The sequence below is a fragment of the Cydia amplana genome, chromosome Z (genome assembly GCF_948474715.1).
Source record: "Cydia amplana chromosome Z, ilCydAmpl1.1, whole genome shotgun sequence".
In the NCBI taxonomy this organism is placed as follows: domain Eukaryota; kingdom Metazoa; phylum Arthropoda; class Insecta; order Lepidoptera; family Tortricidae; genus Cydia; species Cydia amplana.
Window position 1 is genome coordinate 14,843,939 of NC_086096.1, and position 144,179 is coordinate 14,988,117.

General features: G+C 36.6%; 3 protein-coding genes and 2 non-coding genes across 5 annotated transcripts; all 5 read right to left on the bottom strand.

Moving 5' to 3' along the window:
• Positions 1-10,372: 10,372 nt before the first annotated feature.
• On the bottom strand, positions 10,373-50,916 carry LOC134660768 (cationic amino acid transporter 2). Its single transcript, XM_063516556.1, has 19 exons — positions 50,655-50,916; positions 37,851-37,914; positions 31,638-31,782; positions 29,264-29,417; positions 28,443-28,570; positions 25,375-25,477; positions 24,535-24,743; positions 20,664-20,835; positions 19,557-19,740; positions 18,593-18,717; positions 16,057-16,211; positions 14,746-14,810; positions 14,350-14,450; positions 13,665-13,808; positions 12,692-12,863; positions 12,295-12,422; positions 11,728-11,926; positions 11,037-11,138; positions 10,373-10,502 (listed from the first exon to the last, which is right to left on the bottom strand). The coding sequence occupies exons 2-19, from the start codon at positions 37,856-37,858 to the stop codon at positions 10,409-10,411; spliced, it is 2,388 nt and encodes a 795-aa protein (XP_063372626.1). The 5' UTR covers positions 37,859-37,914; positions 50,655-50,916; the 3' UTR covers positions 10,373-10,408.
• Positions 50,917-59,402: 8,486 nt separating this feature from the next.
• Positions 59,403-69,265, bottom strand: LOC134660750 (CCR4-NOT transcription complex subunit 7-like). Its single transcript, XM_063516533.1, has 8 exons — positions 69,141-69,265; positions 68,953-69,057; positions 68,231-68,340; positions 66,818-66,931; positions 62,751-62,869; positions 62,005-62,162; positions 60,549-60,689; positions 59,403-59,580 (listed from the first exon to the last, which is right to left on the bottom strand). Exons 2-8 carry the CDS (start codon positions 69,055-69,057, stop codon positions 59,464-59,466), a joined length of 864 nt encoding a protein of 287 aa, XP_063372603.1. The 5' UTR covers positions 69,141-69,265; the 3' UTR covers positions 59,403-59,463.
• Positions 69,266-95,389: 26,124 nt separating this feature from the next.
• On the bottom strand, positions 95,390-95,493 carry LOC134661952 (U6 spliceosomal RNA). The gene has a single exon (XR_010097999.1). It is a non-coding gene; the product is annotated as a U6 spliceosomal RNA (small nuclear RNA).
• A 10,993-nt stretch (positions 95,494-106,486) lies between these two features.
• LOC134661953 (U6 spliceosomal RNA) lies at positions 106,487-106,590 on the bottom strand. Its single transcript, XR_010098000.1, has one exon. It is a non-coding gene; the product is annotated as a U6 spliceosomal RNA (small nuclear RNA).
• An 11,432-nt stretch (positions 106,591-118,022) lies between these two features.
• On the bottom strand, positions 118,023-119,331 carry LOC134661615 (uncharacterized). The gene is made up of 2 exons (XM_063517756.1): positions 119,144-119,331; positions 118,023-118,944 (listed from the first exon to the last, which is right to left on the bottom strand). The coding sequence occupies exons 1-2, from the start codon at positions 119,302-119,304 to the stop codon at positions 118,023-118,025; spliced, it is 1,083 nt and encodes a 360-aa protein (XP_063373826.1). The 5' UTR covers positions 119,305-119,331.
• Positions 119,332-144,179: the final 24,848 nt, after the last annotated feature.

Sequence of the window (144,179 nt, forward strand, 5' to 3'; positions counted from 1 at the left end):
GGCCTTACACTAAAGCATAGAGAAATATAATAAGACAAGAGTGCTCACTCCATACATCAGTTCAGACTATTAATTTCAGTGTCTACATCTAGCATCGAGTAGCGGAACTATCAGTACTGCTACTTGACAATAGATGTAGCACCGACCGGAAAATCTTATCTCAACAGCATAAGACTTTCCGGTCGGTGCTACATCTATTGTCAAGTAGCAGTACTGATAGTTCCGCTACTCGATGCTAGATGCTAATAGTTTTTTTGGTACTAAAACTGATGTATGGAGTGAGCACTCTATGTATTTTTTTCTCTATGACTAAAGCCACAGTTGTTGGTACTTACGAGAGGACTGTGTTATCGAAATCCTTAAATACTCTGATCAATCAAAGGGTATAGCCGGGTAAGCATGGCCAAACTGCCCTTAGCGAAAAAAACAATTTCCTTTTACTGGATTATTAACCTATGTATATGTAGTGCTTTCACCAAATATTAAGCCTCAAATGCTACAGATAAAAAAAAATGCAAAAAAAGAAAAATCATTTTTATTTTATTACAGCCAAAGTACTAATCCGATTTCTTTGTAATTTGTGTATGTTGTATATATAATTAAGGTCGCTTTCTGAAAAAAATTATATTGAATTATCTCTTAAAATAATAGTAAAAAATTGAGATGAATTTTTTTTTCTTTTTTTGCATTTTTTTTTAAATCTGAAGCATTTGAGGCTTAATATTTGGCGAAAGCACTACATATACATAAGTTAATAATCCAGTAAAAGGAAATTGTTTTTTTCGCTAAGGGCAGTTTGGCCATGCTTACCCGGCTATACCCTTTCCAGAGTTTATGCGCACATTTATGGAATTATTCATCTTACAATAAAATTTGATTCCAATATAACACTGTTTGGTTTGTTACCTCTCATTCTTACCCCGGTTATGTGAAGATCTTACACGCGAATTCGAAAGTACACTAACATCAGAATGAAATCGGAATGATGTCATTTAGTTATTAATGCATAGGTACACAATACGTGTACGGACAAGTACGAGCGAAATGCACGATACCTGAATTACATCATTTTCATTCTGATATCCGTGTACGTTCGAGTTGGCCTGTTACTCATAAAGATATACGACATTTTTGATTGATTGTTGCCGAAAGATCCGCTTGATCCTACTGAATTTATCCTGGAACATTACTACCTAACCTTAAATAGGTACTTACAGGAAAAAACACTCCAGCTTAAATAGGTAAAATGCAAGAAAATTTTGTTTTAAGATTATCTGAGGGAGTCACTGGAGTCTACATAATTTAATTATGGGGTTAAACACAGGCAGGTACCTAAAATGATTCGAAAGAACTGGGGGCAGATTTTTGAATTTCGAGTGCTCGATTTCGTCACTCGAAAATAGGTATGTCGAAAATGGCGATGCTATTTTTGAAATACGGGCGATAGAAATTGGGAATCTAGTGGTATTGACCACTGGGTTTAAAATTTAAATGCCTAGTAGTGGAGATAGTATTGTACGAAATACGCGAATTCGAGCGGTCGAAATTTAGAAATCGGCTTGATTTCGTATTTTTCGTTCAGTAATATCTTCACTACTAGGCATATAAATTGTACTAATAGAATTGAAAACAAGTGGTCAATACCACTCGATTCCGAATTTCTATCACTTGTATTTCTAAAATTAGCATTTCGCCGTTTTCCACCGATTTTCGAATGACGAAATCGACCGATCGAATTCAAAAATCGGCCCCCTGGTCCGGAATGTCTAGATAGAAAAACACAAGTTGAATAAGTACTTTAACCATTCTATAATAGTAAGGTAAACTTAATCTATTATCGTTTACATATCACAAAAATACTTTCCGAATCATAGTTGTCGATTAGCATATTTTATAATCCCATTGGTCCAAAAACAATTAAGTTATTCCTACCGCGTCCATCTTTTCAATAATACTGCTGCCCAATCTCGCGCTCTCTAGCTAAGTTTTGAAGTACCTATCTCTCTAATACAATTGCAATACAAAATTCCATTAAAATAGCTTAAGATTTGTCAACCAGAACAAGCTGAGCAGAATAACAATAGCAGACTTAATCCACATGAGGGCGTTTTTTTTGTTGTTGTCCCCTACACTTTTTTTTCAAATTTGGGATTTTTTATGTTGAAAAATAATTTTTATGGAGAAAAAAAGTGTCCCAAAAATTCCATACATTTTTCGATTTTTCCATTCCGCGACCGCCATACAAAGTCTATGAAACACATTAGGATACTTTTTTTCTCCTATTAGGATAGAAAGAGCTCGTGATTCTGAGTAGAAATAACATAAAAAATCCCAAATTTGAAAAAAAAAGTGTAGGCGAGAACAAAAAAAAACGCCCATGAACCTTGTGTTCTTGGCAACAATGTTATCTACGGTAGGTACTTAATTTAACCCTTTTCCAGGCCGCACCAATTTAGCAAGTTTTCCCAAAAAAATATATTCCAATTAGTGAGTTTGGTGATTCATGTTAAAATGAGTCACATTTCGTGGAAGTCCAAGTTAATTTGGACCTTAATTCGTAACTCTGGGGTTGAAATTCTATTAACACATATTTGGTCGACTAATTGTACTATGCCTGGAAAAGGGCTACGTAGGTACCTATATCTGACATAGGTGACACCGAGTTGAGTCTAAAATTGGGCTACAGTATATACAACATCCTCAATCCTCATACAAGCCGAAACATCGCTACTGTGATTCGGAACGTTTAAACAGTAAGAGCCTTATCATAAAGGATGTAACAAACTTAAGTCAATCGTGCTTTTGCTCTGTAGTAAATTATTTGATAGAATGCTTACATTTTCCTTTTCATACATTGAACATTGCTTTCATTTTCCATTTTCATTTGATTATTAATAATACATAGTAGTAGTAATGGTTGACTTGTAGAGAATGCCGTATGGCATTAAGTCCGCCATTTGTACATTTTTTATCGTGCAATAAGGTTTAAATAAATAAATAAAATTAGTACCTAAAGTCTATTTTTTTATTCGGTAGACTGAAATGACAGTTAATAGTATGAAATGACATTTCATGTTCATACTATTAACTGTCATTTCAGTCTACCGAATAAAAAAATAGACTTTAGGTACCCCTAATAAAATAGTAGGTATTAAATTAAGGTTTTACAAGAATCAACGCCATTCATACATGATTGATACATACTTACAAAATTCACAGGTTGTTATGAATTATTAAACACAAGAAAAGATCCATTTTGCAAGTAGAACATATTATATAACTTGGTCGTACACGTACATACATAATAGGTATATATATATATATATATATATATATGTATATAGGTACATAGTAGGTAGGTATATATATTGTATCAACAGTCGCCACTAGGGTATACTCGTATTATAGGAACGGCCTAGGTTAGACAATTGAGTTCAGATTTTTGTGAGCATATTGTGTTGGCGACTGTACAGAGTCACCAGTCAATCTTGATTCGTGATATAGAACATTGACACGATATTCTTTTTCTTGACATTTCTGTTTCATAGCGATCTGCTCTCTGAAGAGAAAAAATTGTTCCTTGACTGTTTTTTTCTGCAGCTTTTGCTTTTACCCATGAGTAAATTTTTTTTGTATATTTGGCATGTCTCTATGGCTCGTAACTTGTCTTACGAGTATTTCTTTAGCCAGCAAGTGTGTTGTTAGTCTGTTTTTTTACTTTAATATAGTAAATTATACAGTGTAATAAATATGAAACGGAAATGTCGTTTAGTAAATAGAAGTAATAGCGGTAAATTTATTGCAGAGTTTTATGTATTGTCAAATTATATTAGTAGTTATTGATTTTAATTTTCAAATTCAGAACAATAATTTGTACAACCCTAAAACACTTTCCCCGTTACCCTATTTCCTCAAAACCATGTCAATGAACAAACCTACGAATCGAAAGTTATCATTATCAACTGCTCCGGCACTATTCATGCGATTTAAATATTAGGTACTTAATACCATTCTGAGCGAGGAACCTTTGAAAATAAGGAGTACGATTAGGTCCTACCTAAATTTCTCATCAATACGCTACGGACGACGGCTTTAAATGCTGCTGTTAAATGAACCTTTCAATTAGTAAGAATGAAATACGCTATATATTCAACATTTTGATTATATTATAATAAATACATACATGCTTACAACATCATGGCTTAGGTTACAGGTTACAGGAATCCATATAATAGGCTTCATTATCAAAATTCATTGACTTATATAGGTCTGGCGAAAAATGATCTTAAATATTATTTATAGCTTAAATACCTTTTATTTACTCTCTAGGTAAAAGTTTATTTATGTAGATTGATAGTAAAGCCTGTATATGTATTGGCTCCATAACAATATATCAATTCGAAAACTTCAATGCTATCTAGAATTAAAACAATATCTATAGCAATACTCTTCAACTGCAACGTTGAGCATGTCGCGCCGTTATTTCACGGAATTGAGATCAAAATATTATTATGTCTAACCCTAATTGAAATAAAAATATTAATTTCTGTCAGGTTACAAAATAACTTTTGAGTCCTGACTTCTACGTACGACGGTTGACATCGATCGATTATATATACATATCATAGTGACTAAGTGGTTATAATTATTATTGTTGAGAAGGATATAGCTAGCGTATGCCTCTGGGGTGCGCCGACCGGCCGGCTGCCGGCGACGGCCACGTGCATATACCTAGTTATATTTAAATATGGCGCTTTAATATATGGGGATTATAAAAAGCACCTCAATCCTTAGTAACCGTTCGAAAATTCCCAATGGATACAATTCTGGTATGTACGCCAAACATATGAAATTTTCTTGTTACGATACTAAACATTTCCTGACATGGTTTCAACTAACAAGTTTTGAAAAAGTAGGTACAATTGTCTTACAACGCCACATTATCCGGACTAAAGTCTGCCCTTATAGTAATGCTTTGTGCATTCATCAAACATCAACAATTTTAAGGCCTAGGTATTATCCACATATTAAACATTTTACCCCAAAGCATTTAGTCGTGAGAGGGGCCACTGACAAATAGCTTTAAATGGATAGGCATATCATTAACTCTTACTTACTATTTTATAGAAAAGTGTAAGTTTATAGCAGTATAAAATTTTTGAAAAAAAAAAATTGAGACTAACTAATGCTTGGCGAGAACGAAATAAAGACTGACTTTGCGGCAATACAAATAAATAAATAGCCCACGTTATGACACTCGAAGAAGACGAATATCATGTTAAAATCATAGCTTATAGTTGTTATATGGCTGTATACATTACCACACTTTATTCAAGTGGTGAGAAGAGTAGTAACAAAATAAAATTTATATATCCCCGACACCGGCCATCTCATATCTAATTACCCATTAAAATTTCTAGCTAATGATTTTTAACAAAAAGTCTTGTCAAGATATGTTTATATTTAATATGCTACTGAAATAGTTAATGTCATAGCTTAATCAGTTCTCGATTTAGATAAAATAACAGTCTAATGTTACAAGGGAAGTAGATAAGTATAAAGGTGGAGTAAGTAGTTTATATTAACTATGAACAAGGGGGAGCGGTTTAATTAATATCCGACTAGGTATTAATATAAAGGAGAGATTATATACTCTTAAAAATAAACAGCTAAGTCGTGAAAAAGTACTAATGGAATGTAGTTTTATTCAACCTAAAATAAGTGTAGGTATCATTGTTGTACTGTAGGTACACTTCGACCGAGGTATATTTTTTATCAAATATCAGTAACTGATTATTTTAACTCATTCCTAGGGTATTATTAATAACATTTTCATAAACAATATTACAATTAAACATACAATATATATTATATGAGAACCATCAGTCTTATAGATGTCCGCTTCCGTGTAGGTAGGTACCTACTCCCACACATATTATTATGTCCACACATAAACGGAAAGATAGAGTTACACCGTAAGTCTGCAACGATTTTGATAGCACACTCAGTGCAAGTGTTATTTTAAACGTCAAACTTCTATTAAATTATAACACTTACACTGCGTATGCTATCAAAATCGTTGCAGACTTTTCTTGGTGTAACTCTAACTCCTACTTGAAGAGCTACCGCGAACATCTCTCATCATCTCGTCAATCGCAGTTACATTAATTTCGAAGTTCGCGGCAAATCCCCTGCCTGTTATACCTCGTTTTATAAAATTAGATTTTATTGTAACCTCAAAAGTAGTTGCATTTAACTTTTTCTTTCGATTTCCTATGATATCTAATATTGCGGTATAATAATATATATGTAAACGACACTATACTTCAGTGCATAGTTACTCAGATTTAGTTTTGGAGGAAAAAAGTTAGATACTTCCTACCTACTTTTGAGTTTATAAAATGTCTAATGTGAAAACCTAAACGGGATATCGCGGACACGTATATAATTGATAGGAAAATATGAGATTCAACATTTAACACGAGTTTCCGATAAATATTTGACAAGTAATTTAACGTGATATTAAATTAAACTAACTACAATCATTTGATTAAATAAATTATTAGGAGCCTTTAGACGCATAAAACCACAAACGCGAAATACCAATCCCAGGTTTTTTGGTATTTTGCGGACTTCTAAAAAATATTACGCAAAACGCCAACTACGCATAATACCACAAACGCGAAATACCAACTGGAACTTGTAAAATATAATATTTACAATCGAAGTATAATACCTTTCATCAACAACAGCCATTCGTTATCTAAAGAGGTTTCATTTTATAAGGACCTACTTGTCTAGATAATTAAAACTAATGTCTATGATTTGATTGCAAGGAAGATATGTCAATATACAGGTTGCTTCCTGTAACAGGAGCAATAAATTAAACTGTAGTCTGTACTCCTCAAACTGACCAACATTTGTTCAGCAACTTAGTGTAATAAAAATCAAAACGTGAGTTATTTTCAAAAGGTGCTGAACAAATGTTGGTCAGTTTGAGGAGTACAGCCTACAGTTTAATTTATTGCTCCTGTTACAGGAAGCACATTGTATAAACAAACCTTTCAAAATGATATAGCGTGTTAGTTGGCATTTCGCGTACTGTGATAGGTGGTATTCCGCATACATGGTATTTAGCGTGATTTGTGTTTTGCGTAATTTCATGTTGGCGTTATGCGTAGTTGGTGTTTTGCGTAGTTGGTGTTTCGCTTAAGTGGTTTTTTGCGTAGAGTTGGTGATTCGCGTTTGTGGTTTTATGCGTCTAAAGGATTAGCCGAGTATTATCTATGTACTTACTTTAAAACTATAAATGTCACTTTAAATAATGTATTAACTTATACAATAACTTTATAGTATGTAACTTGTAAGTATTTGTTAAAATATCACATTATCAGTTGTGAAAATACTTTTCTAGATAAATTGGCAAACACATCGAAGTATGTAACGGTTTCACATACATTACATAATATATAATGTAGAAAACTAGGTTCATTTTGTAAAGGATAAAATCAACTACAAGTGTAAATAGGTACCTATGATATATTTTAAGATTGGTTGTTTTTTAAATTTTCTAAGGTAGCGTAAAGTATAAAAAATAGTAAACATGTAAAAAATATGACAAATAAATAAGATAACAAGGTTTCAAAGTAACTTTATGCAAGTAAAGCACTCGAATGGTTAGAGCGGCCAAATTGTTCTGCGAGATAATTTCATACTTGAGCGTAGGTATTATGCATTGATTAACTGAAGCGATAGTATCAGTTCCTACAAAAGCAGATGGTGCTCTGTAGTCGCAGAAAAATGTTCTTGTACATAAGTACGAATACTTATAAGTATAATACGAATACTTATAATTCTTATAAATATGCCCAGTAGCTTCCCGCAGACAGATTTGGCCGCGATGAATTTTGTCTAATACTTAGAATGCATTTAAAATTGCCGTCAGAAAATATTCGACGTGACTATGATATTTTAGCTACAATAACGTCAACAGTTAATGATGAATCAACTTTATACCTAATAGTAATTTCTAAAAAAATTGAATTATGCATTATTTTAATACGTTTCAAAAATATTATTTCAATTTAAGATCACTTCAACGAGAATAAAAATAAGTTTACTGTGCGTATGATAGATAATATTATAATGAATTAACAATAAAATGAGTTAACAACTATGGTCCAAATGAAGTTAGACGTTACCTATTCATTTAGCTACTCGTAATCACATGAGTTCGAAAGAACTTCCAAAAAAATAATCTTTGCTTTTACTGAATATAAATAAATCAGTTTACTGTGACCATAGTTACGGTTACTAATAATAGTTTAAATTAAATACTTTCAATTGTTAACTATAGTAATGAGTATTACGGAAGTATATAAGTCTTGTCAGTCCGATGTCCAGCAATTAAATGACTAAAAAATAACTTACATTTAAATAATAACTGGATTTAATGTAAACTTAATCGGACTGCCAAGAGAATATTGATAATAAATCGAAACTTTAGTTTTGTGTTAGCTATTTATGTTTGTAAGATATCTAGTATATAAGCATAATACTCATAAACATTTCTTAATTTTTTTTAATAAACAACGTGTTTAAATTATATTTAAATTATAACCATTTTTTTTTTCGAAATATAGATATTTGATATGTTTCAAGGTGAGGAAGGTTGGCTGGTTGATTGAAAAAAATCCCTGCCATAAAAATGCCTGCTAAACTAAAACTACGCTAAGGGCAATCACAGGTAAACTCTGGAGATCACCATGACAACTATAGCAACTTTGTCAAAACGAAATAATATTACTTATAATGGGTATATATTTGTACTTAGAAGTACAAAACATATCCTGACATTAATTACGTATATTAAATAAATAGTTATATTTTCCAAAAAAAGGCCCATGTATAAGAAGGTGACCTAGTAGGCGTATTTTTTTAAATTTATCATATTAAATTAAACCATAAGAGTAATAAATAATACCAATCTTCATACAAATACCAAGAAAGAAATAGTAAGAAATAGTTTAACTTGTACATGGCGTTGTTAGGTCCCAGCGCGCCGTACTAAGATATTATTTTGTATTTTAGGTTCAACTTATTTTATGTTGTATGGAGATTGGCAGTAATCACAACATATGATGTACCTACTCCAGCCAATATTTTCGTGGCAACATTCTTAGGTTATTGAATGCTTATTCCCTAAACTAATAAAATCTTATACATTTCTTATTATATAAGTACTGATAAAAAAAATCAATGTTTCTCATAATATACCCAACCCATCTTCCAATTTGTTTAGACCTGTTTAACAGCTGTAGCTATGTAGTATGTAATTAGTGTAATGACTCCTCTACCATATGGACAGATATTTGAAACAGCCACAATCAAATACTACTTATTTATAATTTTATAAAAAAAAATATTTGAAACTTTTTGAGAAAACCTAACAATAAGGTACGAAGACACGAAATTCGGTCTGCTCTGATTAGAACTAGAACACTTGTTTTTAGTATTACTAGAAATCTGGTATACGCTGACAAAGTGGCGTAATTAAATCTATAAATCATTTAAGAGTAGGTATACCTCCTTTTTGATTTGATTTACTTTACGTTTTGGGTGTAATATAGACGTAGGTAACCTTGTGATAAAAATCTTTGCTTGCTATAATATAAACGTAATTTTCAATAATTTAGTTTAAGTACTTATAGCGCTTCACACACCTTACTTAGTTCAGTAACTGACGACAAGGACGCAGCTATACGTTAGACGTACTACGAGATAAATGTGTCCCTGTCGTTATTTACTGAATTAAGTAAGGTGTGTGTATTATAGTTATAGGCATCTTGTCTCATTTGACCAGACTGTAGCACAAATGATGAGACATCTCCTTTATTTGCGATCACAAATGATTTCCGCAGCACACATTTAAGCTGCATCTAAATCACAGTTAAAGCAACTCTAATCGCGGCTGCGCAGCAACAGACTGAAACTGTCTGTAAGAAGTACCTAACGTAACATCGCGCTCAAATCTGTCTTATTAGTTCGGCCCACAGTTCCCCTCAGCTAGGTACCTGTTAACGCATGTAAGACTTGTGGTCACCACGCATAGTTGCTCCCGTAATAAGCGTATAAGAGCGCCACCACTTATTTCAGTTCTGTCCACTTTTATTACGATCTGTACATGAGTTTCTTTTTTAATTTGTCTAATTAAAAAAGTAACTCAGTACCGCAATGACGTGCGTGTGTCTATATGCATCGTAAAAGTGTAGGTACCTGTAAGTGGTATAAAAGATCCCCTGATTTGTTTTGTAACAGGTGTTATAAAATAATGACAAGAAGACTATATAATAGAATGGCGGAAGGAAGGTAAAGAAATGAGTGTCTGCGTTGAGGGCGATTAACATTTCTAGTTGTCCCAGGGATCGAGGTCGGGCTCTGTATAGGTCCACGGCACCCGCGTGGATGTGTGCGAGGAGGTGCTGTTGGTCTTCGCGTTGTACCTGCAATATGGCGCGGGCTCGCGTTAAGAGTAATCTAACTAGGTAAGTGGCTACAGAAATATTAGGGTTTCCTATTAACAAAATGGTATTTCTTGTTGCACTTATTAATGTAAAAAAACTGACTCGGTTGGTGGATATTGTAAGTAGGATCGACATAGAAGAGTACCGTAAAAGACAGTGACTGTATACCACAGCACATATATACAGGGTGGATTTTCTTTTTGGGTCAGTGAGGGCAGCTACCAGATCCCGTGCTGCTACGAGAAAACGGTCTAAGACCTTCCCTCGATTTCAAATTAATGAAGATTGGCTTTTACAGATTTTGGAAAAAACATACAGGGTGCGAGAAAAAGGTAATTTTTGACAAACTTTTTTTTTGATGCCAAACGATCCCATTCCTAAGGATCAAAAGCTTGTATGCAACCAAAAAAAAAATTCCGGCTAGAAAAGCCACAAATCGAGGAAAACTTTTCCCATACAATTTGTATGAAAATGAAAACTTTTATTTTTCACATGCTGTTTGCGGGCGCTCACCGAGATTCGACTTGTTTGTAGGAGCTGGCGGGCCGGATAGACCCCGCAGGCGGCGCCGGCTCCAGGTCGGCCGTGTGCCACGCCAGGAGCGGATCCGGGAAACTGTCACCAAAGGGAATGATATCAACATTAAAAAAATACACAACAAAAAAAAGCGCAGAGATAATAGTGCTTATATTATCAATTATCATAAAACTTTGACCGCCGTTGTCCTGTATACAAGACAACGGTAGACCGACATGCTGGCGCCGCCGTCTTATGCGTAGGTATACAGGGCGATTAATCCAAATGGGTCAGTATGGAGAACTCGGAAACTATGAGAGCTAGCGAAATCTGTTCTTAGGAACCATGGCGTCGATTTTAGATTTAATAATAATGACATTTAAACTTTTTTTAAACTCATACATAACCGGGAATCGAATTTTACCTTATTATAAATTGTAAATATCGATATCAGTATTTGAGTGATCCCTAAACTTTTTATTAGTTTTTTACTTAACATTTGCTTTGGCGTGTAAGTGTCTTTGCGGACTAGGCCCGGCGGCCAAAAGGTTAAAACTAATTTGTTGCATCTAATTCATATATAACCCGCGTCGCATTTTTTGAGACCTCAATGTACAACGCACTGTATGTCGTATTTATAAAAGGTTTCTTGATAGTTATAGTTTTGCATGCAAACAATAGTACGAACTCGAGATTGCCGTAGAGTCTGCTGTTGCCGTCACCCTCGAATATGTTGCGGTCACCGAGCGGGCGCGGCTGGTGCGGCGCGGGCGGCGGCAGCGTGGTGCGGTCCAGCGGGCTCGGCGTGGGCGGCGACACCGCCGGCTCCTCCGTTTTCGTTTCTAACAAGGAATTCTTGATGCCATACTTAAAGTACACCACCAGTCCTAGAACATAAAAATATATATAATTATTCCCAATTCCCGGTGCCAAGTGTCAGCGCATAGTCACAAAGTGCAAGATGTCATGCAATAGCAAATAAGCAGCAGTACGCTTAAACTGGTGCGACTTAGCTGGGCGGTTTGGAACAAGTTACAAAGATTATTGTTAAATGTGTCGCCGTCAGCTGTCGTCTCACAAAAAAACTGTCAAACTTTCTACAAGTATAAGGTATAAGCAAATCGTGACGAACTATGATTACTGATAGTTTGTGCTCTATAAGTTAGGCATCATGGAGGCAGGCATGTGCGCCCGTACCCTTTGCGGGGCTTGATCCGATTTTCCTTTTGGCAAATGCTATAAAAATAAGTGTTACCTATGATCATCCACACGGTAAAGCGGACGAGGGTCAGGATGGACAGGTTGAGGATGAGATAGATGTTGACGATGATTGCGGTCGCCGGGACGAACGGCAGCGCAGGCGTCGAATACACCAGTTGTGCTCTGTGCGGACCAAATAACAATTATAAGTTTTTGAAATGGCCACGATTTATTGACCGAGCGAACATGTATCGTCTAAATCATGTATCGCCATAAATAGTTTCGTATATCCGGCTGTCCTCATGTACATTTCTCAACATATTGTCGTAAAATTAAGTGTGCAAATTCGATAAATTAAATGTTTTGCCCAATCAGTTTTTGGGTATTTTGAGTCTATCGTATCTCGCGAGGTCTAACACTTCTAGCTTAATAATATATGTCAATCGACTCACCGATTTTGCGGTTTCCTAGAAATAAGTAGGAGGATGACGAAGATAGCTAGCATTAGAGCTACCATGAGGAGCGCAGTGAAGGTGGACGTGCCCGGGCTGCCGTAGGCCGCCAGCATGTCGAACACCAGGATCAGCAGGTACATCACCCCCACTGCCTTGATCACGAACATACCTGGACAACATTAGGTACGAGATATTATGATGCACGTAACAAAATAGTGAAGATAAAGAGCATATTCGGTATCGTATAGATGGTACCTACCGATGGTACCTCCTGATTAGGAAAAAGTATAAAAAAAACTTGGACCGAATATTTTGTAGGTATGCCCATTTACAAAACCTGCGTAGAGCCAAATGCTTAAAAAATCCGTCATAAAACCTCTTTCCAAGTCGGACCCTTGTAAGTATACAGGATGCTTCCTGTAACTGAAGCAATAAATTAAACTAAAGGCTGTACTCCTCAAACTGACCCACATTTGTTCAGCAACTTTTAAAAATTATGAATCCTTTAGGCTTCCTTTTTTCATACAAAATAAATAATGCCTTCAATGTACGCTGACATCAGTGTGTTTGACGTTGCTTGTCACGCTTTAAACATAACAAAATTTGCAATACATTGCGTCTTAGAATAAACTTTAAGGTGTAATAAAAATCAAAACATGAGTTATTTTCAAAAGTTGCTGAACAAATGTTGGTCAGTTTGAGGAGTACAGCCTACAGTTTAATTTATTGCTCCTGTTACAGGAAGCACCCTGTATATGTACAAACCAATTAAATTATTCAAGTTATGCTTTCTATTACCTATATTGTAACATCTTATACCGTCCTATCACCAATGATAGGTGCTAAAATGATTGATACTTCTATGGGTAGTTTGCCTTACTACGAGTAATATGTTACGGAATACAGTTTTGAAATGCCTCCTGCTAAACTTGTTAGGCATCCCTGCAGGCTTTGAAACCGAACATGTTACCAGTATGGTCAGTGGCGGGCCCAACGTCCACCCAGGGGAAGACGCCGGGGCAGAGGTAGGAGCGCGCCAGCAGCTGCCGCGACACCGCGTCCATGAAGCGGCGGAAGCGGCCAGGGCTGCTCGCCACGCCGCCGGGCACGGCCCCTGCGACAATCGACCACTCATCTGTACCTACTTCTGAACACGAAACATTTACGCGCAAGAATTCTTTACTTGTTCGAAATTTGTTTTCTTGTTTTATAATAAAATACCTTTATACAAAGATTCAAAATCCTAGTTAAAAAATAAAACTTGAACTCAATACAAACTATTGTTATGTCTTACAAGTCTTCTAAGTATAGTACTCATGAAATAAAACTATTAAAACGGATCATATCGCGTATATTGAATTTATAAATTCAATACAACCTAATCATAAATGCAAACTGTCATCCCCTTTTTAACCCCCTGGGATTTAATTTTTCAAAATCACTTCTTATTTCTTGTACACTTTATAAATGCAACCTAGTGTGCAAATTTCAACTTTCTATCTTTTGTAGTTTCGGCTCTGCGTTTATGAATCAGTCAGCCAGTCAGGACACAGGGACACACGCATTTATATATATAATATACCTATAGATTAATGTTGAACTACATAAAATCTAAGGCACTGGCCATTTTCTGTAGCATTAAAAAAGAAACTCACCATAGAATTTATTCTCCGTGTGCGAATTCATGAGGAAGGTGTCATCTCTACCGAATTCTTCGCTGTCGTCACCTGGCATCGTGTCATCGGAATCCGGGGAACTGTGAACACACTTGCATCGCTTAGGGCCACTTGCACCATTCACCAACCCGGGGTTAACCGGTTATACCTGGACTTACCATGGTTATCAGTACAATTTGACACTGGGTTAACAGTTTAACCGCTTATCCCCGGGTTAGTGCGATGGTGCAAGTGCATGGGCCTTAGCGATTACGAGAAATTTAGACAAAGCTGTTTAAACATATCGGCCGGCCTTTCGCTTGGCTGTACGTACGTTAATAAATAAGCATGGCAATATGTATTAGCAATTCGCTTGGCGTCGTGAGTGACGGTTACCTGCGGGTCACGCGGCGGATCATGACTCGCTGGTTCGAGGCGGTGATTTGGGTGGTGCCGTGACCCTGAAATACGGCACACATTTTGTTTTATATTCTACGATCGACGATTTCATACCCATTGATTTTAAAAGCACTAGCTTAGATAATATAATATCCTAAAGTTGAATGAAAATAAGTGAATAATTTACTCATAATACTCGGCTAGACTTTATGAAACGTCAAAACGATTTGTTACTTTTAAGCAGCTTTCAAGTTAGAGTATCTTCGGTTTCCGCACACACTCTAATAGATATAAAAATGCCGTGAAGTCACAATGAATCCACGTAGTGAGTACTATATTCTTTGATCCACGTCCTTTTAATAAGTTTTTATCATTTAAAAATAATTCATAGTGTAAATAACTTTGATCTTGTTTATTTCTTTAAATTTAATTTCATGACAATCATGACCGTTGTAAAACAATTGAATTTATACATAGGAAAAGTCTTATTGAATGTTAGTTACTTACAAATGGTTAATGAAAATTACCATTTGAGTAGGTATTAAAATCAATTAATTGGAAAACAACGGACCTGAAATTATTGCTAACTGTGCTTTCTATCAGCAAAATGTTATTAATAGTGTCTTAGACAAGCGAAACGGCGGGCAAGGTATTATGTAGACTTGGAAATGGGAAGAGCTCTTATTTAAACTTTCACGAATTTTATATAGTTTATACTAAAACAGAGTCTATTTACGAGTAACGGTAGTAATTTTCAAGTTCATGTTTAAGTTAATAATCGGAAAGAGCTATCTCTAGCTTTCATGTAGGTACCTAAATAATTAACAGCAAGTGAGGCGTCGAAATAGGTCGATTACAAAGTATCGTTTGCCACAGCTGAAGCGGCAAAGCTGCGTAAACTCAGTCGCAGAGTAGGCATGTATGTGTAGAGATTTGACGTTAAAGCATAATTATATTCCTGGAAAATGCGACCCCGTGAGCAAAACGCTATTTTACAAACCCGTACCTATTCACTTAATAAATAGTAAATAGTTTCTGTTAAAAATCAGTAACTTTTTAAAACTTTCCTTTTATATTGTATTTCGCATAAAATGAAATATCAACAAACGCTTTGCATAAACGTGAACAAATAAAGCGAACTGCCGGGGAGTGCAGAGACGAAAAAAAAATAAGCAACCCTTTTTCAATTACAACTTTGAATGTGATATATTGTCAACTCGTATTTATGTTGTAACAAAGAGATATGCAACGTAGGTAGCGATCCGACTGTCATTTATCATTCCTTCGATTCACGATACGTATACTTACAGCAAAAGTGGTTTCCCTTTGGGCTGCAGCGGTGCCCTCGGGGTCTACGGGCGTGCGCAGACTCTGTGGCAGCAACTCGATAAGGTTGGTGTAGTGCGGCTGGTAGCGCAGCACCAGCACACAGCTCGACACCAGCGTGTAGGCCAGCAGCGTGCCTGTCACCATAATGACGCCCAAATTTACTTGATCATCATATTATTCTTGTTGAATTTTTCTTGTCTTTAATGTCAATTATTTACAGTACTTCTAGCATTATTATGTATGTATTACGAAACAAATGGTAAAAATAACACCCGATTTACCTATATAATTTGGAATTATTAATAACGATAAAATGTATACTTATTTAATATGCATCTGTCATTGCCACACCCGATACGGTACCATGTATTGAGACAATTGTTACTGTAAGACCTGACATAAGCAATTAAAATTTAATAAACATATGCACGGGTAGCGGTCATAATTATTTAATTTAATAACGAATTAATTACGAATGGTTTTAAATAAAAAGATATAAGTAGGTAATTATAAAGTTTAAACGCAAAGATTTTCAATTGCTATTCAACCAGATGTAAGTAAGTATTTTACTGACCAGCTCTGTACGTTTCAGAAATTTATAAGACCTCAAACATTTGTCATTCAGTAACGACGCCAAAGTTGAGAAGGGGTTTGAATATTATCAACGTCTCGTAAACTCCATGCGAATGTGGTATGCGAGCTCCTATATTATGTACTACATAATATACTTTATCGTAAATAGGTACAGCTTTGTGAAAAGCATATTATGAAGTCTGATTTAAAAATATTCCATTCGTATTTTCTCCACGTAAAGGAATTAAGTATTTATCGCGAACCCGTGAAAGGCTTTGCGTGCAGGGGGCCGATTTTTGAAATTCGACCGCTCGATTTCGTGTACTTCGTTCAGTAATGTCTCCACTACTAGGCATGTAAATTCTACTAATAGAATTGAATACGAGTGGTCAATAGCACTCGATTCCTAATTTCTATCGCTCGTATTTCAAAAATACGCCGTTTTCCTCCGATTTTCGAGTGACGAAATCCAGCGATCGAAATTAAAAAATCGGCCCCCAGGAATAGCGCTGCGCATACCCTAAGTAATTTTGCTACACCGTAACATTAAGATTTAATAGAGCAAATTAAATAAACTAATTCAGATAAACATAACATACATTTGACTCACATAAACAAACGTGGATCTAGATATCCGTAGCCCGTAGCCGTAGGGCATGATGAAAATAAATATTAAATGTTACATCCTAACCCTTTCAATGCGCATGACTTAACATCCCTCTGTAGAGATTAAGTAGCTGCCTACCAGCTACGCCGTAGCACTTCGTAGAGAAACTTCACCGTGATAGGATTTAAGATCATTCCAGCATGTCAAATTCACTACAATTAGTAAACATAATATTCAAATTTTAGTAAAATATTTTTCTTTGTAATGCTTTTTTTATACATGTTGTTTCATTTGTGGAACAGCTACAAATAGTACAAAGTGCGTTACTACATATGTTATAAGGTACTTGTATCAATTAATAAATGCGGGCTGGTACGCAATAAAATTGAAATGAAATTGGTATCGTATTTATAAAATATGAATAAACCTCTTGGTTGTTATAGAATATTATGTTTCTAATGTTGACATAATTATAACGTCTTGGTGTAAGCTGCCAGCGCCCGGACGACTCGCGCTCACGGCCACTTCGCCTTCGTTTAAGGATTAGGTACTTAATTCTGGTGTATTAATAGAGGAAATAGAAAAACAATTCGTACCATTAAAACTTCTTCACTCCGAAGCTGAAACGATGTCGAGGTTATTACTAAATATGCTATGAAAATTTGCAATAATGTTCCAAAATTTGATTATCTGGGAAAAACGCATAAATTCGTAATAATTAAAATAATGACTCTCATTAGTAATAGTTCAGAACCCCATAAAAACCGCATTACATAAGAAATATAACGCAAAAATGAATGAGCAGACTATCAGGTAACTTCACAGGCTGCGACAACGGCAAGCGACGAGATACCTTGTATTTTTTTTTGTTAGCCCGGTTTAGTGTCCCACTGCTGGGCAAAGGCCTAGTCCTTTCCTCAACACCATGTAAATATGGAAGTAAAATAAAATAAGAGGTCTATATCGGGGACTTTCTCTTTTACGCCAATAAAGACGCAATTAGAGTGACCTCAGGGAAAGATGCCCGCAATTTGCGAACTTCGATTTTCGCGGCCCATCAGATCGCAGCGATGAATGACATGGTAAGTAAGCGCCGCCGCCCAAAATCGTGGTCAAGCCTGAAAGAAGATAGCCAGTGCCGGCGTGCCCGTCGCCACCGAGATGTTGGCCAGCTGCTGTACACACACTCACCGATGCTCATCATCTCGACGAGGACCTCCAGCTGCGTGAGCAGCGCGACGAGTGCTGCTGCCGCGCCGCCGCACACCGTAGCCAGTGCCGGCGTGCCCGTCGCCTCCGAGATGTTGGCCAGCTGCTGTACACACATGCACTCACCGATGCTCATCATCTCGACGAGGACCTCCAGCTGCGTGAGCAGCGCGACGAGTGCGGCTGCCGCGCCGCCGCACACCGTAGCCAGTGCCGGCGTGCCCGTCGCCTCCGAGATGTTGGCCAGCTTCCTGTACAACCATACAACGTACGTCAAAACTACGAGCTTGTTGGCTTTTGTTTGAAATCGTACGCCTGTTTAAAAGCATAGGTAGGTATTTCTCTTAATCAAGGGGCTAAGAATAACATTTTATTTTACCATATTTCACCGTTATAAAAATATCCAAACTGGTTGTTACTTTAATTTATACAGGCTTTAGCTTTACAAAAAGTTTACAAAATTGTTTACTGAAATTCCTTGTAAAAGGCTGAATAACAATAGGGAAAGCCCGTCAGGGCTATTTCTATATTTATACGAAGTTTTCCCTTCTGCCAATCCAGACTCAAACAAACTGAGGCTTCCGATTAGCATCTTTTGAAGCGCGATATTATTAAAAAAACTCGATGTAGATGCAAAGAAGATGTTTCGGAATAGTTTTGTTCTTTGGTAGTGTATTTTTTATTTCTGTGTTATATTTACCTACTTACATACTACTTATAACTGGGTCAACCAAATCTTGTCAGTAGAAAAAGGCGACAAATTTGATAAATGTATGCGCGAAGGGATATTGTCTCATAGAAAATTTGAATTTCGCGCCTTGTTTTACTGACAAGATTTGATTGACCATCTATACTTACTTGGCCAAAGTATATCCATATAAGTCTTTAGAACTTCCTAGTAAATTTGAGCGTGCTAGATAGAGATCTTTGCCGATCTCCAATATTTCAATTAGCCCTCGTGTCTTGCGGGGCGGGCGCTAATATGTAGGTAGGTAGGTTAAAAAGCTGTATTAGAGCGTAACGATATCGCGTCGATGAATCAGGGGGAGCTTGATCGATGTCAGCGAGAGTTAAGATAAGATAAAGTTACTTGAAGATGAGTCCGTCGTGGGCCATGGCGTAGACAACGCGCGGCATGGGGAACATGGACCCGAACATGGAGACGGTGAGGCCGGCCAGCGCGCCGACGGCCACTATGTACTTGCACGTGGGCGCGCGCACGTGCGCGAACATCTGCACCAGCGCGCTGTCCGTGTCCACCTCGTCGTATGGCACTGCGAACAACCCCTTGTCACTACCATCAAACACCATGGTTTCGTATAGGTCGTACCTATATATTTTAAGGTATACATAAGTTAGGTTAGGCTAATATTTTTATAGAAGTAAAATACAATATACAATAATTATAATAACCGGACAAATTAAGCTAAAGTACATAGATAGGTACAACCTTAAATACGTTAAAGCTCATCACTAAATACAGAAACATAGCCGTTTTGATATTAATGACCATGATTTTATGAATTAAGGGGATATTAATTACATTGGATGACTGATAATGATAACTTACGCCTACCTACTTTACGCGACCGATATAAGTAAGTAAAATACGTAGATGCTTGTCGATCGTGTTATTTATAACCGAACCGTATTTGGTAGACAAATCGACCGAAGTCAGTAACTTGAGACTTATGTATTTAGAACAGTCTGTTAGTTCTGAACATGATTTTTTTAATGGAGTATAAGTACACATCGGTAACTCATGGCATTTAAGTAGCACTTAAAAGATTAATTCCTTTTTTTAGTGGTTTCTTTTTCTCGACCCGTATAGGAAGAACATTGTCACATCACTAGTCTGTTAGAAACTGTCAAGTGCTACCTAAGTGCCACGAGTTACCGATGTGTGCTCATCACTAATCTCTTAAGTGCTACCTAAATGTCACGAGTTACCGATGTGTAAATATAAGAGTAATTAGGTATGTATGATATGACAGACCTATGAAGATAACAACATACAACTTCATACGTGGACATTGTGGATGGTTTCAGCAGTTTAACAAGTATTTATTAGACAAGAAATCGATAATCTCAATTTAATATCGAAATGTACTTAGCTGTAAGTGTACACCAAATGCAGATGCGTTAAAATATAAATAACTCTAGTACTTAGCTAAAATAGTGAGGTAAATTATGTCACCTATCAAAGTGAGCATCATGGAGCTGCTGACGTAGGCGACTAGGATGATGCCGAGGCTGAGCACGATGGCGAGCGGGATGGAGCGCTTCGGGTTGTTGGCCTCCTCGCCCGTGGTCGCGATGATGTCGAAACCGATGAACGCGTAGAAACAGGTAGCAGCGCCGCTGAACACCTGCCCGAAAACAACTTGCACTCACGGGGCGCTCTTTAATACATTTGCCGACCGCGGTTTCGGAAAACAAGATCCGTTCTAGAGAAGAGAACGATACGATATGTACTAGGTACTGGTAGTTTAGATTTCAACTAAATATCTTTTTCACCTCAGCAGCTCGAACAAGGGTACTTTGATTCTTAAAAACAGTGAGCAAAATGCGATTTTGCTCACTGAGTGAGACAAAATGACATTCAAGTGACCTTTATAGTCAAATGTCATTTCAACATGCGGGGTCTAATAAAAGTTCGAAATACTTGGGTTCTATTATCTCTGTCCCTTTCACACTGTTAGCAAAAAGAAACAGACAAAAAAAAGTTAAAACGACATTCAACAGTATATTCACGGTTTATAATAGACCCCCGAAAAACTTCAGACCGCATCTAATCGTTCCAAACCACGTACGAGTATGAATTCTTAATAATTAATAAATAAAAATAAAGTTTAAGATTTCATAAAAACTGATAAAATACTATATTTTAGGTATTTTATTGTACAATTAAAATAACGAACTCAAAAAATACACAGATCATCACGCAAAATTAATTATCTTACTTTTAAGAATTTCTACCATAGTTGACAAATAGTACGTATCCGCAATTCGGACCGTATCTTACAAAGATTTTTTTTGTTGTCAAAGTTGGCGATTGAAGTGTCAGTTAATGTTTGTTATTTCTATATTATTTTACTGGAATTTATTATTACGTTTTGTTTTTGTGTTCCATTGCGGTAATTAAACTTAATTGTTTGTATATCTTAAGAAAACATGAGTGCAGGTATTAAGTGATGAAGAAGGATTAAATTTTTCAAGTTGTCTAATAGGTATGTTCTCACTGCGCTGAGGTGAAAAATGTTGTGTACTACACGAGATCAAAGTTATTTACATCTCGTGCGCTTTTGAGTCCCTTACTACGCTCAAGATTCTAAATTAGATTCACTCGCTACGCTCGTGAATCTATTATAGAATCTTTCGCTTGCACGGGACTCAAAATAAGCACTCGAAGAAATATCAAACTTTGATCACTTGTTGTACAAATAACTATTGCAGCTCAATTCGGGAAACTAATGTCACTTTTTATGTTAAATTATCGTATTAAGATCGTTTCAAAATCGTTTCGAGTTCTAAAAATACATAACGAGACGTTTTAGACATTGTGGAAATCGTTCAAGAGTATCTCCAGAATCGCGGAAATGTCAAATTGGACAGGCTAGATCTTAAAAATATCGTTGTCATATCTTGGTGATGTCTAATAGATATAAGTCTCAGTGGTTCCTAACCTGGGGGTAATTACCCCCGTGGGGGTAAAACTGGTATTTTACGGGGGTAATAAGCTAATCTAATATAACAATACAACGAACGTACACGTTTTATTTTTTATTACCATTGGGAGGAGGGGTAAAATCAGGTTCCCTAGTTAGTCATAGGGGTGACCGGACTGAAAAGGTTAGGAACCACTGGTCTAATAGATGTCTAGTCGAATCGGGGAACAGATCTTCGTATGTCTTAAGTTTCAGACTTTCCCATACTGACCGATCTAAATGGGCCACCCTGTATTTTTTTTTTATAATAAAGGGAGGCTAATAAGGCCGTAGTTTTAATCCATAAATATTCTGATTCTGATTCTGTTGAGAAAAAAAAAGTAATAAAACGGTAATTTGACTGAAAAATAAATTGTCTCTCTCTGACTTTTATTAATAACATAGCCAATTTAATTTATAATAAGCAGAAACGTCTGCGACCGATGCTAAAACCTATGCTATGCACACCCAAGACAGTAATTTTTCCACAAAATTTTAAAATTTATTCTAAGCTTCATAACAATCATAACATAACTATTAAGTTAAAGAAAAAGCAAATAAAATAAAACTATCAAATATCTGACCACGCCTCTATTATCTACGGCCTAGATATTAAGCATTATTTAAGCGGAGTCTTTTAAACACAGCCAAAGATAAAATTCTCAATATTTTGTCACCACATCTTATCATAAGTAAGTAGACATTAAAACATCGATAGAACTATAATACTAATCGATTATTCCAGGGGCGTTTGCTAATTGCATTCAGCTCTTGAGAAGATGGTTCTATTTTCTTGAAGAGCTCTCATTCACCCGAGCCGCCTCCAGACCAGACGATCGAAATAAATTGAATGATAGGCTGTTTACAATAGATGGCGATATTTCATCTTTTAACTAGAATACATTATATGGTCTCATTGATGTTTTTTAAAATAGGAAGGCCGGATGGGAAGTATGAAGTCACTAATCGTTTAGTTCCATTATATTAACCGACTTCCAAATCTCAAAAGGAGGAGGTTACTTATTTAATTTTCTACTATTCTATGTCACACTATACCTTGGACATCGAAAATATGTTGTACCTACTTGCTGCTACTGTAAATCAATTTTTTTTTAAGTTAAGGTTTAACATTTTCCGTATTTATAATTATTGGTATCTGCGTTGTAAGTTACCTACCAAGTAATCGATCTTGGAAAGGATATAATGTTTTATGAGCATCGTGATTCGTGCATCGCTAAGTATAATTTACTGAGGCAATTTGAACTAGAAAAATCGATTGAATGGCGTAAATATGCTAGAAATATCTGTGATTTCTTATATAAATATTATTTCAATGATTATATCCGTAATTAAAATTATCATGCCCGAGGTACAACGGGATATGTCCAAGATACATCAGGGGTGTTGTTCCTTGGACAGTTTTCCCTTATTTTTTCGTCAACCTATCCTATTAAAATACTTAAATAACCCAATCCTTTTATTTTATATAATATTAGATAGTTTATTAATGAATCTTATGATATTCGGATAAAAAACAATTCTGCAGCCTTTAGTTCTTTTCTAAATATAATAAAAGAAAAAACTGTCCGAGGTAGAACAGATTGTGTATATTGAAAAATAACAAAATATTGTATGAAACTCATGAACGATCGTGTCACATAAGCGCTATCCGATCAAGCTCGATTTGATAGCATTAAATAACCAGTCATGAATTTCATTTGTACGGCTTCCACGTCGACGGTTCGGCTGAATGCTTCGCTTCGGGGTTGGAAGCTATGAGCACAGCGTCGGAAATTCCTTTGACACAATATGATATGATTTGCATTTATTCGTCATGCCTGCATTTTCGCTTATAGGTTTCTGATTTGGAGAATGTAATCAATTTTTCATCCCATAAAGATTCACGTACATTCGTCAGCATCAATAATAAACGGATCAGACTAAGCGTCAAAAGTAGGTTGTAGATAACCTACTTTTGACGCATTATTTAACAGCTTAACAAAAAGCTTAGTTTTGAACGCGAACTATGGGGGTTAATCCATATTTCGAAAAGTATTCCAGGGTGCGAAACTAAAAGCATTTCAAACTGGTCTGTGTAGTCGTTTGTTTTTTTCTATTAAAGATTATTTCATATACCTAGGTACTCAGTTAAACTCATACATCTAAGATGCGTGGATTATTTGCAATATTTAAAACTTGTTCTTCTAAGAACCTATAATATGCATGAATGTTGTTATATAAACGACATTTTTGCTACAACTATACAGACGATATATTTTTTACAAGACTTGACCTCTTCTTTGCAAACATAATGTCAGTAACCCCATTAGCAACTGTTTTCGTAGTGGTATTTAAACTTACCCCACTCCAGCCGTACGGAAGGAAGCCATCATGCTCAGTCCAGTTGCTGGTGTCGACGTAGAAGAGGCCGGCCGTCATCATGAACACCCACACGCACAGGTTGACGGCGTTCAACAGGTTGGTGAAGAAGAGTGACTTCTTCACGCCCGCCACCAGCACTACGGTCATCAACAGCGATATCCCGAACGCGATGAAATCCGGCGGTTTTCCTATAACAAACAAAAATGTCACATAATATTCTAATTCTCCGGTTCTCTCTCTTCTCTGATCCAATTCATTAATTATCTGTTATTGTTGAATGTCGAAGTAGACACATGGCAGACATCGTGTTATAAAAAGCTTTTAAAAATTTCACAGTCATGATTTTTCGATGTCACCAGCTGCATAATTATATGCATGCATTCATGCATTATGTATAAAATGCTCATTCGCGTATGAAATCATATTAAATTAGAACTAAAAGTATCTTTCTGCATAATGCAGCGACGGCAGGTCTATTGTTACTAAATGTATGGTGAAGTTTTCGTCTAATAAATATTTCACTCTGCTATTTAAGTCCAAGCAAAAAGTTATTTGGTCCTTGATATGCTGGCGAGCTAAAAATTGCGTCAACAGTCTGGATTGTGCTAAGGGAATGGATGCGTCGTGGCTTATGAATTATACAACATGACTGCATATATTTAATTAAAAACTTGATACGTGGCGTTCTGTTCTCCATCGTAAGGCTATTCATTATTAGATAAATATTATTTTGTTTGGTAAGCCCTCTTCGACAACATATTAATAAAATAATATACATATGTAAGAACTTTTTTGAAATTTTTGATGAAGTCAACTTACCAAAAACTGTTCCGAATATCGCTGCCAGGTGTTTGGTGATGGCCCCGTCGCACAACGAGTCGAAGCAGGCGCTCAGCGCGCGTGCACACGCACTCGTTCCGATCTGTATCGCCAAAGCTTATTTGATGTACTTAATACATATATTTTACTACTGTACCTACTTAATATATTTCGTGATTTTTTTTCATCGAGCCAAAGTCAGGTTTCGAATCGATGAAGATTCTAAAAAAAGGCCTCAAGATTGCTAATTAAATTTTTGGCAACCGTTTTGTGATCTAAAAAAGCGCTACGATAAGTAAAACAGTAAAGCTTAGCGTAGGTAGCTAGTTTTATTGGTTTGTTTTAATTCATCTTAGATTAGGTACCTACTTTTAAGAAATTTACTTACAAAACTGTACTTTGCATTATTGTATTTCGCATAATAGTTTAATGGTGGAGCTACTGCGCCCTTACAATGCAGTTCGAAGGACCAAAAATGTTAAACTTTGTCGTACCTAACTGAGATTTGAATTTGAAGGATGAGGGTCTGGGTAAAACGTATTGGTTTTCATATATTCCACGACTCTTCTCTTTCCTCTACCTACTCTATAAAATAAATGTAACAAACGTTATCGTATCATGTTGTGTGTAGTAGCATTTACTAAGAATGACGATTGCGGACAGTCCAGATTTAAAAAAGAATACAACATGGATATAATATTTACAGTACATATGGGGCTACTTTTCCGCACTAGTGCGTAAAATAGCACTTTTCGTGCGTATGTCGAAACTTTAAAGTGCCATATGTACTGTAAAACGTTGTTCGATACACGTGCGAATAGGTAATTCGCAACTCGTGTCGATTTAAACCACTCCCTTCGGTCGTGTTTTAATTTATCGCCACTCGTTTCGAATTTCCTCTTTTTCGCACTTGTATCGAAAATAACTATTACCTACTCGGACTAATTAAGTACCTAATTATATATTCTGTTACCGTAAAATGGGGTGAGTAGGCTTCGCGGGGACAGTTGGGTTATGAATGGGGAGAGAAGGTTTGAAAGGGGGGTGAGATGGTTTTTTAAGGCTACTGCCACAAAAACAATGCATTCCAATTTGAATTGGAGCTATAGTAATACTCATAAAAAAAAATCGATCCAACAATCTTCCAAAATCACCTTTGTATGAAAACCCAACTCACCCCAAATACGAGGGACTACGGGGTGAGGTGGGTTTTCCTGTTTATCGTCAAAGTTATGAAATGGAACTACCCAAAATAAAATAAAAACGAAAATACAAACTTCCGGAACACTTATTATATAATAATAATAATAAAATGTTATCGAGGTTTGAATGTCAGTTTTGCACCTACTCACCCCATTTTACGGTACTAATTTCAATGCGAGCTCTTGCATCAATATGATTGCGGTTATCACACAGCCTACGCGTCAGTATGATAATCGCTTTTACATAATCAATATTGTATACCTAGGTATTTCCAACCGTTCAATTTCTCAAACGAGCAGATCCACAACTCAAATTGAATATAGGTACGTGACAGTTTTCGCTGATTAATAAGCAATGCGCCTAGCTCCCGATTTTCGCTATAATAGGGTTCATCCTATTCGTTCTATTTCAGTATTTTTTTTCTGGTCTGCGTTTCCATTTATACCATTAGCTAAACCTTTTATGCAGTGGAATTGTTTTTTAAATGGTTTATTTTTATTAGTGTTTATTCTTGATATGTTCGTAAATTATACATTCGACGTCAAAGATAATGTGTGCTGGTCAGCAGAATATTGTCAGCGCGTGACCCAGACAGGAGATAAATGTTGTGTATCGCCGTAGATTGGAAATGTAGAATTACGATTTCACGCTTGTATAAGCAGTAGTTTAAGTTAACCATTCGACGGTACCTTTTATCCACCCAGCCACGGGCACTATGGCCATAGTCGGCTTTCCATAGTAAATCGGCCCATGCGCTAAACAGACTCCGGTTTTTTTTTATGGCTACCTCTTCTAGATAAGAATACTTATTTATGCTAAGTATCAACATCCTAATTGTGACAGTTTTTGTCATATCTTATGATTGTTTAATTTTATTGAAGTGAAAACTTCTTTAGCGGCGCTGGGCACTTTTTGAGGTGGGGAAATAATTATAAACTCGACACAGCGTAAGGTGATCACGTGACCGTAAGGGGCGTAAGGCGATCACGTGACCGTAAGCCCCGTAAGGTGGCCACTCATAATTTTAAATGGAATTTAAATCAATAAAGAAAAACTCAATGTTATTTGACATTTATGTTGCGGACTCCTTTGCAAGACTCTTTACCTATGTTCAAATAATTTGACGATGTCATGTCAGTATGTAAATAAACATGTCAAAGTGTGATATTATTTGAGAATGATAATAATATATAATAAATAAATAGAATACCTCCGCTAAACGTATACTGTATCGTGTTACCGGGCGTCGGTAACATAGTGAGGTGAGTTTTCACTTCTATCGGCACTCCCCGAGTGCAACCGTTGTTGCTTTTTGTTTAAATCTATTTGTTTCGGGTTTTTTTCACACATATTAGTTCCAAATTTTGAAATAATGTTCTTTATGATTATTGGCGTCACTACAAAAAAGAACAATACTGGTTATCATTAAAAAAAGAAAATGAAGATAAAATAAAAATAAATCAATATTTTTTTAGCGATTGTGAAGTAGTTACATCTCTATATTTTTTTCAGATCGTAGGTCATATACTGGTCTACTATTTGCCAGAACATCAAAATTTTCTGGTTTTTTGATAGGAATATCAAAAACCAGCAATATGCGTGAGCGAGTGGCTACTTTTTAAGGCTCGTCTGAACGAAGTGATATTATAATTATATACCTTCAATGTCATTTATAAATTTCTCCTAATTTCGAAAACAAATAATTAGACAAACATAAACGGCCATTTTATCAACTTTAGGTTTAACCCTTGAAGGCGCCACCCAGTTCAGATCTCCTTGACGCACAACAGTTCTAATAAATTGGGTTAGGAAAAAAATGCCAGAAGGGGGTCAAAACCTTTTGAGTTGTGTATGTATAGAGTTACCAGGTATTCGAGCACCATGTTCCAGCCGATGACGAAGGCGATGAACTCGCCGACGGTGACGTAGGAGTATGTGTACGCGGAGCCGGTGGTGTTCGGCACGCGCACGCCGAACTCCGCGTAACATGCACCTGCGTAAACAACCACTTGTATCTATACGATTGTATATATAAGCACAGGGCGGACACGCCATACATCAAAAATGATTTGCGTTTATATGTGTGCGCGGCACGTCTGTACACGCGTCATTGAGTTTCTGACGGAATCCTGACATGCTCTCAGTAGAGCGACTTACGCACACATTCAAATCGTGGCCTGTCGCGGGCGAGGTAATCCGAATCGGGGCGGGGCGGTGCGTGTCCGTTCTGTATGATAATACTATTACTTATTCTGTGGTATAAGCCTGTGTTTGTATGTGTAAGACCCTCAGTGATGAGGAAACCGATGCAGGAGGAGGAGGACCTCATACCTTATACCTATAAGCCTGATCGTAGCGTTGGACAGTTTTAACTATCGCTTAAAGAGAACTACTTCGTTCTTTCGTTCGCCTATTTCCCTCTGTATTGCTCGAATAAACAAGAACGACAGAGAGACAGGTAACGAAATTTCGATGTCGGATGTTTGGGATACCGCCCTCTGATCAGTTCGTCCATTTGTGGTCTGGTCTTATTGTGATCTGGCCAATAAATAGGTAGGTACATTATGTACGTTTCACACGTCAACACGTCGACGTGTGTACTGACATTTTACTCCACCATGTCATGAAGATATCTAGATATATGTGATACATTATTAGGCAGCGGCCGTATAGTCTCAAGCTGTACCTGAGAAGATGCTGGCCAGCGCGGCGATGATGAAGCTAAAGACGACGCCGGGCCCCGCGAACTTGCGAGCCACCAGCCCCGACACCAGGAACATGCCGGTGCCCACGCATGAGCCCACGCCCAGCGACACCAGGTCCATCGTCGTCAGGCATCGCTGCGCACGAACACGGCTAACGTCATTATTTGAACACTTTCAGAAAGCACCACGTGATCACCGATCAGCCGTCATAGAAAATGACATGTCGGAAGCGGTGCTCAATTTGGGTATTTACAGTTCACTTTTCGTAAGGCGGTTATCACACTGATGTGGTTTGCGGACATACGTTTAACCGCCTTACAAGGTCATTTTGATGGCGTAATTTCTCGGGAGACTGAATTGTTGGGAGAATATCAACGCCATACTAAAAGTTGGTGATAATCCGGTCTAAACTATCTATTTCTTTCAAATTTAAAAATTTAAAACTAAAGAACTGTGAAATTTCAGATTTAACCTAGACACTCGATAAGTCTACCTTCTAAAGTACTTATACATTAATCTTTTGACGTTGTAATATTAACGTTCGTGCATTCCGATAAGGTTTACATGGCGCTTTGTAGCCGTAGTAGTAGCGTCCAAAGGGTTAAAATTACAATTAAAACGCGTCACACTGAAGAAAGATGAGCATCCATCTTCTCGCTGAACCTTAGACATTCATCACACACCATCGCCCATCTACTTGCAAACACATCACACTCTGGAGCTGATACGTGTAGTCCATTCAAGCAGTGTAAAAAATCACAAACCAAAGGGAACTTCCTGCAGGCACCGCGAGTAAACAGCGCGGACTCTAATTTTGTGAGCATAGGGACGAACAGACGCACGACTTTTTAACTCCACACAGTCAGTGCTACCACGCAAGGTTGCAGTGAGAAGTGCAGAACTTCGTATTACCTTCAGAGAGTTAAATCCCAAGTTTCCTAGCAACATTTTGGTAGGATCTTTATAAATATGGGTAATATAATACCCGTACATTTTTTGTTACTATTAGGTAAAAAGCGAAAGAACACTTCTTCAAAATTAAGACGTACATTTACTTGGTAGGGGTTCTAAACCACAGAGCCGCCTCAAGCTTAGAATTTACTGAAGCAGAAGCTGAAATTTTGTGGGTCTGAGGTCAGTAAAATAGGTACCTGGCTGTTTGCCAAAGCCAACAAGTGCTCATGGAAACTGAGACGAGAGTGAGGGATACATCTAGATCGCGGATGGAACTAACACGGGCACGCACTACAGATTCTGAACCCAATATATGTGTTTAGATGATTTCGTATCCTGCTAAAACTTTTAAGTGTAGGTACCTACATTTTGCAATGTGGAAGGCGAAGCCCCCTTGAAAAGATTCGCAGTCTAAGATTTCGTACACACCGTAAATTAGCTTTCGGCCACTGGCATTAAGTAAACATCTAGCATATCCAAGATTTATTTATTTAAGCGTATGGCATAGGCAAAAATAACTAAAAGGACTTCTTTTTCTTTTTGGAAGTCAAAATCCAACGCGTGTCTACCAGTATTCCTTCCAAATGATCAAAAACCGAGTCTACTAAGGTTAGAAGATTCGTTTTCACAGGTCGTATTCTTCTATAATGTCTAAGTAGGTACCTATCTCCCTTTTCATAAACGCTCTACAATCCACAAATAGTTAATTTATGTTGTACCCCTTTCAAAAATAAGTTAAAATGACAGTTTAAGATAAATGATTAAATGCTAATTATTAAGGCTTGTTGCGCGTTTATGAATAATCTTTTCGGCCATTTCCCGTAACGCAGTCGACTGTAGGTAATCAAATGTACCAAGCAACAGTAAGTACCTGAATGTACGTACTGTACATGTACACAACGTGAGAGAGTAAAAAATAAAATTACTTAATCTCTGAACCTGGCGACCTGCCAAACTTGAGGTTATGTTGGGAATCACTTATGGAAAAAGTTCGAAAACTTTTCTTCTGAATACTCTGCATGCAGAGCCGGTCTCTGGGTATATGTAAAATATTATACTCAGCCTTGAAATTTGTTATGCTGTTCTTTAGATTTCCTTTTTCTCACTTTTATTCTTCATGTTTTTGTTACCTAATATTTCCCTACTTAATGTTGTGATTACTTGTTTATTTTGTTGTTATATTCACCTAATTCTAGTTTTAGTTCTTCCAGGCTTCACTATTTAACTGATGATACATATTAATTTGATGATTATCGTTTATCACCTCGGCAATGCCCCCAGCGGACGCAGCATGGTTCCATTTTTATCGCCTGTCACTATGCCCGATACTTACGCACTTACATACTTATTGTTTGAACGTGACATGCATGGTGGCAAGCCGAAGGACAGGAATTAACTTACCGAAAGCTTCTGCTTGCCGGGAACAGCGATGTCCTGCGTGGTCTCGGAGTCACGCGGGTCCCTGGTGCGGATGAGCTTGGTGAAGATGTTGTGGCCGTCGCGCCTCATGCTCCCCCAATCCACCTCGCGTAGGAACTTCATGGCGCTGTCGAGAATACATACACTTTACTAGGTGACCCTTCATTGAGTTTACAGGGATACACATGCGTTTAACGATTAGCGTCTGTAAGCGATTAATATCTGGGAGACCGAGCTTTGCTCGGAAAACACATAAAAACTCAAAAATGTGCGGTTTCCCAGAGATAAGACCCAGCTAGATCGATTTTTCGCACCCGAAAACCTCCATATAGCAAATTTAATCGAAATCGTTAAAGCCGTTTCCGAGATCCCCGAAATATATAAATAAATAAATAAACAAGATTTTCTCGTTTAAAGGTATAAGATATGTCAGCGGCCGATCGTAAGATCAGGCAGATCGTAATGTTCCTGTGTAATGTTTTGACGGTAGTTACACCGATAGATAGGTATGGTAGGAAATTAATTAATTAAGCAGTCAATATATTTCTTAATGCATTTCTAAATTCTTTCTGATAACGCACATACATTGTTCTTCATTTGGTTATTAAATAACTACTTAAATATCAGGTATTGATTTGTCAATGCCATGTTATGGTCTGCAAAGTTTTTACTTTAGTCGTAGTAGTAGAGTCCCGGAATAAATGTGGGAAAAATTAACTACTAGCTTTTTCTACATAAAAAGAGTTCTACTGTCCTTATAGAAATATAGATTATACTTAACTCACCATCTCTCCTAAACCCGGCTGAATGTACCGGTATTTAACCAATTACATTACATTCTTATTTTACAAGACAAGATATGTTAGTACTTCGTCCATAACGCACTACTCAAACTTATGTACATAGAGCAATTATGCGTAGGTAATCAACTGGCAACTCACTATCAGAAAGCCAGACAGGTATTTAAAAGGCTATTAGAGCTTTCACGGGAGAATTAATCCCGTTAGAGAGTCTGCAATTCAAAGTGTTCTAAAACTAGCTTTGTGATGCTAACATAAATCAGGCAAGGACTGCACCAGCTTGTTGAATGGCCAACGGTCGCTTGCTGGAGGCGTATACATACACTAGAAATATGATACCAATATTGGCGCGTGGCATTCGCTCTATAGTATAATAACATCAGTTTCTGAATAGGTCTCCCGGCTGCCGGCCGCTTGTGGCAACGTCCTATCAGCACCTACGTTTATGTGTTTATATAAAAAGAGACTCTGGTTTGAATCGGTCTCATCGCCATCGACCTCTCAAATTGGCAGTGTAACATCACCGTTAACGTTTAAAAACAAAAATAAAACCACGAATCCTAGAAATAAAGATGACGACTCGTATACTACCCATACACCTAAAGACATCGGCTCCCCACAAATGATAAAATCAAATGATTGGGAAACCGTAGATAGAAAAAGTCGCCGAAAAAACACTTCAAACTTACTAATAAAAGGCTCTGCGACCAACACCAACCTGACCGGTGTCGACTTACTAAAGTTCGTGCACGGTTGTTTTTTCAGCGTACAATCTACGCCACAGAGTGTTATAGAACTGAAACCAAAAATATCGTATTTCAATCTTATCAACTTGCATCTGCCTATTGTAGACTGACACGGTGGGTCAGCCATTTACATTAAAAATAATATTTTATTTACCGAACGTAATGATATATGTAAGTTATCTGTTGAACACATTTTAGAAGCCTCATGTATAGAATTACCCAAAAGCAACACTATAATCGTCTGTATTTATCATTCAAATCTCAGTAATTTTCTGCTATTCGTTAACGCGTTCGAACGTTTACTTTAAAAATTAACTAACGAAAATAAGAAAATTGTACTAGTTGGAGATTACAATGTTGACTACTTACAGGAATCCTCCCAAAGGCGTATTTTGGATGACTTGGTCAGATCGTACAGCTTCACACAAATTGTCACTTTCCCAACTCGTCAAGTAGGTCCATCGATCACTTGTTTAGATCATGTTTATATTAATAGTATTTTAAACACGCACGGCGGTATCACTGCACTTTCAATAAACTGTAATCTGTCGGACCACTTCGCACAAAAAATATCATTCGCATTACAATTAAGTAAACCCTCACATTCTTATACACGGACATTTTCACAAAAAAAAATTGATAATTTTAAACACATCATGAATTCAATCGATTGGCCTTCCTTATACGTTAAAACGAATTATAATCCTATAATACATCTGACATCTATAATTAACATCTTAAATAATGCAAGTGACATTTGTTTCCCGTTGAAAGTAACACCACATAATAAGATTGACGTGTCCATGCGATTACCTACAAATAAACATCTGGTTATGTTAACACTTTCCTTATCATTAAAATTGGAAGAATCTTTAACTATTGCCGAACGAGCCTATTACTGTAAGGCCCTACATCAAAACAACAACCGTCATAAGGCAATGTGGCAAATAGTCAACAATTACACTGGCCGGAAACCTGCAACTAACCAGTGCAGCCTATCTAGCCTAAAGGATAACAGTGGACTGCATTATGATTCGCAAAACCGGTTGGCGAACGATGTCATTTTTCTGGCCGCCGCCGTAACAACACAAGCACCTACTGCGGATGCTATCTTATCCAAACAGTCGTTATGTCATTCGACTGCCCCTAGGAACTACATAAAATCATCTCGCAGGATATTGCCTGTAAAAATACATGCGATATATATAACATCTCTACTAAACTTCTCCAAGTGGCCCTACCTAAGATATTATCTCAGCTTGTAGCAATTTTCAATTATCTACTTAAGTTTGGATTATATCCGTCTATCCTCAAAAATGTCAAAGTTGTACCCATTTACAAGGGGAAAGGACCTAAAGATATACTTACTAGTTACAGACCTATAAGCATCATTCCCGCGATTGCCAAGGTTTTTGAAAACGGTTTATCAAAGCGCATATCTACGTTCTTAGAAAACTTCTCCATATTAAGTGATAAGCAATATGCGTACCTACAGGAAGTACCTACAGGTGCTGGCGCAAAAAATCGAGCACTCTGGTATACGGGGTCCAGCTCTTAAATTAATGTTAGACTTCTTATCTAATCGCAAACAAGCCGTAGTTCTAAGCAATGGCCAGGTTAAGTCCAATTTTGGTGGCGTCGACATCGGCGTGCCCCAAGGATCCTCCCTCGCGAATCTGTGTATCCTTATTCAGGTTAATGACCTTCCCAAAGCCGTCGACGGCGACATGTACATTTTTGCAGATGATGCATGCAACATCATCACAGCTAACACAGTGCAGCAGCTGGAAGACTCCCTAAGGTCCGACATCAATAACCTGCTCAGCTGGTTTCGCATCAATGGTTTATTATTAAATCTAGCAAAAACTCAAATTCTCCACATTAACCTCGGTGGACGACCTCCTGCTCCGCTTAACATTGTTATTAATGACACTGCACTACCGCAAGTACAAAACTCCAAATTTCTCGGCATCACACTGGACTCCAGTCTAAAATGGGATGCACACATTGATAACTTATGTGGTAAACTATCAGGCGCATGTTTCGCTTTGAGTAGGTTGGCTCGCGTACTACCTCCGAAAGAGCTCCGGTCAAGTTACTATGCACTTTTTCACTCGGTCATGTGTTATGGTACTTATGGTTTACAATTATGGGCAATGGCAGCTGAATGGCAACGTGCCTTTATCCTACAAAAGTGAGCTGTACGGATTATCTCGTTTGTTCCACCTCGTACCCCAGCACATGATTTATTCAAGATGAACAATATTCTTACACTGCCTTCTCAGTTCATTTATGATGTAGCAAAACATGTTAATGAAAATCTAGACACATTCCCGTGCAAAAAGACCACTCGCACAAGACAGGGATCGAAAAATCAACTCCGCACTGAACCTATTAGATTGACCAAGTCATCTAAAATTATGTCACATGTAGGACCTAAAGTATACAACAAGCTCCCAGCGGTGATAAAGAATGCGGGTAGTACACAAATATTTTAAAAAAAATTAAGAAAATTGCTATTGGACTACTCTTTTTACGATGTAAAGATTTTTTTGACCTACCGAATAATTTGTAAATGTAATTTATTAATAATAATGTAATGTATCTAATTTCATTGAATAACTGACATTGTAATTGTACCTATCTTGATATGCTGATTACTTAATTAATTTGAATATTATATAACAACGGAACCTAATACCTAAATAAATTGACATGTAATATTTAAAATATTATAAATAAATGACTATGACTATAAGATAAATTGCAATATAAGAAAAATTTTAGTAAAACACGAGACTTAGATTTGGCATTAAATTAAAATTAGTGGAGATAGGGTAGTTTAGCCGGTTGTCGGCCAGTTATGCAAAAATTCGTATTAAACTGGATTTTATGAACAATATATTCGACAAATCTTGGTCATTTTATGATTTTCAGACTAAAAATATAATACACTTGCCATATTTGTATCAAAATCCATTGTTAATTGGAAAGTTTTATTTATATAATTAAAAATATGAAAAAGTAGCAATTTAGCTGGTTTTCGGCCACTTTTTTTGGTTCTCGGCCGCTTGTTTAGTTAGTTGTCGGCCACGGTTATTAATGTTTTTAAATGACTCTTATTACACAATCAATAGGATTTATTTTTGAACAAAACGACAAATACTATTCAAATAGTATGTTACAATGTATCACAAGTAATAAGGAACGTTAATGGGAACTTTTGTGTTGGTACCTACTGAATTATCTCGTAAATAGTTTCCAAAACATACTCAAAATATTCAAATAAGACATTTTGTAGCCTAATTATTAGCGGCGTGCGACTTTTAATACGGAGGTTTTTGAGGTTCGATAACGCCCATGTAACACCCCTGGAGTTGCAGACGCCCAACGTCCATAGCCAATGAGTTTTTTGGAACTTATGTACGAAATATTATTTAATATTTACAAGTCTCCTTTCTGTTAAGGAACATTTTATAAATAAATCGAACTAATTCTAAAATAAGCAATACTTTGAATCTGGAGCCAAATAAAAATGATTTTTTGTCAAGGCCGAAAACTAAACAAATTTTACTTGTTTTTCGGCCGTCATAAGTTAGCTAGGCCGAAAACGAACTTTTTATAATACTGTTATCGGCCGCCAAATACAAAAGATTTTAAAGCATATTTTAACCAAGTATTTGTTAATTAGCATGCGGCCGACAACTAACTACATGAATTGCTTTGATAAAAATAAGTATTTTTTGAAATATTTATTGTTTTAGCTTTAATTTAATAGGGAAGATAATCAATTAAAAATGACGTGCCCCAAGCCCGTTCTCGGCCGGGCGGCCGAAAACTAAATGTTGTTGTGAAATTGCATTTAGTTACCCGACCATCAAATTTAATTGAATTATATCATATATTTTGTACATTTAAATCAAAATAACATCAATTCAACTTATCCACAATGCACATTAACATCAATAATGGTCTCAAACCCACGAAAACAATATTTTTACTTACCTCGAAAAAATCTTCAACCACAAAAATTGACCAACATCCACACTGTCTACATAAATTGCTTTGGTGCACTGACGAGCCAGTCAAAACGTCATCAAGCAGACAAAGTTAGAATATGTCAATGTCAACTGAATTTATCCGATTACCCTCATTTTTTCATTAAATACGGTAATGTTGTCATGTTATTACAGTTTTACTACGTAGTGGCCGAGAACCGGAGGTGGCCGGTAAACCGGCTAAACTACCCTACTGGAGATGATAATTTTGACACCGATCTAAGTTCTTCAGTAACCCCCATTATTCAACAAACAACAAACAATCAAACATAAATTTAATCTGCAAAGGCTGGCGTGGGGGCAAGACGAGCACTTTACACACGAATTCTTTAACAGACCAAATATAAGGGTCGTAGCACCGAATTGGTATGAATGAATTTGTCTTAATTCATACCGTTTGGCGTCGATACCTTTGGCCCGGGTACCTGAGTGCACACATCGTATTCCAAATCAAATATAAGTAACAATCTTACTGGAGGTACTTATTGTTCTCAAAGTTGAATACATTTTTCGGAGGTTTTAATTAATAGATTTAATACATGTCCTTGCCATTAAAGTAGTAAGTGATATAAATAAGTTATATTGAAGTACCTCTGCATTGTGCCGGCGAGGGAAGGCTGTGGTCCCCTGCGACCTACATCGACGTTGCCACCACCTGTCAAAAACAGAAGCATTAGCTGTATCAAAACTAATTACTAAGTACCTACTACTTACTCTTTTACTAATGTTAAAGAGCAAAAGAATACACAAACTATAATATTTACTACCCGAGCCCAATATTTTTTATAATATGTATGCTAGTTTTAAGGTAGGTATTTATGTATGGGCCACTAGTTGCCTGATTCATTCATTCTATATTTTATTTTTCGTATATATAGCCTGACCAGTAATATATGATAATTGTCAAGAGGGCGCTGTTATTCTCATGTATAGGGTGACAATTCAATGTAGTATGAAAAAATTAGTTCCAGTGAAATTCCGCAACATGGCGCACCCTCAATAGACCCTGGTTCACCTGTACAAATTCTGTTATGGACCTTAAGGCACACACACAATCCGGCAAAAGCTATATATTTTTATGGGCACGTGGCACGTCTATTACACATTTGGGAAAACGTATAATATTATTATCCCTGTGTGTACTTGTGTAGCTGAAGCTACGAGTAAGCCCGTAGCGCTTTACATGCTAGCTACGAGCCCTTTGGCACGAGTTTTAAGAAATCTATTTGAAGCCCGGATACGTATTCTGATTATAATCATAGGTTATGAATTTGATTGGGATTTGTTATTACATATTAATATAATATGATCTGTCAGCATCAAAGTGACGTTTCTGTTTGCAGAAATGCTATAAAAATCTGTTATACAATCAGAATACGCCTGCCGGCTAGTTTTGGTTATAATAATTATTAGCAGCTAAAAGTTGTAGAGCATTAGACTTTTCGTTCGTCCCAACACATTGGATAGTCAAATCTTATACAAACCTCAATCGAAAATCAGAAGTGGCTCAAATTTAATTTAATCAAGCTTCAATAAAATTGTCATTTCTATCAATAAAACCTTTTAAAATATAATCACTGTATAGAGAGTTTTGGTGCTTGCTGAAATGTGTAAGATTGTCTTCAAATATAAACCCCTGTACACAGTATACCTAAACTAGAGATGCCCCGAATAGTGGTTTTGGCCGAACACCGAATATTCGGCATGACATGCGAACATTTTGAGTCACAATTATTATGAAAACTGATCGCCAACAAAGATCAACGAGATGACGTTAGCTAAGATATATTTTTGTTGGACAGAATTAATGAATAGAGTCAAACAAATCAGACTCATGATAAAAATAAAATGTTTTTTAACCAACAAATGCCCAAAAAATGGTATCGTATTTAATAACTTTCTAAGATCACATTCTAAATATACCTACATAGTTTTTGGTTATTTTTATTGTGCAATTTTTCTTTTTAAGTAAGTGGAACAGGTATTCGGTATTCGGCCGAATACCCAATATTCGGCAAAGTGGTCGAATAGGCCGAATACCGAATAGTTGCCGAATATTCGTGGCATCTCTAGTATAAACCCCTGCACTTCTTATCAGCTGGGTAACTTTCAGTAGGATAACCACAAAAGAAAATCTAGGAAGTATTGACACTATTTCCAAGAACTACTTGAATGAACACAACATTGGAAACAAAACAAATTATTCTTTAATACTAATTTATTATTAATTATTTTTTACTTTTTCTTTAATATATGACATCTATATCAGTTTATACTTGAATGAATTTACATGAATTTTGCATCGATATACCGTCAGAAATGCCGAGAACTTACAGCCTGGCACAGACAGAACTCAAAGCCGTTGGCAATTAGCGCTAAGTAGGTACTAGCTTAGTTTATACTTGAAGAAATTATTACGAGTATGTAACTGTTCTGCGTACAAACGTCACAAACAAAACAATTCCAGGAAGAAGATATAAATTATGTGTATATAAGAAGGTATGTATGTGTAGGTATATAAGATATAGTTGTGGTTATAATTATGGAAATATTATTCTGCCGAACGCTAGTGGAATGTTTTGAAAAGTGCATCTTCACATAAAGTGAAGGTGAGAGGAGGAGGGTTAGTTCTGTTATGCAACAGATGAGGCAGGTCCGGGCGTAGCGCGGCGCGTCGCTCGACGGCACCCGCACCGGAGACAATCGCTATCGACCCAACTTACCGCCCCTTCTACACAGTTACCTGACATTAATTACTTAAAACTTACTGCCTTATTTATTTACGTTGATTATTAAATGTTACTGTTTAGTCTATTTACAAGAATACCAAACGTTAAAAAGTACACGTAGTTTTAATGGTCAGTTTAACGAACACGACAGTTTGAAACATAGAGATGTTTTTTTGGTTTTTAGATTTTTTTTTATGTTAGAGCACTGTACTAGTGATCCAAAGGTCGTGGATTCAATCCCACCCAAGACAGTGAATTGTTCCACTTTTAACTTATTTCTAAGGTCAAAAGATTTCCTTTGGCAGGATTTCCTTTGGACCCAAGGATGGATTTTTAATAAGTGAAGCCACCAAGATTGTTGATGTAATTTTTTCTTGATATCTGTACGACTATCATTTAAGCTACTAGACCACATTTGGTTTGGTTTGGTTGGTGTAAGAACAATACATATTTTTTATCCCAATAATCATCCGTTAAGGGTGTTAATAAGAGGGTGGAAGTTTGTATGGGGAATCAATAACCGCTGACGCTGAACTGGTTTAGATAAAACGTATAGACGTATTTTTGAAGAACATAGGATAGTTTTCATCCGAAAAATTATCCCTTAAAAGTGAAAAGGGAGGTGTAAGTTTCTATGGGGAACCAATAAACGCTGAACCGATTTAGATGAAATCTTCGTCGACATATATGTATTTTATTTTATTGAAAATGGTACCAAACTAGACTTAGGACCAAAACTTATAACAATTATTAACTTCAGACGTCGCCGACGCTGAAAAAACCTGCATGAAAAACCCACGGGTGGATCCACTTCTTAAATACATCTTAGCAATTAGGAACACAAAGATTAATTCTGCCAAAGGAAATCTTTTGTTCAGATAACGCCGTATTTGACTTTTTTATATTGTGTGCAAGCAAAACGATTACGATACCTACTTATTGGAATTTTCAATCAATAGAAAATAAGAATAGAATATAAGTGGCTTCACAAGGGCTCGTATCCGTTTCGTTATGTAAATTGGGTCGGTAACGTTACTTCGTCAACAAATAAGTTTAGCGGTCGGAAACGAGTATAGGTACCGTCAAACGCCTATTCCGCAAATGGGCCAGAAATAACAATAAAAATTCTCCCTCCTGCATCCCAATGCCATTCATTGCATTGTTTTCGAACATTTGCAGGAAGCTCTTTAGCCATCTATATGAAAGAGGAAGTAGTTTTTTAGTAAAAATTTTTTTTTTTCAGTTTTAGCTTAAGCTCGTGCAAAAGAAGAAAAGTAAGGAATTATTCTATCATTTAAAATTACCTTAGTTTTTTTTTAGAAAAATGGGGCTTTCTCTCTTTATTCGTGCCCGCAGAATCTAAACAAACTTGTTGCAACTTTAAATTAAAACTCCCTGTCTTAGAATATTTAACACTATGCACAATTGGGGTTTGATCGAGGGCATGGCATGAGTGGTGGGGATAACTGACAGAACGGGATAGTCTTATGTATCTCTCAGTAGGAATAGCAGAGAAAGCGCTATTATTGTTTGTCTTTGTCACAGTCTCATATTTTTTTATTCCCCACCGTAGTTTATGGTGGGATACAAACAATGCGTAAACGTCAAATTGGTGTGAAACATATGAACAGTGCAAAGATTATCAGGAAAAATATTGAAATCAGTGTTTCGTGTGCATATAGTAGTACTTAACAATTCAACAAATATGGTGAAATGCTCAGTTTTGCGCTGTACAAGTGACTGCCGGCAAAAACAGGACAACGTAACATTTCACAGGTAAATACAGTATTTTATACTTCGGTCACATTATCATGCTTAGTAACAGCATCCTATAATCTATATCAATTAAAATCTGAGTAGAAAAAGCATTTACAGTAAATAATAACTCGGGTAAAAAAATTAACCTATAAATATTTCCTGATAAATTAACCGACCAAATTACGTACGCATATTGACAGTAAGACCGTCACCCTTTTAATAACGTGTATTCAATTTAGTCGCATTGCTATTATTCGAGGGATACCAGCCCGTGATGCATACAATTACCCCAGAATTCGGGTATTTTGTATTTTAATAACATTTTTATAAATAATTTTGGACATATACGAACAATAAAATTGAACTGTGTTTAAATTAGAATGTAAATTATATTTATTTAAGCATTACGGATTCTTTCTAACGTTATAGGGGGTTTTGCCACGACTCAGAGAATCTAATTGATATGCTGCAGGCACTAATTCTTAATTTTGCAATAAGAGTGACAGATTACAAAATGAATATTTCGTTTATTACCTCCAGATTTCCACAAGATGCAGGCACGCGTGCTAAATGGATTTTAGCAACCGGAAGGAGAAACTGGGCACCGACGCAAAACTGCCGAATATGCTCAAAGCATATTACGAAAACCTACCTTTTCTATTTCTTCCTGTGGCACACAGTATGCTAAAAATTCTTTCTTTAGGCGTACTTGTAATATGTATAATGAATCGCTTAATGATATAGACATTTTTGTTCATAGTTTGTCCGTTTTCAAGAATAAAGTTCGGCATATTTTGTTTACTAGTAATTGAAAAATTGTTTCAAGTAAATATTTTGAATTGTTTTCTTACTTTATTTGCGTGTTGTACTCACAACTATACCTACGGGTAATTTATAATTAAGTAACCTATTTACTTTTCATTGTAATAGTCAACTTAGTAACGTATGAAACTTTAGGCCTATTTTTAGTCATTTTTGTAAGACTTATTTGTAAAAGGCTGTTTGTTTTCTAAATAAATAAAAAAAAAATTGGCCCATTGATATTTTATTTATCGCTGCGTCTTACGTAGGCGAACAACTCGCGAATGTGATTAAAATTACCCCAATATTTGATAATATTGGGGTAATTTTTAACTATATGGTATCCCCGGGTTTGTGACGTCATCTATGTCTATCCCTTACGGGGGCACGCGGTAGGCCACATCTATAGAAATACTACCATCTTTTTAGGGTTCCTAAGCCAAATGGCAAAAAACGGAACCCTTATGGATTCGTCATGTCTGTCTGTCTGTCCGTATGTCACAGCCACTTTTTTCCGAAACTATAAGAACTATACTGTTGAAACTTGGTAAGTAGATGTATTCTGTGAACCGCATTAAGATTTTCACACAAAAATATAAAAAAAACAATAAATTTTGGGGGTTCCCTATACTTAGAACTGAAACTCAAAAAAATTTTTTTCATCAAACCCATACGTGTGGGGTATCTATGGATAGGTCTTTAAAAATGATATTGAGGTTTCTAATATCATTTTATTCTGAACTGACTAGTTTGCGCGAGAGACACTTCCAAAGTGGTAAAATGTGTGCCCCCCCTGTAACTGTAACTTCTAAAATAAGAGAATGATAAAACTAAAAACATATATGATGTAAGTACATTACCATGCAAACATCCACCGAAAATTGGTTTGAACGAGATCTAGTAAGTAGTTTTTTTTAATACGTCATGAATCCCCTAAATACGGAACCCTTCATGGGCGAGTCCGACTCGCACTTGGCCGCTTTTTAGGGTTCCGTACCTCAAAAGGAAAAAACGGAACCCTAATAGGGTCACTCGTCTGTCTGTCTGTCCGTCTGTCACAGCCTATTTTCTCCGAAACTACTCCGACCAATTAAGTTGAAATTTGGTACACATATGTAAGTTTGTGACCCAAAGATGGACGTGTAACGTAAATAAATGAATTTTAAGTATGGAGGCCAGTTTTGGGGGGTAAATGAGAAAATTAAAAATTAAAGTTTTTCTAACTATATCGTGTTATATATCAAATGAAAGAGCTCATTGTAAGAATCTCAAATGTATTTTTTTTATAATTTTAGGATAAATAGTTTAGCGGTTATTAAAGAAAATACGCAAAAACTGACCATTCCCCCCCTTATCTCCGAAACTACTGGGTCTAAAATTTTGAAAAAAATACACAAAATAGTTCTTTACCTATAGATGACAGGAAAACCTATTAGAAATGTGCAGTCAAGCGTCAGTCGTACTTAATTACTTAGTCTTTGACCCTACCCCTACGGTTTTTCTTTTAATGTTTTCTCCGAAACTACTGCACCAATTAAGGTGAAAATTGGTACACATATGCAAGTTTGTGACTCAAAGACGGCCATGTAACGCAAACAAATGAATTTTAAACATGGGAGCCACTTTTGGGGGGTAAATGGGAAACTTAAAAAATAAACTTTTTCAAACTACATCTTGTTACATATCAAATGAAAGAGCTCATTGTGAGTAACTCAAATTTTTTTTAATAATTTTAGGATAAATAGTTTAGCGGTTATTAAAGAAAATACGCAAAAAATGACCATTCCCCCCTTATCTCCGAAACTACTAGGTCTAAAATTTTGAAAAAAATACACAAAATAGTTCTTTACCTATAGATGACAGGAAAACCTATTAGAAATGTGCAGTCAAGCGTGAGTCGTACCTAATAACTTAGTCTTTGACCCTACCCCTACGGTTTTTCTTTTAATGTTTTCTCGAAACTACTGGACCAATTAAGGTGAAAATTGGTACACATATGCAAGTTTGTGACTCAAAGACGGCCATGTAACGCAAACAAATGAATTTTAAACATGGGAGCCAATTTTGGGGGGTAAATGGGAAACTTAAAAAATAAACTTTTTCAAACTATGTCTTGTTACATATCAAATGAAAGAGCTCATTGTGAGTAACTCAATTTTTTTTTCGGATATTTTAGGATAAATAGTTTAGCAGTTATTCAAGAAAATAGGCAATAAATGACCATTCCCCCCTTATCTCCGAAACTACTGGGTCTAAAATTTTGAAAAATATACACAAAATAGTTCTTTACCTATAAATGACAGGAAAACCTATTAGAAATGTGCAGTCAAGCGTGAGTCGAACTTAATTACTTAGTCTTTGACCCTACCCTACGGGTTTTTTTAAAATGTTTTCTACGAAACTACTGGACCAATTAAGGTGAAAATTGGTACACATATGCAAGTTTGTGACTCAAAGACGGACATGTAACGCAAACAAATGAATTTTAAACATGGGAGCCACTTTTGGGGGGTAAATGGCCTCATCATTGGCCTTAGCGTCTAATGCAGACGATTTATGGCGTAAAACCGGAGAAATATCCTATTACACCGCCTGGGACGAAATTAAGGAAACGCAGGGATGCCCAGCACCTGCATTACCCTCTCAGCTTCACTGTCTTATCCCACAGGAAAGGCGGGCCAATACGTGTGGAGACAGGTCAGCTGCAGGAATCTGCCGCTTATTTCAGGTTGGACTCTACTCGCGCCTTACGGAAACTCCATTCCGGGTTTTATTTGGAGTATCCTTCTCCTAGATGGATCGCAAACCAATGCTAAGAGGACGACCATCTCCCCTGTAACGAAATACCTTCTTACTTCGTTTGTGGACTTAGTCGCCTCGTACGATACCCTTATCCTATGTGAGGGTTGGCGCTATTCTAAAGCCGGTCACCACACGGCTAAACGGGTAAATGGGAAACTTAAAAAAATAAAGTTTTTCAAACTATATCTTGTTACATATCAAATGAAAGAGCTCATTGTGAGTAACTCAATTTTTTTTTTGGTAATTTTAGGATAAATAGGACAAAAAAATACGACGAAGCGTTTCGAGAAAAGGTAGGTAGTGCCCTTGCGCTTCGCTTTGCTTGTCTTGGCGGGGGCACTGCCGTGCCCCCAGATACGAGTATGTAGTGTATGGTATGAAGATGAACCTAACGTAGGGTTGCCATACGTCCCGGTACGCCGGGACATGTCCCGGTTTGAAGCATGGTGTCCCGGCGTCCCGGCCGATAAGAAAATTGTCCCGGTTTAAAAATCATAGTTATTTAGTAGGGGCTGGACTTGGTAAATAATAATATACTTACCTACATTTCTACGTTTCATAAGGCCAAATTAAAACAAAAAATGTTTTATGGTACCTACTTTTAGCTAATGTCCAATATCAGTTTCTCAGACACACAATCATTAGATGGTTATGTAAATTATGTTATTTTATAGCTTTTAAAGTTTGTAATGTAGAGCTCGAATTTCAGGCTCCCGAGGGCCTAAAACCTCATCAATGGCACTTCGGCCGTCCGAGTAACTCTTGTACATATGACACATATTATTGTTGAGGACATTTGACGATTGGTTCGTGTTAGAGCGCTGCTTTCTTGCAGCTCGACCTTCGGCGTCGCTTAATTTTTAACAAATATAAACATTTGTTTCAGAAGCTTGGCATTTGCCTCGCATGAAAGCTCACCGCGCTGTTTATAAATACGCTTCGGGCTTAAAAGTAATGTGGAGATTTCTGAACTCGACCTTCAGCCTCACTTTTTACCTAAATTTTTGGTTTGTCTTCCAAATCTCCTCTTCTTCAGCTTAGCCTTTGACCTCGCTGCGCCAAGCTCGGCCTGCGGTCTCGCTTTTTAATACAATGGACATTGGTTGGCGTTTATGCTCCAGCTGAGCTTATCCTGAAGCACGGCTTCGACCTCGCATGAAAGCTCGCCAAAGTAGGGAACTTCGGATTTTTAGGCCCAGCCCGGCCTTTTTAACACGCTTTCACAATTTTTTCACAAAAAATTTCGCGCTCGCTGCGCTCGCGTTTTTTGCTTGTTGACCCTGAATCTACATGGTAGCTTGACTGGTCAATGAATAGTCATTTAGACACATGGAAAATTTAGCTCCGAAACTACTGTGCTAAAATATTGAAAAAAAAAAAAACACAAAATAGTTCTTTACCTATCGATGACAGGAAAACCTATTAGAAATGTGCAAGCGTGAGTCGGACTTAATTACTTAGTTTTTGATGCTACCCCTACGGGTTTTTTATAGACATTTCACTCACGTTTCACATGAAAAAATACATTGTTAAAAATTGTGTAATGTACAGAACCCTTGGAGCGCGAGTCCGACTCGCACTTGGCCGGTTTTTTTTAATTCAATCCTTATGGATGTTTGAAAGGTTGTTTTATTTTTGTGTAACTTCATGGGGTCGACTCATCTTTGATTTTTTAAACTGTTGGTATTATCCCATTTTTTTTTTACATCGTAGGTATTTCTGTTCTCGCTAGATTCTCAGGTGATCAAGTAGGTACCGTCACGCCGCCACTAGCATATAAGGGTGTAGAGCGTAGAACTTCAGAGGCAGAGTTTTAGGTAAAAACAAGAAGGAAAGGAAACTACATCTGTATTTGTACGTACAACTTTTTTACCGTGGTGCAATAGGTATTGCACCACGGTAAAATAACTGTGTACTTTTCACTTACCTAAGTGATATTGATAATGACATGTGAATGATATTATTTATGATTATGATGATAATAAAGACCCAATTGAAACTAGATTTTTATAACAGGAACTTCTACAGGCTTAAGAGCGGTTTCGCACTACGTCCGATCCGAATCCGTGAAAATATGGTCCGAAGTAGCCGTAGAATTATTTTTATGGTAATTTACGCACTCCGTCATCCGATTTCGGAAAGAAATCAGATGGATCTAGTGAGTACATTACCATAGAAATAGTTCTACGGCTATTTCGGACCATATTTTCACGGATTCGGATCGGACGTAGTGCGAAACCGCTCTAACTCTGTCGTGGGCGGCTTATTCTAAATAATAATACTACCGTAGTGTTGCCATGCATAGTTGAAAGTAACTAAGTTTGGGGAAAAGTCTGGTACAAGTTTATTATTTTTACTTGTAATACAATCCAGTAACACAAAGCCACATACAAAGACACACATTCAATCTCCTCGTAGACAACCACAATAAGTACTTTAAGATGACGGGAATAAACATTGGATTGACTTAATAATTATGATTATATTCTTCTAGACTCTAGTGGCATATTCTGATTGTAATAACAGGTTATGAATTTGATCTGCTTCGGTAATCGATATGGTCTGTCAGTGTCACAGAAACGTCGCTTTTGACACTGGCAGATCATATCCCTATAACAAATCTAGATCAAATTCATAATCTGTTATTACAATCAGAGTACGCCTACTATTATGTAGTCTGTACCTGATATTTGTTCCCGTTCATTAAAAGTTGCTACTGATATCATGAAAACCTTTCGTACCTCTAGGGATCTCGGTAACAAAGTGTCATTAAAAGTTTGCACCTATCTTCTTTGATTAATTATATTCGCTACTGCCACCTACTGCAGAAATATCGATAAATATAACCTGACTGGGGGGCGATTTTTAGGGTTCCGTACCCAAAGGGTAAAAACGGCACCCTATTACTAACACTTCGCTGTCCGTCCGTCCGTCCGTCCGTCTGTCACCAGGCTGTATCTCATGAACCGCGATAGCTAGACAGTTAAAATTTTGTATATAAATAAACTACTAGCTATTGAAGAGTTCCACTATCCACCTTGGCTTCATCATCAGATCTGCGGTGCGATGTTAAGAAGCCACCTTTTCACGTGATATTCAGAGAGTTGGACGCAAATAAAATCTTAAGAGCCCATCAACACACACTAGCGCCACTGCTAAATAATCGTGATTATTTAAATTTAACGAAATATATTTAAAAAAAGGGGGCCGCTACGGACTGTATCTTGTATTAAAGTACCTTTTGAATATATCAAACTAAAGTCTATTTTTTTATTCGGTAGACTGAAATGACAGTTAATAGTATGAAATGACATTTCATGTTCATACTATTAACTGTCATTTCAGTCTACCGAATAAAAAAATAGACTTTAGTTTCCATGTTGCTGGATGCGTCAATCCATGCGTCCAAAGTTAAAACGGCCGTTTTGTTTTGAGTTTATAGATTGACGAATCCAGCAACATAGAAACTAGTTTGATGTATTCAAAAGGTACTTTAATACAAGATACAGTCCGTAGCGGCCCTTTTTTTAAATATCTTTCGTTCAATTGAAATAATCACGATTATTGAGCAGTGGCGCTAGTGTGCACGTTGATGGGCTCTTAAAACTCGATGACACCGCTGACTTCTTCATTACTTTTAGAGCACCCCTGCAATCACTGAGCCTTGCCTGTGAACTCCAACTTCCAAAAAAGGGGAAAACATTACTGTCAGGAATGTACAGGGCGGAAGGGTGCCTCCCGTCTCGGGCTAGGCATATCGTATAATACAGATAGAACTTCACTTACAGGTAAGTTCGTTTAATCTTTTAATTATACGATACTGTCTGGCCCGAGACATATCATATATTATTTCACTTGAAAATGTTCAGAGGTTGGAGTTACGGGCAAGAAGATAAGATTAGCGCCGATCGACGATTGGCTAATATATTTGGATTAATTTTGTGTCTACCCTTCACGGAACAATGGTGTTCCAAACGTTTCGGAGACTATAGAGATTATAGAGGCGCTTTTGACACTGTAATTAAATATAAAATCATAGCTGTTTAAGTATACTAATAGGTACTAATAAAATAGGTACCTAGACGACCTAGATTTTTTTTATTTTAATGTTAATACTAGTAGTCTGGTGTCGTTTAGGCTGACGTTTGGGTTAAACTTCTGACTGATTTTCAAACAGATTTATGTAGAATTATTATTTGTATCACTTGATTTTGTTTTTGCGTAATTTCAATTACCTAATAAACATTCCAGATTAAAATAGAGTGTCATACAAACGTTCTATTGTCCTACATTTGAAACTTTCCTTCAAATATTTCAACACGGTTATTCAAATATATTTGTTCAACATAAAGCCTCTTCATATATATCTAGGTATTTTTATTATAACAAATATTAAAAATACTCTGGTGGTATGTAAGTATGTACAGGATTTTTCTTCGCATGTGTATCCAGTGGTAACAAATGGTACAAAATACCCCAGTTGTTAAGTACCAGTGCACAAAGGTAACAAATGGGTGGTACTAATAGCGGAGAATTAACCCAAAATATAATGTTTCTCTAAAAGAAGCACTTATTAGCGTGCGGGATTAACAAGTGCGTTATATTTTCCAAAAGTTAGGATATTATAAATCTTTGTTCAAGCTTTATAATATTTCATTACACAAATATTTAAAAATATTTCTGTGAATAAGTTTTTGTTCAATTAACTGAATGGAATAACGGTTGCCACGTCGACCCTCGTAAACATATTATTACAGAACTGTAGTCAGTCCAGTCTAACTTTTTGCATTTTACTTACTATAGGTATATACCTAAAATAATTTTATTTAAATTATAATTGTATATTTAATTTTAATTGGAAATCAATTTTAATTGCAATTCTAAATTTATTTTGACATGTAAATTGGCTTTATGGATAAATGAGTAATAGTATACTGATTGAATTAGGTGCCTATATTTCGTGACAAACCTGGCCGAAATTACTTTAAATATTGAATACTAATTGAATTCGTATAGGTTTTCCAAAATAGGTTAAAAATCATAAAATAACTCCACATTTCCTGTTTTAACTGTCAACACAAACAACACTTACACTAACCAATATCAAAAGTGAAAGCTAAACATTAGATATGTATGCATTTGCAAGAAAGAATCACCCGTCAAGTCACAGATATAACTTGCAGTTTCGTAAAACGTCGGACATACGTACCTAAAAATATTTTCGGCGGTGCAGTGAATCAGGGATTTACAACCTACAGGTTGCCTGCAGAGTGACGAAGCGAAACTACAGTTTCAGTATACTCACTTCGTCGTTAGTGCGGATTGTCGTGGAGTAGCGGCTCTCGCAGGCGGTTGTCAGTCGCCAGCGAGTGGTTTCCTGAAGGCGCGAAAGGCGCGTGTTGCGCGAGGAGGGGCTGGGCTCGCGCGACCGTCCTCCTCGACTAAGCGCACCACACTGCTTATCGACCTCTCGCCTCTCTCTTGCCGCCCTAATACGCCGCCGCGCCCGCCTACCGCGCACCATTGCCAAAATGTGACAAACCTTTAACAATTCATCTGTCACTACCCTTGCCCTTGCGATCGATGCAAAGTATAGCGATAGTCCAGTTGCACGAAGGCCGGACATGTTACCTGCAACTCATGTGTTCGTTCCCGGCGTGGGCCTACGCTAACTTACATATACTCCGATCGATTCGCTAAACCAAAGCTTGGTTGCTTGTGTTTCATGTGCTGCCAAAAATGAATGCAAACTATGGACAAAGAATCATCAACATTGCTAATTATAATGCCGTTTTCTGTATTTAACTAAATATATATACCTACTAACTGTTGCCCGCGACTTCGTACGGGTGGATTTGTATGTTGGTGGTTATATGTATATTCTACATGAGCATAGAACATTATGCAGAAAAAGATAGCAGTAGAGACGGTTAATCTTTTGTTGTCTGTGACAACCTACAAACCGACAAGTTTCAAGCCCCTAACTGAAAAAAATGTTCTCGATATAATCCCGCTCAACACCCTTAGAAGATTTTTAATGGGTTTAAAAATTAAAAAAAAAATGTTCGGCCCCGATACAAACTTTTAACTCTTTTTTCACCAACTTAGGGGATTAGGTAATACAAACTTTCAACCCGTTTTAACTCCCTTAGGGAATACTTTTCTAAAACCGCTGAAATCACTTTGTTTATTCTATTATAGTCTTTATACGACTTTTTTCTAGTTCACTTTTTAAGTTTACAAAAAACTTCGTTCCCTATGCAAATTTTCAACCCTTTTTTCACCAACTTTCAATTAATTTTAAAAAACGGTGAAATCACTTTTAGTCTATTTTAATATACGAAAACTGATTTCACCAAGAAATGGCATTCAATTTTCAAGTTCCTATTAGTACTTAAATACTTAAATTACATTTCTTTATAAGATGTTCCTCCATTCTGTTAAGTAGGCCATTCACTGCTAAGCTATGCTCGTAGCCTCTATGATATAGTTTTCCCGGTATCAATTGGTATGTAGCGAAAATGCTTCGTTCGGACGTAGCGACAATGTGTAGTGCTTTAGCGGTGAACCCTATCACAAACGGTTGGCGACCCAGGTACTTACGCCTACTCGGCCTACTAGCGATGGCGGTACACCGGGAAAATCAGTTAAATGCTGCAAATGGTGTTAAAGGTATGAAAATCTGTACGATTGATCTTTATGACATTTGAAACAATTTGACCCGAAGCACCAACAAATAAACAAAACGAGAGGAGTTATGACTATGACGTCATCTATTTTTAGTATAGAATTAAAAAAAAAATGTTTAGAATCCTATCGTGTGTGGTATTTTAAACAAAGGGCTTTCTGAGCCGATTCTAAAAATATATCACATCATTACAGTTCAGTCATTTCTTCAAAACATACCATGTTTGGGCTTCTCCAGATACAATACCGTTCTATTTTTTTTTTGTAAAATATACCTCAAATTATAGTTAATATCCTCGTATCTAACCCTAATAAAGCATAAAATTAATTTATAACGGTTTTTTTTTTTCAGAAAGTCGCTTATATCTCGGAACCTATAAGTCGTATTATTACTTTGTAAAATTAAAAAAATTAAAAATAATACTAAATGTAAATATTTTCAAAATATCTTTATTAGGATTAGATATGAGTATATTAGGTATAATTTGAGGTATATTTTACAAAAAAATATTGAACGGTATTGTATCTGGAGAAGCCCAAACTTAGTATGTTTTGAAAATTATTTTTATTATATTTAAAAAAAATGACTGAAATGCAATGATGTGATATATTTTTAGAATCAGCTCAGAAAGCCCTTTCGTTTAACACCACACACGATAGGTTTCTAAACATTTTTTTTAATTGCATACAAAAAAAAGATGACGTCATAACTCCTCTCGTTTTTTTTTATTTTTTTATTTGTTGGTGCTTCGGGTCAAATTGTTTCAAATGTCCTAAAGATCAATCGTACCAATTTTCATACCTTTAACATCATTTGCAGCGTTTTTTAGCGAACCGCCAGCGCTATACGGGGGCCTTACCATGTTGACTGAATTGCAAAGGGACGGAGCTATGCAATGCAACTTATATAGTTCTGTCCTTTAGCAATTCAGTTTAGGTCCTAAACAGAATCGCAATAAGGACATCATGGTAAGGCCCCTGGCCCTTTCATACGGCTTTGCCACAGTCAAAATAACACATTTACTATTTAAAATTTATAGAAAGTCGTGAAAGCTTATGATGCATTATGATAAACTTTTGCATGCCGAGATGCCGGCCACAAGGCGCCTCTGGCGGTATAAAATTAAACTGTTAAGTATGTCCTCTAATTTGCTAATAATAATTGTGTCTGGAAGCGGTTCGGTATTTGTTTTTCGGACTCGCCACTAGGGGGCCTGAACAAAAAAGTTTCAGGATACAAACTAAGATGGCGCGGTAAGGGATGATGACACATGTTGAATTTTATAACAAAATCTAGTAAAATAGATAGCAAACGAGCAATTTATCACAATAATGTGGATATTAACATAAAATATTGAAAAATTACAAAAATACAGGACCTAAAAGTTTCAAAATTTAAGTTTTTTTTTAACTTCCAAAAACGATAAAAGTAAGGGTACCATTCGATTCCTTACATTTCATCCAAAAAAGTATTGTATGGCAACTATATACATAAACGCAATATTTCACCGACAAAAACGCAATTTTCTTGTTTTGTCCATACTACAAGATGGGCTCCCAGAGACCTTGACGTCACGTTCCCTTGCCGTTTTGTATAGGGCGTTTCGCGAGTGAAGTGCGACTGTCGGCCTTTGACTACAATTTCTGACTTTTGTGTTACTTTAATGCAATGGGTCCCATTCCCATATAGACATTTGATCCTAAAAACAAACCCGATCGATTGATACCATAAATGAAAATTAGTCATGTAGCCTATTATGGCTATTAATTTATTGTTTAGATACTTTTTGTTGTAAATGCGGGTAACAACCTTTAAACGAATTTTCTCAAACATGCAATGAAATGTCGTCGCTCCGGGCGTTATATCAGGCTTCGAAGTATCACGTTTAGGGCGGAGCAACTCCAGAGAACTGTAAAGGAATTTCATACGAAATTGAAGGCCTAGGCCGGGAAGTAATTTTTTTTTAATTCTAATGTAAACATGGGATCTGTGTCCATTAATGCTGGCTACACACGTAACGATAAATCGTAGCGATTAAACTGTGCAGTCCGATTTGCGCAGTTTTATCTGCCGTGTGTATGACAAATCGTTGTCGATTATCGTTGATCGGTGGCAGTTGCAAATTATATTAGAAAAATCGTTGTCGATGCGTTTGCACAGTTTTATCGTTGCGTGTGGATGGCGATCGGTCATTTCGGCAGTACTTCATGTAGCTTGCTTGTGTGCGCACGTTCGTTCCTCAAGTAAATAATGAAAAATATAAAAATGAATCCATATTTCTCTTGGTCACGGCATCACGCGTGAACGGCTGGACCAATTTCGCTAATTCTTTTTGTCTTAAAATTGGTCAAGCAGATCTTGTCAGTAGAAAAAGGCGGCAAATTTGAAAAATGTAGGCGCGAAGGGACTTCGTCTCATAGAAAATTTGAATTTCGCGCCTTTTTCTACTGAATAGATTTGCTTTACTGTCTATATGTTAGTTATTGTCAGGAGAAGTTTCTTATAACAGAAAAAAAATAAGAAAGTTGCGCGGAACATTAGAAAATTTAAGAAAACTTAACTACCATATTAACTTTGATGACATGGATAACATGTTTCTTGCGTGAGCTTCTGCGGAGAACTGACGATCGACGCCGATATCGGAGGCGTGTGGAGGCACTAGGAACGTTCGATTTATCTGCACAGTCGGACTGCACAGTTTAATCGCTACGATTTATAGTTACGTGTGTAGCCGGCATAACAGGCTAAACAGCCGATTTTTTTTTTATATTTTTATTGAATGAATGGTTATCGGACCAAAATATCCGTGTTAACGCCTGTTATACACGAACGTACTGATATTAAGAATACGAATCTGTATGATTCAATGTGTTGATAAATAAATTTAAAATTTTGTCTATACGTAAGTTACCAGAGACCATAGACAATATTTAAAATCCTCTGCTTTTATTTTATTTATAGAAATTGAGATTCTTCTTATCAGATTGTGTATAATGGCCCTAATAAGGTCTATTCGAACACTACACACGCGAAATACGAACGACTTCCGTAAAAAAAAACAATTATGGCGGCATTGGAAGGAAAATTAAAAAACTTTTGTTGTGAAGTTGGATTTATATTATAAAGAGTATATATTTTTTTTAGTGGTGTATTTTTTTATTTCATTGCATGTTTGAGAAAAGCACTATACATGCCTAGCCGTGAAAAGGTCTTGCCGGCTTCGTATCACTATCCGGCCTCCCTACGGTCGGCCGGCTATACCTACTCACCCGGCAAGCCCTTCTTTCCCGGCGTCTGCAGTAATGTACTAATGTTTTTCAAAGCAATAATTTAATAGTTTTCAAGCACGTATTATCAAGGGTATTAGGGTTCCGTAACTTCCGTACCAACAAGGTACATAAGGAACCATTATGAATTCATTAAAGTACCCATTTTCATAGTACCTATATGCGTCGGAAAATTTGTTATATATTAATTTGACGTTTAAAATACGAGAACTACCTATGATTATCAATAAAATCAAGCGTAACCAATTTTATTCATCGACATTATTGTTCAAATGTAGGCAATATCAAAATATCTAAGATTTGGCCAAAGAATTAATATTTTACAAGAGATGGAATAACTTTTATCGTCTCTCCTTTTGTTTTGCAAATTCGTCAATACTTATAATATATGCCAATTTAAAGTAGACCATCACTACTATACTATCATATCGTAACACTTAATCTTTTCCACGCCGTGTCAAACACAAAAGCTGTCACTCAGACGCCAGATCATTGAAGTGTCAAAACTGAAGTTGAACTTTATGTATATGCACGTAGGTCGATGTTGCTCTGTGGTCTGTGACCGATTAATCGGTTTTTTGGCGTTGAACCTACGGTGCGGATGTATCGGTCATTGGCGTCCAAAAGTTAAATGAAGTTGTGTTGTGTTATAGTTATCATATATAAAAATTAAAAACGTATACGCCAAGTCTGGACTTTTCGCTCGGTATAATATTTGCGGACTAACCGTCTAATAATGCCCGCCCTTACGTAATTTGGTTATCTCCAGTCCCTATCGGGTCAGGGGAATGATAAGACACGCAAACATACTGTGCAATAAAATAAGCGTATTGTTCATAAGAATGTATTATTGATAATCGAATTAACGATACCAAAAAATCCTGTACAGTCAAATAGACACCACATTCAAATGTCCTCTTACAGCGGCAATAAAACGGATGCTAATCTACATATATTATGGTACGGAATAACAAAATAACTTAGGTACTTACACAAACGTATTGCAAACAATTAGTTATACTTTACGATAGTATGTCTTATAGGTTAGGTGGCGATTGTTGGGGTGTGTTAGCTTTACATCACACACTAAAGCCCCATATATACCAGGGATGTTGCGGATGCAGATTTTTTGACATCCGCGGATGCGGATATTTAAAGGCTCACATCCGCGGATGCGGATGCGGATGTCAAGATTAGGTACTTAGAAAACGTCAAATATTACATTTTTAACATTTTTTTATTAAAAAAAAACGAAACGTTTAGTATTTCAGCAATAATATAGGTGCGTTATATTTAATAAACAGGCAGCCTAGCCAAGGTTACAATCGCTATCGCTTCGACAACGAAACGCTTTGTATCTCTCTATCACTCTTCCATATTAGTGCGACAGGGACAGTTGCGTTTCGATCGCTACGGAGCGTTAGCGATTGGCATCTTGGCTACGCGGCCTGTAACTTGGCCGACTTTTCTGGATCTAGACGATTTCGTTATAGGCAATGACGAAATTACCTAGCACGTGACGTTCCTGTACCGACTTGTTCGACATCCGCATCCGCATAAGCTCCGCATCGATTTTATGCGGATGCAGATGCGGATGTTGAAAATAATGCGGAAGTTCCGCGGTTGCGGATGCGGATGTTCGCAACATTCCTGATATATACCTACTTAGAGGCCTTTCCACGCTGCGTAGGTAAATTATGCCTGCCACTCACCACCTATTAACACGAAAGTTTAAAACTGACGTCCAAAAACTGCAGGATTCCTTATCCCATGTTCAGTTCTAAAGAATCAGGGGGCCGATTTTTGAATTTCGATCGCCCGATTTCGTCACTTGAAAAACGGTGGAAAACCGAAATGCTAATTTTTGAAATACGAGCGATAGAAATTGGGAATCTAGTGGTATTGACCACTCGTTTTCAATTCTATTAGAATTTAAATCCCTAGTAGTGGAGATATTACTGAACGAAATACACAAAATCGAGCGGTCGAATTTCAAAAATCGGGGTCCAGTTAATACTAATTGTGGGCTTTACGATAAAGGGGTGTTATTTGTGCTCGTCGGCGTCGGGGCTTACAGTTGATTGACGGTGGCATTTGTTTGTTCTGCTACTTCTGCTCAAACATTTCTTATAATAAAATTATTAACTGCAATTATAAAATCTTATCTGCTTCCGTCATGCCACTCGCGTTTTTCTGTCGACTTCAATAATACATCAATCAGTCCGTCCGCACTAGTCAAGACATCGTTCGAAATCATAAGTGTCTTATTATTTGTTAGAAGAAGAATAGAAACAACATAGGAGTATCATTTTCTACCTATGTATTTACAGGTATTTATCACAAAAAAAAAGTGTCAGATGAATTTCAATACAGTATTTTATAAATATAAGTTAAATATTCAGACTCGTCAAAATTATTACCTATTTGATTATTTACGTTATATAAATAATTTCTGAAATTCGATGTATAGACGATGGTTACTGAAGTTACAGTTTAAAACCAAATTTCATGTTTAGCAGCGTCACGTTATGAAAATAATAATATGTAATCTTATAAGCAAGTATGTATCTACACACGGATGCAAAAGTGCATATACATTTATGAATGAATTTTTTCGCTGTACAATAGTAAGATAAATAAACATGGTATTGCTGCATGTTAAATAAAATATTCCTTACATTAATATCAAAATATAATAAAGCTTTGTATCGAGCTAATACATGATTATAAATAAGTATATGCCACGTAATAAAGACGCACCAAATAGTATATAATCCAGTAAAATTGTAGAATTTTGTAACGTGGCTCTTCTGCGTCATATCCGGTAGTTCTGATTTTTTGCAGACTTATTTATGATGTTGGCCCAATTAATAATCCAAGTTTGTGACCTCGAGCCCCGTACGCAACTTTGTCAAAAATCGAAAAAACCGCGAAAATTTCGGTTTTCTTTTAGATTTTGGCGATTATAACCCTAAAAGACTAGTTTTTGATAGTACCTTTTCAGGGTGTTATTAAGAAGACTAAATTTGCTACAATACGACACTAGAAATATCTCTGTAGATTGAATAGTTTCCGAGAAAAAGCCTTTCAAAAATTTTAATTAATCAAAGGTTAAAAATGTTTAAAAAAAAAAACACTTAACGTGATGTTTTCAAAGTGTGAATATAATGTTTTCATCCCTAAATTATATGAAAATGATATATAACTTGCCCTATGCGAAAAGGTACTATAAAAAACTAGTCTTTTAGGGTTATAATCGCCCAAATCTAAAAAAACCGAAATTTTCGCGGTTTTTTCGATTTTTGCCAAAGTTGCGTTCGGCGCTCGAGATCACAAACTTGGATTATTAATTGGGCCAACATCATAAATAAGTCTGCAAAAAATCAGAACAAACGGATTTGACGCAAACGCTAAATGTATAAATTTACTGTATAATCTAAAAATTAAGTAAAATCATTTCATTATAAAATAATCATCCCAATCGCCACACAATAAAATATCAATCACTGTTCCCAGGACTGGATGCCGAGTGAAAGGAACTAGATTTTGTTCGTACACAATGCACGTTTCTTAAGTTGTAAACAAAATTAAAACTAAGCCCTGACCGGTTTCATTGAACTCACTCACTCACACAGTCACTTAAAATACACGCTTCAGTTGCAATGAGTTGTACACTGTCATTGGTAAAAAAATATGTTATTATCAAAGTTCATTTTAGTGAAATAATGGTTACCACTGTAAAATAGTTCGATACTCGGCTTACACACTTTATTTCATATGAAAATTCGACTACTAAAATAAATGTAAATAATAAGGAAAGCTTAAAATTATGTTACGTAACTAACACATGTGACAATTGATAAAAATATGAGTCACCTACTTAAAAAAAATCGTTATTTTAAAAATATTTCCATTCTTTTAAAATATTTTTAGAATAACGAATGGTAAAATACTTTTAAAAACGAGGACGCACAGTAACAATGAGGGAATAAATCATTTTCAATTCATATTCATATGCGAGTTCCATTCACTGAGTCTAGGGTATCGTGTGAGTGGCGCACTCGAGGTAGGAACGCGGGCGCAGCTCACTCCTGCAGGTAGAGGCGCGGGGACGGCGCGGGCGCCCCGGGCTCCGCCGATCAGGACGAGGTGCCCGCCTCGCCGCCCTCCTGGAAGGTGCTCGCGGACGCGGAGAACGGGGCTCCCAAGCCGTACAGGTGCCCGCTTGAGCTCTCGATGTTGTCGTCGAAAAATATCTGCAAGCGTACAAGCGATTCTTATTCACGTGCATCACTTTTATCAACTTTATTTACAAATGTACCTATTATTTTTCCAATATATATAGGTAGATAAGTTTATCGCTGAGACGATTCTAACAAGGATAAACCAAACTGCGAGATTCACGAAGATTTGATTACACTAGAACAGGTGAAAGTAAAAAAAAGCTTATTAAATGTGTTAGTGTATTAAAAAATTATACGTACCTAGATTAATTCCAAATCAAATAAACCCAATATTTCGTAGAAAAGCGCGGGTGGCCTAGCGGTAAGAGCGTGCGACGTTCAATTCGGAGGTCGCGGGTTCAAACCCCAGCTCGTACCAATGAGTTTTTCGGAACTTATGTACGAAATAACATATGATATTTACCAGTCGCTTTTCGGTGAAGGTAAACATCGTGAGGAAACCGGACTAATCCCAATAAAGCCTAGTTTCCCCTCTGGGTTGGAAGGTCAGATGTGGAAGGTCAGAACTAGTGTCTACGCCAATTCTTAGGTCAAGCGGACCCCAGGCTCCCATGAGCCGTGGCAAAATGCCGGGATAACGCCAGGAAGATGATAATGATTTCGAGAGCAAAAGAACGTTAATATCAAATTAAGTTCGTAATAGGTATTTACAATTGTTTCAATGCTTACCTATACATATAGTCATATAATTTATTTATTAACCTTTTCGACGCCGTGTCAAACACAAACGCTGTCTCTCAGACGCCACGTCATCGAAGTGTCAAAACTGAAATTGAACTTTATGCATATGCACCTAGGTCTATGTTGCTCTGTGGTCTATGACCGATTTAGGGCGCGTGTACACGGTGCCGCCTCCGCGTGAGGCGGCACCGTGTACACGCGCCCTAATACGTCTTTGGCGTTGGACCTGCGGTGCGTATATATCGGTCATTGGCGTTCAAAAGGTTAAATTGACAGTGTTCTAAAGAGCACAAGAATACCTCCTTGATCTTGAAGAACGCCATCCCAGTGAGGTGAGAGTCGGAACCAGCCTGGTGCTGCGGCCCAACGCGCCGCAGCTCCAACTGGTCTGCCACCTCCTGTAATCCGCCCTTCAGATTTTTGCAGAGCTTCATGAGGTACTGGAAACAAATTCAGTTACTCAATATTTGCCTGGCTCTTGATAGGCAATAACATGTATAATATTCTTAGGGCGAAGGAATTTTGGAAGGCCTAGGTGTTGGTATATTTCTGATTTATTTCAAACCTAAGTTTTAAGTATCCCGTTTTCTACAAATTTAAAATAATCCTCTTTTTAGGGTTCCGTAGCCAAATGGCAAAAAACGGAACCCTTATAGATTCGTCATGTCTGTCTGTCTGTCTGTCTGTCCGTCTGTCCGTCTGTCTGTCCGTCCGTATGTCACAGCCACTTTTCTCCGAAACTATAAGAACTATACTGTTGAAACTTGGTAAGTAGATGTATTCTGTGAACCGCATTAAGATTTTCACACAAAAATAGAAAAAAAAAACAATAAATTTTTGGGGTTCCCCATACTTCGAACTGAAACTTAAAAATTTTTTTTTCATCAAACCCATACGTGTGGGGTATCTATGGATAGGTCTGCAAAAATGATATTGATGTTTCTAATATCATTTTTTTCTAAACTGAATAGTTTGCGCAAAAGACACTTCCAAGTGGTAAAATGTGTGTCCCCCCTGTAACTTCTAAAATAAGAGAATGATAAAACTAAAAAAAATATATGATGTACATTACCATGTAAACTTCCACCGAAAATTGGTTTGAACGAGATCTAGTAAGTAGTTTTTTTTTATACGTCATAAATCGCCTAAATACGGAACCCTTCATGGGCGAGTCCGACTCGCACTTGGCCGCTTTTTATGTACATTTTACCTAACATTGTAGGAGATTTATGTAATAGCCCTCTAGTAAAACCAAATGCTTTCCGCTTTATTCCTTCATAATAAGAACTAGCCGTACACGAAATGTACCAGAAATCAGAATAAAAAATACTTACATGCATGTACATAAATATTTAAAAAGTAGAATGACGATATCTTCCGGTTATTACATAAACCACATTATGTACCTCAATTTCAAAACAAGTTTTATTTGCACTCGCACTATTAAAATTTCTCCCGTTAAACAGAGTATTGGTAATATTGGTGATTTGTTATTTTAATGTCAGACCAAGAAAAGTCTGCAGCGATTTTGATAGCCAACAACAACAAAATTATCACAACAACGCGTACATGCGCGCTCCTTGATATGATATTATTTTTTGTGGGATTTTTTTGTTGGTATAAATGATAGGGTAGTTAATATACTAACTGAATAGCAATTAACAATAGTCTAGGTATTTTGGAGCCTTTTTATACATACGCCTATTGAAAAATAAAACTAATATTGAGCCGCGCGTGAAGTGAACTAGAACTTACCTTGACATCGTAAACTGTAGGGAAATACAGCCGTAGACTCTCAAAGAAATCATTCTCGTCTTGCGGTAGGTTCTGGTCGGTGAGCAGCTTTAGCAGGTAGCCAAAGTCATAACCGGAGTGAAAACTTAACCATTTGATGTTGTCCATGAGAACAAGGCCTACAAATAAATAAGAAAATTAGTTACAAGCAAGATAATATAGTTTAAAAAACTGTATACCTATATTATGTGTAGGATGTCACAGGTCAGCTAAATTTCACATTTCTCGTCTTTATTTATCTTTCACTGGCATTGTTCTACGTTTCTACTGATAATTAGCTTAAGATAATTTATAAGTATGTTACGATTCATAAGTGCTTGTTGCTAGGCCTACATGAATAAAGTATATTTTGACTATTGACTACAATGTATAGAAACTGTATCCAAATCACTTTTAATAGCTACATACTTGACATAAAGTAACTAACAACAATATATATAAAATACAAGCTTATAAAACATGTTGGTTTTCTGAAAGGCCGCCAATGTACACAGACACGGGAACGCAATCCTACAAGGCCTACTCAGTCAATAAACTATACATTTAAGATGAAGAGAGCTATTATTATTATTTTCTATGTATTTATGTATTTGTATATTACATATGTCGTTGTCTGAGTATCCACAACACAAGCTTTCTTGAGCTTACCGTGGGGCTTAGTCAATTTGTGTATAAATGTCCTATAATATTTATTTATTAAAGGGTACCTGATGTCATGAGCAACTCGGCAAATTCTAGCGGCTCAATGCCATCCTCCTCGTGCTTCCTGAACTGGAGCCCCGAGTTCTGCAATAAGTCTATGGAATCCTGCGCATACATGTCTTCTCTGTAAAACACATCAACTTCATTATATAAAATACAACCAATAATATAATCTGGTAAACAAGTTTTGTCAGTAACTTCTACAGTTCTTCAGTTCAACAGTCCTACACTCACCCCTTTTTTAAGGGTTATAATATAAAGCAGGAGCAATGAATAATAAACTGGTACCTCGCAATAAACTTAATAAAAATAAGTTTAAAAACTAAAACCGCACATCATACTCGTCTTAAGAGTCATAGACCCTGATGTTGCTTAAGTTCTTTGTGCCAATTTCTAAAGTTTCTCTAGTTTCAAAAAACTAAATGACAAAAAATGTAGGTATGTACGAGGGGTATTCAAAATATTCTCGGTATGAGAATGAAAACAAACAAGTACGAAAAGTTTGATATTTTTATTTTTCAATATACTCCCCCCCTATGTTCATACACTTCTTCTTCTTCTTCTTGTTAGGGGCTATATAAGGCTCCAAAGCCTATGTATCACTGCGACCATCGCTGATCTATTGTGATCGCCACCTACTACAACTCTCGATCCAAACATGCAACTTCAAATAGCTGCAGGATCTTTTTGAACTCGAGAGACTTTACCTCCTCCGGGCGCAATATGTGCCCGCCCAGGATTAAGTCACGAGTACGCATTAGGCAAGGGCACTCTGTGAGGATGTGCAAGGGCGTCTCCTCTGCCTCCATACAGAGTCTGCACCGCCCCATGTCACGTTTCCCCATGGTGTGCATGTGCTTATTTAGGCAACAGTGCCCAGTAAGCACCCTTACCAAGTTGCGCAGTTGGTTCCTAGACAGCGCTAAGGCGTTCGAGGACGCCTTTTTGCTGAAGGCCTTGATAAGCGCTTTGGAATGGTTCAAACCTGTTGTTTCCCTCCAGAGTTGAATTGTTGTGTATTGACAGTAGGTCTTTAGGGTGAGCCGCGTTAGGCTTTTGGGGATACCACAAAACGGCTCAGGACTGTAGTTTATCCCTTTAGCCCCTGCTCGCGCGAGCTCGTCGGCCTTTTCATTTCCTACGATACCCGCATGCCCTGGGACCCAACGTAGAACAACTTTGTTCCTGGCTCCAAGGTTGTTCAATAGTTGCCTGCAGTTCTCAACCAGCCTCGATGTGGTGACATCAGAGGTTAGGGCTAAGAGTGCCGCCTGGCTATCCGAATGGATATAGATTGTGTGATTACCGTAGTTGCTTTGCAGATTGATTGACGCACATTCTAGGATGGCGTATACCTCCGCCTGGAATATAGAGCAAAAACGTCCTAGGTTTAAGCTGATGCTTTTCCTAGGCGCTTCACCGTATACTCCGCAGCCTACTTCAGATCCGGATTTGGAGCCATCAGTGTACCACCTTAGGCTTCCTTCTTTCCACTTAATTTGACTGTTTGACCAGTCCTCCCTTTTGGGGAGTTCCACTGAGTAATGTTTGAGTGGACAAAATTTGGGTGCCATAGTGTCGGATGGCATCCCAAGAACAGGGATATCATACACTGATTCCTTAAACAGTCTCAGAGTTTTCGATAACCAATTACCTCTCCTCGCGCCCGCTATTCTAAGCATACTAGATTTCGCCTCCAACTCCAGATGCAGGTGAAGGGGCGGTAGATTTAGTATGGCCTCTAGGGCTGCCGTCGGGGAGGATGACATGGCTCCAGTGACGATGACACAGGCAGTTCTTTGCAGGCTGCCAAGCTTCGTCACTGTTACCTTCTGCGTCGTTTTCCTGTACCATGCTACAGAGGCGTAAGACACTATCGGCCTCACTATAGATGTGTACAGCCATAAGGCAATTTTGGGTTTTAGACCCCATCGGTTGCCTGCTAAACGACAGCATATTGCCAGGGCTGATCTAGCCTTTTGTATAATTCCGTCCACATGCTTGTTCCAGGTCAGTTTCTGGTCCAGTGTTACCCCCAGATATTTGACCTCTGTTGAGAACGGAATACTTTTACCATTCATGACAAGCGGTTTGAGTTTGTCTATTTTCCGCTTGTTCGTGAATGGAACTATAATTGTCTTATCTGCGTTGATAGACAATTCATTCTCTCCACACCATGTATTTATGGTGTTGAGAGCCCTCTGCATAAGGTCTGATAAAGTACTTTGGCAGTTGCCCCTCACCGTCACAACAAGGTCGTCAGCGTACCCCTGTGTGTCGATTCGGAGCTCCGCCATCTTGTGCAGAAGTCCATCCACCGCAAGAGTCCAGAGCAGGGGAGATAAGACACCCCCCTGCGGGCAGCCTCTCACAGTGGCCACTTCGAGTGTGGTGTTAAGCAAGTCCAGCCTAACCATTCTGCTTGAGAGCATGCTTTGCACCCAGCGGATAGTGGTGGAGTCCACCTCTTTGGCCCTAAGCCCTTCCACCAGTGTCCGAATGGTTCATACACTTAAAAGATCGATCAATTATTTTTTTTAATCCCTCGTAAAAATATTTTTTATCTTTCGTGTAAAAATGCTCCTCCACTGCCGCCTTCAATGCTTCATCGTCAGAAAATTTATTTCCACGCAGATCCTTTTTAAGATTGGGGAGCAAAAAGAAGTCGCTGGGGGCTAAGTCCGGACTATACGGTGGGTGAGTAACAGTTTTAAACCCACGTTCAACAATAGCTGCCTTGGCAATATGAGCAGTATGGACGGGGGCGTTGTCATGCAGAAGCAGAATACCTTTGGTTAACTTTCCTCGCCTCTTTTCTTTAATTACATCCTTTAATTGACGTAGAATGTTAGCGTAGTACTGTCCTGTGATATTTACACCTTTTTCTTTATAATCGATTAGTAATACTCCTTCACAATCCCAAAATATCGTGGCCATGACCTTGCCAGCTGAAGGGATGACCTTCAACTTCTTGGGATGAGCTGAACCCTTAATGTGCCACTGCATGGACTCTTGTTTACTCTCTGGGTCATAATGATGAACCCAGGTTTCATCTCCAGTAACTATTCTTTGCAGCACCTCATCAGGATTTTCACCGCACAGGTCAATAAAACCGGAACAACAAGCTACACGCATGTCTTTTTGAAGCCGAGTCAGCATTCGCGGAACCCATCTTGCACTTACTTTTGACATATTAAGATGGTCATGTATAATATCATGTACGGTACCAATAGAGAGATTGGTTACTTGTGCTATAGATTTTACCTTCACTCGACCATCTTCCAATATAAGTTTTTCCACTTTATCAATATTTTCTTGTGAAGTAGCTACTACAGGCCGGCCAGGTCTAGGGTCATCTTCAATACTCTCCCTTCCGCGTTTAAACTCGCTTGACCACTTTTGAATGGTAGATAAAGAAGGAGCAGACTCACGGTAAACACAATCCATTTCCTCTTTTATGGTTTTTTGATTTTTACCCTGTTTTGTCAAGAATTTTATCACGCATCGATGTTCTAATTTAGTTAACATTGTCAATTCGCACAGGATGTTCATGTTTGTTCAGCAATTGCAGAAAAACAAAAGACTATCTCGGTTCGAATTATACTTTTTTTTAATGTCAATGAATAAACCTTAGCGGCCAGTAACGAAAGAAATTTTAGAAGAGGTCGTAAGATATCAATACCGAGAATATTTTGAACGCCCCTCGTATAGCTGGTCAAGGAAATTATGTCAGTAAAAAAAGGCGCGAAATTCAAATTTTATATGGAACGATATCCCTTCGCGCCTACATTTTTCAAATTTGCCGCCTTTTTCTACTGACAAGATCTGCTTGACCATCTATAACTATCGAACGTGCTTACAAAATGTCACGAGAATCGGATAAGAAATGCGCGTACAGGGGAACATCCGGAGATACGAAACAATGTTTGCACAAGCTGAAACAGAGACCTTTTCTAACGCTTGGTCAATTAGCCAATTGAACTGTCATTTTAGTATCTACGATACAAAAATGCATTTTAATTCTAAACACTTGAGAAAATGACTTGAATATAGCATTATAGAACACACTCACTGTAAATTAAATTTGAAGTTGAATTGCCAGGTGGTGTATCCGGGCGGTGTTTTACCGTTTTCGTCCATAAACGTGAGGCCCAGCTGAATGATTCTCAACAAATCCACGTTGCACCTAAAAAAAGAAAATGGCAAAAATGTACACAATTGTATTGTTAACCACATGAGGTTTTGACTGCATTGCAGAAAATGGTAAGTAGTAAAAGACCAGTAACTAGTCTAAAGTAAATTGATTCCATTGTATTACGAAAATTTGCCATATAAATTGTATTGTATTTAATTTTACTGTACTTGTTTTATACACATTACACATATAAGTTTATAGCATAGCATACTCCCGACACACATAGGTGTAAAGGTTCTCTATTTGGTTATATGGTTTTTAGGGTTTCGTTTCGTACCTCAAAGGAAACTTTTTCAAACTATATCGTGTTTTATATCTCCGAAAGTACTGGTTCTACAATTTTGAAAAAAATACACTAAATAGATCTATGACAGGAAAACCTATTAGAAATGTGCAGTCAAGCGTGAGTCGGACTTAATGTACGGAACCCTTGAAACGCGAGTCGTACTTAGACGGTTTTTTTATTATTTCTAATGTTTGTTACCTCAGAACTCCGTCATTTCTAGACCTAAGAGAAATTATTTATTTAAAAGGATATACATACATACTTCCAGATTGGGGCCATTTTGGCAAAAAAATAAGTTGAATCAAGATGAGGAATCAAGGGGACTGTTCAACTCTTATAGGTATTACATATAGCAATTTATGTATTTTCATCCATTAAACTAGAATTTGCTTTCAATAAACTGTCATTTGATGAAGTAGAACTGCAATGGAGAACAGAGTGGAACTCCTCAATAACAGTACCTAATTTAGTGATTTGTCTTCTCCGTTTAAAGTTTAAACGGAACTGCTAATGAAAACCATAAATAATGGAATACCTTCAACAATTGACTAATTGTAATTGTTTAAAGATGGACTATGGTAGTAAATAATTTTAATTGCATTGCAAACTGTTTTGTGAAGTCGGAAGACTATGTAAGTAAAAAAGCGAATTCTGTTTATAATTATTACAAGTTTTAAAAGTTTTAGTAAACCAAACAAGCCCTAGTTTCGCGAAAAACCTTCCTATCCGTTTTTATACCTATTTGTGTTAATGATGAATCATAATTATCCTTATTTTATATTTGTGTTGATGATGTTCTTTTTGTCATTATAGTTACTTAACTCCTCAAACGTCATTGTCAAAAATTTGTTACTGAACTAATAACCTTTCAACTGTTAATTACAGTCCAAATTGTTTGGGACGGATACGGGACAAGGCAGTTGAGGGGTTAAACTAATATCCATCACAAACTTAATTTGAGTAACATAAAAGGCATGCAAGAGACAAGTGTTTATTAAAGTTACCTGAGTAGTTGGTACTGGTAGTCGGCAGTGGACCTAAATTCACCAATAGGCCGTGCCACTACACCGGGGAATTCTGTGTCCATAGCAACCCAGTGGTACTTCTGCACCACCTATTATAAACAAAACCCTTTTTTTAAAGTTCATGTATGTACATGTCTTGTTACATTACATACAGAAAAAGACTATGGATGTGCAATAGATGGTATAAACAATAATAAGAATTCGCATTGTCAGATAATAGACAAATGGGCAAGGGTGTGTTTAATATTTGCATACAATCTTATACATACTAGCTCCACATTAAGCAAAGTTTGTAGTTATTATTTTTTTATTTCATAAAACAGCACTGGTTATTATACTAGAACACTGGTCTGGAAATCTATGTTTGTAAACATCTTTGTAAAATACAGATCTGCTTCCCTTGCGAGTGCCTGAACCTATCTGAACAGCAAATGCTACACGTTGTGTGTGTGACTGATCAAAGTTGAATTATTCCCAAGCACGACTTCATATTATTCATTACGCTAACGACATACAAACAAGCTGTGAAATGTTTTTGGCAGTATAGAAACGTTTTGATAAATCAACACATTCGCTGAAGCAGCATTAACACAAACAATCACAGCATAAGTGTATAACTTGTTGACTACTTTGAAACTGTAAATAGTAAATCTAACAAATAATGTTCATAAAGTTTTATTGAAACTTGTCATGACACATACCTGTCTTATTATTTGAAATTCTTCATGTAGGTTGGAATTCCACACGTCTTTGATACCCCCGTCGCCAAGAGGGGGAAGCTGAGCCCCGAAACTGGCGGCGGGCATCTAAAACATTATCATTTTTTTAAATAGGCTACATCTTTAAAGTACCTTCCATTCGATGAAAGTAAAATTTACAGAAAACTTACTTTGAATCTGTAATCCGTCTCCGTGTTGGAAGAAATCTCGTTTTTTTTCGTCGCCGTAGTTTACTTAAATACCCGAAACCTTAGTAATTACATGTGTATATCATGTAAATTGTACAAATTAAAAATAAAACGCTATTCTCACCCTACAGTGCAAGTCTAAAATTCATAAATAATGATTAACAATCAGTAGCATTTCACACGATTTAATAAAGAAATAGCTGCTTTGTTGGCAAAATAAATTACTCCTAACGTTTCTAACTAAATAAATGCAGTTAAGCCAAAAAATCACGGAGCGAAAACCGAAAGGCTGACGCTGTCCCTCTCAATATGACAGTATTGACAGTTGAGTCTTGGGTTTGGTATTGCAAGCATCAAAATATCTGTTAAATTAAGCAGTTTTTTTTACACGATCAACAGCAAATCAACAGGGTACCTAACCATAACATTAACATTTCCAATGACATTCAACTACGTATATACTTACTTTACTCTTTGTTCAACTCTATGGGCTTATGTCTGAAGTGGGCTCATATATACTTGGTCAACCAGATCTTGACAGTAGAAAAAGGCGGCAAATTTGAAAAATGTAGGCGCGAAGGGATATCGTCCCATAGAAAATTTGAATTTCGCGCCTTTTTTTACTGACAAGATTTGGTTGACCAGCTATATTATTGTTATTTTATTTGTTATTCGGCTCATTGTGGGCTTGTATTGTATAGCTCTATTGTGTCATGCATGGTTATGGCATGGGTATGACACGTTTCTACTTCCGACGTCATCGTGGAGATGGCGTTAACAGCACCAAATTGCTCTGACCAACGGCCACGTAGTTTACGCAATATACAACAGATGGCGCAGTGTTTTGCTTAACGAGAATGAATTTTGATTTTTCTCCTTTCGCGGTAAATCCTCAGATTGTGATGGATTGTGCTAGTGGCGCCCCCTACGCAGAGTTTCGCGTAAAGGTCCATATAAAGGCCCCAGTACACAATGGGCCATCGCCGGCCTCTCCAAGGGACGCAGCCATGCGGTAGAATGAGATAGCAATATCACTTGCTCCCTCTAACGCATAAATGCGTCCCTTGGAGTGGCCGGCGATGGCCCATTGTGTACTGGGGCCTTAATATTCGGAATATTCCCTATGGCAGTGTTTTTCAAACTGTGGGTCGCGATCCCCTGGGGGGTCGCGAAGCCTCTACCAGCTGTAAGGCAATAATACATAAGCGAAATATTTTGTTCATACAAAGGGGGTCACGTCATGAACTCATGAAAAACATTGAAAAACACTGCCCTATGGTATGGGCTTATGCCTTACATTCAATATCTATGGTCGCTGGTCGTTACTCATATCATATATCGCTTGATATCGCCAAATATCGCTAATGTCTTTCGGAAGCCGGTGTTGCTCGAAGGCTAATTAATGCACTAGTTTATGTCGTGGTAGGGGCCTTAGAGGATATAACCAAACGGAGTAGTCATTAACAGGCGTTCCCCTCCTTGCTCTAAGGGTAAAAAAACTGAGACAAATACTCGTCGGACTATCATGGCGTTGATGTACGGAGCATGTATGGAGGTTTTTAATAGATTAAAGAGTTTTTTGTTAACGTTGACATGACAATTATTATGCTCTTTGCTGTTGACGTCGGGTCGTCAAATAACAAACCAAAAAATTATCAAAACGGGTATTTTTTTTTAATTACTTAGGTTGCTTAAGAGTGGTTGATACACCAAATCGGCTTCCCAAATCGACGACATTCACACTAAGCTCGATTGACAACAACGGCCGTTCAGTGAGTTCGTGAGAATAGGCCAATCGCCCCTGAGCGCCTACCGCGAACCACGTTCGACGTGTTGCCTCTCTGTCGCACTTGTAAATTCGTACGTAAGTGTGACAGGGAGGTAACACGTCGAACGTGGTTCGCGGTAGGCCCTCTGGTCAGCCTGAACTGAATAAAGGGCTATGAACGGGATGGTGCCAGTGCAAGTTGAGGAAAGGATTCTCGAGGACTTCCGACAGGTAGGTACCAACGTTAAGTACCTACTCGTATTGTTGGTCGAATGTTCGGTACTGGCACAGTATAATAAAGAGTACTAGCATAGTCTGGTACACATAGTCTGTCAAACAACTTTGTCAGTAGAAAAGGCGCGAAATTTAAATTTTCTATGGGACAATAACCCTCCGCGCCTAATTTTTTTTTAAATTTGCCGTTTTTTTCTACTGACAGAAATGGATTGACAGACTATAGTAACAAAACTGTGCACAAGATTTTAAAAAGAAATACCTTGAAAACATCCCTTCAAGTTCTTAAAGGCTCAACAATTACTCCCCACGGGCTTTCCAAAAGACACTGCGACTGATGTTTTTACAAGAAAATAATTAAATGTGGTGTCTGTAGAGTTAAGTATTATTTAGTTGGTAATAAAGTGTTTATCAAGTATCGCTAACTTTTGAAATAATAGTACATTTCTATAGAGGACGGGAAACGAAGGGTTGCCGGCCAAATAGATTAGACGGCCAAGCGTAGCGAGGTCGTATAGGAATACGCGGCCGGCAACCCCGTTTCTCATCGAGATTTGTATAGTGCTTTTCTCAAATATTAAATGAAAGAATAATAAAAATATGATGATGGGTCGGGAAGCAATTGGAAAGTCACCTCCCTGGGACCTTTGTAGGATGATTTTGAAATGAAATAATCGGTACTTTATTGTCTTTAGTGATATGTACCTAATATGTTTATGCACTTAACATAGTGAAGCAGCAGCCAGAATACTGTGGGCCATATTGACATTAGGTAGGTATATATATACCATTCAAATGTTTTGGGTGCGTTGGGATCCAGAATTCCAGACCAGACTGCTTACGTTCTCGACGGCGTTTATGTCAAAAGTGCCAATAAAACGTTACCTAGGTGGCATTGGCAATGCAATGGCGATTTACTAATAGATTTTATATACCTATTTATTAATTTTTGGAGGATACATTTTCTCACTTCATAACAAATCCAGAAACTGATAGGTATAAATAAACATAAAAAAGCGGCCAAGTGCGAGTCGGACTCGCCCATGAAGGGTTCCGTATTTAGGGGATTTATGACGTATAAAAAAAACTACTTACTAGATCTCGTTCAAACCAATTTTGGGTGGAAGTTTGCATGGTAATGTACATCATATATTTTTTTTAGTTTTGTCATTCTCTTATTTTAGAAGTTACAGGGGGGGGGGGGGACACACATTTTACCACTTTGGAAGTGTCTCTCGCGCAAACTATTCAGTTTAGAAAAAAAAAATATTAGAAACCTCAATATCATTTTTGAAGATCTATCCATAAATACCCCACACGTATAGGTTTGATGAAAATTTTTATTTTTATTTTCAGTTCTAAGTATGGGGAACCCCCAAAATTTATTGTTTTTTTACTATTTTTGTGTGAATATCTTAATGCGGTTCACAGAATACATCTACTTACCAAGTTTCAACAGTATAGTTCTTATAGTTTCGGAAAAAAGTGACGAATCGATCCGTTTTTTGCCATTTGGCTACGGAACCCTAAAAATGACAGGTTCTTAAATCTTTGAAAACAATACTGTAGAGTAGACACTCAATTATTGAAAAAATCCTTTACTCCGGCCATTAGAAAAGTTCGATATAAGCCTCGATCCCCGTTTTAAACAAGACTTTGCTTTTCTTGTACAATTCGTCTTATAGAATACTTAATGCAGATACCAACCCCTTTTCCTCGTTTCCAACTTTTCGGGCTCTTTTAGGAGCCGTCCAGTGGAAATCATGCTCTATTGGGATTAGGCCCTGCCTCGCGCGATTCGCTTTCGTGTGCCTGTCAGTTACAGGTAAATTGAGACGGGCACTAAACTAACATACCTATTATATTCCTTACCTGACTAAAAGTCAAAGGATGGGGTCATAATATCAGCAGTCCGTATATAACTATACGTATGTATCAAAAGCCAAAAAGCTTTATTATTTAAGTAATCGTATGTATGTTTCACCTTAGTGTCGAAATACTACTGACTTGATTTTGATGAGAAGTATTCTTTCACTTTGATTGACTCATTTGTTATGCCCCGGCTGAGATGAGATAACTGCCCCTGTTATAAATGTCATTCATATATACCGTAAAACACCCTATTTTCGCCTACTTTTTGACATATTTTTGAAGTTTTATGTCAACGTCTGTTACTACATTGGAAAATCAGTTGAAAATTGGGAACTTCTTGCCGTAACGACTGGGTATGCGTAGTGGGACAGTCATTGTACCCAAACTATATTTTAACCGACTGCGAAAAACGAAGGGATTCCATATGGAAACAAATCGATGTCAAATAACCGAGTAGACTTGAGCATATTAGGGCTTCATTAGTGAAATGGATAAAAGGATAATTGGAGCGGAAGCTCTTCCAGGCCTCAGCATAGTTAACGAAACTTAATCGCAGCTCACAGGACACTCTCAAATTAAGTTTCCGCCGCCAAGTGAGGGGGTCAGTTAAAAAAGAGGCCCCCTAATCAGGTCCGCGCGAGCACGCGTTACGCACTTACATAATGAAAGGGGGGAGCAAGGGGGTCTGAGGGGGCAGCGGGGAGCCGTCATCTGCGTACACCCTGTCCGGCCGCCCTCGATCGATACCTATACGTGTGGACTTTATGTAAAAAGCCTCCTGCACACCCGGAGGACGCCGACCATAAGTGTCGAGAAACGAGTCGCCCCCGGGGAGGCAGGCACGAAATATCTTCAATTTTCGAGAGAAAATTTTCCAATGCGGGGGCGAGAGCCCGCGGCGGAAGGGCTGTAGCTCGCTCGGCCCGGACGCCTATGTCCGAAAAATGTGCGCCCTTAATTGAATTTAGAGATTTGCCTTTCGGAACGCACGCTCGGATCACTGTTTATTGCGCTCGCCTCGTTATTACTCTTTATGAGATACCTAACACACATAACACACATCACATACATTTGTTATACTTGGTACTTTCAAAGTACGGCGAGCTGCAAAAGTGCATAACCACTTTAATAACCGAATTTCAAAAAGTGGGCATGCACTTTTGCAGATTGAACACTCTGAAACTATGTAGGTATATGACAAAGTTTTACACTAGATATTCAGCTCTTATTACGACTCATTGTTCATTAGATGCCGGGAAACCTAAGCTACAAGCTACGACTTATAGGAGAGCGCTACGAGCGTGTAGCTTTGAGTAAGCGAAAGAAAATATTATTGCGTCCTCTAGACTCACATGAACGGGTCGGTCAATTTTAAACATGCCACCTGATACTTATTGTTAGTATACCTACTCACACCGAAATAACTGTCTAATGAAACTAATAAAAGTAATAAGCCACGCACCTAGGTACATTCAAATTAATTCAAATTTGTTAAGCACAGATAATGTCGGTATTAACTATTAAGCCGGGTGCCGGGTAGTAAGGAAAACTATAAGTAAGTACGTGATTCCTTGCTTAAGCTTAAGTATTTTCTATTTGTTTATTAAAGTATAAACGAATCTAACCCAAAATTTTATTTTCAATATCGCCTTCTCTGGTGCTCGGGTTATTGTCAAAGTAGGAGTATCCACCCAGCCAGCATTGAACCTTATGACATTGGCATAGAGTTCACTGGCGATAGCACGACGGATTGGTTATTACTACTCGGAATACTCGTATCTTCACCTCGTGATGTATTACTCATTATAGAAGTCCTCGATATATTAAATTTGATTGGCCTAATAGTAAAAAGCAAAATTTGGATTTTATGTAAGGTAATAAATACCTAATATCTGGGAGACCGAGCTTTGCTCGGAAAACATAAAAAACTAAAAAGCCTCGTTTCCCCAGAGATAAGACATAGCTAGATCGACTTTTCGCCCCCGAAAACCCCCATATAGCAAATTTCATCGAAATCGTTAGAGCCGTTTCCGAGATCATCAAAATATATATACATATAAATAAATAGATAAGTAAACAAGAATTGCTCGTTTAAAGGCATACGATTAAAAACTCAGGTACAAAAAGTGGTTAAAATATTATTTCCCTTTGTAATTATTAAACGCTATGCAATTATCTGCCTCTGTTCCTTAAGAAAAAATAAACGCGCGCAAACTTTATTTTCTTTCACAAGAACTCTTTTTAATCAATGATGAAACAATCCCTTTTCATCAAATATAAATAAAGAGTTGACATTTTTGCGTTGCCTATGTTTACTTTTTACAGAGTTAAGAGCCCATCAACGTGCACACTAGCGCCACTGCTAAATAATCGTGATTATTTAAATTTAACGAAATATATTTTAAAAAGGGGGCCGCTACGTACTGTATCTTGTTTTTTGAATGCATCAAACTAGTTTCTATGTTGCTGGATTCGTCAATCTATGCGTCCAAAGTTAAAACAGCCGTATTTGTTTGAGTTTATAGATTGACGAATTCAGCAACATTAAGTATTGTTATAGTCCAACAAGAAATTGTAGAAAATTATTGAGGGCGCCACTTTCTACGTAACTGTCACATTTTTGACGTAAAATGCTTAAACATGGCAACAATTTAGTATGGACATTTTTAGTCGATATTAAACTTTCGTGAGACATATTTTAAACCCCCCCGAAGGGCCCGAAACATGTCGCCAATAGCGACTAAAAATTCAAGTGAGTGAAACAGTTGTCGTATAGACATTTTTAGTTCCATATTATTTGATTTTACTATTTTTTGTCGCACTATACTATACCTACCGTTGTCCACCACGTTAATTTATTTGTGCAAAAGAAGATGTGCGCATTTGTACCATATTTTCCACTTAAAACAAACAATACCAATAGTAAAATATACGGAAAAAAGTTATAACGTTAATATATACCTATTAAGAAATTAAAAATTATAATTATCAAATTAAAATTCTACTTTATTCGTCAATACATCAAACATATTTTAAACACGAAATACTATTGATGCGCCAGTTTCCAAAATTGCGAAATTACCACATGGACAGTTGCCATCAGATATATCGAACCAGCTAAGGCGCTCACAAATATCTGAACACGCCTCTATTCTCAAGGCGTTAGAGTGCGTGTTCAGATATTTGTGATCACGTTGGCCGCTCCGATATATCTGATGGTGACTGGACAACATTCGCATACTTCTCGGACGGGAAACGAAATTTTCTTTTTCCAAAATGTAAGTTTCCTTTGTTTCCTATGAAATTTTTCTGAAATCTAGTGTGTGTGAGAGTGCTTCAAATATTGTCAATGTAAATCAGTAGATATCTACCCTTTTTTCTACCCTGTGTCATAATGAATAAACGGCTTTACAGTAAGTCTTCTCTAGGCGGCGACATATCAGAATGGGTCCAGCAAACCCGCTGGAGGGGTTGTATGACCAAATTATTATAAGTAGTTAACATTGGGGGAAATGGGTAATATCAATAAACCCTTAATTATGTTTTGAATTCCTATCAATTTGAAGTAAAGTGTTAAGAGGATAGGTATATTCCATATCTACACACGCGCTACATAGGTACTTGTAATAAAACGTATTCAGCGTCGCCGTTGGAAACCTATTTCGACTGCCCTACCTACCGATGGGCGGCTGCTAGTCCGCGCACATGTAAAATAGCTCTGCTCAACTTGTAATATGCTCTACCTACATTTAAAAGAGTATAACATTTTTATTTTATTCTAGGTATTTCTTAAACGTAAATGACCTAACGTAACGCTCTACACATTTTTATTTCTTTGGTGTGTGGTGGTGGTTTATAGTTTTTGTATTGTGGTATCGGCTACAAGTCCAGTCACAACATTAAAGTTACAAATGTTACAACAGGCTCAATGATCATGCTCATCTCATTACTGTGAATTCCACTTGTCACACGTTTCATCCTCCTAGCTTGGTCACGGATTTTCGCCACGGCTCATGGGACCCTGGGGTCCAATCCAACTAATCCAACTAATCCCAACATCCCTATAAGACAGGTTTACCTAGTTTAGGGCTCAGGACACTATTCCTAGGCTGTCTAACAATAGAATACTTACTCCTAAAAATGTAATACCCTTCTACTATGTAATAAGCTGCATTTTTGATGCCTAAATAATTAAATCATTTTTCATTTTCATTTTTTATTTGGCGTAGGCATTTGGGGTAGGTTTGGATTTGGTTTGGGGTTAAGAAAGTGAAATGCCATGATGATGATCTGATCTTTTAACCCAGAGAGATACTAGGCCACATTTGGATTAGTCCGGTTTCCTCACGATGTACTACTGATCGACTGGTAAATATCAAATAATATTCGTACACAAGTTATGAAAAATTGAGTCGAAGTTTAAACCAATGATTTGAAAGTCGCGTTGTTTACTGCCCTTTTTAGATACAGAAATACTGAAAATCCAAAATGAGTAGGTATTACTACATTTAAGTCAGTGTAGCACTAATAAAATTTCTCAAAGGAGTTAAAACTTGAGAACAATAAGTACCTAAGACACATAATTAATTAACTGGTTTGGTTTGACGTAAATAAATGTATCTTCTTTCTTTCTATCATTTTTAAAACGAAGCAGAGTTACATAATTGACATACCAAATACAAGCAGGGAACCGGGGGCTACTTCTCTGTTATATCTGCCCGTCCAAGATACATGCCTCGCATAGGCGCACTCGTGTTACCGGCTGGCCAGGCGTCCCCCCCGCCCCACCCCCCCGCGCCATCTAGCGCGGCTAGCGGGCTAGGGTTTCAACCATCCCTATTTTGAATATTTTAAATTTAAATTTATTTTTCTTGTAATATTGTATTACGGCTTACTTACGGCAAAACTATGTAGTTATAATCTTATAATCTTATAATCGTTCTAATATGTAAACAATGGGAGTACAAGCGTATGCTTAATGCATTACATTAAGTAGATAAAGTAGATTACAATTTTATACAGGCGACATATTCCTACTTTGACTTTCACCATTTTTTTAAAGGTATTTTTTGAACCCTTGGTACAAAAGTTACAAAGGCGGAGACACATTTTTTTGCTTATTTTTCTAGAAGAAATACCAACGCTGGACACGCACGTCGTGGGAAACCTTCTCAAATAAATGCTCTAACCAGATTCGAACCCAGGACTTACTGCTTCGTAGGCAGGGTCACTACTGACAGTACTGACTATAGTCGTTGTAAGTTAAGAAGTCAATTTTGACAGTTATGAACTTACCATTCTATTTACGAAGCTAACTTATGACCTACCGTTTAACTGATAGTGTCATAAGTAGTTACTTACTTATTAACCTTTTAACCGCCATAGAATACTTCATCGAGCGTGCTCGTGTCGCCGGGGGGTAGGTACGAAGTTACACGAAGTTTTGTCTTAATTATCAGACAGCGGCGAAATGAGCCCGATTTTGTGTCAGTCTACGGCGGTTAAAAGGTTAATAAGGGTCAATGTCAAAACTGACTTCTTAACTTACAATTACTATAGGCTAAGAGGCCGTTAAAATATTTTTCATCACACTTGCGCAACGCTATTCGTAAGTGCAGCGGGAACTAAAATCCATTTTACTCCCACGGGAATTATAGTTTTTTTTATTATGTCACTTACTCATACGAACCAAGTAGGTTCTAAGGAAAATAATTGTTAAAAGTCGAGGTATTAAATGAGTTTTACTTTCAAAATACTAACGTTTATAACTTAATTGTTTGGTTTCTGATCAAAAATATTTAATTTGATTAGTTTAATAATAATAATTTTACACAATTTTCAATCGTCTGATAGTTGAATTCTGACGTGTCCGTGCCTTCGATGCCTAAAGGGACCCACTGATTAACAGTCCACCGGACGGTATCGGCCTGCCAGTTGTTCGGAACTGTCAACTTTTTGTTCTAACTGACAAGCCAATACCGTCCGGCGGACTGTTAATCAGTGGGCCCCTTAACCCTTCAAGTGGCGGTCAACGCGTTAAAGGTCGGATCGAAAAGCAGTAAACTGGCGGCCCACCACACACGGGTCGATGCGAAAACCAGTAAACTGTCGGCCACCAGTGAATGGTTAATGAGGTATTGGCGTATTTAGAGGTGAAATTGAACGCATTTAATTATAGTTACTCTCTTCTAGCGCCCAAAATTAGGTAGCGAGTTAGACAAGGATAGCATACCGGAAGAAACACAAAAACACTTGCTATAAAATTTGTTGCTAAGGACCATTCATTCGGGAGCGACCGCCGAGTCCGTACTAAGTAAGTCTTGATTTATAAGAAATTGTTTTGTTAAATAAATTGTATGTTAGGTCTCTTTTAATGATTTAATCTTTAAAAAAAAATCTTACTTTGATCATTAACTAGCAATTACCTCCAATCATCAGTTTGTTTTAGGGTGGTAGTCAGGTTTAACAAGGAACCTGGAAAACTGTGAATCGTCCGGAGTTTGATTAGGTCTGGCCAAATGTATAAACATTATAATAATTTAATTGCTATATTCAACTAGCGTATTTAACGCTAATTATAACGATATGTATTTCCAAACAGAAAAGCGTAAATCGACGATTTTGTAAAATTATCTTAATCTGCGCTGACCACCCATCGGGGCCCCGCCACGTGACTGCTTTTGCGCAAATCCGCGGCGCCACTTGACTACTTTTCGCGTTTTCGCTGGCGCCACTTGAAGGGTTAACCAGTCAAAAAATTACAACATGGCGGACAAATGTCTGAAATGTCACCGTATTTAAGAATTATTACGCTTAAGATTAAGTTTTTTATTTGCTAGTGTGATGAAAAACATTTTGAGTAACTACGGGGGTAAAAATATTACAAACTCGACCTCGAAATATTGACCTCGCTTGCAAAATTTTTCTTTTTAATGTTGCAATAGTTGCGTTGCGCGCTAACTTCTACGTAAGGATACATACCGACCTTTTGTATTGAGTTCAATTGAGTTGTATTGAGTGCACTTAGCACGTAAGAAAAATTAAAATTACTAACACTTAAATACATCAGTAGTAACATAGTAAATACTTATTAATACATACATTACTTACTAAATTGCTAGTATTACGTGTACAAAAGTATTGAGTTTAACAATGACTGAATCCTTTAAAATGCAGAGTAAAGTAAAACGAGATGAGGTGTCGATGGGCTGTGGCAGCCCTGGATGTCCAGCGCGCATCCCTGATTCTGTAGAACAGCGGCGCCGTGCGTGCCCGGCGCGCTGTAAACAGCCTACCCTATATGGAGGGACGGACGTCCCTAACACCCCAGAGAAAGGGGTGCCCCCGCTTCTTCCTTCTTCCTCCTTGTGCAAATTCCCCTGGCGATGGAAATGTGCTCGGCCACATTTTATACAATTTCTAGTCCGTGCGTTCCAAACTTTACTCGTGTCCGCATTCAGCGTTATTAAATTGCTTAATTCCCTCGCCGTGGTGACGACACCGCGACTAAGATTAGGGCGCTCTATGAATGGTCTGGCCGAGTTATTAAACTTGTTTGTTGTGAACAATTTTCCCGGCCGTTGACTTTTCGTTTCATTCACTTGGCGGAAACTTGTTTATTCTCGCGAGCCTGGAGGTATCGTTAGGCTCTTGCCTTGTGCTATTATGAGCAACATTGTGTAACATACATCATTTACCTACTTGTTGTTCGTTACTTTAATCTCACTTTCCTAAATATACTCACTTAAATGAGTTCTTACAAGAAATGGCCGACTGACTGAAAATACTGACATTTACATATGTACCTACACGTATATATAAGTGCAATCATAGGAATAGGTCTCGGATTAAAGTACCTATAATTTGGTCGGAAAGTAAAATGAACCATACATCTATATAAGTATCTGTACTATAAAAATATTTTAGTAAAACAGAAATTTATTCTTAATATATTATTTCATCTTTATATTAAATATAAAAGTGTCCTCACTCGCATAACACACGATATCTTACAAGTAGTTACCGGGCCCCACTGATTAACAGTCCGCCGGACGATATCAGCCTGTCAGTTAGAACAAAAAGTTGACAGTCCCGAACAACTGACAGGCCGATATCGTCCGGCGGTATGGTAATCAGTGGGCGCCTTAAGTATAAGATCAATTATTTTGAAAACGATTAATACAAAACAATTAAGTTAAAAGATAGGTAATGAAAGTTGTGAATGGCCAGTTTGTAAAGCGGCGGCGCAGAGAAGGCGACTAGAGATAGTAGGTACCATCGGAGGTCACAGCGGTCGTTGTTGGAATACTTGTCATGTACAGAATGGCTCGGCTTTTAATTAAAGCTCAAGTAATTTAGAGGGCCAGGGCGTGTACGAATACGCCACGCGTGGCCATGTATTAGGTACAATCTTCTGCATACTCATTTGGAAATGTTTAAACAGCGAGGTAGATCGGGAGAGGGGCGGGCGATGGTTAGTTCTACAGATAAATTAGTAACGCAGCTGTACGGTTATGGATATATCTACCCCGCGAGTAGGGTTACCAGACGTCAGGAATTTTCCTGACATGTCAGGAATTTTGGCCGTTTGTCAGGAATGCGGCCGGAATACGAAAATGTCAGGAATATTAGTGAATTAACAATATGTACCTAAAAAGGTACATTATTCAAATTTACTTATCAAACATACATAGATATCGCTTACGGCTAGAGTCCCCGTCGCCCATGAGCGGCAGGAAAAAATTTCGCAGATCAGGAATTATGTCAGGAAATTCCAAATTTAGATCTGGTAACACTACCCGCGAGCAAGCTCCGCGGGGCGGGACGGGGTGATTCCTCTCCTATTTAACACATTTCTGACCGAACTCTCGTTTTGCAAATTAATAAGATGTTAATAGTACATTATTGCAGAGGCCGGGAAAGGGCAATTCGTGGATGAGTTTCGATTTTGTCGAACGACGCGTAGCGGAGTCCGACAAAGAAGACGAATCCACGAATTGCTATTCCTGCCGAGGCATATATAGTGCTTTTCTCCAAAACATGCGAGGAAATAAAGTAAAATAATAATTATTTAAGCATCGAGCATCACTCAAATCGAAACTTCACATCAAAAACGTCAAAAACAATTTCCCTCTTTAATTTATTTTTAAAAGTTAAATGCACATACTTATTCTGCCATTCAGTACCATTCAATATTCGTTCATTGAAAATATAGTTGGTCAAACCAAATTGTCAGTAAATAAGAACAAAAAAAACTATACTCATCCTTTTCTTTCGGGTAGTACTGGTGTAAGACAAAGATAGAAACTATAATTGTGCAATATAAGCTTTATGAACACGGATGAGATCCTTAAAAAAATATAAAAATAATCTTTGATTTTATTAAGCAGTATTCGCACGATCATACACGAGCACAACGGTCTTGTAAGAACGAGACATGTAAGGTCGTTTATATTACTATCTCACTCTATCCTATAGCTTGAAATGATAGCTGATCGGGTCGTGTAGACGCGGCCCGCGGCTATAATAATTGGCTGTTTGCGTTTTTTATTTTTAAAAAGTAAAAAACACTACAGTAATAAGTTATTACTGTAGTGTTTTTTTACTTCCCGTCCGCTAGAACAGGACAGCGATAGTTTTATTTTTTTAATTAGAATTTGTCAATAAAGAAGTACTTCCGGTACTATTTTTGCTACAATAAGGTGAACATTTCCGAGCATATTGGAGAAAAAGCATATTTCCCACGTACTTACCTACTTAATTGATAAGTATTTGACATGAGTTGAACTTTATTCTTCGGAAGTGGCGCAATGTATTTTTTAACGGTGTTTATTTAGATGTGTGTAAATCCAATACCGGCGATAAATTAACCGTAAATTAAACCTGATATAGAATTTATCTGTGTAATCATTAACTAAGAAGTTTTTTAAGTTACAATTAATTATGACCCCGTAATTATTTTTTTAAAATTTAGCGATTATCAATGTACTGCAAACATTACGAGACATAACATGACATAGTAAGTAACTGTCAACAAACCTTGATTGAATTGAATCCAATACGGGCGGTGGTTAGCATAGGACCTAAAATAAGTACCTATAATATTAAGATAAATTATGCTTAGAAATACAACAATACAAAATAATAATAATTCGGCCCGCAATGTAAAGCAACACAAAAGTACTGAGATACGAGCTTTTTAAAGTAACTGGCAACGCTTGTTGGCATTTATGGTTACGCCAGTTACTATAAAAAGCTCACGCGCGTGATATATCGTAATGTTTGCAGTAAGTACATCGCTGCTAAGGGAAATATTGCAAAAATTAATGACGTCTATACCAGACGGAATAATTTTTAAGAGTAACTTAATAGTAGTTTATGCAACAGTGATATAATAAGGGTTCTTAAAATTCAAGGGTCGAAGTTACAAAACGAGACGTAGTCGAGTTTTGTAAAAAAAGACCCGAGAATTTTAAGAACCAATTATGAGCTGTTGCATACATTACTTTTTCTATGACAGCTGCAGCAAAAAAAAAAAAAAAAAAAAAAAAAAAAAAAAAAAAAAAAAAAAAAAGTTATTATTAAAAAAAAGTTATTATTAAAAAAAGAGTTATTATTAAAAAAAAAAGAGTTATTATTTAAAAAATTTTGAGTTATTATTAAAAAAAAAAAGAGTTATTATTTAAAAAAAAAAGAGTTATTATTGTAAATGAAAACATACCTCTTTCAATCAAGATGATCGGAACTTGTATCTTTAAAAAAAATAAAGCAGTTGTATTATACTCATAAGATGACTGCTAGCAGTCATCTTATGAGCCTATAGACAAAGCATTCAAATGACATTGCTTTAGATATCACTGTCAGTCATTTAATTGACACATTTAAGTGCTGGAGTAGAAAAAATATTAAATATATCTAGTTTTTGGTTAGTTTTATTGTGTAATTTTTCTTTTAGGTAAGTGCAATTCAGTTGGCAATATTCGGCCAAATAAAGTCGGTCAAATAGTAGGAGATCGGCATATATGGTCGACCTTCACCGATCTGTCTGACGGATGAAACTTACATATTATGAAAGAAAATATGTTCCTGAACATAAATAAATAGGGTTACCTAAAGAAATATGGTCAAGGCTATTTTTAATTAATTTTTGAAAAAAGATTTTTTTTCTTCAATTTTTACCGATCTGTCTGACAAACGAAATAAGTTCCAATGGAAAGTATACAACTTGTACAACATAAATCAACTAGGTTGCCTATCTTTTTCCGGTCACTATTATGTGGTTGCCTAGTTTAAACAGGTGAGTTTTTATCGATAATTGCACTCTTCTGTCTTTACGCTTGAATTATACATCAAAATGATGGTAATTTTATTGCGAATACAGTGGCATAGGGTTGCCTGCGAAAATCCGGTCACAAATAAGGGTTGCCAGGCTTTTAAATAAAATAAGAAGGGAAGACTTTTAGCGATAACTCATAAACGGCTTAATTTATCAAGTTTGTTTTAATTTTGTTTGAATGAGTTTTTTAAGCAATATTTTTATGATTTTTTTCATATTTTTTAGATCGATTTTTCAAAAGTTAGAAGGAATAACCGTTTTTTGTTCTTTTTAAATTATTATTTCCGAAATAATACACTTTATCAAAAAATGTTGTTTGCAGATCCCCATTTATTTTTAAAGACCTATCCAACGATACCCCACACTATAGGGTTAAAACGATAAAAATAAAATCACATACATTTTGTTTCTTTCAAAGCGATTATTTTCGAAAACATTCACTTAATCAAAAAATGTTTTTCTAAGACCCCTAATTATTTTAAAAGACCTATCTAACTATATCCCACATCGTAGGGTTGAAGTGAAAATAAAAAACCTCACATACATTTTGTTTCGTTAGAAGCGATTATTTTCGAAAATGTTCACTTTATCAAAATTATTTTTGAAGACTCTTATTCATTTTAAAAGACCTATTGAACGACATCCCACACATTAAGGTTGAAACGAAAAAAAATCGCCACACACATTTAGTTTCTTTCGAAGCGTTTATTTCCGAAACTTTTCACTTTTTCAAAAAATGTCTATAGAAAACCCCCATCTATTTTAAAAGACCTATCCAACGACACCCCACATTATAGACTTGAAACGATGAAAAAAATTTCACACACATTATGTATCTTTTAAAGCGATTATTTCCGAAAATATTCACTTTATCAAAAAATGATTTTCGAAAACCCTTATTAATTTTAAAAGACCTATCCAACGATATCCCACATCATATGGTTGAAACGAAAAAAATAATGCTCACCTACATTTTGTTTCGTTAGAAGCGATTATTTTCGAAAATGTTCACTTTATCAAAAAATGTGTCGAGTGTCGTTGGATAGGTCTTTCAAAATAAATAGGGGTCTGCAAACAACATTTTTTGATAAAGTGAATAATTTCGGAAATAATAATTTAGAAAGAACAAAAAACGGTTATTCCTTCTAACTTTTGAAAAATCAATCCAAAAAATATGAAAAAAATCATAAAAATAGTGCTTAAAAATCTCATTCAAACAAAATTAAAACAAGCTTGATAAGTTAAGCCGTTTATGAGTTATCACTAAAAGTCTTCCCTTCTTATTTTATTTAAAAGCCTGGCAACCCTTATTTTTGACCGGATTTTCGCAGGCAACTCTATGCCACTGTATTCGCAATAAAATTACCATCATTTTGATGTATAATTCAAGCGTCAGACAGATGAGTGCAATTATCGATAAAAACGCACCTGTTTAAACTAGGCAACCGCATAATAGTGACCGTAAAAAGATAGGCAACCTAGTTGATTTATGTTGTACAAGTTGTATACTTTCCATTGGAACTTATTTCGTTTGTCAGACAGATCGGTGAAATTTGAAGAATTTTTTTTTTTTTAATTAATAAAAAATAGCCTTGACCATATTTCTTTAGGCAACCCTAGTTATTTATGTTCAGGAACATATTTTCTTTCATAATATGTGAGTTTCATCCGTCAGACAGATCGGTGAAGGTCGACCATATATCCCTATAGCCGGATCTTAGACTAAAAGTGGCCGAATAGGCCGAATACCGAATAGTTGCAGAATATTCGTGGCATCTCTACAAATTCAAACGAACAAACTTGACTGGAATGACAAACTTTTTGTTTAAGTAGTTTTGTACTGGGTACCTACTATTGTCTTAGCAATAGCATCCAGTTCAGTACCTAACGTAACATAATATTGCCAAAAGTTTCCGTAAACCAGCATCCTGTACCTTTAAGACGTGAGATGTAAAATTTGTGCGGAGCAGCGCACACCTATTATGAAATTTGTGCACACAGACAAGCCGGACACACACACATGCGCCCTACTCGGACTTAGGTGGCTATTGGGGGAGGGCGCGTTCGAATACTTGCGACTCTCCCCGGCTTAAATTCCCGTATTAATATGTATCTTCTTTACGCGTGGATTTCAGAACGCCGATGGTGCCCGTAATTATATTGTGGTCAGTTAAATACGTTACCCTTTTTAATGCCGGAAAATTCATAAGATAACTTTTTCAATATTTACGCGAATTTTAAGTTCTTTCCGGTATTGATTTGATAAATATCTAATCTTAAAACTTGTTTTCTTGTTCCATAAAATAACTTTATATTATTGTTCGTATCGACGCATATCTTATGAAGGGTCCACGGAAAGAACATGTCTAGTCACATTTTTCGGAAAATGAGATTTTTATCTCAAAATGAAGAGCTCTTAATGAACTATTAGTTATATCTTTTGCTACCACTGTATAATAAATGTAACACAACTTTATTAGTTAAATAATATCTGGCCACGGAATTACCATACGTTTTGACATTGTTCCAAATTTTAAAACCGCGATTACTCAAAATGTCACTAGTGTGACTAGACATGTTCTTTCCGTGGACCCTTCATATCATTTTGGTTATTTGCCGTGCGTTGTTCGCTGGGAATAATTAATTGTTTTAAGTTGTAATTAAGTGAGAAAATATTATTTAATTATTACATCCCATGCTAGTCTATGTCAATTGTTAACATTAGCGTATTTATTAATGTATTTTTAATTTTGTACTCAATTTTGATCGAAAATGATTCACATTTTAATCTGTACGACATTTTAAGCCTCTACGAAATAAGTTCCTTACTTTGTTATTTTAGACTTTCACGAGGCTACGCCGTAGCGCTACGATCGTGTATTCATCTGTGATCGTAGCATCGCCACATTACATTCCCACGAGACGAGCGCATTACTTTATAAGCATCACTTCATGGGTAGAAACATTATAAGCTGTAGTGAATCATTTTAAAACCATTTAATGACTTTATGGCCAGCAAATAAATATACCTTAGTCAATTTAATCATCATAAATTATATATGTACATCAGTTTCCTTACTTACTAAATAATAAAATAAATTGTATAGGAAAGTATGGCATGGTAAATTAATAATCTTATACCTTTAAGCGAGCAATTCTTGTATGTAGGAAACGGCTCTAACGATTTTCGAAGAAATTTGCTATATGGGGGTTTTCGGGGGCGAAAAATCGATCTAGCTAGGTCTTATCTCTGGGAAATGCGCAGTTTTGAGTTTTTATATTGCAGATATTATTTTTTAATCTCGCTTAAAACTTAATACTCGTACTTATTAAGCTTACATATTATTTGAAATATGTTTTCGCAAAGCTCGCTTAAAACTAATTATATATGAATTTTTATCGATGTATGGAGTGAGCACACTAAGCTAACTTATTTCTCTATACCTTCATTTTTTTAAATACCTCAATCAAAAGCTAAACACACATAACACGCATTGTATGTAATATCTGGGAGGGGAACACCCAAATATTCCGAAATATGTTTTTCCGACTTTCATAACCTCGATTTTCATAATCCCGATTTTTTATATGTCCGAAATATCGAAATTACGATTTTGAAAACCACGAAAGAAGAAAATCACGACTATGCTATTACCGAAAACTTAAAATGCGATTGTCATATGCACGAAAACTTAAAATTCCGATTTAAAAAAAATCCGAAAATATTTTTTCCGAATTTGTCTATTCCGAAAAAATCATTGACCGATCGGAAAAAAGTAATTCGGTATTCAGAAATTCGAACTTTTGTCAACTCGGAATAATGAAACTCGTGATTTTCAAAATAAGATTTTAACGCACTTATACTTTTTAAAAGTCTATATAACTAACCAAAATCCGAATCGGAGCACCCCACTATCCACGTGGTCTTGTCTGTCCTACCCCTAGAGTGTATGTAAAAAAGCCGGAGGCGCGGAGGGGAAGCAGCCCTCGCCCGCCGTAGCAAAGCGCAGAGCACAATGTGAGCCGTAGCGGCTGAGGCTGTTCGGCGACCAGCAGGCCGAAGCTGCGGAGGCGAGCATTTGTGCCTGCGCTTTGCTACGCAAGGGCGAAGGGGCTGCTTTGCCCGTAGCGCCGGAGCAGATGCGGAACACGACTCGATAAAATAGGAATCACGTCAAATCGGAATTCAAAATTTCGGAATAATGACAATTCGGAATTCGTGATTTCAAAAATCGAAAATGTTAAATTCGGTGTTTATCACTATCGGAATTTTTAAATTCGGAATTATGCGGTTCGGAATTTAAAAAAATCGGCTTTCTTGCTATTCGGAAATATATACCTTCGTGATTTTCATCCTTCGTAATTACGACAGTCGGAATTTTGATGGATCGAGCATTTAAAAATCGGAATAATAAAGTTCGATATTCTAAAATTCGGCATTAAATATTTCGGAATTATGTAGTGTACCCATCTGGGAGACCGAGCTTTGCTCGGAAAACATAAAAATACTGAAAAATGTGCGTTTTCCCAGAGATAAGACCTAGCTAGATCGACTTTTCGCCCCTGAAAATTTCATCGAAATCGTTAGAGCCGTTTCCGAGTTCCTCAAAACATATATACCTATAAATAAATAAATATACACGAATTGCTCGTTTAAAGTTATAAGATATAGCATTAAATAACTCATTGCATCAAAAAAGATAAACAATGAATCTAGATGTTCTAGATACGAACAAGGACCCGAATAAACACAAGTTATTTTATCTTAGAATGAAATTTACACTGAATCATTAAAAAGCGCAAATACATTATTTAATTACGCTTGTCTTAACGCCAGAAAGCAATTTAATGACAAGGTAAAAATAAATCCGAATATATATGCTGACACATTTTTTCCATTCGCATCTAAATTAGGAAATTTCCGTTAATAATTAATTGGCGCAAAAAGGATTGTCAGTCGAGGTTGGACAGCGTAGCAACCCCATTTTCAGTGGGTAATTGAAAAGGGTAGTATAGTTGTTAAAAATTCAATAGGCTAAACTGTCTTAAACTCCGTCAGCGTCACGCGTCCGCCGAGCGCTGCTGCGGCGAGCTCTCGGCCGCGGCGTGTGTTACACACACACACACACACAAACACATTTACATTTACGACTCTCTGCCTCTATTAATTCACGAGTGTTACCGATGGCTATGCTCTGTTTATATCATTACATAGGGCCCGATTCGGATTTTGTAATAGATATCTATTAGACATCGCCAAGATACGATAACGATATGTTTAAGATCTAACCTGTCAAATTTGACATTTCCGCGATTCTGGAGATACTTTTGAACGATTTCCACAAGATATTACTTAGAGATCTAATTCACATCTAATAGATATCTAACACGATCTATCGTAAAAGTGACATTGGTTGCCCGAATTGCGCTGCACTGAACTGAACTGTCAAATTATTAACGAATATCTAAAAACAAGTTTCCTAAATTACATTTATGGGTGTTGCAATATTTTGATACAATTTTACAGACAATATTTAAAATTATTTAGGTAAAACGTGCCTACTTTGCTCCGTGGTAAGTAACTATGCTCCAATAAAAATAAAAAAGACTTATCGTTTAATATATCCAACAATGATATTTCTATATTATTATTTATTTACTCAGATAACCGAAATTGTATATAATTTTTGAATTGCTACTTTAGTCATAAAATTAATCTCTTTTCTTGGCGGGGTCTATCAATTTGGCGCACAATGGGGTGACTTTGCACCTCTAAGTGAACTATAGGTAGGAGCAAAAATACCCCCAACAATGAGTATGTTGTGCCCCGTATTCAAAGCTTCGTTTTATATAAAAGAACATTTCATAAAGTTGATTTACCGATGAAATATGTCACATGAGATGTTCTTCTTCATAATCAATTTGTCTGAATATTTAAATGAGAAACAGTTTAAAGAATATTCTATTCAAGATTTCCTTAAAGTGGAGTCAATTTTGGAGCAAAGTAGGCACGTTTTACGGTAGTACATAATTATCTCGCGGTGTAAAAGGTCACATGTCGACCGAGACAGCATTATTCGTCTGTTTACGAGTAGTATTTACGAATACTAATTAGAAAGAGGTAGTTCAACAACTTGGTAACATCTTATGTAGGTACTTCTCCCATCAACTGAATAAAATTGAACCTGAACTGAAGCCAAGAGGAAAGTGCATCTCGTTAAAAAAAACAACTTGTGTCTAGCATGTAGTCTAGCCCACAGGTTCAAAATCGTGAAAAATAGACACACTACTCTACTCCTAAAAATACGAGAGATACGAGGGTAATTTGAGAAGTAACTTGTTTCGCCTACGTATAGATGGCGTTGACGTCAACTCTGTATGTATTGATTTAGTGACAGCGTTTTACACAAAAATAAAACGCTAATTAAATAACTTACCATATTCGGAACCTAAAGTAATATATTGAGAGTGGCAACACTGTAGTTAGTCGTATTGTCCTTTTCTAGCATATACGTCCATCTCTCTCCCACACCCCCACCACTTCAGGCAGTTGCGTTTGACAATTTTGACAGTTAGAAACAAACGCAAATTACCTCATTGTCTCAAAATTATACATATTTACACCAGGCAGGATTAAAACTTTAGGTTCCGAATATGGTAAGTTATTTAATTAGCGTTTTATTTTTGTGTAAAACGCTGTCATTAAACAACTGTACCGATATTCGGAACCTAAAGTAATATATTGAGACGTGTTTGTTATCGCCTGGTGGTGGGAAGACGCCAAGCCAATGTGATTATACATGTACTTACATATTGTGTATATGTAATATTATTATATTAGGAGTGTTTAATTAATTAATTAATTATGTAGTACACCCTTTATTTTAATACATGTGAGGAGAGAGGTATTTAGTAAAGCATACAATTTTATATACCATTATATTATGATACTAACTTTCCATTTTATATACGTATTTAATGTAGGTACTTATACATTTTCAACGAAAATAAGTGAGTCACCACAAGGGTGCTATAGTACTTAATTATATGTATGTGAGACTATGTAAAAGAAGATAAGTCAGTCTACTCTTCAGGGAGCATACAACATCTGTGATATGGAGTGATGTAATTAAAATATGAAAAGATAAAAATCATAAAGTACTCGAGTAGTTTTTATTTATAACTCCCAATTATTGACAAGTTTGATAATAATTATCTAGTAAGGTAAGCAGTTGCAGGATATAACAAGGACAAGACCTTTCTTATTTCCAGAATCCCTCAGGATTAAGTAGACGAATATTTTAAATATTCGTTATATCACTATCACTACCCACAAAGTTAATATTGGGTAGGTACTTAATAAAATGTCATAGGGAATACTTTTAATGATTTTACTGAATTCTTTTAATGATTGTGAGCCAGTGTGAGCTATTTATTTGGTTATAGCTATAAAATGCATTTAATCGTTTGTACGCTTTACTAACGCGAACGCGAGCTAATGGACCTAAACAAACCTTACTTAAAATTGTGAAGGTTACTTTGAGAGCTTAAGCCATATCATAATACTCATGTGGGCACTAGTTACGACGCTTTTTGGTGCTCTTGGCGTTCAAATGGTAAATGTAGAATTGCCACAGAGCTTTATCAATGATATTTGTATAGGTGCAGCTCATTCTGCTTATATTCATGTTTAGCTATCATCAAGTGACCTTAATTGTACTCATTATTGTCTATATATGCAGTATGAGTAGTTTACCTTATCTGGTGCCTACTAGTAGACATAAACTTGATTGTTTCTGAACGCTAAAGTGGCTTAATTTATGTAAACCATTCATAGACATAGCTTAATTCTGAATATTCAGTCTTCTCTTTCCAGATTAAGAATAAGGTACTTAATTCGAAACCTTAGCTCATCGCATATGTGTTTTTAACCAAAATGAAAATTTGTGTTTATTTTGTGATTTTACATTATTTGCAATAACTGTGCGGAACCATGGGGTCCCCGACCTTTTGCCGGGCACCCGTGGGCCCAAAGCCAACAGCGCAGATGCCGTTTAAGAGGAACCTCTATTTTATCCAATGCTAGGGTCAACACTTTGTCGAATATATTTGATATTTATGTATATTTATCCTCCTTATGACCTAAGGGTAGGTAATTGTAACTTTTTGATACCAAATATACGCAGAATAGTCAATTATTTTGTATTCTGAAGTGCATATAATATTACTGGATTTGGGCCAGTGTGCTTTTGTATACTATATCTCTGGCCTACTATATAGGCTAGTCTATTAACATCCCGCCTCCTGGAAGGCAGTATACAGACTTCTTAGATATATTCACGGTAGTGCTAAGAGTGTGGACCTGGTTTTCCGACACTTGACTGCATGAGATTATTTTTTCAGGTCTCGAGCAAGAAGGGTGCCTAGATAGGTTGAGGTCCTCAACTTGTGGATTTGGTAGGAGCAAGACACAGACGGGGTGTAAATTAGTTAATCCACCATGTTTCAAGAGATTCATGTGCATTCATGCCTTCAGGTTACACTGTAGAGACAGACTAACACTTTGGCAGAGTTTTGCTAACATATAATAAATGACTGCATTTGTTTGGGTGTACAATTACATGTTCCACACCAAAAACATAATTATTTATATATTTCAATCTATTTTTGAAAGGTTTGCGTTTCAAAATAGCTTCGCCTTTTCGCAAGGCGTGCTCCTGTTCCCCTATTTTATTGTGCAAAGCGAACAGTATCACAATGCTATAATTTTGTATAAATTGAGAACTAGAGGGTCATGCCCTAGACGTGACCGCCCAGAAACTCTGCTAGAACAGTTCGTGCAAACCATTCAGTCACTATTTTTAAAAACCTTTTGTAGTGGGTACATTCCACGGTCTTAAATTTATTAAACGTGTAGTATCAAACTATGACAAGTCATGATAAGTGAAATAAGTGATAACAGTATCTGGTCCGTGCATAGAAGCACTTGCCCTTGAGGTTAGGGCATGGGTAGTTTATTATAAACTTAATCCGTGCATAGGAGCACTTACGATACAGGTGGTTTAAAACTTCCAGGGTCACAATACAGACACAAGGGTGTAAAATACATAATTCATAAACGCCCGTTAGGCCAGTTTTGTATATTTTATTTCAAACATGCTTGTGCAGCACCGCCAGCACATGATAATTTTCCTAATATACCATGGCAGTCAGGGATATAATAATTATGTAAAAAGGTAGGTAACCTTGGTCATGTCGTGTACATAGGTAGGTACTCGTAAACATGTTAACTGAAAGACAAGTGCTCTCCAGCCAAATATAATTTATGCAACTGTGAGCTGCTCTTACATTGGGATCATATGTATTTATTTCTAGTCTGTCATATTGTAGCAGGCCTAGACTTCAAAGGTTTGTAGATGTTTATAGGGCCGTTAAACGGACCCTTTGTACACCTTGAGCAGGCTGTTTGTTTCACACCATGGGTAATATATATTGTAAACATAGCTTATTTCAGAATGGAATCGTAAGCTCTGTCGTGTCGTGAGCTTACCGAGCCTGATTTAATTAGAGTCCACAGATTTTATGGACCTTGGAGGATTGACCACTCCTTATTCTAATTATCAATATTCTGCCTGGGCTTATAGTCGAAATTAGGTGACTAAATCTCTTAGTATTATCTATGCCACCCAAGTTATGAGGCTTAGCGTCTCCAGACCACAATTTTATATTAGGGTGCAAAGATTTTTTCATCTTTAAAATAAAAATGAGTCGAGATAGGCCTGGAATCTTAGGTTTTTATTTTACCTATTATAATTTTAGAAATGTTATGTAAATGGAAAGCAGTTTTCACTTTTACCACAGTTAATTAGCCCAATTTCGGGTTTAGCCAATAGGGTGTTCGGGACCCTTGAAATAGATTGGTAAACAAAAATGAAAACTCTAATAACGAAGCCTTGCCTATTTCGACTGATTTTTACCCAAAACATTATTTTAAACCATTTTTACTTTCTCTAAAAAGAGATATTTACAACTTAATCTTTGTAATATTTTTGTGATTGTGGTCTACTCGCACGCCTGTGTTATGACCATATCATTTATATTTCTGTGAATATGTCTGACGTGCCTTGCGCAGGCTTACATAGGTTATAATATCATCATCAATAACTTGACGTCAGTTTGTGAACGAATCAAAGATTCTTTTGGCACACCTTACGCAGGTGTAAACATGGCAGCCTTGCGCAGGTTTAGATAGGTACATAATATATTGGTTTCATCACAAATAACTTGACGTTAGTTTGTGAACGAATCAAAGATTCTTTTGGCACACCTTACGCAGGTGTAAACATGGCAGCCTTGCGCAGGTTTAGATAGGTACATAATATATTGGTTTCATCACAAATAACTTGACGTTAGTTTGTGAACGAATAAAAGATTCTCTTAGGCGCACCTTAGCAGGTGGAACCATAACAAACGTAAGTTTAAGAATAAGTATCATTCAAATCAAATACCCTGAGTTTATGGGTAATATTCCCTAAGTTACGGGTTCCTTGCTCGACAAGGTGAAAGGCTTTACGCCGGCTTTAACAGGTACTTTTAGAAAGTGTCATTCACGGTGACGCGCAGATTTGCCAAAACTAAACTTTAACTCTACAGTTAACTAATATAATTTGACAATATGAACCAAACCATGCGTCTTCGTCAATGAATCAATCTAAAGATTCCCGTATCGTTAATGCCCTTCCATGTCACAGGCTTCCGATTTTATTTGAAACGTTTAATTTAAGTGTACTATTTATGTAGGTAGGTAAGTAGGCTTAAGAATTGACCCTCTTATATGTAGCTACGTATAGAATTAATAATCAAGTTATTCAAATTCAAAATAACACAAGCACATATAGCACCTACATGCAAGAGTTCTTTTCCTTAACCTTTAAAGCTGTAAGTACCTGCTAAGTTATATATTTAAGTAGGTACCTACCTACATAAATCAAAGATCTAGTTGGAGAGATATAAGTTGATAGATACAGAGTGAAATACTTCACGAAATCGCATGTCATTCTTGCGCAGAGCCATGCTAATCTCTCTCTATGTCTAGTCAGATTTAAGTTTATGTACTGCCGAAGTACTCACTTTCCACAAAAATAAATGCAATGTTTGCGATGTAGGTTTGTTCGTTACCTTGTGTCCCTTAGAGCGGAAATATCGTCGACTCCTATTCGGGTACACGTTATTTATCAGCAAGTTTATTACCAAAAAATTAATTTTGCAATATTATATTAACCCGGAACGGGATAAAAAGATAAATTGCTGATAGATACTTGGACAGATAAAAAACCTACACGTCTATAAGCTTCTACCTTAATACGTAGGTTCTACGTAACACGTATTAACTATCCGATCCATACGTATTCGAAAACACAAATCACTTGAAAGGGTATACCTCCACACATCACCATTTAAGTATTATATAATTTCAACCGTTATTATACACACACAAAGATTTAAACTAACAAGACTCGGAAGAGACTTAATAAAATTAAATTATAATGGTGACACGTGCACGCTTTACCAGCTCGATGTGTTTTCTACCATGTGTTTTAGTATTTTCATTGGCATAGCCACGGTGCGCGCAGGCAGCCTTTGAAAACACTTGCACATCACTATTCCGGATCATTTTTATTTGCTAGATAGTTTAACGGACAACTAAATTTAAATATTTATTTCGAACGGCAAAAGCCGTTAGAAACTGTTTTTCAATATAGTCAGCTAAACTGGGGTACAAATTCAAAAACTCACCAGCAGTTTAGCTTCACGACCTTCCAGATGGAAAAACAGCAAGCCAAAATGAGGTAATTTGCGTTTGTTTCTAACTGTCAAAATTGTCAAACGCAACTGCCTGAAGTGGTGGGGGTGTGGGAGAGAGATGGACGTATATGCTAGAAAAGGACAATACGACTAACTACAGTGTTGCCACTCTCAATATATTACTTTAGGTTCCGAATATCGGTACAGTTGTTTAATTTAGTAATTAAACATATTTAATATGTGGCGTCATGTCATTTTTGGCAGGAATTTGACATTTGACAGTAGTTCAAACAAAACTGGTCTGAGTTACGCAGGAAAATGGAGAAAATTGGAATTCGTGGAGTTTTTCACTTCTTTTTTTGGAAGGCAAAACTGTGAAACAAATCCATAAAAGGATTTTACCTACGTTGGGTAGTTCGTGTCCTTCCTAGGGAACGATTTGACTTTGCGTAAATGAGTTTAAGCGAGGCAGGACATGCATTAAAGATGCACCTCGCCCTGGAGTCCCGAAAACAGCACTTTTACCCGAAATCATCGATAAAATCCATGATTTAGTTTTAGCCGACCGAAGATTGAAAATACGCGAATTAGCTGAAGCCACAAACATCTCTTCTGAGCGGGTGCATTTTATTTTACACGTCGATTTGCACAAGAAAAAGCTTTGTGTAAGGTAAGTGCCGCGATTACTGACTCCAGAACAAATGCGTATTCGCATGTGAACATCTGATGAAGATTTGCAGGTGTTTAAAAAAAATCCAACAGATTTTATTCGCCGTTTTGTTACTATGGATGGAACCTGGATCCATCACTACATCCCGGAGACGAAACATCAGTCGAAACAATGGGCTGGTCATGGTGAGCCAACTCCAAAGAAAGCCATATGCATTCCGTCTGCTGGAAAGGTGATGGCGTCTGTGTTTTGGGACGCAAAGGGATACTTTTAATTGCCTACCTGGCCAAGGGAAAAACTATAACTGGAGCATACTACGCATCACTTTTGGATCAGTTACAGGCGGCAATAGCTGAAAAACGTCCAGGTTTGGCAAAAAATAATGTGATTTTTCACCATGACTACGCTCCGGTGCATTCAAGTCGTGTCGCTGCACAAAAATTGTCGGAGTTACGATTGGAACTTCTTCCACACCCTACTTATTCACCAGATTTGGCTTCGTCGGACTATCACCTCTTCCCGAAACTGAAAACATTTCTCTTAGGGCGAAATTTTAAGTCCGATGAGGAGGTTATATGGGAGGTCAATGCGTATTTCGAGGCCCTTGAAGAAACGCACTTCCGTGAAGGCATAGAGAAATTGCAGACTCGTTGGGACAAGTGCGTAGAACTTCGGAGGGACTACGTAGAGAGATAAAATAAATACATTTGCAATATTATTATTTTTTGATATGAAACCAAGTTACTTCTCAAACAACCCTCGTACCTCATAGGAGTCGGAATGATGTATAGAAAAATGTATTTCTAAGCGTTTATTTAGCACAAAAAAATAATTCAAAAGTTAAAGACAAAACAGGCGGAAAGAAAGAGATATTTATTTTTTCGTCAATATCTCAAAAAGTTTTAATATTTAAGAAATCTAAATAGAATGTTTTTAAAGAAGAGGAAATTTTCAATAAAAAAGTTATACCTTCAACTGTATCTCCATTATTTATACTTTTTTTCAACTCTGAACATAGCCCTCCGCGCCTCTCGCCTCGACGTTTTTTATTTGCAAATGCCATATTTTAACCTCCTCTGAGAACACACTAGCTGGCGTCCTTAAATAAAAAAAATACAATACCTAACCTAATTTTATTATGCGTTAGATGTACCTACTTTTGTTCTTATGACAGCGGCCTGCCAAATCCAATTTTAATATTCATATTTTGCAGGCAAATCCAATTTTTAAGGGGGAATAATATTTCTTCATAAAACCAAAGAACTAAACAAATACATAAAAACTTACTAATTAAGTACAAAAATAACTAACAGATAAAAATTTGGCCTAGATCGCCGTCAACGAGCAAGGTGCCCAGAAGGCTGTCCGTATTTCCTTGCTGTATGGCGATACTAATGCGCTGTGCGAAATAGTGGCCAGCCCTCTGGTCACCAGAAGTCTTAGGCGCGTGGCCAGGTCTTTGTGAAGTAAGTAAATATTAAAAGTAATTTTTACATCTAGGCGAAAAAAAATTTACAACGAATAAGTGTTTTGATTTAAAGATAAAATGACGAGTTCCATTTAAAACTTTAATGTCTGTCAGTGGGCATGTCTAAACCAAGTCACGTAGTGGCAGCGTCGCGACAAAAAAAACTTACTAAAAACTTAACACTAATTACATATGTATCTGTAAGATATATTAAAAAAAAAATGTTAATGTTTTTTTTTTGTAAAATATATTTTTAGGGTTCCGTACCTCAAAAGGAAAAAACGGAACCCTAATAGGATCACTCGTCTGTCTGTCTGTCTGTCTGTCTGTCCGTCCGTCCGTCTGTCACAGCCTATTTTTCCGAAACTACTGGACCAATTAAGTTGAAATTTGGTACACATATGTAAGTTTGTGACCCAAAGATGGTCGTGTAACGTAAATAAATGAATTTTAAATATGGAGGCCATTTTTGGGGGGCTATTAGGTATGATGCACGAATGTTTTTTATTAACAAAAAAACTGAGATTCTATAACGAGCGTATCTTCATGGTTCCAAGTAGCAAGTAAGTAACCTAGTAACTATGTGGTTTTCCTTTTATGCATTTTAAATACAACCCTTAACCACTTTGTTTAACAGCTGTTTAAAATACTTCAATTTTTTTTTTAAATACGGCCATATATGTTTTAGGTATGTGTCTACAATAATAGAAAGATGGCGCCACAGTTGTATCCATCTGTATGTGTTAACTTATTTAAGGAGTTTTATTAAGTGATTGGTGTCATAATTAGTATTTAGCTATCAATCAAAATTTAACACACAAATTATTATTTTTAATCCACTATTGTTACAAAATTAGAAATGATGTGTTAAGAAGGATTTATTTTTCATCCATCCACTAGATGGCAGTGCAAGCCAAACGAACAATATTTACTGAAGTCGAGTTAATTCTTGAGGTACCTAGTAGGTATACCTACTCATAATTACTGTAGTAAAATTGTTAATATTCATTTTTGAATCGATTATAAAAATATTTTTGGGCTTAAGTTATCGTTTCATTTTACTTTATACGGACCATTCGAAACCTACTCGCATAACTAACTCAAATTTGAATACCAATTTTAAAGAAAAACTTGAGTGCAGAATGTATTCTTTCTTACACTACCTACATTTTGCCTTTCTGCTGTGTTATCGAGACGGGCTTCCCAAACATCAGATATACCTATATCTTTAACCTCGTAAGTCCCCGCGTACTTGCACAAGTACAAATTAAGGATAGCACTGCAGACCTGACATTTTAACTACATAGATAGCGTAACTGCCTAATGTACTTACTCAAGTACAAATTTTTCATTCCCCATTTACCGGGTAGTTTTTTTACAACGACAACACTGACACGGTCATTCTCATTCTATATTCTATGGTCAATTTCGCCATGTTAGACAGGTAAAGTCAACTGTCAGTGTCAGTGTCACTTTTTCGCAAAATGGCCACACAGTCAGGTCGCTGGCCAGCACGAGGTAAGATAATCGGTTTATATTCAAGTAATCACTTGTTTTTTCTGTTGTCATACGAATGTATTAGTATATTTAAATTATAAATATTGTAAAATAAACAATATTTCAAAGAAACCTGTATATTTAAGGAGGTTTGTGATTGGTCAAAATAATTTGTACTTACGGTAGTACGTTCGGTCTAACTTACAAGTATTTTTTTTCTTATTCTAGCGTTTGATGAAAAGCAAATATCACAACTTTTCAATAACTATGACTTCAAGGACTCGGATAATGAAGATATGTTTATATCTGAACCCGACCAGGAATCAAATAGGGACTTTTCTTCGTTTTCGGAATATGAAGATGGAGAAATAGAAGTTGCAGTACGCGGACGTGTATCTAGTCATCGATTTCAAAGTGCTCGTGGTCAATGAGCTGGGCGTAACTGTGGAAGAAGCATAAGTGTACAAGGGCATGACGTGGGCAAAGTACCAGGGATAGGTCTGGAGATCTAGTCCAGGTTTTGAACACCCAAATCCAACCTCCGTGGATGTAGTAACGTTATTAAAATAATGAAATGAGGTTATTTTATTCACTTTTTTATAAGAAGAAGATTAGTTATGTTGTAATAAAGTAAATTTTTTACTTTAGTGATGTTTAGAGAAAATATAGATTTAATTTTAAATTTAAATAAACGCTTTAACTTTTTTATTATACTGTGTAAAAACCCAATGTACTCACACAAGTACAAAATATTTTCAATAATTTCCTTCTTAAAGAGGTGCTATACATAAAAAACATACCATAAAAATACTCTGCCTCTATTAATTCACGAGTGTTACCGATGGCTATGCTCTGTTTATATCATTACATAGGGCCCGATTCGGATTTTGTAATAGATATCTATTAGACATCGCCAAGATACGATAACGATATGTTTAAGATCTAACCTGTCAAATTTGACATTTCCGCGATTCTGGAGATACTTTTGAACGATTTCCACAAGATATTACTTAGAGATCTAATTCACATCTAATAGATATCTAACACGATCTATCGTAAAAGTGACATTGGTTGCCCGAATTGCGCTGCACTGAACTGAACTGTCAAATTATTAACGAATATCTAAAAACAAGTTTCCTAAATTACATTTATGGGTGTTGCAATATTTTGATACAATTTTACAGACAATATTTAAAATTATTTAGGTAAAACGTGCCTACTTTGCTCCGTGGTAAGTAACTATGCTCCAATAAAAATAAAAAAGACTTATCGTTTAATATATCCAACAATGATATTTCTATATTATTATTTATTTACTCAGATAACCGAAATTGTATATAATTTTTGAATTGCTACTTTAGTCATAAAATTAATCTCTTTTCTTGGCGGGGTCTATCAATTTGGCGCACAATGGGGTGACTTTGCACCTCTAAGTGAACTATAGGTAGGAGCAAAAATACCCCCAACAATGAGTATGTTGTGCCCCGTATTCAAAGCTTCGTTTTATATAAAAGAACATTTCATAAAGTTGATTTACCGATGAAATATGTCACATGAGATGTTCTTCTTCATAATCAATTTGTCTGAATATTTAAATGAGAAACAGTTTAAAGAATATTCTATTCAAGATTTCCTTAAAGTGGAGTCAATTTTGGAGCAAAGTAGGCACGTTTTACGGTAGTACATAATTATCTCGCGGTGTAAAAGGTCACATGTCGACCGAGACAGCATTATTCGTCTGTTTACGAGTAGTATTTACGAATACTAATTAGAAAGAGGTAGTTCAACAACTTGGTAACATCTTATGTAGGTACTTCTCCCATCAACTGAATAAAATTGAACCTGAACTGAAGCCAAGAGGAAAGTGCATCTCGTTAAAAAAAACAACTTGTGTCTAGCATGTAGTCTAGCCCACAGGTTCAAAATCGTGAAAAATAGACACACTACTCTACTCCTAAAAATACGAGAGATACGAGGGTAATTTGAGAAGTAACTTGTTTCGCCTACGTATAGATGGCGTTGACGTCAACTCTGTATGTATTGATTTAGTGACAGCGTTTTACACAAAAATAAAACGCTAATTAAATAACTTACCATATTCGGAACCTAAAGTAATATATTGAGAGTGGCAACACTGTAGTTAGTCGTATTGTCCTTTTCTAGCATATACGTCCATCTCTCTCCCACACCCCCACCACTTCAGGCAGTTGCGTTTGACAATTTTGACAGTTAGAAACAAACGCAAATTACCTCATTGTCTCAAAATTATACATATTTACACCAGGCAGGATTAAAACTTTAGGTTCCGAATATGGTAAGTTATTTAATTAGCGTTTTATTTTTGTGTAAAACGCTGTCATTAAACAACTGTACCGATATTCGGAACCTAAAGTAATATATTGAGACGTGTTTGTTATCGCCTGGTGGTGGGAAGACGCCAAGCCAATGTGATTATACATGTACTTACATATTGTGTATATGTAATATTATTATATTAGGAGTGTTTAATTAATTAATTAATTATGTAGTACACCCTTTATTTTAATACATGTGAGGAGAGAGGTATTTAGTAAAGCATACAATTTTATATACCATTATATTATGATACTAACTTTCCATTTTATATACGTATTTAATGTAGGTACTTATACATTTTCAACGAAAATAAGTGAGTCACCACAAGGGTGCTATAGTACTTAATTATATGTATGTGAGACTATGTAAAAGAAGATAAGTCAGTCTACTCTTCAGGGAGCATACAACATCTGTGATATGGAGTGATGTAATTAAAATATGAAAAGATAAAAATCATAAAGTACTCGAGTAGTTTTTATTTATAACTCCCAATTATTGACAAGTTTGATAATAATTATCTAGTAAGGTAAGCAGTTGCAGGATATAACAAGGACAAGACCTTTCTTATTTCCAGAATCCCTCAGGATTAAGTAGACGAATATTTTAAATATTCGTTATATCACTATCACTACCCACAAAGTTAATATTGGGTAGGTACTTAATAAAATGTCATAGGGAATACTTTTAATGATTTTACTGAATTCTTTTAATGATTGTGAGCCAGTGTGAGCTATTTATTTGGTTATAGCTATAAAATGCATTTAATCGTTTGTACGCTTTACTAACGCGAACGCGAGCTAATGGACCTAAACAAACCTTACTTAAAATTGTGAAGGTTACTTTGAGAGCTTAAGCCATATCATAATACTCATGTGGGCACTAGTTACGACGCTTTTTGGTGCTCTTGGCGTTCAAATGGTAAATGTAGAATTGCCACAGAGCTTTATCAATGATATTTGTATAGGTGCAGCTCATTCTGCTTATATTCATGTTTAGCTATCATCAAGTGACCTTAATTGTACTCATTATTGTCTATATATGCAGTATGAGTAGTTTACCTTATCTGGTGCCTACTAGTAGACATAAACTTGATTGTTTCTGAACGCTAAAGTGGCTTAATTTATGTAAACCATTCATAGACATAGCTTAATTCTGAATATTCAGTCTTCTCTTTCCAGATTAAGAATAAGGTACTTAATTCGAAACCTTAGCTCATCGCATATGTGTTTTTAACCAAAATGAAAATTTGTGTTTATTTTGTGATTTTACATTATTTGCAATAACTGTGCGGAACCATGGGGTCCCCGACCTTTTGCCGGGCACCCGTGGGCCCAAAGCCAACAGCGCAGATGCCGTTTAAGAGGAACCTCTATTTTATCCAATGCTAGGGTCAACACTTTGTCGAATATATTTGATATTTATGTATATTTATCCTCCTTATGACCTAAGGGTAGGTAATTGTAACTTTTTGATACCAAATATACGCAGAATAGTCAATTATTTTGTATTCTGAAGTGCATATAATATTACTGGATTTGGGCCAGTGTGCTTTTGTATACTATATCTCTGGCCTACTATATAGGCTAGTCTATTAACATCCCGCCTCCTGGAAGGCAGTATACAGACTTCTTAGATATATTCACGGTAGTGCTAAGAGTGTGGACCTGGTTTTCCGACACTTGACTGCATGAGATTATTTTTTCAGGTCTCGAGCAAGAAGGGTGCCTAGATAGGTTGAGGTCCTCAACTTGTGGATTTGGTAGGAGCAAGACACAGACGGGGTGTAAATTAGTTAATCCACCATGTTTCAAGAGATTCATGTGCATTCATGCCTTCAGGTTACACTGTAGAGACAGACTAACACTTTGGCAGAGTTTTGCTAACATATAATAAATGACTGCATTTGTTTGGGTGTACAATTACATGTTCCACACCAAAAACATAATTATTTATATATTTCAATCTATTTTTGAAAGGTTTGCGTTTCAAAATAGCTTCGCCTTTTCGCAAGGCGTGCTCCTGTTCCCCTATTTTATTGTGCAAAGCGAACAGTATCACAATGCTATAATTTTGTATAAATTGAGAACTAGAGGGTCATGCCCTAGACGTGACCGCCCAGAAACTCTGCTAGAACAGTTCGTGCAAACCATTCAGTCACTATTTTTAAAAACCTTTTGTAGTGGGTACATTCCACGGTCTTAAATTTATTAAACGTGTAGTATCAAACTATGACAAGTCATGATAAGTGAAATAAGTGATAACAGTATCTGGTCCGTGCATAGAAGCACTTGCCCTTGAGGTTAGGGCATGGGTAGTTTATTATAAACTTAATCCGTGCATAGGAGCACTTACGATACAGGTGGTTTAAAACTTCCAGGGTCACAATACAGACACAAGGGTGTAAAATACATAATTCATAAACGCCCGTTAGGCCAGTTTTGTATATTTTATTTCAAACATGCTTGTGCAGCACCGCCAGCACATGATAATTTTCCTAATATACCATGGCAGTCAGGGATATAATAATTATGTAAAAAGGTAGGTAACCTTGGTCATGTCGTGTACATAGGTAGGTACTCGTAAACATGTTAACTGAAAGACAAGTGCTCTCCAGCCAAATATAATTTATGCAACTGTGAGCTGCTCTTACATTGGGATCATATGTATTTATTTCTAGTCTGTCATATTGTAGCAGGCCTAGACTTCAAAGGTTTGTAGATGTTTATAGGGCCGTTAAACGGACCCTTTGTACACCTTGAGCAGGCTGTTTGTTTCACACCATGGGTAATATATATTGTAAACATAGCTTATTTCAGAATGGAATCGTAAGCTCTGTCGTGTCGTGAGCTTACCGAGCCTGATTTAATTAGAGTCCACAGATTTTATGGACCTTGGAGGATTGACCACTCCTTATTCTAATTATCAATATTCTGCCTGGGCTTATAGTCGAAATTAGGTGACTAAATCTCTTAGTATTATCTATGCCACCCAAGTTATGAGGCTTAGCGTCTCCAGACCACAATTTTATATTAGGGTGCAAAGATTTTTTCATCTTTAAAATAAAAATGAGTCGAGATAGGCCTGGAATCTTAGGTTTTTATTTTACCTATTATAATTTTAGAAATGTTATGTAAATGGAAAGCAGTTTTCACTTTTACCACAGTTAATTAGCCCAATTTCGGGTTTAGCCAATAGGGTGTTCGGGACCCTTGAAATAGATTGGTAAACAAAAATGAAAACTCTAATAACGAAGCCTTGCCTATTTCGACTGATTTTTACCCAAAACATTATTTTAAACCATTTTTACTTTCTCTAAAAAGAGATATTTACAACTTAATCTTTGTAATATTTTTGTGATTGTGGTCTACTCGCACGCCTGTGTTATGACCATATCATTTATATTTCTGTGAATATGTCTGACGTGCCTTGCGCAGGCTTACATAGGTTATAATATCATCATCAATAACTTGACGTCAGTTTGTGAACGAATCAAAGATTCTTTTGGCACACCTTACGCAGGTGTAAACATGGCAGCCTTGCGCAGGTTTAGATAGGTACATAATATATTGGTTTCATCACAAATAACTTGACGTTAGTTTGTGAACGAATCAAAGATTCTTTTGGCACACCTTACGCAGGTGTAAACATGGCAGCCTTGCGCAGGTTTAGATAGGTACATAATATATTGGTTTCATCACAAATAACTTGACGTTAGTTTGTGAACGAATAAAAGATTCTCTTAGGCGCACCTTAGCAGGTGGAACCATAACAAACGTAAGTTTAAGAATAAGTATCATTCAAATCAAATACCCTGAGTTTATGGGTAATATTCCCTAAGTTACGGGTTCCTTGCTCGACAAGGTGAAAGGCTTTACGCCGGCTTTAACAGGTACTTTTAGAAAGTGTCATTCACGGTGACGCGCAGATTTGCCAAAACTAAACTTTAACTCTACAGTTAACTAATATAATTTGACAATATGAACCAAACCATGCGTCTTCGTCAATGAATCAATCTAAAGATTCCCGTATCGTTAATGCCCTTCCATGTCACAGGCTTCCGATTTTATTTGAAACGTTTAATTTAAGTGTACTATTTATGTAGGTAGGTAAGTAGGCTTAAGAATTGACCCTCTTATATGTAGCTACGTATAGAATTAATAATCAAGTTATTCAAATTCAAAATAACACAAGCACATATAGCACCTACATGCAAGAGTTCTTTTCCTTAACCTTTAAAGCTGTAAGTACCTGCTAAGTTATATATTTAAGTAGGTACCTACCTACATAAATCAAAGATCTAGTTGGAGAGATATAAGTTGATAGATACAGAGTGAAATACTTCACGAAATCGCATGTCATTCTTGCGCAGAGCCATGCTAATCTCTCTCTATGTCTAGTCAGATTTAAGTTTATGTACTGCCGAAGTACTCACTTTCCACAAAAATAAATGCAATGTTTGCGATGTAGGTTTGTTCGTTACCTTGTGTCCCTTAGAGCGGAAATATCGTCGACTCCTATTCGGGTACACGTTATTTATCAGCAAGTTTATTACCAAAAAATTAATTTTGCAATATTATATTAACCCGGAACGGGATAAAAAGATAAATTGCTGATAGATACTTGGACAGATAAAAAACCTACACGTCTATAAGCTTCTACCTTAATACGTAGGTTCTACGTAACACGTATTAACTATCCGATCCATACGTATTCGAAAACACAAATCACTTGAAAGGGTATACCTCCACACATCACCATTTAAGTATTATATAATTTCAACCGTTATTATACACACACAAAGATTTAAACTAACAAGACTCGGAAGAGACTTAATAAAATTAAATTATAATGGTGACACGTGCACGCTTTACCAGCTCGATGTGTTTTCTACCATGTGTTTTAGTATTTTCATTGGCATAGCCACGGTGCGCGCAGGCAGCCTTTGAAAACACTTGCACATCACTATTCCGGATCATTTTTATTTGCTAGATAGTTTAACGGACAACTAAATTTAAATATTTATTTCGAACGGCAAAAGCCGTTAGAAACTGTTTTTCAATATAGTCAGCTAAACTGGGGTACAAATTCAAAAACTCACCAGCAGTTTAGCTTCACGACCTTCCAGATGGAAAAACAGCAAGCCAAAATGAGGTAATTTGCGTTTGTTTCTAACTGTCAAAATTGTCAAACGCAACTGCCTGAAGTGGTGGGGGTGTGGGAGAGAGATGGACGTATATGCTAGAAAAGGACAATACGACTAACTACAGTGTTGCCACTCTCAATATATTACTTTAGGTTCCGAATATCGGTACAGTTGTTTAATTTAGTAATTAAACATATTTAATATGTGGCGTCATGTCATTTTTGGCAGGAATTTGACATTTGACAGTAGTTCAAACAAAACTGGTCTGAGTTACGCAGGAAAATGGAGAAAATTGGAATTCGTGGAGTTTTTCACTTCTTTTTTTGGAAGGCAAAACTGTGAAACAAATCCATAAAAGGATTTTACCTACGTTGGGTAGTTCGTGTCCTTCCTAGGGAACGATTTGACTTTGCGTAAATGAGTTTAAGCGAGGCAGGACATGCATTAAAGATGCACCTCGCCCTGGAGTCCCGAAAACAGCACTTTTACCCGAAATCATCGATAAAATCCATGATTTAGTTTTAGCCGACCGAAGATTGAAAATACGCGAATTAGCTGAAGCCACAAACATCTCTTCTGAGCGGGTGCATTTTATTTTACACGTCGATTTGCACAAGAAAAAGCTTTGTGTAAGGTAAGTGCCGCGATTACTGACTCCAGAACAAATGCGTATTCGCATGTGAACATCTGATGAAGATTTGCAGGTGTTTAAAAAAAATCCAACAGATTTTATTCGCCGTTTTGTTACTATGGATGGAACCTGGATCCATCACTACATCCCGGAGACGAAACATCAGTCGAAACAATGGGCTGGTCATGGTGAGCCAACTCCAAAGAAAGCCATATGCATTCCGTCTGCTGGAAAGGTGATGGCGTCTGTGTTTTGGGACGCAAAGGGATACTTTTAATTGCCTACCTGGCCAAGGGAAAAACTATAACTGGAGCATACTACGCATCACTTTTGGATCAGTTACAGGCGGCAATAGCTGAAAAACGTCCAGGTTTGGCAAAAAATAATGTGATTTTTCACCATGACTACGCTCCGGTGCATTCAAGTCGTGTCGCTGCACAAAAATTGTCGGAGTTACGATTGGAACTTCTTCCACACCCTACTTATTCACCAGATTTGGCTTCGTCGGACTATCACCTCTTCCCGAAACTGAAAACATTTCTCTTAGGGCGAAATTTTAAGTCCGATGAGGAGGTTATATGGGAGGTCAATGCGTATTTCGAGGCCCTTGAAGAAACGCACTTCCGTGAAGGCATAGAGAAATTGCAGACTCGTTGGGACAAGTGCGTAGAACTTCGGAGGGACTACGTAGAGAGATAAAATAAATACATTTGCAATATTATTATTTTTTGATATGAAACCAAGTTACTTCTCAAACAACCCTCGTACCTCATAGGAGTCGGAATGATGTATAGAAAAATGTATTTCTAAGCGTTTATTTAGCACAAAAAAATAATTCAAAAGTTAAAGACAAAACAGGCGGAAAGAAAGAGATATTTATTTTTTCGTCAATATCTCAAAAAGTTTTAATATTTAAGAAATCTAAATAGAATGTTTTTAAAGAAGAGGAAATTTTCAATAAAAAAGTTATACCTTCAACTGTATCTCCATTATTTATACTTTTTTTCAACTCTGAACATAGCCCTCCGCGCCTCTCGCCTCGACGTTTTTTATTTGCAAATGCCATATTTTAACCTCCTCTGAGAACACACTAGCTGGCGTCCTTAAATAAAAAAAATACAATACCTAACCTAATTTTATTATGCGTTAGATGTACCTACTTTTGTTCTTATGACAGCGGCCTGCCAAATCCAATTTTAATATTCATATTTTGCAGGCAAATCCAATTTTTAAGGGGGAATAATATTTCTTCATAAAACCAAAGAACTAAACAAATACATAAAAACTTACTAATTAAGTACAAAAATAACTAACAGATAAAAATTTGGCCTAGATCGCCGTCAACGAGCAAGGTGCCCAGAAGGCTGTCCGTATTTCCTTGCTGTATGGCGATACTAATGCGCTGTGCGAAATAGTGGCCAGCCCTCTGGTCACCAGAAGTCTTAGGCGCGTGGCCAGGTCTTTGTGAAGTAAGTAAATATTAAAAGTAATTTTTACATCTAGGCGAAAAAAAATTTACAACGAATAAGTGTTTTGATTTAAAGATAAAATGACGAGTTCCATTTAAAACTTTAATGTCTGTCAGTGGGCATGTCTAAACCAAGTCACGTAGTGGCAGCGTCGCGACAAAAAAAACTTACTAAAAACTTAACACTAATTACATATGTATCTGTAAGATATATTAAAAAAAAAATGTTAATGTTTTTTTTTTGTAAAATATATTTTTAGGGTTCCGTACCTCAAAAGGAAAAAACGGAACCCTAATAGGATCACTCGTCTGTCTGTCTGTCTGTCTGTCTGTCCGTCCGTCCGTCTGTCACAGCCTATTTTTCCGAAACTACTGGACCAATTAAGTTGAAATTTGGTACACATATGTAAGTTTGTGACCCAAAGATGGTCGTGTAACGTAAATAAATGAATTTTAAATATGGAGGCCATTTTTGGGGGGCTATTAGGTATGATGCACGAATGTTTTTTATTAACAAAAAAACTGAGATTCTATAACGAGCGTATCTTCATGGTTCCAAGTAGCAAGTAAGTAACCTAGTAACTATGTGGTTTTCCTTTTATGCATTTTAAATACAACCCTTAACCACTTTGTTTAACAGCTGTTTAAAATACTTCAATTTTTTTTTTAAATACGGCCATATATGTTTTAGGTATGTGTCTACAATAATAGAAAGATGGCGCCACAGTTGTATCCATCTGTATGTGTTAACTTATTTAAGGAGTTTTATTAAGTGATTGGTGTCATAATTAGTATTTAGCTATCAATCAAAATTTAACACACAAATTATTATTTTTAATCCACTATTGTTACAAAATTAGAAATGATGTGTTAAGAAGGATTTATTTTTCATCCATCCACTAGATGGCAGTGCAAGCCAAACGAACAATATTTACTGAAGTCGAGTTAATTCTTGAGGTACCTAGTAGGTATACCTACTCATAATTACTGTAGTAAAATTGTTAATATTCATTTTTGAATCGATTATAAAAATATTTTTGGGCTTAAGTTATCGTTTCATTTTACTTTATACGGACCATTCGAAACCTACTCGCATAACTAACTCAAATTTGAATACCAATTTTAAAGAAAAACTTGAGTGCAGAATGTATTCTTTCTTACACTACCTACATTTTGCCTTTCTGCTGTGTTATCGAGACGGGCTTCCCAAACATCAGATATACCTATATCTTTAACCTCGTAAGTCCCCGCGTACTTGCACAAGTACAAATTAAGGATAGCACTGCAGACCTGACATTTTAACTACATAGATAGCGTAACTGCCTAATGTACTTACTCAAGTACAAATTTTTCATTCCCCATTTACCGGGTAGTTTTTTTACAACGACAACACTGACACGGTCATTCTCATTCTATATTCTATGGTCAATTTCGCCATGTTAGACAGGTAAAGTCAACTGTCAGTGTCAGTGTCACTTTTTCGCAAAATGGCCACACAGTCAGGTCGCTGGCCAGCACGAGGTAAGATAATCGGTTTATATTCAAGTAATCACTTGTTTTTTCTGTTGTCATACGAATGTATTAGTATATTTAAATTATAAATATTGTAAAATAAACAATATTTCAAAGAAACCTGTATATTTAAGGAGGTTTGTGATTGGTCAAAATAATTTGTACTTACGGTAGTACGTTCGGTCTAACTTACAAGTATTTTTTTTCTTATTCTAGCGTTTGATGAAAAGCAAATATCACAACTTTTCAATAACTATGACTTCAAGGACTCGGATAATGAAGATATGTTTATATCTGAACCCGACCAGGAATCAAATAGGGACTTTTCTTCGTTTTCGGAATATGAAGATGGAGAAATAGAAGTTGCAGTACGCGGACGTGTATCTAGTCATCGATTTCAAAGTGCTCGTGGTCAATGAGCTGGGCGTAACTGTGGAAGAAGCATAAGTGTACAAGGGCATGACGTGGGCAAAGTACCAGGGATAGGTCTGGAGATCTAGTCCAGGTTTTGAACACCCAAATCCAACCTCCGTGGATGTAGTAACGTTATTAAAATAATGAAATGAGGTTATTTTATTCACTTTTTTATAAGAAGAAGATTAGTTATGTTGTAATAAAGTAAATTTTTTACTTTAGTGATGTTTAGAGAAAATATAGATTTAATTTTAAATTTAAATAAACGCTTTAACTTTTTTATTATACTGTGTAAAAACCCAATGTACCCACACAAGTACAAAATATTTTCAATAATTTCCTTCTTAAAGAGGTGCTATACATAAAAAACATACCATAAAAAATACTGAAAATAAAACCTCACTTCAAAAAATCTCTAATATCGACATCTTTTTGTTTCGGTCTGAAGCACTATTCTTGGTTTGTACTTGGTATAGTACAGCCGGCAGATATGACTACTGCTGTCAGAAAAACACAGGACTTACGAGGGTACAGGTCCTAATCATCTAGACTAGATCCAATTTAGTTTCATGTTTTATAAAACCAGTGTACCTAAAATTAGACATCTACTTAGATTTAGTGTATACGTACTATATGTTTACCGATTACTCGAAAATTATTAGACCGATTTGTAAAATTCATAGGTACTTCTTTTTGTATGAAAGGTTACTTATTACTACTTAGTTGGTTGGTTATAAAGTTATTTACGGGAAAATACACTTTAGCTCCCTAAAGGGGCCCACTGATTACCAGTCCGCCGGACGGTATCGGCCTGTCAGTTAGAACAAAATTTTGACAGTTCCGAACAACTGACAGGCCGATACCGCCCGGCGGACTGTTAATCAGTGGACCCTTTCAATGTCACATATGTAACTCCGTGTAAGATGAGTAAAGTCTAAGGAAAAAACGTGCCTCGGAAATCAAGAAAAAGTCGTTATCGGATAAATGGCGCCACACCTTTGGCCAATGCTCGGCTAGATGTCGTTGACGACACCGCTGGATATTTAACAATTTTAACACATATAAAAATAATAAATGAATAAATAAATCAGTTATTCATGTATAGGTACAATACCTAAACATTTTTTGTTATTTTTATACATTTTCCTTTTTAGTTTTAAACGTGTGTATCGATAGATGGCAGCAAATTTACTGTGACTACAAAATGTACTATGAGACTATGACAGTAACGCTCTATACATACTATCTATTCTCTTTGCTTAATACCAAAATACTGTCATACAATAACGACTGACACAAAGGGCATATCTTAATAGCGAAATGATTTTAGTACTTCAAATTCTAAGTTTGAGCCGAGCAACCGGTAGATAGGCCGACCTTACACTGTGTAATCTACCGGTTGCTGGACTCGCACTTAGTACATATTTCAATGCTATATTACTATATAAATAAATTGGAAGTATTAGGTATTAAATATTAACACAACAAAGTAACAATTGTGGGTCTACCCTTAAGTGTGTAAAGTCAGCACCAAATAGATATTTATTAGTGACGGCCTTCGTTAGTACAGAAATAAGATGTACCGATATATTTGGCCAATTTAGCCGCCACTATTGTCTGCTGGCTGTACTTAGGTACCTTAACCTAACTAAGTAAATACAGTTAGGTATAGTAATAGTTTCAACAATACCGTTTTTTAATTAAGCGTTGATACAGTTCCTTAAGTTCCTTAAGGAACAGTAAATTTTATTAACCTTATGCCAACGAGATAAGGTTAACAGTTAACGCTCACGTTATAAGCTGCTACGTCCTTTTCGTTCACTTGAAAATTGAAATACCTACACAGTACTACATCCGTTTTAAACTAAATCTTACCACGCCATTGTAATGCAAAAATAGGTAGCTATTTACAAACATCGATACATCCACTTGAGACTTGTCTTGAGTCTATTTCTTAAAGAAATAAAATACACGCGGCCTAGCTACAAGAATACCTACGAAAAGGAATTCAACGGAAACTGAGGCCTGGAAACTGGCTCACATCGCGAACACATTCAAAAATGTGTTTTACGCAGTACTGCTAAAGTTCCAAGGTTTACTGGCATAAATTCTTACCTTTCTTATCTTTGCTACTTTGTTTGACTTTTTAAAGTTACGTAAGTTCTTTCATAAAATTATGCAAACTTAGGTAAGTACTGTCCATAATATTATCTACTCGTAGTAAAAGTTTTTCGGTGTTTTAGAACACTGAAAAAGTTCTGAGTGACAGAAATAACGAGTAATTTGCAAAATATTTAAAGTCGTAATTTACTGTCAAAGGCTTATCTTGGAAGCACATATCATCATAATCGGTGGTGTCGGTCTTCCAGGGAGACTATACGTTAATGCCTCCACGGTAGGTATACTGTGTGGAGACTGTTCGAATCCATTTACTGCTCTAAATTATGCGTAAAACGTCCATTTGACGCTCACCCCTCTTCCCTCTTATCGCTTGGACAGGAACGGACGGGGAGCCTCGGGCGGGGGTGCCGGACTAGGGCAAATTGGGGGGTTTACAACCCCCCTAAGGGAGGTCCGAAGTCCACCTCACCCTTTAGCTACCCTGAAGTTCCATCTCTCACACCTATAAATTCGGCACACACATTTCACCCCATCGGGTGGGGTGGCCCGTGGCGTCCCAATCCTTTCGGTGCGGCTATGTCACACTAGCTAGGCGGCCGCGTCGGTGACCTCCACTACAAATTAATATTCGGAAACGTTTCCGTTCGGATCGTTAATCATGGCTTTCTCTGCTCGTGATCTCGGCTCAGTTCATGTACTGCGGATCTTCACGCCATCAACTAGGAACGATTCCATCAAATCACCTACTGACCGAGATCCTGCTTCACTTGTTTTTTATAAAAACACTTTATAAGTTTAAATTAAGGCATAGCGCAGCACCGAGACTTGCGATAGCAATACCGGCCACCCGAAGCCCGAAATGCTGATACGAAATATACTGTTTGGGAACTCTCGGTACCTACGACTTTTTACGACGTGTTTCTCTTTGGTCAGAAAAATTCTACGTTGTGTTAAGCGAACAGTCATTAGAGTGTAATTTGGGTAAGGTTATTGTTATTGCTCATTGAATTTAACTTTATCAAGAATTCATGATGTTGATGTCCCTTCTAAATCCCAGAACTTGTTCTACTTAGTGTTATGAAGTTGAAAAACAAAAACTAGGTAGGTAAATATTTAAAACATCAAAGACTGAACTAGAAAGTTGAAAATGAATTCTACAATTAATGTATTCAGGTGCTGCTACGATTTTTTTTCCTTTGTTAGGATTAACCTTTTGATGGCTGAAACTTCGTACAGCAGCAACTTTCGTGCGGTCGGGTGTAAATGCACGCTCACGACACACAGCCGCACGGTGAAACCGCCCGTAACTCTAGGTCGTAAGGTCGCGAACGCTGCGCTCGCTTTCTTCAAACTGAACCTTGGTAAGAGGGGTCTCTTGGCTGCACGCGAATTTCGTTTCAGTAATTAAGTTATTACTTGATAAAAACTTGATCACATTCTGGTAACCGATACTCAATAAAATACTACCTAAGTGCAGATTTCCTTTCCGTTTCTCTGTCTTGAAATTCGTCCTCAGACGTCTTACCCGAACTGTAGGTACTCAGTTAAGTACCTACTCAGTTAAGTACTTATTACAGTATAACCCGCTTAATACGATCACGTTTAATACGATTTCCCGCTTTTTTTGCTAGGTCCCCTCAGAATCGTCTTAAGCGGGTTCTACTGTACTTTCACTGTAATTTTATATAAGTGTTACGTTTTTTTAAATACATTAGTGTGCGTTACGGCACGAAAAAGCATGTAAGTATGTACATTTAAGTGTTTAAAATTAGATTATAAAAATAGAATAGGTATATCGTCCTTTTCTGGTAACGCCACTAAACATAGTGAATGGTTTGTCGAAATTTGTTTAAGAGAGGGGTAACGCAAATTTGTAGTTAAAAAATTAAAAATAAAATTGAACATTTATAGTGAAATTTGAAACATGTTTTGCAAACATATCTAAAAGCTGTATAATATTGGCATAAAATAACTAGTGATATAGCCCAACGACATCGCTATCAAAATGATATGTTATACAGAAGTAATTTTTCAGACAAATTGAAATAAACATTAAGGTGCCGTAGGTTCAGAGAGCGGAGTTTTTGAAAAATCGTACCGCTTGTTTTTAGATCGCAATACTATTGCCAAAAATTTAATTAGTAATCTTGAGGATTTGTGTCTAGTAACTTCATCGATTCGAATCCTGATTTTATGACTTTCGCTCGATATAAAAAAAACACGAACATGGGAACGCACTTTAATTATTTGTAACAATTTATGCATAAAAGCTAAAAATATGAAAATTTGCTTCTAAAAATGCATCTCAAATCTAAAAATGATTTTTGAGAGAACTCATCGATTAGGTATTTTTTTGTAAAAACTTACAACAAATTAATATTCAAAAACATGGTATGCGATCCGCCCACACCACGCGCATCCATTTCGCTCAGACGCTCACGCTTACGCTCAGTGAGAGTGAGAGAAGAACTCGAACCTACGGGGTAAAGTCAGGAAATTTGGAAGGAACTAAAATTATGGTGCGCCAAACGAAACTTGCGAAGGAAGATTTGACGATCGCGCAGGCTTTAACATTTTTAGACAAATTTACGAGTGTATAAAATGATTTCTGTAAAATGACTAGAAACGAACATACTTGTACCTACTTGAAATAACAAATCGATGTTTATGTACCAACCAATCTAAATGAAGTTTAAAAAGCTCATTTATTAAGTTACATACATTATTTAAATTTGAAGATAATTGAAAATAAACTATCACAAGACCCACGTTTTTATTGCTTATAAAACATTTTTTTTATATTCAATGCTATGATTCTCAAAGTTATATTACAAGCTGCGGCCATTTTACGTTCAGATTAGGGTGCTAAATTCTAAAAAAAAGCAGCAGTAAAAAAATTTTAAATCCTTCGATTTCCACTAAAAATTGTGTGATTGTTAGATATAACGCGCAAGAGCCGAGCGAGTGAAGAAAGCGTATCGCGTGGCGAGAGAGGCTGGCATGTAAATTTGATTATTTGGAAATATGTACTACTTAATGTGATATTTCTATTATATTAACTTCATTATGTAGATTCGATAAATGCTTTTAGAATGTTCTGTTTTTCCACCTAAGCCTATTAATTTCCGAATGTGATGATAATAATACTTACATATATTCCCCTAAACCAATGATTTAACAAGGCAGTTATATATATTGATTATTATACACTCTAATCTTAGAATTTATAAATTTAATACCATAAAGGTATAAGGACTAATAATCTTGCTGAATACTAAAAGATGTTGTATATTTTTACCATTATGTATTCCAAGGTTTTTAGAACGTATGTGTCAAATAAATTTATATATTTTGGTACAGGATGTGTTTTGACTTTATATATTTTGATATTTATACCAAAGTTTTTGATTTAAAATAGAATAGAAATTATAATTTGCTAAATGTTACATTTCACTATCATAAAATAACTAAGTAACCGCTAGTCCATTTAGATTTAGGATTTCCTAGAATATGAAATACATAGTTTAGTTCAATAGGCCACAGATACGGAGTACTAGATCTTCCAAAACTGGCATCGTAACAAATAAAATAGTTAAATGAACAAAAGTTTGAGAGCCACAAGTTACGGTGGGGGTGGCGCCAGAGGGTCGCTCGACAAGATTTTTCTCGGCAGGTATCTACATTAAAAAATTCAGTTCACATTGATGTGGCTCTGACAGAGTTATTGTCAAATATTCTTATATTTATTTGCGAAATTTGAGCCAAAACGTTTTTATTTGTTATTGATGCGTTTTGTTATCCTATAGTCACAAAATATTTAATTACTTATTATACTCGTAAGGAAATATAATAAAAATAGTATAATTTTTGGTGTTATTTATTAATTTGACTAAAGTACCTAAAAATACAATTGAGGGCTAAAAAGATACGCGTGTACCTGTGCACAAATGTGTGTTTGGGGAATAGACTAAAAACTTGTTTTGACAACTATAAGGTAGTGTGCACGACCCTCTACATGACAAATAAAAGTACGAGAGTAGAAAAATATATATATATATAGGTATGTATATATATTTTATTATTACTGTAATGGATAATTGAAGATATTTATTATCTTGAAACAATATCATCATCTTCCTCGCGTTGTCCCGGCATTTTGCCACGGCTCATGGGAGCCTGGGGTCCGCTTGGCAACTAATCCCAGGAATTGGCATAGGCACTAGTTTTTACGAAAGCGACTGCCATCCGACCTTCCAACCCAGAGGGTAAACTAGGCCTTATTGGGATTAGTCCGGTTTCCTCACGATGTTTTCCTTCACCGAAAAGCGACTGGTAAATATCAAATGATATTTCGTACATAAGTTCCGAAAAACTCATTGGTACGAGCCGGGGTTTGAACCCGCGACCTCAGGATTGCAAGTCGCACGCTCTTACCGCTAGGCCACCAGCGCTTCAATATCTTGAAACAATATATTACATCAAATATCATTTAACCTTATCAAAAACATTAGTTCTCTATTGTTACATCTGGGAAAAATTATATTTTAACATATTATACCTAGTAGAAAAACTTACACATTCCATTCCTGCATCTGGCAGATGTTATGTACATATCTAGATTTATTTTTGAGTTGATTTATCTTTGTGGAAGATTTCTCGTTATTGGGTTTAGTCCTGCTCGAGAGCCTAAATGTTTTACAAAGCAGAGTTACTTTAGCTCCCCCTGAAACATTTGCATCCAGAGTTCTTGTCGTGTTTGTTAGCAGATATTTATTAGAGAAATGGCTCGTTTTCATATTGGTTATAAATTTTGAGTGGAATGCACCTTCGTTGTCGAGGTGTGTTTGTGTGGATCCATCGGGTGCGGGCGCGTCGCCGGGCGCGGCACGCGGGAGACACACCACGTCCACACGGATCACCTGCACGCTCTCCGGGCTCTGAGTCCGCGATATCGTGAGACATTTGCGCTTCCCTGACTTGTGATATTCCACCTTTGTATCCTCTAACGCTAGATCAGGCAGTCCTTCTTTTGATTCCTCCATTTCCTTGGCGATACATTTAATTTCAAGATTGTTATTAATTTGATTGCATTTTTTAACATCTGTCCCATGTTTTGATTTAAATTGTAGTAATTTATTTTGCCGGATTTTATTATGCGCGCAATGTAAAGTGCTAGATTTGTCCGACGAAGGTGCATTTTGTTCAGGATTAAGTATGTACTTGATGTAGTCATCGAAGTAATAGCAAGTGAGCAACGACGAACAATCTTCGATATACTCTTCTTTTTCTTCGACAACCTGTTTTACAAACATTCGATGCTTTTGTCCATCTTTAATTGCTTTATATTTAAAACAAGTTTTTGGTCGTTTTGTTTCATTAATATCGCCATCAAATTTAATATTTTGAACGGAGAGAAATAATTCTTCATCTGGTTGCGTGTGTATGTTGCCAACAGTACTTTCAGCAGCATCGGTACTTGGATTGCAATAGAATCTGTAATAACAAACTTAATAAATTAAATTTCACAGATCATAGGTCTCACATTCGTTCGTAGCGGACGTTGCAGTGGTGGATATTAATAATATATTAATTAATTTGAAAACTCCGCGGTTGGTCTATTGAAAACCCGTCACGCTTGAAGTAACCTACTTTGCACATCACGTTAGTAAATAAAGGAGTGACTCGATGCTACCTATCGAACAAGTCTGTCCAGCGCGGATCCTCGTCGTGCGCAGGGTTGACCAGGCGTTTCTGGCAGAACCGTCGCGGCCGGTCGGGCCCCGAGGCTGCCACTCTTCCTGGGCGAGCCCTAGGCTTTAGTCTCTCATGGAGACGAAGCTTTGCGCAATTCATAGCGGCCGCTCTGCAACCGAAATTATTATATTAATACCTACTTATATGTAAAAGCCTAATCTTAATTATTAAGCTTACATCGTAAAACTGTTAATATGTTTGATTGCCTTTGTCGTAAACTCTTAATAATGTAGTAGTGCTGATTATTATCTGTAGTCGTATGTTGTATGTATTTCAACTATAAACTTAAAATAGACAGCCATTTCTATAGTACGGGACTATTTGAATTAATTTTCATGTCGTGATTTGATTCCATTATTTTGGATTTAGCTAAACAAGGCACTGCTCCGCGAGTCGTGATAAAGATCATGGCACGTGGTGTATTTTAAATATTTAACTAAGTAGCTCAATTGTCTTGGGGAGATTAAATGTTGCTATCAGTAAATGTTTTAAAAAGTACACGTTCTTATTGTATTTAGTGTTGAACTAATGCAACAAGTCGAAAGTACCGATAAGCGACTCTGCGAAACACTTCTAAGTTCACTGCATTGTTTAAAATCTATTCATTTCGAAAACAATTATACTAGAAGATGTTTCTCAATAACCATCCTTCTCACATTCGTACGTTTTTGTTAGATTAGAAAAGGACGGCAGATTACGAGGATTTTTTTAGAAAGTATTGATAAAGGAACTACAATGCCGGCAGGATGGTGTATTTAAACTGGCAACGTAGCGGTCCACGTGGTCTTGGGAAGAGCTTCGCCAACGATGCAAAAAACCAAGTGTACTGCTACAAACAGTTTTGATATTTTTCAGACTCATAAAGTTTTACGCTTGCAAATGTACTTTGCAATGAATTACAAATTTCTAGATGTCTAAGTGTTTGTCAGACAAACACGCAAAAGAGGGCAACGATAAAATCGAACCGATTTGAATTAAGCAGTGAAGTTAGTTTATTAGTTTACTATACAGGTTTATTACTAAAAACCTTCGATCTCTATGCTAAAGTTGTATGCTAAAGATATAAATAAATAAAATACCTACATGATCTTTCTAAAGTAAGTACCTACCTAGTATAATAATCATATCATTTTGTATTCTTGAATGGTTCCTGGGATTAGTTGGCAAGCGGACCCTAGGCTCACATGAGCCGTGGCAAAAAGCCGGGATAACGGAAGGAAGATGATAATGATTCTTAAATACAATATAAAATTTGAATTAGTTCACATTACTGCCTAATAACAGCGTTTAGGTACTGAAAAAAAACCCTAATTATCACGGTTGACACAATCAAACGCCGCCCTGGCGGGAGGCGGGTTGGTGATTCGTATTCGTGAGGCGCTGTTTTTAAATCAGCTTCGAATATCACCTCGTCACGCGAACATTATGACTTCAGCTATTGCGTGAATATTTTCCATATTTTACGCCGAAATGTATCAAGTTCACATAGTCGCGCTATACAATACCCGCACACAACTTCAAAATAATAGGCACAGCTGCTAGACGAATGCTAGAGACACACAGAGACGTGTCGGTGCATCGCACACGGGCATCTCAGGGACAAAAAATGCATTATTATTATCCCGGAACGGGTAGGCCACTCTATACCTTACCGTGTACATTTTAGAGGTCACGATTCCTAGTTATTACCCAGGGTATGATTAACTTGGATCTCATGGCTAAAATGACAAGGTGAAGACGTTGCAATCTGCACTTTATTATAATAGAAGGAAGGCTGTTTTGCCGCACATAGCCATACGCATACCAAAGGTATGGCTACATTTGTATACAAATTAATTATTTGAAAGCATGCCTGCCCTTGAGAGATGTAAAATAGAATTCATAATCGCAAAATAATAAAATCACTACAGTTTGTTTTAAATTAAACTTTCAGTCTTAAGTCCGTAATCGTGTTTACAGTACCTTCTCTCACAAAGATGACTTTTCTAAACGCTTACAACTTTTAAAGAAGGACTTTGGAACTTAAACAATAGCCTGTCAATATAAATAGGTAGGTATTAATAGATTACGCTCTTTAAAATATATCTCTGGCCGGTGAGCATGACAAATAATTGTTATGAACAATAAAAACTTGGAATTTCTAGCTTCTAGCTAACGAATAAGTTGTATTTTATTTAATATAAGTAGCTTACCACCAAAGTTGTAAAAACAATGCCATCCCTATTAAGGGTAGGGATAGAATACTACTCAGGTACCTACATGAAGGAGATAACTTTGGAAATAGTTATGTGCTTATTTAATTTAATTCAATTTATTGTACTAGTACCTATCCCTACTCATTCCATACTGCAACAAGCACTGGACTTTATAGAATAGTATTTTTAAATTAATGTACTCATACTACCTACATAATTAAATTACGCAGTTGTTATACCGCGTGTGGCCTGTAATACGAGCAAAAAATTAAACTGTAGGCTGTACTCCCCACACTAACCAAAAATTTTTAAACGACATTTAAAAATAACTTGTGTTTTGACATTGCGAATTTTGTTATGTTTAAAGTTAAAGCTTGACAAGCAATTTCAATTACACTGATGACAGCGTACATTGAAGATAATATTTAATTTGTATGAAAAATGCGAAGTCTAAAGTATTCATAATTTTTAAAAGTCGCTGAATACCTATGTAAATGTTGATCAGTTTGAGGAGTACAGCCTATAGTTTAATTTTTTGCTCGTATTACAGGCCACACCACGTATGACAATGTACTTAGTTGTTTGGCTAGTGTTTAATAGACTAATTGCAACACCATACACACGCCACGCGTAGTCTGTTTCATTGAGAGTAAGTATATGTCTCAATTAACAATTAAAAATAACCACCAGCGGTCCATATGGTTTCCATAAGACGCTATACGACCTATAAGTATGGAAATTAAATTCCGCATTGAACTTAACACTTGTTGACTAAACCGCACAATAAATGTAGACCTGTCAAACAAGTTGACCATTGAATCACCTGTCAGTAGGTCAGACCTAACAAAAGGTAACACGGTCCATATTGCACACACTGCATCCCGCTCTTCGGATGCTGCTTGTATTACCATCACAAAGGACTGGACCCCCGGAATGCCCTTGCTTTAAAAGAAATAAAATGCGTTTCTGACCACGCCCCATCGTATCCGCTAAATCGCATTCTATTAGTAATAATTCAGTTGTTGACTGATTTATTACTTTTAACTTAAAAAAGTAAATTTACCAAAATTGTTGTCATGTTAGGAAATTATAGAATAAGTACCTATTCCTACATGTACAGTAATTGTACACTTTAGTCAGTTAGATACCGAGTGTAAACGCGCGTAAGGAAATGACCTATTCTGCATCATGAGATGAAAGCGTAACGTAATGAACCAGTTATTCTATGATATCATTCTTAAAAGTCGGTTATCGATGGCACATTTTATAAAAATACCCCGAACACCGGCTGCACCTATTCACGACCCCTTTGCGCTAAAATCTATCACAGAGTAGACAAAGCCCGGTGCGCGAATATGTAACAACGCATCGAGTAAATAAAGGGATGATATATCGTGAACAGTGATGTGATTAAAAAAAACCATTTCCCTTAGCGCTGTCAAGGTGCATTCTTGTTAGGGCTGTGGGGCACTTTTTGTCGATAATCGATAAAATATGTTACTCGTAGTTTGTGAGCGTAATGCATACCTAATACCTACCTTCAGATCGACGAAAATAAGTTAATCGTGAGGTGTTTACTAACTCTTATTTATTTACTTACAGGTAACTAAACTAGCTTCTGTCCACGACAATTGAAGTCGTTGAAAACTTTTAATCCCATTTTCTCCCTCTTAGTAGAACGCTACAAGAAAATGTCAAATAATAAAAGTTTTCAAATTCTTACCAGTAGGCTGTGCCTTGTCTGTCACTGTCTCTTAAGTTAATATTTTATAGTTATCAATTAAAGGATTTTATCTACCTATACACTTATCATAGACGCTTTATGATGCGTTCAAAAACCGTAAATTAAGACCGGTACCTATCAAGATAAACTGTTTTGTTAGAATAAGTTTCTTATCTCTGAAATTGTAATTATTGCGTAATAATAACATCAAATTCAATTTTATAATGAAAATTCAAATTTTGATCATCTCTGAAAAACAAAAGAAATTTTTAATTGCAAACAACAATGTGATTAATGGCGGTCGTAACAACATCCTGAACACATCATAGAGAGCTTATAATATGTGTTCGTATAAAGCAATGTATAATATGTATATGCAACTGTACAGCGCAGCAAAAGTGCATATACAATCTCGCAACTCGCTATACATAATTAGGCATTGAAACACTAGTGTGATCTGGTTATGAAACTAACTTCGCTCGTTTTGGATGTTTGATTTATGGTTGCTGTTGAGTATTGTTTGTGTGTGATCTTATGTTAAAAACAAACAAAATGACGGACCAATATTCTCAATTTTTTTAATTAAAACATTTCGCGTACAAGGATCCAATCAAAATTGTAAACACTCGGTCAAAAATCTCTGTCGTTACAACGTCGGGTTTTGACTTGACTCTCGTTTAGACCTTTGGCCATGATACCCTTATTGCGTATTTTACCTACAATTATTTACATTTTTAACTACATACTTTTGATGTTTGTGATTTTATGCATAGATAGGTATATGTAGGAATTATTGTACCTATATTAAGTAGACAGAGCTTTATTAAAGATTATCGATAAAGTGATCCCGTCACTATCGACTCTCAGGTGAAGGTAATCGTTGTGGGAACTATTAGTTCTAGCATGAAAAAAATATTGCTCTCTCTTTCTAAAATTGTTGCCCAGACGATTTTATAATAAACATGTTGAATAATACCATAGATAGAATAGACGGTTCTATGGCAAGGTTTTGGCTAAAGAAATGTTACCACTTGATGTTAGAATATAGGGAGGTACCTACTTTTGTTTTAACTAATAATCCCAAACAAATGTTAAGATAGGTACTTAACTTAAAAAAAAATCCGCAGCCATTCGTCGCTATAATATATTCTTATCCGTTATCTTAGGTAAATTAAGTTAAAAGTAATTAAAATTAGATAAATAAATAACTATCAAAGGTAATTAATACTTTATATATATATATGAACGTTTTGATAAAAAGTGTTTCGTTTTCTTGCTTTTAGGTGTATCCGTATTTTTTAAGACTTTAATTATCTGTGTGTTAGCAATGTTATGCATTTAGGAAGTAGGTACTTTAATATCAGACACAAAATGTAAATAAATAAGTTAACTAAACTAAAACACACCGCACCAGGTTTTTTTTTAAGTCCTAAAAAGTAAAACATTTAATAACCCTAATATAGACCATAACTAGTTTTAAAATAAGGATAAATAAACAAAAGACTAACAATAGAATAGGAAACACCACGTTTCTTTGTAGAAATACTGCAGTACGGTAAAGTTAATTACCGATAGTCGTGGACAATGAGCGGCACCGGCACCTTTGTCGGCGCTGTCGGCGCGGCGCGGCCCGCTCGATACGCATGTTGTTCAACCATTTACCTTCGATTTCACGACCAAATTATTACTTGCAAATTACACATAGTTTCAGCTGCTGAAGGACGAATACCTACTGAGCTTCTTTTGAGCTAATTATGAAATAGTATTTATCGGTTTTGAAAAGATAAGTCGGTTTTCCCTGTTAATGAAAATTACGGAAAATTTTGTGTCCGTGCCTTTCTAGAACAGGGAGACTGCGTTATTTTACCGATAGCTGCAGTTGATTTCATTAGTGCAAATAATGTGAATGGGTTGATGAAACTATACTTGACAAACTTTATTAAAGAACTTTAATTAATACACCGACGAAATTACTTCGGTACTAAAGATGAAAACATTTAAATGGAAAATGAATTGGTAAATACGAGTAAATGGTGCGAATAATGTGAAACAATTTTACAGGTTCCCTCCATTATTTTCTAATGTCATCCTACAGTGAAATGATATTGACAGCGCAGAGTGTGTGCTTCAGGCATTGCTTGCTAAAAGGAAAAAAAATATATCGAGAGCGGAGCAAACTTGTATTAAGTACTTATAAAGAAAGTTTTACCTCGGCGAGTGTGCCAGCGAAGCGGCCCGCCGCCGCGGTGCCTGCCGATCGACTACGTCGCGCTATCGTCATAACCTCGGATTCAGGTTAAGCCTCGTTCATAATTGCCCTAAATCATAATATCTGACACCTAATCCTTAACTGTATACTTAGTTTACCTAAGTCTGACCCTACTCGTAATTAACAGTCATACTTTTAACAATTAGAAGGCTCGACGAGACTTGGTTGCGTGAATTTTACTTTGTACATATTAACTTAACTAAAGTTAACGTTAACTTCCTTGAAGCAAATTTGGATACAAAAAGAAAAAAAATAAAATATAATAATTATTACAAAACATTTATCTATTTTATGATATAATGCGTAAGGATAAACCAAAAAGTAAGAAACATTTACAGATTTTTTTTACATAATTTCAGGCACATTCTGATCTCGGCAAGTCGACTTCCGATTCTATTAAAAAGGTTATCATGATGGACACAGCGCATGGCTTAGCGCCACGCACGACCCTTGATGTGCTCCTAATTCCTGTCCCTATTTTCAAATCGGTTTCCATTAGTCCTTTAAGTTCGTCCTATTATAATTTGATCCCTAAACTTGACACAAATATTCATGTTAATCGTAGGTCAATGATAAATTGGTCTGCCGTCAGTGCAGTCGTGGCAAACTTTGCGAAATACCCCGTGCCCGCACGTACCCTGTCTCACAGCTTATTAGTGTAAAGAGTTCGATTCAACACTTATTCATAAATGTAAGTAAACCTTAGATAATGTCATGCTAACAAGTGAAGTGTACCTATCCAAAATTTATTGATATTTTGTACTGAGGGGATATTCAAAATTGTAGGCCTTAAGAATATTGCATAGAAGCAAGCAAGTATTTCGTGTGCGTATTCACATGTCCTAATGGTTCTAGTCGTAGGTATCTGATAAGCGCCGTACGGCCAAGTGTCATGCCAGCCGTTATCTAAAGATGAAGGAAACTTTACAACCATGTTTATATATGGAAAGGCTTGAAATAACTTCCTATAAAACATGTGTTTGATACCGGTTGGGCACGCTAAATATCTACATTATGCGATCATACGAAGTTCAAAAACCTTTTATGGTACCGAATAATATGATATGACCAAAATCGTATTTGCTTTTAAGTCACATTTACCTACACCTATTACCTATCATAGCAAGTAAATATCGTTCGGGTGAAACATGTTGCCTTAGGCCCCATACGCTTTAGCGGCTGGCCGCTTAGGCGGTTCGTTTGAGCGGCCAGCCGCCTGACGCGGTTGATATAGCGGCTGGCCGCTATGGCGGCCAGCCGCGATGAAACCGCGATGCAACCGCGTTAAGCGGCTGGACCGCTCGGCATCTTGGGTATATTAACAAAATGGACGCCGTTGAGGTAGCTTTGTGTTATATATTTGTACTTACTACCTAAAACAACGAAAGAAAAATAAAAAAGATACTGGGTTCATCCTTTACCAGAAACACGCAACGAATTTGGTCAGTTCACAAGCTGTTCTCAAGAATTGAAGAAGCACGAAGATACATTTTGCCGCTATGTTAGAATGAGTGTCTCGTCGTTTGAAGAATTGCTCAAAGATATTAAACTTTCGTGAGACATATTTTAAACTGTTTATACGACAACGGTTTCACTCACTTGAATTTTTAGTCGCTATTGGCGACATGTTTCGGGCCCTTCGGGGGTCCATCTTCAGGATCTAGTGCTCGCAGCGAGTGCACGAGTTGCAGTCGCTGCGAGCACTCGAGCCTGAAGATGGACCCCCGAAGGGCCCGAAACATGTCGCCAATAGCGACTAAAAATTCAAGTGAGTGAAATCGTTGTCGTATAAACAATTACTCAAAGTTTTATATGACACCATCAAAGGACAAGATACTAAATTTCGTGAACACTAATAAAGTAATACAATAAGGTTACAGGAACTTTAAAACAATAGTCGACCGTAGCGGTCGCATCTTGTGCAATTAAACATAGTGCAACTTTATGGCTAGGCAATCGGGTCCGATTTACTAGACAATAACTGTTATTTTCTTGCTTTACTATAAAAATAATAAACGTATTTTATTTATATTATTAATAGATTATTCTATATCTACATGCTAAATAATATTGTAGTGGACGGATACGTCGGCTACAAACTCATCGGCGGCTGGCCGCACCCTGAACCGCCAGTGCGTATAGACAAGTTGGCGGCCAGCCGCGAAGCGGGCCGCAGCTCTTCATTCAACCGCCGCGGTTGAAAATTTGTGGCGGTTAAGTGCGTACGATCACAAGCGGTTGCATATTAAATTGGAAATGCGGCTGGCCGCGCGGCCAGCCGCCCCCGCGGTTAACCGCTAGTGCGTAAGGCCCCTTAGCGCTGTGTTCTGGTGAACACAATAGTGCGAGCGGTGTTTTGTTGGTGGCAGGATTTGCTTTAAAAACCCTACTAACTCATGGGTTGCCTCTAAAGCATCTTGTCCTAGTCATTTTCCCAACTTTGAACCAAATAATGTTTACAGCAGTTTGTGTATTCCGTTTCCTAACGTACCTAGTATTAGAATGGTACTGCATTCCGCTACCTTTAAAGAAAATGCCTTATGCCTACGAACTCTACGATAAAGGTGTCGTGCCAGTCTTGCCAGCGTTAATCTTTATTAACACGCAAGTTGGCATTATGATTATGAAGTCCTAGAAATATGAAAGTTAAAGGCAAGCTAAGGGGTCCATTTCATGAAAGCTTGTCACATTAATACTAGTAGTCTCTTTTTAACTCGGTTATTGAAAGAAACCTCTGCTTGTGTCACAAGTTGCAAGCTTTTATAAAGAGGACCCCAGAACGATAAATTGTGATACTAATAATAAATATTGGTAATATCGCTAGTTCCTGCATTTACTAATGTGAGAAATATTTAAGTATTTACTAATTAAATATCATATGCGAGGACGACATACATTAAATTTAACTTTAAACAGGTTTCAAGAACAATCTCGGCCACGTTGTCCTTCGCGTTGGTGTTAGTATAATTTGCAGCGAAAAAACACTTCGGACCACCCACGCCGCCCGCTCGCTGCCTGCAGTCGATACGAAGCGCTTTATCGCATAAATGCTTCCACTATTATCTACGGCGTTCTAGGGTGGTCAACCAATAAAACGGAACTATGTATTATTTTACTGAGTTTTTTAGTTGGTGGGTTTATGGTGTGACATCGTTTTAATATAATTTATGTTTCAAATACATCGCAAAGATTTATGTTTTATTTTTATGTAAAATTAAAATTACCTATTTATGCCTAGCAGGCCAACTCAAACTTACATTGTGACATCAAAACGATATGTACCTACATGATGTCAGCGGTGCACATGTCCTCCGTACCTACCTATACTTATTTTACATAATGTACCATTTTGGATATACATAATATTAAATAGCAATTCAGATTGCAAATTGGGTAGGTAGGTATCATTAAACAGCCAATGAAGTGACGTGCGAGTACCCGGGGCCACGATTACCGCATCAGTGCAGCGGCGCGCCACGCAACATCGCGTTTGCATTGCTTTCGCCAGGGCTGTCTCGCCCGAGCGGGGTTGAAACGACCAAAACCGCGCCTGGCTCGTGATTCCATAGAATCGACGTGTCGGTTAACGTTCTTTTAAATTGAGAGCGTAACTTTTATTGTATGGCGGCGGATAATGCGGCTATGTTCGTGTGACTCTTAATGATACATGAAAACTGTTTTTTTTTTGTAAACTGTGTACCTTATTTAAACTAGTGGCACTGTGAGCTGTAGTGTAGACCCCGGGAACCCGCATGGCTCCGCTATTTTGAAAAATTTGCAAAAATGAATCGACAAAACGTTAATAAAACGTATGTCAACCCTAAATGCGTTTAAATAAAAGGAAAATACATTTATGTTACGCAGAATGACCCAAAATTGTGCTAAGTATGCATTGCAAATTTGGAAATAAGCTATATACAAGGTTAGGTAATTCAAACCACTTTGCCAAAACAGATTTACCTATGCGTGAAAATTGAATCAACTAATCATACATAATACTCTAGGTTTGTCAAATTGACACTGGTATTTTATTTATTTAATTAATTTGTTAAAATTATAACAAAGCTCTTAAGTAGGAGAGACGAAGGGTAACAGTAGTAAATGTAATTTCAGCAGTCTGGTATGAACAGCCTCTTTATTTATTATTTATATTTATATCAGCCTAGAGTGTCCCACCAATGCTGGGCAACGGTCTCCCTCCTCCCAGTTTGTCGGTCAAGACCGGGATACCTACGTAGAAATACCTCACCCTTGTACTTTTCAGATGTTTTACACTCATTTGCACTTTTGCTATACAAATCATGGACTGAACTTAAAAACGTTAATAAGTCCAAATATGTATATGGGGCATTGTATATGGGGCATTATCTATGAAAAGGGACCTTATTGTCGATGGCGCTTACGCCACACAGCGTCGCGCGGCATTGTATTTATATCGGGGCAACGTTAATAATGGCGTAAGCGCCATTGACAATAAGGTCCCTTTTCATAGATAACGTCACATATGATAAAAAAGCACTGTCAGAATGCCCCAAACTAGTTCTAGCAATCAAATGCCATAACTGATAAAGAAATACCCTTGAAAATAATTCGAGGAACTTACTTTTAGAAATATTTTGGCCCTAACCTCTGTAAATATTATAATATTTATAATTTATAAAAATTACATTCGTTTTAAGACGAAATGTCAGAAAATTTGAAAAAATCCAGAATTTGATGATTTTTAGTATGTGATTTTGGATGTTTTTTTTGGGGTTTGTAATTATTTTATATTTAAAAACTCTATCCTAGGTGTATCACAAATAGTGTATCTTTCTGATGATAGTAGGATTTATCATATTATATCTCTTACTGAAAATTATATATTTACATAAATATGATTTAGCCTATGCAACTTCTAACACTGATTTCGCAGTGAAAATCGATGTTATAATTATTTTACCATTTTTCCCATAATCAGCAAACAATTACGTAACACATATATTAATTTCGGGCAAAAAGAAAAAATCATGCATTTAAGGGTTAATAAAGCTACAAGTTACAATTTACAAGCGGAAGTCTCTTTCTAACTGCTCGTACTTTTATGGAAAAACATTTCATTTACACAATTAATAGGCTTATTATACCTACTCAAATAATAATACATATAATAAATCCAGTTCGGGTATTGCAACGGGTAGTACAAAAGAATAACATTCAATAAAACATTTATTATAAAATTCCTGGAATACTGATGAATTGATGATGTCGGTCTTAAACAAAATTATACATTTGCTTCGATTTAATTAGGCACACAAAAACTAGTCTATTTTAATATGTTATGTTCGCGTAATGTTATTTGAAGGTGATACTGTTATACTGATACTTAAATATGTATTAGGGATAGATATACAAGACAGCTACATTATTTGTGTGGTCTTGGCCTTGGTCAAGTTATTCGGAAAAATAAAACGCAAAGGAACTCGGCGTCTTTTAAATTGCTCATTGTAAGTATGCGATATTTTCTCTAAAATGATTAAAATATTAATGATTAAAAGCTATAATATTTTTTTTCTATCGAGCGAAAGTCAAGAAATCGGGTTTTGAATCGATGAATAAGTTACTAGAGAAAGGCCTCAAGATTGGTAATTAAAATTTTGGCAACCTTATTGTAATCTAAGCAAGCTCTATGATTTTGATTTTTCATTAACTCTGCTGGCTGAACTGACTATGCACCTTAATTTCTAAGTGTAATTAATAAGATTGTGTTAAATAATAAGATTGCCATGGCAAGTTACTAACGAGAACTAATATTTAAGTTGATTAAAATGGTTACCTACGTACTTTAAATAAGTAAGTGGCTATAATACTTTCCTTCGTCTTTTTCGTTACCGAGGTAAGATAAATTTTATGTAGGTACTTACCTACAATACCTATTACGAGTATATTGAATTTTGTTGTTTCTCACTGAGTCGAGTGACAACTCCTTAATAATATCATAGTTAACAGTGTACTTAAATGTAGATTCTAGATACCGTCCGTTTCACGCGATTACCCACTCACTTGTTAGAAATGTTAGCTTATTGAGAAACTTACCTACAAAAAAATCATGAAAGCATTATGTTATTCTTTATCAATTGTTTATTTTTCTGTTTAGTACCTAAGTATGTTTGCTAAATGGGCGTTTTCTAAAATAAATATTGAAAACCCGATTCTCCCAGATCCTGGTGTTTTTGGGTTCTTTCAATGTATGAAAATTGTACATACAAGTGAAAATTTTTCTCATACCAAAAACGTGACGTAATGGAATGGACATTTTGGGACATCTTTTTTTAATTGTAAGATGGAGAGTGCTGTCGATTCTGAGTAGAATGAGCCCAAGAATGTCCAGATTTGAAAGAATCGGGTTTTCGATATTTATTTTAGAAAAAGCCCAAATCCCGTCTTTCATATTGTTTCAAATTCCTTGACTTTACAGTCAGTAAAATAACGGTTGTTTTTAGTGTTACATACCTAGTGATACGTACAATACAAACTTGTCATGAGATAGGAATCAGACCAGGCTAAGTTAGCAGCGATTTTGATAGCCCAGACGGTGCAAGTGTTATTTTAAACGTAAAACTTCTATGAAATTATGACGTTTACTTGACACTTGCACCGCCTGGGCTAACAAAATCGCTACCAACTTAGCTTGGTCTGACTCTAAGGGTAGGAAGGAAGTATGCTTCTGTCAAGCGACAGTATGTTAAACATATACTGTGTTCTTGCTCTCCCTAAGTAACTACTTACTTAAAAGAACACTTTTTTATTTCTACTATACCTAAGTATCATGTCTACATTATATATGTATATATATAGGTAGTTTTATACAGTACTAGTTTCTATACGCGACTTTACTGCATATAATTAGTGCTCACATTTTTTCAATATTTGCGTACATGCGTTTATCATATTAGTAGGGATAGTGAGATCGCTCCAGTCCTAGTTACAGTTAGACTGTCGATTTCTGTTGCCCATTGTGTTGGTCGGAAGCAGGCGAGTTGCGACCGGCTGACGTCATCGGCAGAAGTGAACCGACCAGTTTTTGTCCAAGCTCCAATTTAGCGTTTGATTCTTTATGCATAACTCGCTATGCCCTAAGGTTGTCTGAGATTCAAGGATAGAGATGTTAGTTGCCTCATCGCCACTGATGTGCCTACGCCACTTCTTAAAAACATCTTGTACCTATAGGGATTTAACTACGCTTTTTTTACGCTTAGAACTTCATAGAAGTAATCAGTGTTTTAACACTTTCGATGCCAAGCGCCCCCTTCCCAATACGAAATGAAACCCACTCAGCGGGTTTTTGGCAGTGAATGTGTTTACAGGCAATATAAGGGAGGGGCATTTTAGTATTTGTTGTTACCTATAGCGGCAACATAACATGTGAAAATTTCAACTGTCTAGTTCATGAGTTACAGCCTGGTGACAGGCAGTCGACGGACAAACAGACAGACAGCGGAGTCTTAGTAATAGGGTCCCGTTTTTACTCCCTGGGTTTGGAACCCTAAAAACAAAGAAATTTGGTGGTGAAATATATGGCGCAATTTGTGTTATTTTAAGCATGTTTTTAATATGTAGGTACCTATTATGTACTTATACATATATGCGTATAATAAGTATATAGTTCGAATTATAAATCAATGAACCGGCGCAGCATTGCAATAAGCAGTCGCAGCACTCAATATGGGTCAAGGAACGTTTCCCCTTGCAACCTCCTTGGAATGGCAAGGCCAGTCACCATCACTCGTAATGCTCGTTTTTTCCTTCCGAATCAAATCATTTTTATTTACACGATACTTGACCAGTCGAAGCTTGCATTGTCTTAATTTGTACACTTAAATTTGACGCCGCCATCAACGACAGAAGGGCGTTTTTTTTTAAAGTTGTCACCTACACATTTTTTTTAATTTGGGATTTTTTATGTTATTTCTACTCAGAATCACGAGCTCTTTCTATCCTAATAGGAGAAAAAAAGTGTCCTAAGGTTTTTATTTCCATTCCGTCACCATTTTTCATAGACTTTGTATGGCGGTCGCGGAATGGAAAGACCGAAAAATTTATGGAAATTTTGGGACACTTTTTTTCTCATATTAGGATAGAAAGAGCTCGTGATTCTGAGTAGAAATAACATAAAAAATCCCAAATTTGAAAAAAAAGTGTAGGGGACAACTTAAAAAAAAAAAACGCCCAGAAACGTAGGTAGGACTTTGTTCACAGAATATGACGAAATGTAGGTAGTGTATTATTTGGTCGTCTATTTTAAAACAATAACGTTTTAAGTGTGGTTAAGTAACACTGGGTGAGGACATGTTCATGTGATGATTTGACAGACACTCTTGATTGTTCTCTTTGTATGTAGAGTATATCTTTATTAAGTACTTAGTAAATGATGGATTTTAGGTAAATAATAAGCAATAAACTTACTGCTTGTCTTTGTTAACCTATCCTAACTTTGGCTGGTCTTTTTAAGGCATTTTTGCTATTAAATGATCGCAAAAACTAAAAAGTTTGTCGTGACACGTCTCCCAACTGGTCGGCACGGGGTCGCTTGTATAAACCAAACCTTGAAGTGTTATGCTTACTGTAGTGTTCACCTGCCTCATTTGTACATGGTTGTTGAGAAGAAAACAGCAGTACTTAATAACTCATCGATGCACATTTCGTTAACATAGGTAACGTCATAATTGTAACATTTGTAACACAAAACAACGCAATCTAAACTAAATTTCCCATAGGATGTAGTGTTTATTTACCTACTGGCCACCGGCCGTGATTACTCGGCAATATTTTGATCAATATAAGCGTACCACCCGGTAATGAAAGACATAATTCACAAAATGAAGTTATCTGTGTTACATAAAACTCGATTGTATCTGTGTCCATGTCTTACTTCATCCATCCATACTTACTTCATCCATAATTATTTATTTTATTTTATTTGAGACTTTACCAGTTACTACTTAAAAAGGTGAAAGGTGATGTGTTCATTTGCAAAAGTTTTGTTTACTATGCCAGTGGCAATAAATATCACTGCAAAAAAGTTCTAACCCTCGACAGTTAAACTGCGCTTCAGTACAGCTGGGGCATGATTTGTAGAAACCAATGGTCAGGAGCCAACCTAAAATGGTCAAATGCCTACAGGAGGGACGACATTGGACACGACCTGATTATCAATCTGTTACTTTGAAAGAAAGAAAGAAAATAAATTTATTTACGTCAAACCAAACCAGTTAATTATATAAAATACATAGACGAAATAGACGTTAAAAAGGACCCCACTCACCGTAATGCTTTAATAATTTGTTCCTACACCTACCACTTCACGGAACTTATTTATTATAATGGCAGATTAATTTTATAATAAATGTACAGTTGAGTCGCTCTTGCTACGTGCGTGGCTACGTTTAATTAGCTAAGGATACATATTCATACAGCTTTCCGGTGGCGAATGCACTAGTCTCAAAACGCACTAGGTATATATTAGTCAATACACTCTAATTTCGAAAGCCCCTCTTCTCATAAGAAACTAGGCCCAAAATATCATATTTCCAAAAAGGCTCATTCTCGATTTACACGAGAACAATTGAGAACTAGTCCCAAAATACCCCAAATTGTGTTCACCTGTGCGTGGCGTAATACTTTATTCTCATAATGCATAGGTCTGAAAACACTCTAGTTCCAAAATACCCTATTTTTTTGGAATGTCTCTTTGTGATTGCTTTCAGCCGTACCCATTACCCGTTTGATGCCAAAAATATTTTTTGCAAAAATAGGACTTATTTAATTATTATTTTGAGCTATACAGGGTGTAATCGTTAAGTGTTGCTCGGCGATAGTTCCGTAAATATAGCAGATATCAGAAAATTTCAAATTGATATCGAAAGTGCAAGTTCTCGTGTCGACGTCGTGTTCTCAATGGCGTAAATATGCTAAAAATATCTGTGATTTCATATATAAATATTTTTTCTATGATTAAATTATAAATTAATTAATTAAAATTATCATGTCCGAGGTACAACGGGAAATGACCAAGGTACATCAGGGGTGTTGTTCCTTGGACACTTTTCCCTTTTTTTTTCGTCAACGGGATACGTCAAATAAATAAACTGATCTTTAAATTTTATATCGTAATACATAGTTTATTAATGTATCTTATAAGATTCGGATAAACAATAATTCTACAGCCATTAGTTTTCTTTTCTAAAATTCATAAAAGAAAAAACTGTCCGAGGTAAAACAGCTTCCCTAATTGTACCACGCAGAGTAAGGTTGGCATAATAGTTACGGGAGTTATAAATGTGCTGTAAAAACCAAATCAGATCTTTGTCTTATTTATCAGACTGTGGCGAAATGAGCTGGATATGTAATGTCTTATATATCAGACTCTGGCGGTTAAAGGGTTAATATTATAGATGCTACCGTAACTCTGTTAACTTAATTATCACGGCCAGCTCTTTTTGTTATTGGTTTGATATCAGATCTAACTACCTACCTATACTATACTTAGCCTTAACTTAAAATTCATTATATTTTTAACATAATGGCGTCAGTGTGCGGCGACACTGACCTCAAGTCTCTCAAGTACGATAGGTCGTTTACATCCATCGGCCGCACTCGGACTTGATTCATAATGAAACGAAAAAAAAACGACGATACACTTGTAGACGGAAAACGACCACATTTTTAAGCCATTAACAAATTTATCGCGACCTAAACAATGTTATATTATTAATTATTAATGCCGTCAGCCAACCGTAAAATCCGCCAGATTATAAAACTCCTAACATACCCTAAGATTTTCCCAAAAATAATACAGATCGATGAGAGAAATGTATTCGTCGGTAGTTATTCCTAGTTTACCAGGCACATCTTGAAGTACTTCAAAGTGTCATTCAACAGAACTTGCTAACTATATAAACAAACCAACATACTAAAATTGACACATGAATGTCAATTTACTAGTAACTTTTGTTTACATAGTAAGTTCTATTGAATAACACTTTAGTTGCATGAACGATGTTAAGTTCGTAATGATTTTTGCTTGAAAATTTTTGGTGAAAAATAAATAATAAATCGCAAAACAACGAAGTTATTGAAGAGAAGTACATTTCTTATGAACTACATATTTAAGTATAAGTTTATTTTGATGATTTATTTGCAAAGTTATTAAAGCCCACTTGCACCAACCCAGTAACCCGGGGTTAACTGGTTAAACCATGAACTGGCGGTGTTACGTGATAAGTATGCCTAGGAATTTCAATACATATGTGGCGGATTTTACGATTGGGCGCCGACATTAATATACACCAGATATAAGACGAATATACTTACTCTACGATCAATAGTCATTACTTTAGGAGCTAGGATGTTTAAGTTAACAAAGAGATAAAAAATTGAAAATTTTAGAAAACGTCGTTTCGTAGTTGTTCAGCATTAGGTACTAAAATATTTAGTGTAGAATAAGCAAGTTTAGTCACCTGCTTGTTAAAAATAATAAAAAACTGGCCAAGAGCATGTCGGGCCATGCTCACTCTGTGTAGGGTGCCGTAGTAGTACCTACCTACTTACATTCTATAGTTTCCTAACAATTCATGTGTAAGTAATTCATGAAACACCATTGATTTTAATAATATTCTTCGGGTTTTGGCGTGGGTATTACAGTCGACGTAGTTTCATTTTAACGTCAGGCAGTTTTTATAGGCAGGTCTCAGAATTACGATATTGGTATTAGTTTCGAGAACGAAATTTCAAGAACACTCGACCGCATCAAAGCCTCGGGCCGACTCGGTCGATGTAATTTATGTTATCAACAACTAAAGCCGTGTGAGACCGGAAACTAATTGAATTCCAAATAAATTACTAGGAGTTATCTTCTCGACGATACGAATCTCGCACCGCTGCGATATGAGTTCAAAATCTGTTTCAAGATGAATGAATTATCTTTATTATAACTTATCCAAATTAAATAAAAACAGGATCAACATATATAGGTATATTATTTTAACTATATAAAATATAGTGTTACATATTCGATTTATTGCCACTAATAATTTCATCATTACACCAATTTCATTGGGCTGACTTGGTAATTGTAAAAAATTGTAAATGTATGATTATAATTTGAATAAGGTCGTGATCTAGAGTGGAGGGTAGGTACATTACTCGTATGATCTTTTTGTGCTTACCCTCGTACTTAGAAGCGTGTTTAGGTTTTGGTGAAGGCATAACAAGTCAAGAAAACAAATTTTGATAGGATAGGAATGATCTCTGTCTAGATCAATTTCTTAACCTCGAAATTGGGTAATCCAATAAAAAATGTATTTTTAGGCCCTACTACCTACCTATACCTACACATGTATTTTTAAACGAAAATTTACCTGGCTACAATAACATGGTTTCTTGTTTTGCAAACCAGGGGGCCGATTTTTGAATTTCGACCGCTCAATTTAGTGTATTTCGTGCAATAATATCTCCACTACTAAACATTTCAATTCTACTAAAAGATTTGAAAACGTATGGTCAATACCACTAGATTCCCGATTTCTATCGCTCGTTTTTCAAAAATTAGACTGAATGTAAAATGGAGAAACATCTAAAAAAAACAACGGGACTGCCGACAGAAGTGAAAACTCAATGACTAGTCCAAAACAGGGATGTTGCGGATGCAGATTTTTTGACATCCGCGGATGAGGATGCGGATGCGGATGTGGATGTCAAGATTAGGTACTTAGAAAACGTCAAATATTACATTTTTCGTATTTTTTTATTTAAAAAAAACGAAACGTTTAGTATTTGAGCAAGAATATAGGTGCGTTATATTTAATAAACAGTAACTTGGTCGACTTTTCTGGATCTAGATTCTAGACGATTTCGTTATAGGTAATGACGAAATTACCTAGCACTTACGCCGCCGCTAAGACGTTCCTGTACCGACTTGTTCGACATCCGCATCCGCATAAGCTCCGCATCGATTTTATGCGGATGCGGATGCAGATGCGGATGTTGAAAATAATGCGGAAGTTCCGCGGTTGCGGATGCGGATGTTCGCAACATCCCTGGTCGAAAATGTCTGCAGCACTATGTATAATTGATCCATCCTCCTTTCTATTGAAAAACTTTAGTTCCGAAATTGCTGGTCGCTGGTTGCTGATGAGCTTTTTTAAAATTCGAAATTCAAATTTGTAGCGTTAATTGTTTAAAATTCGAATAGAAATTGTAAAGTTACCTTGCAGACCTCGCATCTAAATATATTTGGTCATGATATTTCGAGTTTTATTCACCAGTACTAGAGTTCACTTTTATTAGCGATTTCATCAATATGTAGCTTTATTGAATTATGTCATTGAGTTTTTCTTTATTGATTTAAATGCTATCTAAATGAGTGGCCAACTAAACCTTACGGTCACGTGATCGCCTTACGGTCACGTGATCGGCTTACGGTCACGTGATCGCCTTACGCTGTCTCGAGTTTATCCTTTTTTCCCCACCTCAAAAAGTGCCCAGCGCCGCTAAGAAGTTTTACTTCAAAAAATGTTCAAGTATTGATATCGGAAGGCGTTTGCGTCAGTCTTATGGCTCGACCGTGATTCAGAGTGACCTTCGAACGAAAGCGAAACCGGTGTAGGTCATCGTGCCAGCGAGCGCGGCCGGCGGCGGCGCGGCGCGGGCGCCGCTCGGCGCTGCGATTCACGGCCTCACTTACACTTAATAGTTCCACTTATGTTTTCATCGTCGCTTCTATATAGGTACACTATAACTACCATTCACCTTACCTACCACTAATACTACTAATAATAATAAATTAGTAACGCCAAAATGCCCAAAATATTTTAAGAGAGATGAGGTTTTTGTGTCAGATAGTCATGTTATTTAGGGTTAGTGTTACCAGACGTCAGGAATTTTGGCCGTTTGTCAGGAATGCGGAAATGTCAGGAATTTTAGTGAATTAACAGTATGTATACCTAAAATTTACTGATCAAGCATACATAGATATCGCATATGGCCAGACCCCCCCCCCCCCCCTTCGCGCGCCGATACGAGCGTCAGGAAAATTTTTCGCAACTCAGGAATTTTGGCAGGAAATTCTAAATTTAGATCTGGTAACCCTATTTAGGGTTAATTTGGCGGGAAGCCCTGGTGGCCTAGCGGTAAGAGCGTGCGACTTGAAATCCGTAGGTCGCGGGTTCAAACCCCGGCACGCACCAATGTGTTTTTCGGAACTTATGTACGAAATATCATTTGATATTTACCAGTCGCTTTTCGGTGAAGGAAAACATCGTGAGGAAACCGCGGACTAATCCCAAAGTTTACCCTCTGGGTTGGAAGGTCAGATGGCAGTCGCTTTCGTAAAAACTAGTGCCCACGCCAATTCCTGGGATTAGAGCCCAATCGGACCCCAGGCTCCCATGAGCCGTGGCGAAATTCCGGGACAACGCGAGGAAGATGATGATGATTTAGGGTGAATTTGGCAAAAGTGATTTATTATTAGGGTACAGGGACAGCTATGTAAGTATAGGTATTATTTGAATGGAGCAGTTTCGAACCCATATGGATTCTAGATATTTTGTTATTTAAACTTTATATTTAAGAGTAAAACCCGATTAATCAATCCATTATTCGTTTTAAATATCCCGTGGTACGAGTAGGTTAAGCTTCAAGTAATATTTGGTATTTACTTTCAGGACGTATTAAGTTGCAGTTTATTAACTTAACTAACATTAAAACAAATAATAATAGAAAGTACTATCAAAAACTAGTCCTTTAGGGTTATTTATAAGCGCCCAAATCTAAAAAAAAACGATTTTTTCGTTTTTTGACAAAGTCGTTTTCGGCGCTCGAGGTCACACATCAGACATCTGACATTCGGTTATCATGCACTTCACTCGTACTCGTTATCCCTTGTTGATAACTAAGATCATTCAGATGTCAGTATACGTTCGAATTGGCATGTCAGCTTCACATACTTTGACAAAATCTACCATATTGTCTAAACACTGAATGTGCCTTGGCACGAACGGGGACAGGGGGCCGATTTTTGAGTTTCGATCGCTCGATTTCGTCACTCGAAAATCGGTGGAAAACGGCGAAATGCATTGAAAAACGAGTGATAGAAATTTGGAATCGAGTGGTACTGACTACTCGTTTTCAATTCTATTAGTAGAATTTATATGCCTAATAATGGAGATATTACTGAACGAAATACACGAAATCGAGCGGTCGAAATTCAAAAGCGGCCCCCAGTAATACAAATTCCTAAATGAGTCTCGTTTACGCTCGACCGGTCATATCTGCTGATTTTACAATTTGAAATTTTTCATCTTCCATAATAAATTAATAATGTACTCTTAAGGATGATTGACGCTAGACCGGGGACCTCTAAATGAGGTAATAGGAAGCAAATTTTTGGTATATATAAATATATGACACCGTAAGATTGTGACCCCGTTAATAAGGCAGAAGAATGTCAGAAATTAATTAAAATTGAATTCCACCATTTTAAATTAAAGTTCAAATTATGGTGGTAAATATATGCCCCCTGCCTTATTAAGGGCAAAAAAGACTTGTGGAGCGAGAATAAAATAGGTACCAATTATTTTTTCCATACATTCGTGGACCACCCTAATGCTTGTGATGTCTAAATAAAATCAAATTGCAATCAATTTATAAAGATGGTATGCCACCCGCTAGCAAGATTGTAATATGATACATCCTAACTGTCGCCTTTGGTCCTGAAGTTAGGGTTACCAGATACAAATTTAGAATTTCCTGACAAAATTCCTGATTTCCGAATATTTTTCCTGACATTCATATTTTTCACGACGACGACTTGTCTAGCCGTTAGCGATGGCCATCCGATTTGAGCCGAGCCACGCGCGTCATGTATATGTATGCTTGTAAGTTGAGTGGATCTCATTTATTATTTTTTTACAATGTTTTTGATTAATTTAAGTAAATAAAAAGGTACTTTATAATAAAGTCTATCAATTCAAAAAAACTCCTGACATTTTCGTGTTCCGTCCCTATTCCTGACAAAAGGCCAAAATTCCTGACATGTCAGGAAAATTCCTGTCATCTGGTAACCCTACCTGAAGTCCGATGCCGCGTTGAAATCTTTTGTTCGGGTGAACAGCATGATTAACTTAAAAGAAGCACTACTTAGAAATCCTCTACTTATTATTGTTTTATGTACAATACTTACTTTATATTTCTTTTCATTTTGTACCACAGTTCGGTTACATTTACCTATAAACGCTACAATGCTGCACGTTCGCTGCGTCATGGGGTTGGTTCGGCCCGACATGCAAATATGTGGCATTGCAGCATTTAGAATTTATCTAGGAGGATATAATCAAACGGAGACGCCATGTCTGTAATTTTCTGTACAAAACAGTCTGCCGATTTTTGCGGGGGAGGGGAACGTCAAATGTATGCGTAACGTAAAAATAGCCATGTCAGATAAACGTCAGTCCATACATTGTGTATGACCGTTGGCCGCCTATTTTCGACAGAGGGGAAAGCCTGCTAATGGCTACTCCGTTTAGTTGTATCCTCCAAGGAATTTATTGTATCATAGAAATTTGAATTGACTGTAGGTAGGTAAGGTAGGTCCTACCTAGAATATCGTAGGATTGACATGCAAGATGTCATTCGGTCATAATTATTTTTATTTTCTGTATTTGTATGTTGGTAGAATACTTACTCTTTGTATTACTTACACTTACTTCAGTTGTCGGCCTTCTCGAGATTCGGGGTCCTCGTTACAGTAGATTGGTTATTCTTGTCGAGCAATCAGCAAAATAAAAAAGTATTCTTCTCTCGTTCCGAATAGCCACGGGATGTTCTATTGACGTACCTAATTAGGTACTATTTTACGTACTTAATCTTTTTGCTTTGATACTTACCTACTATACAAAGATTTGACGTAAACTGAATAGTAATAAGTAGTCGGGATCAAATAAATAGTGACGGCCTAATTGGCCAAATATTCCAGAAAACATCCTTATTTGTATGGCATGGTAACAAAGGGGTTAGTGGTCCAATAAAAATGTTGATTCATGAGACTTAAGCAGGACCAACCCTAGTAAATCTTAATGGATCATTCACCGATGTATTTAATTAAAACAATCAAATAGGTTTTCCCTGTTTTGTATTTTATTAGTAAGGATTAAATTTAATTATTTACAATCATGGTCACCAAAACAACAAATTGATAAAGATTGACCCTTTTTGACCGTTATGACAGCACTTTGATTATGAAGAATAGAATTGTCACACTTGACTGATGACATTAAATTTGAGTGTCGGTATTTGTTGGAAGTATTATTGTTGTAGGGTGTCCATGGAAGTCGTAAATAAATTAGAATTTTTTATTTGATCATCCCTATCTATATGAAGCTGACTGTACAGTCGATGTCAAAGATATGTTTACACTTTTGCCCTTTACTCCTTTGCAATAAGGCGAAAAATGTAAACATATCTTTGACGTCGACTGTACATACTCGTAGGTACCCAAGATCTACGTTTTTTATAACGTAACTATTTTATTTAATAAATTTTAGTGGTGTTATGAGGAAACCTATATGAATATGTAGGTACCTAATAAAGGATGTTTCCGAGTGCGACAGTGTGAGGTCAATCAGAAATTATATGAGTTAGTTAAATATGTTCTACGGAATCACAAACCCAAAAACTGCATTAAAATATTGTTTTTTGATTTTCTCACTGTCCCATTAGGATTAAACATCCTGTAGGCACATATATTTGGAGCCTGTCTTGCTAAATTAAAGTGTCATTCTATGGAACTTGCTAACTATGTAAACAAACCGCCATATGGAATTGTATCTGAATTAAGAATTTACTTGGGTCTTTTGTTTACATAGTTAGCAAGTTCCATAGAATGACACTTTACGTGCTATATTTTACCAGTTAATGTACTTGACCTGTTAATGTTAGTTGACAAGACTCGTAGTGAGCGACTCCCGCCTCTGTTGAGATTGGTCCGTAATATGATATTATGCAGAGCAGTGCATTCGCAAATAGCAGCAAGGTATAGATAGATAAATAAAACAACAATTTCACATTAAATTTATATTTACTGACAGATCTGAAACAACCACTAAAGCTACAGGTAACGAGTAGGTAATTTAGGGTTATCATACAATACATACTTGAGAGAGCAAGTCCTCAGACTCCGGGTCTTGGGAATATAAAAGTATAAATACAAAACAATAAACACAGTACCGGTAGCGCTGCGAGACTTGAGTTTCGTTACATAGTGTCTTGTCGTCGGACACATTTGAACAACGGTTTGTACTCGTATACTCGATGCTCAACTCTCACTGCGATACCTAAAAAACAGAACAAATCGCGGAGCGGGAAACACAATATTTTCGCACAATAAATTCAATTAGATTTGTTCTCAGTACATACTTAACTCACGTCATAATATATGCTACCAAGGCAAGTATCACATAATATAGAATGGTACATAAGTACTATATTTTAGCAATCGTTATTTTAGTACGAACTGGTGAACAAATCGTAACGCAAAGCAGTGAAACTGGAGTAGGTATACTTTCGCCATAGCGGTGTTAACAGATCTGTCGCCTTAATCTAAGGTAGCTATATTAAAACTTAGGTCTATAAGTGTGTAGGCAACGATCAGCGCGCGGCTGAACCGCGGCGCGGCGCGGAGCGGCACGGCGCGGCCGCAGAACGAGCGCCGCTGCCAACGAACGGCTGACCCTCACCTAGCGACACTAGTAAA

What these genes read in the sequence shown, in the direction of transcription:
- LOC134660768 (XM_063516556.1), bottom strand. An exon ending in ACATGGTGCTCGAATACCTG is followed by an intron (nt 25,478 to 28,442) that starts GTAACTCTATAC and finishes TTGGCGATACAG; the next exon opens with ATCGGAACGAGTGCGTGTGC. An exon ending in TCTAGGAAACCGCAAAATCG is followed by an intron (nt 12,423 to 12,691) that starts GTGAGTCGATTG and finishes TGGTCCGCACAG; the next exon opens with AGCACAACTGGTGTATTCGA.
- LOC134660750 (XM_063516533.1), bottom strand. Translation starts at nt 69,057, where the DNA reads ATGCCCGCCGCCAGTTTCGGGGCTCAGCTTCCCCCTCTTGGCGACGGG. An exon ending in AACTTCAAATTTAATTTACA is followed by an intron (nt 62,870 to 66,817) that starts GTGAGTGTGTTC and finishes TGTGTTTTACAG; the next exon opens with AGAAGACATGTATGCGCAGG. An exon ending in CGTTCTTCAAGATCAAGGAG is followed by an intron (nt 59,581 to 60,548) that starts GTATTCTTGTGC and finishes GTACGCTTGCAG; the next exon opens with ATATTTTTCGACGACAACAT.
- LOC134661615 (XM_063517756.1), bottom strand. Translation starts at nt 119,304, where the DNA reads ATGAATTGCGCAAAGCTTCGTCTCCATGAGAGACTAAAGCCTAGGGCT. An exon ending in TGGACAGACTTGTTCGATAG is followed by an intron (nt 118,945 to 119,143) that starts GTAGCATCGAGT and finishes TTGTTATTACAG; the next exon opens with ATTCTATTGCAATCCAAGTA.